This window comes from Centruroides vittatus, unplaced genomic scaffold (assembly GCF_030686945.1).
Source record: "Centruroides vittatus isolate TY-2023 unplaced genomic scaffold, ASM3068694v2 contig_341, whole genome shotgun sequence".
Taxonomy (NCBI): Eukaryota; Metazoa; Arthropoda; class Arachnida; order Scorpiones; family Buthidae; genus Centruroides; species Centruroides vittatus.
Genome location: NW_027122166.1, coordinates 592,922 through 709,237, shown reverse-complemented (window position 1 = coordinate 709,237; position 116,316 = coordinate 592,922). Strand labels below are relative to the sequence as shown.

At 31.7% G+C, this 116,316-nt stretch overlaps 3 protein-coding genes across 3 annotated transcripts; all 3 read left to right on the top strand.

Annotated features, from left to right (window-relative positions):
• Positions 1-12,027: 12,027 nt before the first annotated feature.
• Positions 12,028-19,176, top strand: LOC136974112 (mitochondrial fission process protein 1). The gene is made up of 3 exons (XM_067268923.1): positions 12,028-12,174; positions 12,312-12,439; positions 18,729-19,176. The coding sequence occupies exons 1-3, from the start codon at positions 12,066-12,068 to the stop codon at positions 19,038-19,040; spliced, it is 549 nt and encodes a 182-aa protein (XP_067125024.1). The 5' UTR covers positions 12,028-12,065; the 3' UTR covers positions 19,041-19,176.
• Positions 19,177-33,942: 14,766 nt separating this feature from the next.
• On the top strand, positions 33,943-35,510 carry LOC136974065 (actin-4-like). Its single transcript, XM_067268833.1, has 5 exons — positions 33,943-34,090; positions 34,167-34,296; positions 34,374-34,613; positions 34,681-34,927; positions 34,993-35,510. Exons 2-5 carry the CDS (start codon positions 34,171-34,173, stop codon positions 35,508-35,510), a joined length of 1,131 nt encoding a protein of 376 aa, XP_067124934.1. The 5' UTR covers positions 33,943-34,090; positions 34,167-34,170.
• Positions 35,511-41,488: 5,978 nt separating this feature from the next.
• Positions 41,489-75,253, top strand: LOC136974064 (zinc finger protein 721-like). The gene is given in 4 exon segments (XM_067268832.1): positions 41,489-41,599; positions 45,669-45,817; positions 70,230-71,902; positions 71,905-75,253. Coding segments are annotated over 2 exon segments (3,897 nt in total). The 5' UTR covers positions 41,489-41,599; positions 45,669-45,817; positions 70,230-70,231; the 3' UTR covers positions 74,131-75,253.
• The last annotated feature ends 41,063 nt before the right edge of the window (positions 75,254-116,316 follow it).

The following is a 116,316-nucleotide window of genomic DNA, read 5'->3' as shown; positions in this document are numbered from 1 at the left end:
TCTCTGTTTTCGTTGATTTCGGTTATCGTCGGTTTCGGTTTTCGTCGATTGACTCAGATTTCGTCAGAGTGCTCAAGTGACCTCGCTGCTAATATTGCAAAAACAAAGGGCGACCCACGCGTTTTCCGGCGCAGTGTGGCGTTATTTTTCGTTGTGTGAACATTACCCAGCGACGGCCCACCATTGGTCAACGGTTCTGTTCCCTGAATACTGGGAGTTCGGTCGTGGGTTGCTCTTCGCCAGGGCGGGCTGGTCACGTGAAGTTTTTCGGATTTTCTCCACGTCTGTAACGCCTGAATAAGGGCCAGTACGAATACAACTACTATTACATGACAATTACTTCACACTTTACCACGGGGCGATATAGGCTAGAACAGGCCTGGCCAACCCGCGGCCCGTCACGTTAAATTGTGTGGCCCTCTAAGCGATATTATATATCTATTAGAACTTTGTTTCCCGTTATGTGTATACCAAAACAATTAAATAAATGAAAATTTGCATGTGTCTTGTTATAATGCACAAGTATGAGTACGAACTTTTGGTATAACAATAAAATCTTATTCATTTTGTATTTGTTTTACTTTTCTAAAAGCATATTTGCCTAAGTTGTGGCCCACCGTGATGTTATGCGTGATCAAAGTGGCCCGCGAAACAATTTGGGTTGGCCAGGCCTGGGCTAGAAGCTCATGTTCAAGTAGCTTCTACAAGAGAAGACATTACCCCGCGTGTCTAGCCGAACAATTCCATTGCTTTCATCTTAATGCTAATTATCATATCTTTAATCTTAATGCTTTTATCTTTATGCTAATTAGTTTTTTATGTTAATTTCTTATTGCTTTTAGTATTTAACGCTATATTAATTCTCTATAAAATGTGTTTTTGGTATGTATTTTGGAGTATCTAGAACTAATTAATTGGACTTACATTGATTCGTATGGAAATAATTGCCTCGGTTTTCGTCAGTTTCGGATTTTGCCGATTGTTTTCGGACGGATTATCGACGAAAACCGAGGTATCACTGTAGCAAAAGGTTACAACAATAGTTACTTAAATTAATAATTTTTATTTATTATCATCGATTGTCATCAATCGTAAGAAAAGCATTAAATTTTAAATCTTAATTTGTCCGGCCGGATGGCCGAGCGGTCATGGTGGCATCCTACCGACGCGAAACGGGTCGAAAAATTTCCGGGAATTTTTCGGGGGTGGTCCGTCCGGATTCCGGATATGTTGGGCCCCATTTCTCACCACCCGGTCTCCCCATTGTGGGCCTGGCCAAACTCATAATGGGCTTGCTGAAAGATGTCTTCTTAGTGTCCACAGGACGGAAAGTTAAAAAAAGTCTTAATTTGCATTTAAAAGTAGCATGATAATTGCCATTAGAAACCTGCCCAATGTTGCTATTTCTAAGTTTAAAAAATTTGAATTAAATATATTAGATTATGTACAATTATACATCTTTGATTTAAAGATTTCATTTTAAATGAAATTACTCGGTGTTATGCACATATAATTTTGCATACGAATATTTTTACTACATTACGTATACGTTTATTTGTTATAACAATGAAAAACTCGTATAATCAATTTGGAGGTTTTAATTTTGACATGTATACTTATTGTTGTTTGGGCTTTCGAAAGTAATTTATTTAATAACCTTCAAAAATTTTCGCGGCATACCGATGGAAAATCACTGGTGTAGACGTTTCACTTGAGCAACATCGAGTAAGAATGGTTTGTCAAGGGCCTTAATTTGTAGAAATATTAGCAACTCTTCTCGAATTTCTTGAAATCTCTACTCTTCTTAGTTCTTCGATCCCTACTTTCTCATAAAAAGTACTCTGTCACACTTGACGGGAATTTTTAGTTATTAAGAATATCTTCCAATATTGTGGCACAGTGGACGAAGCTCGGTTTACGCAGAGTTCGAATGTCCAATTACGAAAGCGATTTGCTAGCCTCTTCGAGGAGTGGGAAATGTGTTTGATATTCTTGCATTTATAATATCATTTATGATCTAAGCGTCTAATAAAAATCGATATAGTGATTTGTCTTTATAGTTATCAAGTAGGTGTAATTTTTTGAACCTTTTTGCTTTTTTCAATAAATTATTTATTAAAATAGTACACCTAAGCCACCACGAAGCTGTTAAGGTTCGTGGTGGCTTAAATGCCAGAATACCAAGTATCTTCCCACACTTTAAAGTCGCCGGAAAATCCTCTTTGTAACACGACCTTTGAACTTTTACCACAATAAACGCTGTTGTCGTAACCGTTTTAAGTTTCCTTTTCGTTATTACTGTTCTACGGTTCTTGTTGAACGAATGAATAACTCGGGAAGACTTTATGGTTTCTTGGTACCTTAAGCTTAATTCCAATAATAAAGCAGAAATTTAAATTGTCAAGCATCACTTACCGTCATTCATATTAATGTTATTAACCAGATTAGTGTTTTCTAACAGAAAAAGAGATATTGTTCGGCTTTTTACGACTGTCATCTTCTGCATTCCTATTTTCTGCAGCTTTATTCGACGCCTACGGGCAAAATTTCTTTCTCTGGAAGAGTATTTAAACCGATTCTTTTAGTTTTAAAATATTTTGTACGTAATTAATTTTTTCATAATATTGAAGGCAGACTTTTCGTTTTCGTAAGATTGGTTATGGACGACGGCGTCCGTTATTTAGGAGTAAGTATAATAGATGTCCTATTTGAAGGGTAAAAATGCCCATGAAGTAGAGGTGTCCGCTATTCGGGATTGTCCGTTAATGGAAGTTTCACTGTATTATTTTTTATTTTGTTTGTTTATTTTGTTAGTTACTACAACGCAACACTTGGGCGATCTGCCTAGGGGAATGCCTTCCGGAGGTCTTTTAAGGCTAACTGGCCCCTACTTAGGCATTAAAGATGTGGAGAAAACCCGGAAAATTCCACGTGACCAGTTCCGCGACCGAACTACCAGTGTTCAGGGAACGGAACCTCTTTGTCGCTGGTGGACCGTTTTTGATTTCTTGTTTACAGATAAGACATAACTTTGGAATTGTAAAAGTTTGTAGCCAGAAAAGATTTCTAGAAGCATTTTTAGAATGAGAAAATATCAACTTTTAAGTCGCCTTATATTTTATTTTATTCGCAATTCCATCTTTTAATCTTACGAGTTAGAGCATTCCGTTTTAAACATTATCGTTTTTTGTTTTTTTTTTTTTTTGTTTTTAAATGGAGAAATCATTCATAAGACGACGGGTTTTATATTAGTAATTCCGATTCCATTCACCGTAAGAATTCTTACTCATTTACTCAGATTACTTTTAGTAGTCTTATCGTGCTTAGTGATGTCACTCCTGCATTCGTTTCTGTAGGGTTCCTAGAACCAAGGCTGACTTATGTGCCATTTTTATGTGCCATTTTTGACTTATGACTTATTTGCCAATTTAAGTGCCATGTAACAATATGCCAACACTGTTCACGTGGCATATTGAAAGTGCAATGGACATCTGTTAAACATAAGGTGCGTTGCAAAAATATATGGCCAGTTACACTTTTGAGCGATTTATCAAAAAATCACTATTACCTATAATTTGATAATTATAAAGAGATGACAACACTTCATAATTGCAAATAAAGGCATAATTGAATTTTATATCACCATTAATTCTGTGATATCTCTACCCATTGTTAAAATTATTTCAGTCCTAAACTGCCTTTGAGTGTGGCCAAATCAGGGCACTACATCAGGATGGAAGTTCTGCTAGAGCTATTGTAAAGCAGCTGAAGAGATCTTCTTGTGTTGTATGTAATTATATTAAACTTAGTGTACAATATGGAAAGAAAAACAAATAGGATGATTTTCCAAGTTGACAAGAACCAGAGAGGACTCAAGGAATCTCCTTGAAAAATTCCTCGCCTAATAAAAATTTGGTTTGTTTGTATGGAAGTGTTACTAACCCTGAGATGTAGTGTTGTTCTCCAGTGCTGCATAGTGTTTTGGAAGAATGTAATGAGTGATGGATGTATTTTGTACATTGTAGAATATGTAGCAGCCGACTGTGTGGAACACTGTCGAATGCTTTTCTGTAGTCTATATATGCCATTGTATGTTTCTGTGTTGTTTGTGTGCTTGCCGTAGAATGACTGAATCCAAGAGTAACTGTTCTTTGCATCCCCTGTGATTTCTACGGCAACCTTTTTGTTCCGTTTGAATGTCGTGCTATTCAATATGTTTGTATATTTTGTTTGTGATACAGGATGTTAATAATTCGTAGAGTGTTGGAAGACATGTAATTGATCTGTATTGTGTAGGGTCTGTGGTATTGTTGTTTTTAGGTTTCATGTAGGTGATGCCCTGAGTAAGAAAATTTGGCATGTTTTGTGGATTGATGATGATGTGTGTTAGGTGTTTAGCTAGTTCCTGGTGCAATGATATAAATTTTTTGTACCAGAAATTGCGAATGTTGTCTACACCAGGTGTCTTCCAGTTGTGTGTTCTGTTAACAGCGCAGTGGATGTCGTGTACGTTTATTTCAGCACAGGGCATCGTTGGTACGTTATGCAAGTTTTTGTTCTCCTCCTCGATCCAGCCTGCATCAGCAATGTGTGTGACAGCACTGGACCGAAGAAAAGACCAATATGTTGTAAGTTCTTCTTCTGTTGGTGTGCCACTGTGCTGTGTATCAGTGTTTGTTTTGGTACTGATTTGTCTGTAGAAGAGTTTTTCATTGTTTGTGAATAATTTATTTTGTTGATTTCGTATTGTACATGTTTTGTATCGTTTGAGTCTACGTGCTTTGGCTGCGAGTTGTTGTTTTAGTGTATCGATGTATTCTGTAATGCGTGTGTTGAGATGTTCGTGATTTGTGTGTTTTTTGATTTTCTTGAAAATGTTTTTGAGTTGTTTCTTTAATTTGGGTGTTATGTTGTTTTTAATGTATTGTGTCAGTCTGCCTAATTGCTGTCTAATGTCATTTATTTGTGTTTCTATTCTTCTGTGCCAGGTAGGCTTGTGATAGAACTGTGTTTTGTGTGTATCTGTCTGTGATTGTACTTTCAGTCCATGGTGTGCCACTACTGTGACTGCCCCAGCATAAACTAATGTATGAATGTCTGAGAGTGTAGAAATTGAATGAATGTAGTGTGGTAGTAAGTGAGTGTTTACATAATTTAGTGTTTTTCCTACTACCTTTGACGTGTTGATTTTTGGTATTCGTGGTCGTTGTGTGGGATCTGTGCTTGTATATTTAGTGTTTCCTGAATTATAAGATGGAGCGTATTAATTAAATCTATGTCTACGTTATCAGTGATGGATGAGGAAGTGTCTGTAGTATCATTAGTGGTAATTGTTGTATGTGTGTTATTATCAATGCTTGTTACTGGATTATCCTGACATGATCTTTATTAATGTTAGATGTTTCTGTCTGTTGATGTATTTGATCAGCAACCTGTTGTTTGATAAGTTCAAGTGTTGTTTGTGGAATAAGGTTGTTGTGTATAATTGTTCTTTTTTGATTAACAACTCTTTGTTCGGTGACAGTGAGATGAGGATACTGTTGTGTGAATCTACGGTGTAGTTGTTGTCTGTATGTTGTCATGTTTGTTTCGAGTTTTGTGATGATGTAGTAAGTACGGATGATAAACTCATTCATTTCTACTGTCCATTTCATCCGTTGGCGTGGTTTTCGAGCCTTTGTGGTCTGTGGATGCATTGCGACAGAAACACCAAGGCTGGGTTGGTTCCGCACATGTGTTGAGGGCATTGCAGTAGCCATGCTTGGGCTGGTGCTGCTATCGCCACCGGTAACCAAGGGAGACTGTGGCCTATTTTTCGAACGTGAGCCTCTGCCTAACCCACGAACGCGGACCTTGTTAACCCGGGCGACGTCCGAGCCGGTATCACACTTCGATCTGGTTATTACCATAATAAATATCTCCACAGAATGTGGATGTGGTCACTCTTAGCTTCATTTCTCCCCATAGACCTTACTGGCATGGGTGTCCCTACCAGGAGGTTGTGCTCCAGCCTGCATTGCTCTATGGATTAGTAAAATTACTGGGCTCTCCCACCACGATCAGGTGGTGACCACGGGAGAGTTATTATTATTATTATTATTATCAACTCGTCTCGATTATATATATAGATTTATATAAATATGAGATACATTAAATTAATCGGAAATAAAAACGTTTGGTAAAAATTCATATACAGAAGTTAGTAATTTATATTTATTGATAATATCAGGAAAAGGCGGCAAAACTTTATTCGCCTACGGGTCAAAATGATAAGAACGCCTCTGACAGTACATTCACTTAATTTGAATGAGGTTAAAATAAATTTTAAGCTGAAAATTAAAACAATAACATCCTATTTTTCAGATTCGAATTCAACGTTTCTTATGAAGTTTTCGTGTATCGAGAACAGATATAATTAGGAAAATTCACTGACTTTAGCAAGGAATGCTGCAATAGGAATGGGACCAGGAATTGTCAGAAGTACGTGCAAAAAGAAATGCAAAGTAAAACCTGTGTAAACCGGACTTGTACGGTATCGAATATTATTTTGTTTTGGAAAGTTTCCGTTTTGAACAGGTATTTTTTGAATACCGAAAATCACTGCTTTCCGATGAATTTTTCTCGTTTAGGCAGTTTCCGTTTTGAACAAGAAAATGTTTACACCACGAAATCACTTGTTCGAATAAACAAACAAGACCGAAGAATGTGGATCAAATCGAAACAAAGATTAATGTAATAAACCTTAGAAAAAGTTTTCACTTTTCAGGAAGTACTATTTCTTACTAGCTAGAACTTGTATTAACTATGCAATTTTTAATGTATACTAGTCTCGTTTATTCTAGATTTTACGGCCATATTGAATCTAGCTTTATTAAGCATGCAGAAATTCTTAGTAGTCTGCTACTTTCAAAGGAAGATAAACTTTAATAAAGACACTGTCAGAACCTATACAACACTTACAAGTATTTCCTCGAATGCATTAATGTAGACGAATTCATAACAGTGAGTGAATGTAGAAAAGAAAAATCGGGGATTTTAGTTCAAAAAATGGATTGGTTTGATAGAAAATGGAAGAAAACGTAATAATTGGCGATCTGCACAAAGGAAATTGCCTCTCGGGAAGACTTTCTATGGAAAATTGGGCCCTATTTAGGTGTTAGATACATGAATAAAACACAGAAGTCTCCACATGACTAGCCCGCTGGAAAGATACGAACCCACTACCAAAGTGTACTATTAACCTGTAGCCGAGTGGTTTTATCCACTCGGCTACAGGTTGGAAAGAAAGGCGATCTTAAATTTCAAGAACTGAGCATTTGTGAAGTAAGAAAAGCATTTTTTTTTTTTTAGCGTAAAGAAACTTGTAAAAATCAAAACCATTTTGCACGTTGCCGCGACAGCAGATTTATCGTTCTCCATCCCACACCAGCTTAAAACATCTTTTAGAAATTCTGAGTCGGAAAGAATGTCTAATGAATCCACATACAAAATTAATGTCTGTATTGAGAAAGTCGTGAATGAATCTGTCAATTCAAACTGAAAAATGTTACTATGCTAATACAACAGTATATTTTATATAACATATTTTATTATGTACAGTACCCGTTCACTTCGTCTTTAGTGTACCGTATTATGTTACTCTATGTACGTAAATTAAGCATTCTGGAAAAATAATGCGTGTTTTGAAGCCTCATACTTTTAAACTTCTGTTCTGTATTCTCCTATAAATGAAATTTAAACATAAATTTTCGATCTAAAAATATATCGAAAATGTGTTTCACATCACGCACTAATCACATTACAATAGTGTAGGTATTGCGCGATTATTAATATGATACAATTAACAACGGCAACTGAAAGACACATCCAAAAATATGGCCGCTGTTTGGAGGTAATTTTGTATGCATTTATGTTCATCGTTCCCGAAAAACGGTCGTTGTTGGTTTAGGTTTCTTCGTGTATGGCAAGACAATCACGCGGGCAATTTGCCGAGGGGATGCCTCCCAGGAGGTCTTTTATGGAAAAATGCCGCTATTTATATGTTACAAACGTAAAGAAAACCGAAGAATTCCATGTGGTTAGTCCGTTGGCGAGGCGCAAACCCACCACCAGTGTTCAGTGGTTTTATCTACTCGATCACTGGTGGGAACCGTCTTTGAGAGGTCGCCGTTATAGAATGTTCAATTGTATTATAATTATAAAAGATATATACACAAATTTATAAATAATTTTATAAATATTAATATTTAATAAATATAAATATATGGAGAATTTTGATACTTTCTTTGTAAATAAGAGATTAAAGACATTCGTGCTCATCGTATATTTCATCACAATTGCAATATGTGACAGCTGGTGATTTTTTTGTTTTGTTTTGTTTTGTTTATGGAGAGCTGTTTTGATTTTACCCATCGTCGGTTTCTGAAGATCCACAGTTTGGGCTGCCGGACTGTCTTGACACACCAGGTACAGATCGCCCCGGATTCTTCAACAACCCGAAATCGATCTCAGAGCGGTAGACTGAAGTCTTAACAGCTCAAACATCCGGCCGTCACCTTGTTAAACCAGGTGTTGAAAGTATAACAAGTAGCGACACTTTCATATAAACAGTTTCTTATTGCACGCAGGACACTTGCACATAAATTGTTTTTAGTTGGTCTGCAATGTACCATATCTCTTACATAATATATTATTTCGGTGAGAAATTGACACCATTTTGATCATCACGTTTTAGGATCTTAATAGCCAATTATTTCTAACACGGCCGGATTTCAACAAATCTAACCAAACTTGGGCCATAGGTTATAGGCTACATATAACACATAGGAAAGATGGATGGGAGGCCGACAAAGTCTCGCTTGGAACGACTCAGGGCCGGTTTTGGTAGGTATGCAGTGCGTGCATGCACGCTGGCGGCCGATAGTGCACTAAAAAATATAATTTTTCATACTGTAAATATAATAATCAACTGGCTCCTGCCGGTCGTTATCTAACTCATTTCGAGGGGAGAACTTTTTGCATGATGTATAGTTAATCGGGACATGCCACCCCTAAGCTTTCTATACAGGTATACCTCGAGTTACGTCGTTCTCGATTATACGTCGTTTGTCAAAAAAGTATATGGAAAAATGAAAATAAAGTTTAAGTCATTTTATTCGCTTTTACATTCATCCGCCACAAATATTAAAGTCGTAATATCATTAGAAAAGCGTTAAAAGCACATAAAATCATATTAAAATATGTACATTTACAGTAAATGTTAATATAATCATCATAAAGCCTAGAAAATGAAACATGAAAACATCTGTGTTTCTGTGTTGTCTTATTTAGCAGTCTTTAAGTGCTCATTATTGGCGTTTTCCACCGTAGTTTCGACTTACGTCGTAACTACACAAGTAAATTCGACTTACGTCGCCTCTCCTGGAACCACCGACGGTAATTGGTTCCAGAGGTATACCTGTATTTGGCCTTAAGTTTCGTTTATCGAACTCCGTTCTCGAGATTAAGGAAGGACAGACATACGGACGGACGACAGTGGGAATTTATAGGTCTTAAATTTTTTTCAAATTGCAGTCCAATTTAAATAAACAAAGAGATGCGCACCAACGTCGTTAATTTAAATAAATTTTTATATACACATATTCATATACTAAATAAAAAAAATTTCATTTTAGTTTGCAGCTTCTATTTAATGGCGGCGCAGAAAGGCGACTATTATTAACGGGGAGGTTTGATTTGAATAAAATTAAAATTAACAAGTAAGTCTGTTATTGGTTATGTTTGAACCAAATGTTTAAGTTTTTTTAATATTTATTAATTCAGAAATACATCGTAAATTTAGAAAACTAAAAAACGTATTTTTCGAATTTCGATGTGAACAGCAATATTTCTCTGACTGACAAGGACTAAGCAGACAAGAATATCATCCAGTATATTTAAAACCTCTTACTGTAAATTCATTTCGGGCTGTAACTCCTCTTCAGTACATGCTACAATGATACCATAAACTGAATAAACAATTATATAAATTGAAACAAACACCAAACATCTACATATCTTTACATAACATAATTAATAAAATTTTCGTACCGATATTAACATAACAACTGGTAAGCATTAAATTGGGCTAATTGCAATAATAATAATAATGGAGTCTTGTATACGTGAACGGGTAAACGTCAGTCGCATCTGTTGTCAGTTTAGAGTAAAGTATGATCTGGCGTACCATAAGTTGTTCGTGTAATTTTTTAAACAAGATCAGGGCATACTAACATCGTCGGCTTTGTTTGCAGTGATGCTGTGACAGAGAAGTGTGGACTGCTACTTTATCTTCGAAGTGTTCCCAAGCAATTTACAATTTTTACGGTCTCTTGCAACTAAAAAAAAAAAAAAAAAAAAAAGGAAGTCAGAAAGACAGAAATTGGAAGAAGAATTATACTCATTTATTGTCAATTTATTCAAATTAATTAATTTAACATTAATAAATGAAATTAGTTGATTACAAAGTTTATAATGTATATTACAACTCCTTCCGACATCACAAGACAATTTCTGAAATTTATCATTCTCAATAAACATAAGGCTTAAATCTGCCGGTTTCTCTTACTTTAACAATGGAGGTTGTTTTTCTAGTTTTGTTTTAAAAATTTTCTAATATAAATGTTTAATTTCAACCCGTTTTTGGGCCCTCACAGTAATAAAAAAAAAAAATTGTTTTTGGCAACATTTGAAATTGGTAACGCAAAAACATGCATTTCAAATGTTGTGAACAAGGTAGATTTTTTTAAAACAGTTTGTTCAACCTTCCCATTGCCTCAAAGAATAAATGAAGAGTACTCGAAAATGTTTCGCAGTTTTGAAATCTTCCATTGATACAAATCAGTCAACTAATTCTTTAGTTGAATAGTTTAAATTTTTACATAAGTCCTTTATTTTAATTAAGGCAGAAGTTTTCTGGGGTTTCTCTGAAGTACACGTTAGGCTTCCTATGCATTTTTTACAACCTGTGAATTTCTAGAGCTTGTTGATTAATATTGCAAGTAGCAGTCATTTTATTTATATGTATTCACTCAAGTAGTAGAGACCTTATTACTGCAAAGGATACTGCTTAAGCCTCAATGAGGTAGATATTTTGAAGGTGCAAAACCTGAAGACCGCCTGTACAACGCTTCTCAAATGTGTTGAATGAGTGGTAAGAAGCTCACACTCGTGAAGTAAACACAAAAAAGATATCGAGAAAGAACTTTTATTATGACAATCGTCACAGCGTACCGCTTCATAAAAAAAGGAAAAAACGGGAGAAATGATTAAATGTTGCCAACTGACGGATAAATTAACCAGTAAATAAAAAAACATTAAAATTTTAGCATTACGACATGAAGCATATTAATAATATATACTGTAATACATATGCCAACAATATGCACTGTTAAAATTAATAGCTTAATTAACGACTAAATGGGAAGGGCTTATCACTTCAGGACGAGTTTTAGCCGTGTTGTTATTAGTTTTAATGTAGATTTGGGGGCTAGAAGCGTACTCAATTTAATCTAATATGCACTGTGATACTGACTTCTGGCTTCTCAAATTGGCAACATAGATTCGACAAATCGCACTTTTTGTCTCCCCACGACCAAAATCCACACGAATTAAGATCCAAAGAGCCAAAAATGCCGTAGTGGCGAGCGTTGGTACTAATGTTCGGAAGTGTCTTCGCACGTCTCGAAGTGTCACCGTACCACATTTAATTACATTTAAACTGCTAAGTGTTAGCCAATTTAAACTGCATAAATATTATCTATTATAAGAACAAATTTAAAAAGTATGAAAAAAATTTTATAGAATATGTTAAAACGTTTTAAACCAATACGTTATAATTTCACAGAACTTAAAAATTTTAAAAGTTCATTAAGTTCCATAAGAAATGTAAGCATAATAATCGAGGAAACATTTTATTTCTTTGATTTTGAACCTTTTTCATATTAACACCATCGATCGTTGTTCAGGAAGTTATAAAGACGTCGCTTAGATAGTGCTGCCATCTCTTGGTATAATAATTAATCAAAATGCCGGTTAAAGAAGAATTAGAGAAGGACGCCCGAAAAGATAAAAATCAAGAGAAAGAAAAGGAAAACGAAATTGATATATATCGAGATACGCCCGTAAGATTATTAGGTAATAAATTAATTATAATTTTTAAAAAATATATTTAATTCGACATTAAAGAAATAATAATAAAAATAGAAACAATTAGAGGTCACTTGGGTCGTATAAAGAGGAAGCGTGCTGATTGTGTGTTATTATAATTACAGGATACGCTAACGAAGTGGGAGAGTCGTTTCGAGCACTTATTCACGTCCGTCTCGTACACGCCAGCTATGTAGTGGCTAGTGGTTATGTATTAATGGATACTCTAGATAAAGTCAAGAAAGTTAAAAAGGTCTATAACACATTTAAATGTGAACATTTCTTATTAATAAACTTACTTATTACACGTCACTATGAAATAATACATGCTGTATCAACAAATGATTTAAAATTATTATTTACTATAACGATCAGCTCTCTTGGCAAACAATTTTGCATTCTTCTTTGCCCCTAATCGACTGAAGCTGAGTCCCTCCTTCCTCACCTCCAACTCTTTCTATCTTTCCACCACTCTGCAAACACCAATGTTATATTGCCAGTCTTTTTCTTAGGTCTTCAGCTATGTTGTGAATCCACCTCTCTGGGTCTTCTCCTAGGTCTATCCTCTCCATCTTCTTCTCCAATACCAACTTTAGTATTCTATTTTCTTCCATTCTCTTGGTATATCCAAATCATTTTAGTCTAATTAGTTATATAATCTCTCTATGCACCAGAACTTGTAATCATAAAATAAACCCTTCTAACCTTTTACCCCCCCCCGGTGTCGTTCTATTTTTAGAATCGTTCTATTTACAGAATCGCAAACGTTTTCACAGCCCCTCCTGGGCTCTTCTTCAGGCTTTGTCGAATAGGCCGTTAACATTCGAATAAATATTCAATTTGAATTTCTTTCCGGAATATTAGCACGTGCAGCAGCTGGATATTTAATTAGTTCTATCTTCTCCCCAAATTTTCCATTCCTGTTTTCTATTATGTTTTCATTGCTTATCCTGTCTCTTCTGGTCTTAGCATACTCTTGAGCAATTTCATTTCTGCTGCCTGGATCTTTTTGTCTTCTCTCTGTGATGTAGTCCATTAGCATCCTTCTGCAGTTATCAAATCCTTTGCTCATTTTAGGAATGATTACAATCATTCTAGAGTTTCAGGTAGTATTGACATCTGTTCTTTAGTAAGAACAGTTTTTTCTTCATTGCAGTACCCTTCCATGCATATTTAGTGATAAAATGTCCTTCCTAAAAGCAAAATGAGTAGGAAAAACAAAGATGTTGCAGCTAATATTTGATGGCTAGCATTTCTAGTGTAAATTATTTAATGTTTCTCAACACTAAATAATTTCTGAGATATTGCAAGACATTCATTGCCTGTAGCATATTAAACTGGGAGCTGTCCACAGTTATATTCCTCCATATACTGTACATGTTATCATATCATTATTGTCCTTAATTTTCAAATTGAAAGATTAGTTGTAGATCATTCCCATAATGAATAAGAACACCTAAAAGAATCATGGATTTAGGAATAACCATGCATTATCTTGATGGAAGATAACCTCTCTCCCATTTTCTCAAACATTTCTCTTTGATTGTGTTGTGCAATTGTTACAACAAAGCCATGTAGTTGTGGCCGTTGATTGTCCTTTGTCAAAAAAGCAGTGAGTATAAGGCAGATCCAAGGGGGCTATAGGGGCTTAAGTTCTTCCCATTGACCTAAAAGCAAATTAAAAATTTATTTGTTTGAACCTCAAAACATTGATGGCAAATATAGTTTGTTAGTCCATTACAATACAATCATCTTGCATATGTTAATAAAAAATTTTTATAAATTATTCAAATATTAATTTTTGAATTAACTTTCCTCTGGTTTCTTCTAAATCAGCTATTAATTAAGCAACAGTTTTTCTGCATCTCAGAAAATTGAGAATTCCCATGACCTTGTCTGATAATTGGGGTCAGAATTTTAATTCTTTTGCTTATACAAAGTCCAACATAGCCAATATAATAAAGGGTTCAGAATTTCTTTAAAGATGAGGCATCCATGTGCTTCTGTTGTTTTGATACAGTTTTTTTCAGAGTCAAAATGATGCATCCGGCTTTCATCCTGATTCAGGAAGTCTTTTTTATTGACTTTCAGCTACTGCAAATGAGATTGTGCCAACGCTTCTTGAGTGCACTTTGATTAATTGTTAGACTATGGGAGACTCGGCATGCTGCAACTTTTCTCATACTTGACTTGTTATCAATAATGGACTTCTTATGTTCATGCACTGTCCCCATTTAGTTTGCAACCATGATGTCACATGATGATCCTGCAGAATTATAATATGGAGTTTCATGACATTCTCATTGACACTTGCTATTCTCTGCCTTCGAGAACATGACTTATTCAAGATGGATTGGTAACCGCTTTGAAATTCAGCTATCCAAATTTTATATGTATGTACAATGGATTGGATTATTGCAACGTCATCATGGATGTCTTTTGCCAACTTTTTTTGAAGAGGTATTGGATGCCAACATAATGTGTTTAATGTTCCTCATTAAAGAAAATCTCCATTTTGCCTGCTAGTGTCCTCTGCTGGCAGTGTCTGCTAATAAGTGCAAATAGCAAAGTGAAAATTAGAGAAGATGTACCATGATGAATCCACGTATGGACTGTGCAATTTTCTTTCATCTCTTCTTCCTGGTTAGGCTAGAGACTACATCTAGTTAACTAGGTAGCTAAAGCAATAAATATGCTAACCTGTTGCTCTGAGAATCCAGATTTAGAACTTCAAAAGTATTTATTGAGTGGTTTGATTTGGATACATTAAGCTATTCCTTATATCAAGTTGCCCTCATAGAGAGTGTAGTCAATCATGTGATTTGGCATGAGAATAGAAGTCTACCAGTGCCCAAATGATAGAAAGAATTTTTTAAAAATAGTAGTGTTATATAGAATAGTTTTATAAATGATTAGGATTGAATGATTATGCAAACTTTGTTAGTATTCTTTTAATCTAGATCAGCTTTTGCAATTCAGTAATATTAATAAAAATAAATCTTAACAAATAAATATAAATTCCTTTAATTAAGTTAATAAAAAATGTTATTAGATAATGCAGAAAGTAAGTACAATTTTACAGGTAGTAAAATAGTTGTATTTATTATAAAAATAATGAAAACAATATTGAAACATTCTCCATCTTAGCTACACGAACTTCTACTTATTTTTAACTACATTCATTTTCTTTTAACAGAAATTGCAACACATTTTTTTATTAATATATTTTTTTAAATACAATAATTAATATTTTAATTATTAGGAATTAAAAATTAATTTTTTTTAATATACACAAAACTACATGAATTTTATCTTTAGAATTCTTTACACATTGATTTCTGAAGATGAACACAGTTTATTTTAAAAATATTATTGAAAAATTACAGTTTATCATGTGCCTCTCTCTATTCTCAGCACAGATTATAATTATTCTTCATGTTCTCTTAAATATCTTCCATTTTGAAAGTCAATAAAACTGTCCTCAATGGATATTTTTAAGATTTTAGCTGTTGTAAAACAGTGTAGAAATCTTTTTTTCTTTTTTCACAATGCATCAAGCAAATAGCCATTTAATGTTATATCTAAACTTTGAGGAGAGTAATAGTTACTTGCTATTGACATAGCCAAAATGCTAAAGGGCTATTGTTCTAAGTAAAAAGTTAAAAATTCTATTGTTCTAAGTCCACAATTTGAGGCTAGCTAGGATTCTCAAAAACTTTTGTGGCCATTTGACTATAGTATGTCAGTCAGACTTGTTCCTCACTACCTAGTAGTTACATGTGAACCAAATGAACTGATACTATGAATGACAAAAAGTCCTAGTAGTAAAGTTAATAAACATAATTATTTTAGAGTCAAGAGAGCAAGAATATGGTACCAGACTGCAATTACTAAAAAGACAGAAAGACACTCAACAACTCAACAATGTTAACAGTCTTAAAGCTTGAGACTGTGTGGCCGTTGGCCATATTACTGTATTTTGTAATTAATAATTCTATAAATTTAAGTTAGGTTAAGATTTCTTTTGTTTCTCTCCCTTTCCTGTTGACTAAGAAAAAGACTTCCTTCTTAATTGCTTTACTATCTGGTGGGGAGTGATGCCTCCTCATTGTAAATAACAGGATAATAAAAACAGAAAGGAGAGGGGAAAGAGAAGAGAAGGGATCTCGGCTTTCGATGAGAAAGGTTGAGGAGAACGGGCTCTGAGTCGGAATGAGGGAAGTTAGGAATTGAGGCTCAACGAGTGAGGTCAAGGCAGAGCAGCCATCTAGTCTGTTAAAGTAGGCCAAGAACTTCATACTGGACTGTCAATTTTATTGGACGGATTCAACAGTGGATTATCAATGAAGTGAACAAGAGAGATCTACTAAAAGAGATTAAGGAAAGAGCCAAGAAAAGCCTCGTCGATAGGAGTAGATGATCAGAGACAATAGTAACTTGCCCAGTATCACAGAGAATCCAGAGCAAAAACCCGGGTATTTCCACCTTTCCCTTATTCTGTACTTACATTCTCTCTTTTTTCCTTCTTATAGTTTGTAAGTAGATTAAGTATAGATATAGGCACTTATAATAACAATCGAGTTGTTTTATGTATACCGAATTTTGTATCCTCACTGCCTACATGTTGGGATCCAATGTACAAAGAACTGGATAATATAGCAAATTAAAGAATAGTTTGTATATTGACAAGAAAGTGTTTGTTAATCCTCGTTTTGTTCACGAAAAGCGAAACAAATAACTTTTTGTTCACTGTCGGTTATCACAACTGATTCCTCCTTCTATATCCCCATACATAATAAACAACCAAACTAGAGTAAATAATGTGACTGAACCCTAACATCCAGTTCTAGGAAAACATATGCCTTTTGTAAGTGCTGCTTGCACACAACTGCTTTCCGCAAATACAACAACTAACAGCATTATGTAGCGATAAAGCACCACTTTACAATTTTCATATATTTTGGAAACTATATCACTTTGATCATTAGAACCTCTTCAAATTTTTCAATATTTGTATCCTCTTTCAATATCACTTGTCATTATCATCTGTTAATGTCATCCAAATTATGATTGTACTGTACATAATCATATGTTTAGGACATGATTTTTTAAAATTGCCCTCTGAATTCTTTGATCAGCAGTTTAAAATTAATTTTTTATTGAAGAACATCAGATTTTAGTTACAGATCTTTATTTGTACGAGCGTTTTGATTTGCTAGCGTTTTGATAGCTTTAAACTAAACTTCCCAAACTATTGGAAAAGGAACATTTTAAAATACATATTTTAAAATGATGACTAAAGAAAAATTTCTGATTTATAGCAGGTTATAATTGAAATTTGCAGTGTTCATTGTAATGCAGCAAGTATATTAATGAATATATACTAGAATCTCTGTTTCTTACAATTATACTGATTATTAGATTTCAGATTAAATAAACAGTGCCTAAAAGCAAAGAAACAAAATATGCCAGTCTGACCTCATATGTATTTAGGCATATTATCTACTAATCAAGATAGCAAGTTTGAATTCCTCTTCAGAAATGAATATTTGAAATGATCATATTTTAAGGATTGTTATTTGGAAATTGTTTTTAAACTACAAGTATGATATTGCACATAAATAAACTTTGTTGTAAATATTTTAAAAATCTGCCTCTATTTCCATCCAAATATAGTATTTTGATGAGAGAGAGAAGGATTCCAAAATCATTTAAAATTATGGTGTATTTCCTTGTCGATTTATGCACTACTGATTTATATATAATAAAATCTTTCTTAAATGTGCACTGTTTTTAAAATGTTCCCATTTACATGGTCTAAAACAGTACACAGATTCTTTATAACACAACAACAACAAATTTTAAGTTTAATTTCTCCACTAGCAAGGCACCCGACAATTAATTTAATAATCACAACGCTGGTTCTCTACCAGCCACACAGCTACACACTTTGGTCAACACTGACCTGACACACCAAAAGGAATGCACAATTTCTACCTCTCTAGGTGGGAAGATCTCACCCTGCATTCTTAAGTCTACAGTTAAATAACACCTGACATGTATGACAGAGCTGTGGACTGTACATCAACGCTAAATAACATAAACATGCCTGACACGTGTTACAATTTTGTTGAATTGAATATCGAACTTAACATGCACAATCCAATGTTTCAAAACAAATTTCTGCTTTTGCATTTCCTGGTTTATTTCATTTTGAGAATTTGATATATGAGTTATTAATGTCCACTGTTTTCTGCTTTATTGGAGACATTTAGAATGTTTTCTTTAATTCTTAAATACTTCCAAACCTTTTAATGTATCTTCCATTCTAAACATCTCAAATAATCAGAAAACAGTGGACATTAACAATCAAAGAAATTTATTCCAGTTTTTAAGTTATTAATAACACTGCATTTCTAAATTCATCTTTCAAAAATATTGTTAATATAACCAATTTTATACTTAAATAGTTTGAGAATGTTCATTTTTATGAAAATCTTTTTATGTATAAACTATTCATACAGACTTTTTTTTATTAACAGATTATACCTCCAACAGATCCTACTTATAACAGAAGGATTACCAGTGTAGCTATGGATACTTTACTCTGGCAGAGTTTAGCATCAGTTATGATACCTGGTTTTACAATTAATAGAATATGTGCCTCATCCTTATATTTGTTTCGAAAATTTTCAAAACTGCCCATAAATGTCCAGAAATGGACGACGACTGCCATAGGACTCGGATGCATTCCGTTTATTGTGAAACCGATTGACAAATTTGTCGACATTTTAATGGACAATTCTATCAGAGCATGGTTTGACACTGCCGGAAAGAGTGGACCTTCCCATTAATGGATATTGATTTAGTGCAGGACAATTTAAATTAAAATATAAAATAGAAGAAATTAAATTGTGATCTTCCATGATTTTAGGAGAAATGTGTTCAATTTAAATTATGAAAATAAAATAATGAGTTAGTGCCTTATAATTTCTTCTCATTTATAATTGTGTCAGTCACTGAAGTCAAGATGGAAGAGTTTAAAGGATTTCAAAGTTTTGCTTTATCCCTGCATGCAAACTCAAAGTAGAACTTAGCAGTTCAACAGATAAAACACCTTTTATTCCAACAAGATGACAATAAAAAACTGCATTAATAGTCATATCTTTGGGCTACTTATCAAAACATTGGAACATATATTGGAACAAAATTCAGACACTACTGACACATGAATAAGTGGCCTGAAGATGGTCAAAAACATTTTTTTAGTTAATTTAATGCCGAAAATGTTCGTTTGTTCTCTATACAACACTGTGAAAGGTTTTTAGACTGTCTCTCTGTGTCATTTTGATGGAATAAAAAGATGTGTTTATCTGTAGAATACTATTTTAATCCAGTAAACTTTCAGAAATAATTTGATTTTGTAATTAATATAACAGATTATCTTTTTCTTTGTTATGTTTCCATGTTAATCAAAACCAATGATAATTTTTAATTCTTTGATAATCTTTTAAAAAGATTATTTCTTCAAAAAAAATTACCTGATTCTGTTGCAAATTACACTATTACAGATACATTTAATTTGATGAGCTAGTAATAGAGACAAGATTTAAACTAAACTGTGAGAATATGAAATAAAGAATATAGCTGAGATAGTAAATACATTAACTCTCCACTCAGAAACTTGAGTCTGAATCAGCCAAGAAATTATATTGAGCCATATCCCCTACTGATCAGGTGGTCTGGCCTTTTCACAAAAGGCATGGAAAAATGACTTTAGTACCCAGAGAGTCAAAATAATTAAGTAAATTATGGATATTTAAGCAATAGTATATCTTGCACACCACAATAGGCAAAGCCAATTAGGATGCTAGCTTTGAAAAACAAAAACCATTGATATAATGTACTGTAAACTAACAAAAAGAATGAAGTTTGGATATATAAATTCCCATTTTGCCCTTGTAAATATTCCAAAATCATTCTCGACAAAGAAATGCCATAATTATATCAAATTTACTGTTTGTAAAATAAGCTTTTTCTTAAATATTTTAATTTTTCGTCAGTTAAATGTTACAATCATAAAAGATGACTTGTAATAATACACTAGAGTCATTTTGAAATATGTTAAGTAATATAATTAATCATTACATTTCAGTTGCTATATACTTAGCGATTAAGTCAAGTAATCAAAAAATGAAGTTACTGCCTTTATCCTTAACAACATAGTAAAGGATCTACGGTATTTAAAAATCATTAAACGAGATAAAATTAATTATGTAATTAATGACCCATGACCCACAAATCTTATAGCATTAAAATACACGGTGTTCAGAAAGTAACGCCATCCAATAGAGGTTTTGCGTTAGAACTCGTCTAGCGCGGAAACGGAAATCTGTTAATTAAAATAAAAAATTCCGGTGGGGACTGTCATGTTCCGTTTTAAACGGATGCCAAACATTAGCAAGTTCTTTGCGAAATTATTACGTTGTAGAAAGGTAAATACAGAAGACCTTGTTTTTACGTCCTGGTTACTTTCCGGTTAATCGTCGTTAAGCGAGCCGTCGTAATTCGAATACTGATTTCTCATAGAATCGTCGTAAACTCGGGTTCCGTTTCAAGAAAAACTTTGAACTGTATGATTTTCCCTTTTTTACATTTATTCCTCGCTATTTTAACACGGAATCGTGATTTGATAGGATGCAATAAATTATCGTTGTAAGAGGAGCACTTTTAGGATAAGATCAAGGATAAGATACACTAGTTTTTCCTTCCGTTTAATATGATACTGTAGCCATGACCTGTTTTATATAGCCTAAAAAGAATAAATATATACATGCTTTTTATATTACCAAGACTATTTTTAGCAAAATATTATTTAAAAATACTAATTTCTCCTCACATTTTTTATTGAGATAGTTAATAATATCCATATTAGCGAGGTTGAGGCCGAAGTTTTAGACGCAAAAACGTGTACATCGAACGTTCAGCGCCGCTTTTATGTAAGCCTAGAAGTTTGACAATGACGTTTGGAATGTCGAGAATGATTCCACTGACTTTCCAAACACCATTGTCAAACTCCTAGGATTACAGGAAAGCGGCGCTGAACGTCCAACATGCACGTTTTCGCGTTTAAAACTCCGGCCTCAGCCTCGCTAATAACAATTGTAAAGCAGTAAATTATGCAAATTTTTCAGATTATAATTAGGCTATTACAAAAATATACGTTTTAATAGGAAAAAAAAGTAATAAATTTAATAAAAATGGTGCAGAAAAGTAGAAATTCTGATATTTTACCGCATTGATCGAACGAAAAAGTCAATTTTTAGTTACGACAGGAACTATTCTTCCAGGTGATTCAGGCTTACTGAACACGGTCAGTGGTCGTGGGTTCGCGCCTAACCTATGGGCTAGATATGTAGAATTTTTTTATCTTTACGTGTCTAATTTAGCACTTAAATAGGGTCCAGTTTCCCATATAAGTCATCGGGGATGCACCTTCTCAAATCGTCCTCGTGTCGGTTACCTTTTCCCATCAGTCCAATCCAAGTGACATTGCTCTCATTTTATCTCAATTAATGGGTTATAAGTCATAAATTAGTGCTTACAAATTACCGTGGTGCTATTTACAATTATTATGCTGTATATTTAAGCCTGGTATGCTATATAAAATGAATTATTTATAGTTAACCTAGAAAAGAGGGAAGACTACTCATTAAAGTATAAGCTATATAAAAATATTTATTTCCTCAGAAAACTGTAGAATTTAGTGAAGAATTTATTTAATTACGATAAATTTTCTAAACTTTGAACTGTGCTATTTTCATTGCTTGATATGTCACAGTCATTATCACTGGTGCTACACGTTATCAATTGAAAATAAACAGATAAAATATAGTTTCTACAGTGCTTAGGGGTTAAAAAAATACTTTTATGCAGGAATAAACAGTATTAAAATTTACTTATTTTTTCTCAAAACTTCTGTAGAAATGAACTATTTATAGTTATGACCTGCGTTAATATTATAATTATCAGGAAATTCTATATTTGTTATAAAAATATAGCATTTTGATGGGAAAACAAGTAGGAAAATGGTGAAAACTCTACTGAATAAGGAACATAAATGTTAATTTAATGTTTAATTTATTGCCCTATCTCATCATTTACCGTATTTTACGGACTTTAATTTTTAAGCATTTTTTTTTTTTTTTTTTTTTTTGATACATATAAAATACATATAAGATGCTACGGACTATAAGACGCACCTGAATTTTGGAGGCAATTTTTCGAAGAAAAAAATGCGTCTTATAGTCCGTAAAATACGGTAACTATTAACATAACTTTTAAAATATTTTTAATTCTTTTTTAATCTATGGCGTGCCACTCACGTAAGTCACGCACCATAGGCAAATTATAATGAGTTTTTTTCGTTTCAGGACAGTTCCAGATGTGTTTATAAACGAAGGTCCTCGTTTACAAGCGATCGTGCCACTTACCCTTTGCAGGTCAAAACCACGCAGGCATGTCAGGCGTGACCTCTGACATCTCATCTCTCTAGAAATGAATCGATGGAATAAAGCAACATAACACTAGTGAGATTTTGTAACAGTGGCGCGTTATAACTTCATGGGGCCCAGGCAAATTTGAATTAGGGGGCCCGAAGTATAGTGTTGACTTCGGACATTTTTTCAGGGGAATGCTTTCTTACAAAAAATTGGTTTGGATTCCCCTGTTGGTAGGAGCCCTAATCAATTGCCATTTATGTCCATAGGATAACACGCCACTGTCTACCAAGGAATGGCTTTCTAATGGAAACTGACCCTATTTAGGTGGTAGACAAGTGAAGAAAACCAGAAAAGTTCATATGATCAGCCCACGACCAATTACTACTTTCTAATGGTTTTATCTACTGGGCTGCTGGTAGACGTCTCTGTTAGTCTCCGGTTGTACATATTTTACAAGTCCAATTGTACAGGAAATAGAGTAAACAAAACGATTTTTGTAAGTACTGTATATACTAAAGTAAATGTCCAATGTACAGTAAACATGCTCAGAAAAACTTGCTTCAGTGAAGATGTAGGTTGATTTATGTGAATTGAACTTTGTACGGTGCAAAATATTAATTTACCATTTGTCATAAACAAAAGCTAATATTTTTGTAGAATAAATCATTAAGCTTTCAAAATTATTATTAATTTCTAGTTTTAAAAACTACAAAAATAACTATATATGCTATTTATTCTTATCGATTTTCACATTTTTAAAATTCCATTTTAATAAATCAAATCGCATTTAATTGGCTGCAATTTTCAAATTGCAGACCTATAGATTCCTACTGTCGTTTGTCTGTTAATCTGCCCGTCCTTCATTAATTAATCTCGAGAACAGAGTTAGACGGATAAAAATCAAGACCAGATATCGAAAGCTCAGAGGCCGGAGGTCCCGATTAACTATATACGAACTTCTGGGCCAGATCAGCAATAACGTGGGTTTTTTTTCAATTAAAATATGATTAAAAACAGAATGATTGTGAAAATATGATTAAAAACAGAAATATGATTGTGACGACATCAGAATAAGTAACTGTTCGTAATATATGTAAGTTATATAGGCCTACAGTCGAACCTCTAATGACGGCCACCTCTAAACGGCGGCTATTTTTTCTGGGACGTTGAACAGAAAAAATCATACAAAATAATTTCCAAACAACGGCTACTTTTTATGTTCCCGTCAGTGGCTGTTGTTCAGAGGTTTGACTGCATTATGTTATTATTATTATTATTTCAATTACAATTACAGTATTATATACCCTGACTATTACAGTGTGTCCATTCAGATCAGCTGAATGTGACAAAAAATTATAGAATAGTTAAATTATAAATAAAGAATAGAGAACGTCCTGTCTGTCTGCTTTAATATGAACTTACTTCTGCACTTGTGCAGCTTGTAGAGAAGCTTAATTTTCATTCTCTTGAGCTGTTGGATATCTCTAGACCGTCTAAATATTATGTAGATAATAGTAGAAGACAGCCAAGCTTGTGGTATTCATGAGAAGCTCTAGAAAATCAATAAGAATGTCATATATTAACAGATCTATTGAATAAGGTTGCTTATTCTAAAAATATTATACTGTGATAGATCAATATCTAAAATTTTGCATATATAAATGTGGATATTTTTTAAAAAGTATACACATTTGGGAGATATATTAGGATATCTTATACAGTTTAGAACATGTATATCTTGTATTTTCGTGTAACTGGTCTCTATTTAGGTGTTACAAACGTAAATAAAACCCGGAAAACACCATGTGGTTAGCCCGTAGGACAGGCACGAACCCGCGACTAAATATCCACGTGGCTGCTGATGAGCTGATTGATTTAAGGAAATTTGTAAAAATTCTCTGAATTCACTAAACTCATCATAATATTTTAATTATATTATTTTCCTCAATTTTCGATTGTCCTTTTATTAGACTCGTGTCTGATTGATCGTGGAATTTAGGACAGTTGAATAGTATAGTCTAATTCTATTTTGATTATTACTATTAATCAAGAAATTCCCATAAACTGTTTTGTAATTTTTTAACTTCCTCTTCTAAACGAGTAAGTCTTTCCTCCATTAATTTAAATTCCGCCACAATTTCCCAAATCGAATTTAAATCCTCTCTAACTAATTTCGTTATGTCTGCTGTTGAAACGTCATTATGTCAATGCAAAGCAGGACGAACGGTCTTCACTTCTGGTGTATTTGATTATCCCTAGTCAAAGGAGGTCGTCCACTTGTTCCCATTGCTAAAGGGCGCGGATTTGGTTCTATATCAGCAATAAGCAACGAAATAGCAATTAAATTGTAATTCAGATTCTCCTAGTTTCATATTCAAATCTACCACCAGCTGCTAAAAATCTTCATTCACCAGTAAATGCAATAATATATTTGCATATGTTATTGCATTAAGAACTCTCGAGGCTCTAGCCACAGACGATGGGGCTCCTTCTACGTAATTTTACGATCGGTTTTGGTTTTATTCGTTTAGGGCAGGGGTGGCCAACAAGTCGATCGCAAAGCCAATTTTCGTCGATCGCTAGCGATGTCTTGACTTAATGTATTATATTTGTAACCGAACGCAACTGTGTGCATGCAGTTATGACTCGACTCACAAGCAGTGAGTGCACTTCGTACTGAAACAGTGTATAAACATAGTATGTATTTCACACTTCCCCCTCCCCACTTAGACTATGCCTATGACAACAAGTCGATCGAGACACATTTTTACGATAAAAAGTAGATCTTATGTGCACAAAAGTTGGCCACCCCTGGTTTAGAGCCACGCGATACATGGGCGATCTGCCGAGGGAAATACCTTTCCGGGAGGTTTTTTATGGGAAACTGCCCTATTTACGTGTTACTAACCTGAAAAACTCCACGTGGCCGGTCCGTTGACCAGGCGCGAACCCACGACCCGTGTTCAGTGGTTTTATCCACTCGGCCACTCGGCCACGTAATTTTAAAGTAATAACGTGTAATTGTGGCTACAGAACTGTTTGTGTATGATATACAATTGAAATTGTAAAACCGCTTTATTTTTTCCAATTTCGGGAACCCGAGACACGGAACCTTTAGTCATGTGCCTCACGTGCCTAGTGGGCAATACGGCACAGATTAAGCTTACTTGTAAAGCTCCTGTACATCATACTTTTCCTGATAGCAACAGAGGCATGCCGTCATCTTATTCCTTACAGGGAAAATTTTTGAATTGAAATAACGTGACTTCCGGTTTGCATCAGAAGTTCATATAAAGTTAATCGGAACCTAATGCCGCTAAGGTTTTCATATCTGGTCTCGCCCTTCATCTAACTCCATTCTCGAGATTAGGGAAAGACAAACAGACAGACGAGAGTGGAATTTATAGGTCTACAATTTTTTCAAATTTCAGCCCAATAAAATAATTTTCTTAATAAATGCATAACTGTACTTTAAATTCTAGTTAATTTCAAAATCTAATTTCTACGTACAGTAAAACCTGTGAAAACAAATCGCACAGTATCGAGTTATTTTTCCATTTAGGCAGGTTTCCGTTCTATTCAGGTTCCGCTTTAGACAGGTTTTAGCCTACTGTTTAATACTTTGCACAGCGTACAGATGTGCTCCTAGATCTGGAATCATAGGATTGAATTAATGGGATAATGGTTGATTTACATGTGGGTAATTTAATAATGCTTTAACAAAGAGAACCTTTCAAAATATATACCGGTAATGTTATTATTAATTAATGAATAGTGCCGAATCAGATTTATTGGACTCTGCACATAAAAAATACATTCAATCTCTAGAGAAGTTATCAATCTGTAATGCTAGTAGTTCTCTCTTCTCTCCTCTACCCAATTGAATCAATACAGGAAGATTGAGGATGTCAATCATCTCCCGAGATGAAATTCCGTGGAGACAAAATAGCAATTTTTGTCATCTTCAAACTTGAAAATGGGAAATTAGCTGCCCTTTTTTAAATTTTGAATAGATTTTTCTCCTCAAATATTTTTAAATGTGCATAATTTATATAGATTACAACAGACTTTGTAGGTCTTGCATAGATAATGCTATATTATTCACGTTAATAGAAGGTTTTCAATTGCTTTCATTATGTAAAAGTAAATTATATATTTTGTATAGAAAATATTCAATAAATTCATTTCATAGAAAGCCTAAAGTGCATATATTAAGATAACTTAAATTTAAAATATCATGTAGAACCTACCATACGTTGCATATAGTACATAGAGAAGCATCATAGAAATGCACACATCAAATAAAACAGTATGAGTTTCATAAATTATAAATTATGTACTTTGCATGAGGAACTAATAACGTTTCATAAAAACCTTGATCACATATTAAATAGACAGGAATTGCATATATTGCGTAGAAGAACCTAAATTGCATACATAAAGGAGCTTAAATTTCACGCATTTACGTAGAACTTGAATTGCATATACTGTATTATATACTTTTCATAGAAGAAGCTAAGTTAAACACGTTCCAAAATAAAGTTAAATGACACATAGTATTGATGAACGTGAATTGCATAAATAACATAGAAGATTCTTCATTGCATAAAGACTATTCTATTAATAACTCTTACATATTTTAGAATTGGAAAGGCGTGAAAAACAGGAAACTAAAATAAATAAATGCCCAAATTTAGACATTTTCCATTAAAACACGGAAATCGACAATACATAAATTATGACATTGCATAACATAACATAAATTAGATAAGAATTTCCATATTAATCTCTAAAGAACAGATCAAAATTGGATTTCCTGTTATTCTATATCTTGTTATGCCCTACGGTCTATGCAGAAATGGATTTAGACTCATAGCTCTGCGCTGCAACATACAAGAGGTCCTCCCTCCTCCATTAAATAATAATGGGCACTATATGTAAACTGTCTTCAAGATTAGAATCGGGTTCCTCGTAACATGAGGCCCTAAGCTGTAGCTTATACGTAAATCCGGCTCTGGATCTATGTTATGCTCAAAGCCGGATTTGTGTAAGCTAGCTTAGGGTGTCGGGTTCAGAAGGGCCTATTTTATATATCGTCCATTATTATTTGATGAAGGAAGAAGGGCTATTTTATGCTCTAGCGCAGGACCGCCAGTGTAAATACGGCTCTGGTTATAGTCTATGTTGTTTTCAGACCTGTGTGATATTTATTCTGCATTATGTTCTAAGGCCTATGTTATACAGACGTCATGCCCTGTGACCTACGTCATACTCTAGATTAAATATTGCTATTCTGCGTGATGCTGTGTTAATGCAGACGAATGCCACTTAATTACAATTCATACAGCTGTATTTCTTAATATTTTTGAATTTTATTAATTTAAATATGGAATATTCTTAATAATTTATATTCTAAAAAAGCAAAAAATTGGTCAGGCATAATAATTACACTTCGAACTTGCGATCAAATTCTTTAAATTAACAAAATACCAGAGTATCATATAAATAGAGCACATAAAGAATTCTAAAGGTAAATATTATTACGTTATGGGAAGTTGTGTGTGTAGCGCTTCCATGTACAGAAATAACTTGACTTTAAAAGTTTCCTTCTTCGTCTCTTTTAGTTGTTTTTTTCTTCTTTCACCCTATTTTATAAATCACTGATTGCATAAATTGCATAGAATTTACTGCAGTGCGAAGCGCAAATACTTGTATTAATACTTTACAGTCTCGAAATGGAAGCGTATGCAATTAATTTATCTTCCTTCAGTCATTAAATATGTAAAATGTAAATTTATGAATAAAATGAGTAAAAACAATCAGTAAATTTATGAACAAGATGAATAAAATGAGATGACTGAGTAAATTTAAGTGGCTTTTACATATAAACCACCTCTAAACAGCGGTCATTCGTTCAAGAACTTCTTCCTAACAAAACTGCATGCAAAATAACCTTCAAACAACGGTCACCTTTGAACAACGTCCATTTATTTTCTGTTCCCGTCGGTAACCGTTGTTCAGAGATTTAAGTGTTTAAGAAAAATGGATCTTAAATAACTGAATAAGCGGCTAATTCGTTAGTTTGCAATCTCTGAATAGGTAAAAATATGCACTTAATTAAGTTTTATTTATTAAATATGTTTAAAAAATGAATATAGTATATAATTTTGAATAAAACTTTGCATAAATTTGCTTAGTTTTAACCTGGAAAGGGTTAAACTAATATAATTAATAGAAAGGGAAACTTATTAATTAATAGAATTAAAACTAATTAATAGAAAGGGATATTAAGTAACTGTATAAACAAGTAACATGTTACTGTATACGCACTTAATGGAGAAAGTAAGCAATTAATTGAGTTGTATTCATTAAATATGTTTAAAATTAATATAGTAAGTACTTTTTTATATAAATTTACGTCAGGAACCATTTTATAAATCAAATATACAAAGAAAAACAAGCTTTTTAAACAGGCATAACTATATATGGATGAGTAAGTAACAGGTCTGTAAATGAGAAAATATACAATTAATTAAGTTATATCCGATAAATATGCATAAAAATTAATAAAATCAAGCATTTTTCATAATAAAAATTGATGCTTAGAATAATTTTATGCAGGAAAAAGGACAGACATTAACTAACTGTACAGATGAATAAGCGGTAAAGTGGATACGGTCGAGTTTTTGTAGACGTTGAACTGAAATTATCGCTTAAGTTCCTTTCTTCACTCATCCGTTAAATGTTCGTTGTATCGAGGTTCGATCTACAACAGATTTTTTTTCAATGCCATCGATTGTTTGATTTTATGGCCAGATTTTTGCAGCATCACGTGACATAACTAACAATATCTTGCGCGAATTCAGGCGAGGTCAACGCTTTGTTGTGATAATATTTACGACTGAAAAGGGCTCTACCGTTTTTTAAAGCCTATAATTTTACTTTAGCAAACAATTGTTTTTATTTGTTTCTCATCATTTTTTAAAATGATTTTATCGATTAAATATGCAGAATTTGATCTGTTTCATCCATGGCTGGACCTTAGAGGCTGTCTGGCCTTAAGCTATAACAACATCTTCCCCAAACCAAATAATAATGCATGTTAAAATGTGAGGATCTAAGCTATAGACTCATAACGCGAAGCCCTAAGCTGCAACTTATTTTCAAACCCGGGTTCCGGTTTCGTTAAGCGTTTTCATGCAAGAAAATTTGCATTATAGGGAAGATTTTGAGTGTTTAATTACTCAAATTTTTAATATTATTATTATTATTATTAAAAATTAGAATATAAAAATGAGGAATTATGTACAATTTTCTTGATTGTATCCATTAATTTTTCGAGGTTCAAACAGAAACTAGAGCCGGCAGCTTGTCTAACACGTAAGCTAGACAAGCTGCAGATGATGTAAGGCTCCGCGTTATGAGTCTATAGCATAGGGCTTCACATTTTTACGTGCAGACTATCGTTATTTGGTAGAGGGAAAGAGCCTTTTATGTGTTAGTTTATAGTTTAGGGCCACAAGTCTAATTCCAGTCCTTGCAGAAATTGATGTATTTAATACATGAATTTCTTTGTTTTGATGTATTTAATACATCAATTTCCACAGTGTCTTTGAGTAAGTTTTTCGGTGTTTAATACGTCATATTGTTAAGATTTGTTATCAAAACACGAGAAATTGAAAAATTTCTTGATTTCAACCACTAAATTTTTAAAAACAAACAGAAATTGGTGTTTTTAGTTGAGCATTTCTTTATGCAAATGAGCATTTCTGAGCGTTTAAAACTTTGGTTACTCGTTACAAATGACACCGTTTAAAAATTTAACAATGTCTAATTGTCATCTACATATCGGCACGTTTACGTCATACAAGAAAATCCTTTGATAGTGTTATCGATTTTCGTCACGCAATTGTCTTCCTGGCTATCGATTTTATATCGTTGTCAATCAAATAATTTTCTCGTTTTCTTTTTTATTATTTAAAAAAGATAAATAAATAAATTTTAAGTTTATTTATTTATTTATTTTCTTTAGACAAAAGGAAAGAAAACTCTCGAAATTCTAAAAATATCAGAAATTTCTGTCTGCATCATTAGTCTTTTCTTCCGGTTTTTATCATTCGTCACGACTTGCATAACCGAAAATTATATGTTAGTTCATATGCAAAAAATAAATAAACATTTTATATATCCTTTTTAAAACAAACAATATACTCTATAGAAAATATAGTCAAACCTCTAAACAGCAGATACCGATGGGGGGGAAAAAATAGCCGTTGTTCGAAGGTAGCTGTTGTTTGGAGACTTATCTTGTATGCATTTTTCGTTCAACTTCCCTGAAAAACTGGCCGCTATTTACAGGTGGCCGTTATTGAAAGAGGTTTGACTGTGTATACATTATTTTATTGATTTTTATATGTAAAGACCCTCTCTTCTTTTATCCTCAACTGTATTAATTTCATTTACATTGTAATCAGTGACTAGGAAAGGATTAAAAACAGATTTTTAAAATTAATTATTAAAAGAAATGTTAATTTATATCGCATTCGACCACCTTCCAACAACGGACCCTCTAAACGGTGGCCGTTTTTTTTTTGTACGTTTCTTTTTGAAATAGTACCGTACAAAATAACTTCGAACAGCGGCCATTTTTTTAATGTTTTTCCGTCCGTTGTTCAGAGGTTCGGCTGAATTTATGGTCTATTGCTACACCTTCTATTTGATCTTATTTAATTATTGTTAATATTTTTCTTCCTGAACTTTACTACCCTTCATTTGCATTGTAATCAGGAGCTGAGAGGTGAAATGGGGACTTGATAAGTCACAAATACGAGGCCCTACATCTGCTTGTACGGGTATCATCGTTACAAGGCATTAGAAATAGATTTGATTCTAGGCCATATACATCTCCAAATTCAACAAAACCTGTCTAAAACGGAACGCGATTTCAATTCATGTTTAGTCTGCCTAATATACAGTAAAACCTGTCCAAAACGGAACATTAATAAAACGAAAACCTACCTAAATTCTTATAAACACAGCGATTTTCTGTGTTAAAAACCTGTTCAAAACTGAAACCTGCCAAACCAGAAAAAATATTTAGTCTACACAGGTTTCGCTATAAGTTTTTTTTTTTATGTTTCAGACATGTTTAAACATTTTTATACAGTGTACAGAGAGAGAGAGAGAAAAAAAACTGTAGAAACCCACTACTCGTCAACTGTGCATTAATTATGACTTGGAATTGGCTTCTATTACGCAAAAATTTCCGTACTCAAGTGCAATTGGTGTCAAAGTTTCCGCGTTAGACAGGTTTTTGACTTGTAATATTTTATACAGAAAATCGTTCCGTTCCTACAGTTATTTTCCGTTTTATATATCGTTCGTTTCTGACAGGTTTTACTGTATATGAATTAAAATAAATAAAACAAACAAAAGCAAATTTTTTTCGTTATTTATTTCATTTTATTAACCTGCTTTTGGGAAAGAACTTATCAGACGGCATCCTGAAAAAGTACTAGAGTTTTTGCTGCTAAAGTGCTTGATTACATCCTAATTTTTGGGCATAATTATGGTCGGATTTGCACATAAGGTAAACAATCGGCAGCTTAATTAAGGCCTCGTAGTTTTACATATATCATTTGGTGGAGTAAAGGGCCTGTTACATATTACAGCTTAGAGCTATAACAAGTCTAAGTCCAACCCTGACTATTAATTTTAATGGATACTTCACGTCTACATAAGAATTACACCTATTTCTGGCTATCTGTCTTTATATTGTGAAAAGATGAGCAATTAAGACAATGTACTGTACACTTAATTACTCCGTATCAAATTTTTGCTAAGTATTGTTACTCGTATGTGCAAATGATTCTGCAGCTCCTGCCCTGTACGTCTTGTATCAAGATATTTATTACATTATTCCTTCCATGAAAATTATTGTTTCTCCAATAGTTGTTGTTCCGTATACATTATATCATAACCTATGTACAGGGCCAAATTTTCACATAATCTAAGCAAGCTTCAACTAAGGGGCTTCTTGTTATGAGTCTACAGATTGGGCCTCACATTTTAACATGTATTATTATCTGGCGTGGGAAGGGCGTGTTATTATAGCTGGTCCACAGCGAGTACGAAGTCCATTCTTGGATGGAACAGATTAAGTTCTGCTTGTATAGTCGCTCAAAATCGACAAAAATAGTAAACAATTCCTCACTTTACATGTTATAATAACGATATTGAACATTTCAGTCATTAAATTACTCAAAATCCGGCATAAAATACAGCTATCCACACTAAAAAGAAATCTTGATTATGCAATCAAATATCCTCTTCTTTCGAAAATAAATCGTTAAATTCACATAAATTTACAGTATGATTGTATGCAAATCATGTCCTTCTAGACCTGTAGCAGCAGCTTTCAACCAGCGATGCACGTACCACCAGTGGTACACAAGAAGGGCCCGTTAGTTCTACAAGTCTACATACAGAAGACTAAGGTACGCGAGTGAAAAATGGTAGAGAGCCGCTGCCCTGTAACTAGCGACGCCCGCAGACTGTAAAAAAGGGCATTATACATTATACAAGAAGCTTCAATCTGTGATTCAACGTGAGATCAGCGCTCCCACAAGGTGACACTGTTTGCATTTGGGGCTAACTTGGCCAAAACTTGACGTTGAAAAGTGTTTTCAAGGTCAAGTTTTGGTCAACATAAGATTGGGTCAACATAAGTTGCATGGGACAATGGACAAGTAGGCTATAAGTCGTGAATTTTCTGTCGTTCTGTTGTTGATAATGAAATTTGGGGCTTCCCTGGTGATTAGGAAAAGGGCAAAACAGACGAAAAGAGGGGCAAGTGCTACAATGTACGGGCGTCCCTGCCTATATCTCTCAAACTATGATGATCAGCAAGAAAGATTGAAATTCTCGATAATGGAGAGGATATAATTATTGTTTTAAGATTACCATAACATAACAATATTATAATAATGGATAAATTCCAATCGCGAAAGATACGTTATCAGAATTCGAATAGAATCGATTATTTCTCTAACTAGAACAAATTTAGACATATATAAGGTCAAAACCGCGCCGATCTAGTTAAAAACGGACCGGAACTCTCTAAACTAGTTATTAATATCAGATATTCCAGGAAAAGAACTACAAAAGATGTTATCCATGGCCGTTCCGCTCGTTGAATCTACCTCAACCGATTCGAAAATCTGAAATGGCGACAGATATAAATTCCCTATATAGACATAACCAACAATCCTTTACCGATCGAATCTGATCGAAGTAAACAGGGTCATTGTTTTTGACGTCATAGGATTTTTCTAGTCACTTAAAAAGAATTCTTTTTGCCAAGAGGAGTAAACTCCTTGCTCATTTTACTGTACTTCAAATAGGTAAAGCTGATTTTTCTCCAACGCTATCTGCGGGTTTTCTACAGCAATTTTATACAGAATTTTTACATTTTTAAAGCAAAATGTGCGACGACGAAGTAGCTGCAATAATCGTAGACAATGGATCTGGAATGTGCAAAGCGGGATTTGCTGGTGATGATGCTCCTCGTTCGGTTTTCCCATCCGTAGTTGGAAGATCGAGACATCAGGTACTTTTTTAAAATATATTTATTTGTAGATAACTGTTTAAGAATTTTTTCACGAGCCATATTTTAATAATCTATAGCCTATTATGGTTGGTATGGGTAACAAAGATAGTTACGTTGGAGACGAAGCGCAAAGCAAACGAGGTATTTTAACTTTAAAATACCCAATAGAACACGGTATCGTTACTAATTGGGATGATATGGAGAAGATTTGGCACCATACATTCTATAACGAACTTCGTATTGCCCCCGAAGAACACCCTGTTCTTTTAACGGAAGCACCCCTCAACCCTAAAGCAAACAGGGAAAAAATGACTCAGGTAAAGTTTGTACCACGTTTTAGTTAAAACTTTTGCCGTGATTTTAACTAAGTTTTCTCATGTGTAGATTATGTTTGAAACCTTTAATACTCCAGCAATGTATGTTGCAATCCAAGCAGTGCTTTCTTTATACGCTTCTGGACGAACGACGGGTATCGTTATGGATTCTGGTGACGGTGTGACACACACTGTACCTATTTATGAAGGTTATGCACTTCCACACGCAATCCTGAGACTCGATTTAGCTGGCCGAGATCTTACAGATTATCTAATGAAGATTTTAACAGAACGAGGCTACTCTTTCACCACTACCGGTTAGTAGATTTCGTGTTTTCTTCTTTAGAAATGACCCTAAATAATGTTTTTAAATATTTTTCAGCTGAAAGAGAAATCGTCCGCGATGTTAAAGAGAAACTTTGTTATATATCACTGGATTTTGAACAAGAAATGGCTTCAGCAGCTGCTTCTTCCTCCATTGAAAAGACTTACGAGTTACCTGATGGTCAAGTGATGAATATTGGAAATGAAAGATTCCGCTGTCCAGAATCACTCTTCCAACCTTCCTTCCTTGGCATGGAGTCCTGTGGCATACACGAGACTGCTTATAATTCGATCATGAAGTGTGATGTCGATATACGTAAGGATCTATATTCCAACATTGTTCTCTCTGGAGGAACCACCATGTTCCCCGGTATTGCCGATCGTCTTCAGAAAGAAATAACTACTTTGGCTCCAACAACGATGAAAATTAAAATCATTGCTCCACCCGAAAGAAAATATTCTGTCTGGATCGGTGGATCCATATTAGCATCGCTTTCTACTTTCCAACAAATGTGGATCTCGAAGCAGGAGTATGATGAATCTGGACCGAGCATCGTTCATAGAAAATGTTTCTAAATTTAGACAAATTAGCTGTTATCTTTTCATATTAATGCTGTAGTAAGACAGCGTGGATCGGATAAATTTTATGATCTATACACTTAAATTATTCTAAATTTTAATTTATGAATAATAAAATTTTCAATTGCCAAAATATTTCTGTTTATCTGTGATTATAAACAACGGTTGAACATAAAAAAAAACACTATAAACACATTTAAGAGCATCAAAGTTTGATAGGATCAATGAAGATCCCGCAAAGCACCGCAAGCAGAGCCCCAACCTACAAGGGCCAGGGAGTGCAAGCAGTACTATAAACACATTTAAGACACATTTTTACATATTAAATTCTCATAGTTAACTACTTTCACGTCTAAAGCTGCCAGGGCCGGATTAACCCACTTTGGGGCCCTAGACATTTTCTTCTTACCGGGCCTCCTCCCTCTCCCACAAGAAATAGAGCACACAAAGACAACAATAAATAATATGGCTATAATGGCAATAATATAACATTATAGAAAGATTAGAAGTACGAAATAATCTAATAATCTTAATTTTTGTTGTTATTTTTTGCCCGGGCAACGCCGGGTTCATCATCTTGTGGTTAATATTATTCTTATCGCTATAAAAAGAAAATTTTAAATTATCGGAAGAATTACTCTCAATAAGAAGAAACATAAGAACACATTTTCTTTAGATTTTAGAATTCACAATAACCATATAAAAAGCAATATATTTTTGTTTATTTGTTTATTTTATACAATTGTCCAACAGAAAAGCAAACTATCTTATTTACAAATCTTTTCAAAATAGACAGTTCGACCGGGCCCTTCAAAAAACCAGGCCCTAGACATTTTTCTCGTATGTCTATGCGATGATCCAGCCCTGAAAACTGCACATGCACTATTTATTATCCTTGCTTCTTATATAGTAAATAGCATCAATATTTTAAGTCCAAAATAGTATGGAGCATAATAGAACCTACTATATTTCCACGTACAATTGTAGCAGATTTTATCATGAAACTAAGTTACTATATTGTATGTCTGGAGCATCAGTGAACACTATTGTAGATTCATGTGAAGCATAATGGAACTTTATTATTGATTATTGTAGAGAATAATGAGGCACAATTATAAATCTGTATATAAGAGCCAATAGATTTTAATATTAATTAATTACCGTATATAACTTTGTTTAACAGTTTACATAGAGACCCTATATAAAACTGCTCTGTCACTTGTCAAAATTAAAAGTATCTAATAATAATAATTTATATAATATAAATACATAATATATAACATTTATAAGTCAACATTATAATTATTATAGCATATACACATTAAAAGTATATTATTCAATTATTAAATAACCTAATTATTATAGCTAATTTGCGTCATTTTCTCCCTAAGAGCACTAAAGGGTTTTTTAATCATACTTATCATGGGTTCGGCCAAGCCTACAACGGGGAGAGAATGGTAAAAAAAACCCGAAAAATTGCTTGGGGACTTTTTGGCCAGTCCTGATTCGGTCCCGGGTCTCCCAGAGAGGTAAACTAACGCCTTAATAGCCTCGGCCATTATAAATGATTATATTGTTCTTGATTATTAATTACTATATATTTATTTAATAAAAGTAACGGCTAATTAATATACAGTACAACACATTAATATATTATTAACATCCACTGAGAATTTTTAAATTTAAGACTATAAGTTTAAGTAGGTCATCGTTAGATTCAACTTTTTTAATTCGTATCGCCGAGCATTTTGCAAGAAACTGATATCAAACCCATAAAATATTACTACATTCATTTTATTGCTTTTACACTAATAAAAAAAGGATAAAAATTCCTTCAAACACGAAGAACTGGAAACATGATACGCTCTCCATCCGATACTATAAGTGTAAAAATATATTAAAAGATACTAAGAAACTACATTGGATATTGATAAATTCATTCAATGCACTTAGTGTTTATTTTATATGATCAATAATTATGATAAAAATCGATCAATTATAAATATCTGGAAACTTAAATTGCTTATGTGCAATAGACATTTTAGTAAAGAGAAAATAGAGCATCTTTTCACTATGGAAGCAACAATAGCGAAGGACGATGCATTAATGCGATAAGGCAACGCAACACTTGGGTAATCCGCCAAGGAAGACTTTCATTAAGAAACTAGCTCCTATTTAGGTGTTAAGAACATGAAAAAAATCCGGAAACTCCACGTGGCAAGGCCGTTGACGAGGTACAAACCCGCGACCAACTACTAGTGTTCGATAGTTTTATCCACTCGGGCATTAGCGTGCCCACCAACTGGCAACACCAATGTTCAGGAGTTTTATCTCCTCGGCCTTTTTTACAAATTAAAACTAATCAATCAGTGGCGTGCCGTCATTGGAAGCGATGGAAGCGCCGATTCCACCTTCCAATGACCTTCCCTTGTATTTTATAAAATATAAATTTTCATATTTTAACGTACTTTGCATTAATTAAAATTAATATTTTATTATAACTGCATTATGTATCTTTTACAAATTTCTATACTACATGTGAAAAAAAACGATAAGATTGCTATTGTATATTCGAATAATTCGGTAGCGGAAGGAGTGTCGAAACCGGGTCAGTTTCCAATCAGCCAGATTATATAGGCATTGTCACATGCGGTTTACAGAGCACCAACCTCACCCGGTTTAGCTGGTAGAAGCGACACACGCATAAAGAGTCCTACTTTATATCCCGGAGCGGTTGTGGGCTATTAGCCACCCGCCTGTCAACTTCCAAGCAGCCAGATTATAGGCATTGGCGCATGCGCTTTACAGAGCACCAACGTCACGGTTTAGCTGGTAGAAGCGACACACGCGTAAAGAGTCCGACTTTAACAGCCCACAACAGCTCCGGGATATAGCCGCCTGCTAGATATTCGGCCACCCTCGCCCGATTATGTGAATCATGAGCAGACTAGATCAACGGCGGACAACCCCCGGCCCGCGGGCCAGCTACGGCTGGCGAAAAGTTTCTATCCGGCCCGCGAGATCTTTAATAGATTATTAAATTGGAAAAATAACTAATTAACAGTTATTTTTCCAATTCTTTGTAATTTTCGAAAACGATAAGAGAAATAAATGTAGTAATTAACTTTTTATTTATTTATTTCATATTTGCAGACTAAAAAAATTACGAGTCACAAGAAAGCGTCAATTAACTACTACGGCCCGCAGAAAAAAAAAACATAAAATTTATTCTGGCCCACGTTATAAAAAAGGTTGCCCACCGTAGACTAGATTTATAACTTAACCCAACCGATAGGAATTTACTGGCATGTTTTTATGATAGTTCTGTATAGTTGACAGGAGTTTTAAAAAAATCCATTAAATTATTTGATACATTTATTCCGCGTTTATTCTGCTCTCCCATCTTATATTACTTACGGATTTCAATGTTAAACCGGTGATATTACGATTTAGTATGGCCCATCTGTAAGGGGATGCAGAAAAAACGTGTACAATTCTAGTACAGTGTTAAAAAATTAACTGTTACTTTGGCTGCATCATTTACAACCAAATTTAATGAATGAGACGTACAAGGTACAAAAAAAGCTCTAGAATTTATTTTCCTTAAATTTACGATTTATGTATAGGTTGTCATAAAAATTTCTTTCCGCTTCTTTCCCAAGACTACAGATATTCGAGTACAAAGTAACCGGTTTCGACTTATTTCTATTTAAGAAGTAGTTAAATAATTAAGCGATTAGGGAATTAGAAACATAAATAAAACCCCGATGAAAGAGCCGAAATTTTACTTAAACAGAAGCTTAACCGAACCAATCTCTTGCCGAGTACAGTGGGGTCTGATCTTTTCGTAATATTAGATGTAATAAAGACAGAAATTTTTCCAGTTCAATGAGAGTGACCGAAAAGTTGTAAATTTTGGAAATTTCCGTGAACACTCGATCCTAAAACGAATTAGTTAGAAAACGAACGACGGACAATCTGTTAAGTTTAACATATTTAGATTTTTACAGCTATGGTGAGAAACGTTTAAAATCTACAACAACCCTGTCGCGTCCTTTGATATATACTAGTGACGCGACAAAAGAGGCATTTGACATTGACCGGTATCGGCACCCTCGGGATTTGGCACGGACAAACCTACCTGGACCGTCTCTGATTCCATTCATTAGCCACTCGTAGGGAGCTACAGTATTTCACTAACTGTAAGTGGATTGTTTTAAGATTTAAAAAGTAAAGAATATTTTGTTACTTTTATGTACGTTTCTTCACAAAGTTATATTTAATTATAAGTTTCATTAAAAGTATATTCATACAATTGAAGAATTTTTTGAACTAGGTATGTATATTCTTCACACATTTTGTTTTACCAAGTAAGTTTTTCTGATAATTTTAATTTTAGCCCTTATATCGTGGCTAGTGATTCAAAAATTTATTTTAAAAAAGTTTTGGCTCAAGACCATATAATGAAAAAGAAAACATTATTAAAAGAGAAAGACCAATGCCTAAATTAAATATAAATACGTAAACAAAAAATTTCGACATTTTGACGATAAAATTTATGACGAATGACGATTCTTTCGTAAAATTGAAGCAATTTGGAAATCAAAGAGGAATAGAATTTAACATTGGTAGACAATATAAAATAAATATTGAAAATTATAACGAGATAATTACGATTAATAGATATATCTAAATTAATAGATGTTATATGTTTTTTCTCAAAGCGAGAATTGGCATTTAGAGGGCGTAGGGAATTTATTGAATCTAATAACGGAGGTAATTATATTGAACTTTCTTATTTATTAAGTACGTCGGATAATCTATTAAAAATACATTTAAAGAAGTATACGGTTTTTACTAGCTTATCGAACAAACGAATACGAACGGGCCCTGACGCGCAATTAATTGATTGCCCCTGAAAGTCGGCTTCTTACAGAAACACAGCTTCCCTATCATTAAATGTCACGGCACGCCACTGTAATCAATATAAACAATAGAATACATTAACTATGTAAATGATATAATAATAATTAAATTAAAACTATTATATACATTTATTTTAGATGTACAACTTATTATATAAGCCAAAAATTCATCCAAAACAAGGGAGTCATGATCAAGAGATTCTGCTTGACACCCAGATTTTCTGATGGTTTAAAGAATTTGTTCTAATTTTGTTCTAACTCAAACTGTAAATTTTTTAGAAATAACTTATTAAACTATAAAATAAGATAATTTTTCTAAGATAATAGAATTTATAAATGAGATGGGACACAAGACGAATCGTTCACTTTCTGCAGACATATACTGTAGTATTAACGGTTTGAACGGAATAATCTGTGTAAGCCGGAATCGCTCGTTACCAAATATTTTTTCGATTTGCCAGTTTCCGTTTTAAACAGTTTTATTAACAGAAAATAGCCCCGCTTCAAAGAATTTTTTCCTGTTTAGGCAGGTTTCCGTTTTGGACGGGTTTTACCGTATATGCTTCGTATATACGGTAAAACTGTATACGTCCGGATATGTCGGGCCCCATTCCTCACAACCCCCCCACTGTGGGCCTAGCCAAACCCATAATGGGCTTGCAAAAAGAGGCCCTATTAGTGCCCACAGGGCGGAAAGAATTAAAAAAAAAAAAATACTGCACGATGAATAATTTTAACAATATGTAAAATATATCTCGTTAAAATTTATTTTTAAATATTCAATTTTAAATTTTGAAGCTTAAAAACAGATAAAAAATCTTACCAAACAAATAGAAAATTATTATTAAACAATTTAAAATTATTCAAATTGTATTTATTAATTAATCATCCCGACAACCGATAAAATAAAATAAAATAAAAGTTTTGTAAACTAAAGAAACAAAGCTATATTAATATAGACAATTAAATTTTATAAATTAATAAATTAAATTCAGAAATAATTAGCATTATTTACTCATTAGATAACATTGATAAATAATGCATGTTTAATGGAGTTATAGCATCGTTTGTATTTCTAGATATTCCTCAAAATGGCGGCAATCGGGCGACCGATTGTTCAAAATATTTGACTTGTGGCAAAATGTCCAACATATGAACGAAGTATGAACTATTTTATTATTCATTTAACCTTTATCTATTGGAAATTATCATATATATTTGATATAATTAATTATTCGCGACGTTATCACATAATTTTCCGTTATAGTCGTAGGCCTAACGATTCGGGAACGTTAATGTAATTTTTTCCCCCCGATATTTACTATTATTTTATTGTAATTAACTAAATAGTTAATTTATTAGTTAGAAAGAGATTATATTTATGTAAATAATAAGTAATTATAACGGAAATTGTTGCATATCTCTTATTTGGTAGAGATTACTTTTAGATGATTTGTGTATATCTACGTGTATACACAAATTAACTAAAAGTAACCCCTGCCCACTTGCTAATCTATAGGCTTTATATCTTATTAAATTAAATATTAAATAATAATCGGAAGGGCAAAATAAATTTTTCTCATATTTTACATGAAATTCCTTAAAATAAACATGAGTAATTTGAATATTTACTTAACATATGATAATGTTTCTTATTCATATTATTGTAATATAATTTAGATTTTATTCAAGTTATTAGCAACGATTCTAATTATTTTTATGCTTTAAAATCTTGTATAATTATCAATTTCTCTTTTTTCTTTAGTAAAATTATTAAATGATTTTAAATAATAAAAGAAAATTTTGCATTAATAATCATTGGTTTTTAAATTAATAAATGTCATTCTGTAGTGATTACGATAATATAAGTTTCATATCTGATTTTGCTTCATTTTATGCATATAACTGCTATATTAATTTACAGATGGATCTGTTTATTAAATTTTATATTATTATTACATTTATTTTTAAAGAATTTTCAGTTTTATCAAGCAAGAATGAATCTGTATTTAATGGTAAAAACCTTAAAAATGAATGTGAAAACTAAGTTTTGGTCTCCCGTGATGTTAACTGTTGTAGAGACTAAATTACTGTCTTAGGGTGTACTAAAGATTACCACCTATGGAATTTCAGGACTTTGATTATATATTTGAACTCAGGGGACCGAGACGAGTTCAACGGGACCCTATTTTTGGACTGGAGAGACGAAAAATAAAAAAGTTATCATACTTTTTTAATGCTCTCATGAAGACGGCACCATAGTTGCTAGTACTGCCATCTTGCAGTAAAGTCTGCAAACCATGATGTCAGACTACGGTCTTCTCCAGTAGGGTTAACACGCGATACGAGAGCAGCGAGAGCAACACGACTTCTGGTCATCGCGCGATCGCCATTTCGGTTAATGTTACTTATGGCAGTGAACATGGCGGCCGTTCCCACTGTTTGTGCTCCCGACTGACCTCCCGGAGGAGAGCCGCCGGCAGGCCGCCATGTGCTAAACGTCACTAGTTATTGATTCACGGTAGTTCTTGAACAAAGTAAAAAAGGAGGGGAAACATCTACTAAAGGCAATTTTAATGGCAAGCGACGCGACTCCCGATTGCAATAGCAAGGCCGACTTAGCGGAGAGAGTGACGCAACTTCCTATCATCGCACGATCGCTGAAAAAATTATGATAACTTTTATTTTTCGTCTCCAGTCCAAAAGTACAGTATCGTTGAACTCGTCTTAGTCTCCTGAGTTCAGATATATACCCAAAGACCCGAAATTCCATAGGTGGTAATCTATAGTATCCCCCTGTCTTATTTAAATATCTTATTATATGAAGCATGTAATGCCATAATGTTGTAAATGCCAAAAAAAGAAACTTTTTGGGAGATGTGAAAAACACTTTTTCTAATGAATGAATTCATTTCAATTTTACAATATAATGGTAAAAATCTCACTGAGTTACAGATTCTCTGGAATATCAAAATGAGGTAAAAAATAAGCTGTAATGTTTTGTGCGCCAAAAGTCACGTGACTTGCACTCTGGACTTTAAACGTTATATCTTCACATATGGCCACTTACGGTGCCATATTGCCAGAGTATTCTTTTGCGGCAGAAAACGTTGCATTTAGGATTCGATTCTTCGATAAGATGTATTTAGTTCATATATTAAGTGTGCAATGCCATAAATGGCATTGCACACTTAATATATGAACTTTACAAAAATTGTATACAATGAGATCCATCTTGTGTTATTGATATTGACAAGTGTACTTTAAACATACAAAACATGGTTAAGTAATTTTTGGTCACCCTGTATAATTATAATATATCAAAAATACATTATTGAATGTTTATAACTCTTACATACAGTTCAGGCTATTGATATAATTATACATAATTTCCTTAATAATTCGGTCCCAATTAATTAATTCCTGAGAATTAATTTAAAATTATGGTGTTTTATTACATATTTATACAAATTTTTCAGACAACTGTTTTATTTTTGTCTGTTATGTACTATAGCAAAGAGAGAGGAAGTTGATTTTATTATTATATAGAACATAAAATAATTTTAATCTACTGTTTCATGCACTAAATATTTGTGTAATAGCATTTACATATTATAGTTTTCCTGCATAAAAACAGATGTATTGATTGGATCTTGATTTTATTGGGTTTTCTCAGTAGAGGAAATATGAATATAAATATTAAAAGATTGGGAAATGTTAGTTAGTGTTGAGTAGGAAAATATTGTTTTGAAAATAAACCTATAATTTTAAGTTTAACAGAAAATATTTTAAAATTTAAGAATGATTTTTAGAAGTAATATAAAATTTTGTTAATATATTTGCATTCTTTACCTGTTTTCAATGACAATTAATTTAAAATTAATGTAAATTATACATCATAATAACTCATGCTTTATGTAGGTAAATTTAATTTCTTTATTGATCAAACAAAAGTTATTTGAATTAAGGAAGTTGGTATTTACATTTGAACAATTTTCCATCTATTATTACTTTATAAAAATTCAGTTAACATTATAAATCCAAAATATTTTTAAAACTATAAATTGTAAATTTGAGGATATTCAATTATCATATAAATTACTATAACAAAATATTTTTGCAATTCTGCAATATTGTTTACATAAAAATGTTGACTTTAGTGATCAGTACAGTTATTGACCAATGTTATAGTTTATAATTACATTTTAAATATTTTTTCTCATATAACTTAAATTTTTGCCAATTATGTATGATATGGTATGTTTACTTTCATTCAAAACATGTAAGCAATTATAATAAAATTGATGATATTGATGACATTTTTAATAAAATGTAATAATGTTCCAGATTAAACAATGGTATAAATAGTTTAGTTATAATAAGGGATTTATATGTTTAATTAGAAAGTAGACAAAAAATCTACCTAGAAATTGTCTATAATACATGCACTATCTATAAAAGTATTCCAAGCAAATAACAGTAATAAACATGTTCTATTTGAGATAATATTATATACATCATTATTTATATAGCAATATTATATACAGCATACCTGTATATAATATTGTTAATAAACTAAGTAAATTTATTAAATATTTTTTATTTACAGTATTTATAGCAAAACTATGAACTTTTGAAGGATCATTGAAAAATGGTACAAGTAACAAAAAAAATTTTTTTTTTTTTTTGATAAATTTTAAAATGTATATACACAAGCAAATCTATATAGATGTTTTTTCTTTCATAATAATATAATTTTTTAATATTTATTAAATGTTATCATCAGTAAAATCAAATGAAGTTTTTTGTTGTGTCACTACCAAATTCATGTCTGAATTCATGTGCCATTGACTTCAAGCAAATAAAACCCTCATTTGCTGGTAATCATTTTACCAATCATTCAAAATGCAAAGAAATATTAAATAGACAAAGTAAAGTTGTTACCATAATGTATCTTATCAAATTCAAATAACCATTTTAAATTAAGTACAAATTTTAAAAATAATTTTTTAATTAGAAATTAATGAGAAGTATTTTCAAACAAATACTGAAGTATATGATTGATATTTGATGTCATTTGTTGCTGTACACAATAGTTTTTTCATATATTATGATTTGCAATCTTTATAATTTTGTTTCATTTGTAATATGGTCATTAAAAGTAAATATTTAAAATATTTTTTATACATTTTGTAATAGCTTGTTTTTAATTCATTATATAAATTTTCAGGTACAAATGTTTAGAAGCTTCATTCCATTTATTGTAGCCAGGATATAGATAAGTGCAGAAGTATTAAGTTTTGTAGACATCAAATTTGTTACAGTTATGCCAACTTATTTCTTCTACTTATAATTTAGGAAATTCTAACATATTAAATAGTAGGTTGAAATAGTTATTTTGAAATTCTAATTAAAATAAACTGATTATAAAAATATCTAAATATTTATTTTTAAATGTAAATAGATAATAAAGTATTGTTATTATTCTGAACTATTTCATTTAGTAAAATCAATCTTTGTACATGTAAATATCTAATATTTTCTTGAGTTTATTTCCTGTCTGATAGCTTTTTAGGTAATAGGACAAAATGATATGTGAGTCATTTTATTAATTGCTTGGAAAAGCTATCAATATAAGACAGACAGACATAATTATTTTATTATTCTGTTAAATAGTTCAGTATAATATTATGAAACCTGTTTATTTTTTTAAATAAAAATTTCCAATTTTATTAACTTATTTTTTCAGTGTTATGCAATAATAATTTTTATTAAGTAAATACCAAATACCTTATTATCAGTAAAAATTTTATACAAATGTTCTTTTGGTCTAATTTAGACAATTTTCAGTTCTTTATCTTTCAAATAATACAGAATTCAAAAGACAGATAACCTAAAGATTGTCTAATTAGACTGAAAGTACTTGAAGTAAAATTTGTTTTGCTGATAATAAGGTGTTTGGTATTTATTTAGTAATTCAAACCAATAGATTAGTTACCGTATATTCTGGCGTATAAGACGACCCCCGACTTTTGAGAAGATTTTCCTGGGTTAAAAAGTCGTCTTATATGCCGGAATATACAGTATATAAATTTTGTTTCTGCATGTAATAAATTTTAATAAATTAAATTAAACATAAAGCTTTTGTAAAAGATTTTTTTAAAAAATATTTGAATTCAATCAGCTAATGGCACTCATGATAAATATTATACTGTTAATCAATCAAATTAAATTTATATTCAGTCGTCAAAACAGTTTAATATAATAAATGGGTATTTTGGATATGAATATTTTAAATAGATAAAATGCCTTATTGAAAATATTATTTGTTATGAGAGATGATGTAAGAAATAAATAATGTTCAATAAATGAAACACTAATTATTATTATTATGTTGGGTTAAGTGAGAGATATACTCGGTTAACACCGGTGGCTGTGTACTATGCCGGACCAAAGTCAAGGCATAGTAAACCAAAACAGAAATTAAAGAAGTGTATCAGTGTGTGTGTCTGTATTCAGGAATTTTCTCACAATATGACATGTATTCAATATAGTGGCCTTCTGTAGAGTGATATATGTGTTTCTATTCAATTCTAATGTGCCCAGGCTTTTGTGTAGTGTGTGTGGTATGACACCTGTAGAGGAGAGAACAACAGGTACAATAAGCACCCTATCCATCCTCCACAGATGCCTTATTTCCTGGGCGAGTTCTGTGTACTTGCTAATTTTTTCAGTGCATGCGTTTTGTATATTGTGAGTGTTTGGAATGGATATGTCTATAATGTATGTGATTTTATTGTGTTTGTCAATGAGTGTGATGTCTGGTCTGTTGTGGTAAATTGTTTTATCTGTGATTATGGCTCTGTCGTAGTACATTTTGTGCGTGTTGTTTTCCAATACTGTCTGTGGAATGTATTTGTAGTATGGTTCGTGGATGTCTACTAATTTGTGTTTCTTTGCAAGCTCTTGGTGTATTATATTTGCTACTTGATTATGTCTGTGTAAATAATCTGTCTGTGCCAAGAGCTTGCAACCAGAGGTGATGTGTTGTATAGTTTCTGGCATGATGTGACATTTTCTGCATGTGTCATTTGTGAGTGTTGCATCTTTGAGTATGTGTTTTCTGTAGTTTTTAGTATTTATGACCTGATCCTGTATGGCAATCATGAATCCTTCCGTCTCCCCAAAGAGGCATCCCCGAGCTAACCAGCTGTTTTGACGCAGTTTTGTCAACAAAATCCTGGGCCAGATCGTAAGATGCCTGCCATGGAGTGCCTTTCGAGCCCACGATTGCTTAATGGTGTCTATGCTTTTTATATGTTGTGTTGTGTCCATATGATGTGAGTGTAAGTTTAATGGTGTGTTATTTCGAGTCTGCTAGAGTTACTGCTTTATGTAATTGTGATGTTTCTTGTTTTTTGTAGAAAAACTCTCGCAGTGACTGTATTTGTTTGTAGTGAAGGTTAACTATGTCAATCAGGCCACGTCCGCCATCTTTACGTGGAAGGGTTAATCTTTCTGTGGCAGATTTAGGATGATGTTGTTTATGCTTAGTAAGTGTTGTTCTTGTTTTCCTTTGGAGTTGCTCAAGATCTGTGTGAGTCCAATGTATAACTCCAAAAGAATATGTGAGTACTGGGATGACATATGTGTTTATTGCTTTAACTGTGTGTTTTGCATTTAACTGTGTTCTGAGAATAGCATTTAACCTACTTTGGTATTCTTTAATTAATCTTTGCTTTATTTGTGTATGTTCTGTTAGTTTGGCCTGTTGGAATCCTAAATACTTGTAGAACTCGCCCTCTTCCATGGATTCAATAATGTCTCCATTTCCAAGTGCAAAATCTTCTTTCTTCAGGATTCCTTTTTCTATGTGAACTGTTTTGCATTTATCTAGGCCAAATTCCATTTGTATGTCCTTGGTGTATGAATGTGTGATTTGTAGGAGTTGATGAAGTTGTTTTTGTGTGGATGCATAAAGTTTTATGTCATCCATGTACATGAGATGTGACAGTGTAAACTGTGTTGTTTTTTCGTGTCTGATATTGTAACCATATTGCGTGTTGTTTAACATGTTGGATAATGGGTTCAGGGCTAAGCAGAACCAGAGAGGACTCAAGGAATCTCCTTGAAAAATTCCTCGCCTAATAAAAATTTGGTTTGTTTGTATGGAAGTGTTACTGAACCCTGAGATGTAGTGTTGTTCTCCAGTGCTGCATAGTGTTTTGAAAGAATGCAATGAGTGATGGATGTATTTTGTACATGTGTAGGAATATGTAGCAGCCAACTGTGTGGAACACTGTCGAATGCTTTTCTGTAGTCTATATATGCCATGTGTATGTTTCTGTGTTGTCTGTGTGCTTGCCGTAGAATGACTGAATCTATGAGTAACTGTTCTTTGCATCCCCTGTGGTTTCTACGACAACCTTTTTGTGTTCTGTTAGAATGTCGTGTTCTTCAACATGTTTGTATATTTTGTTTGCAATACAGGATGTCAATAATTTGTAGAGTGTTGGAAGACATGTAATTGGTCTGTATTGTGTGGGGTCTGTGGTATTGTTGTTTTTAGGTTTCATGTAGGTGATGCCCTGAGTAAGAAAATTTGGCATGTCTTGTGGATTGATGATGATGTGTGTTAGATGTTTAGCTAGTTCCTGGTGCAGTGATGTAAACTTTTTGTACCAGAAATTGTGAATGTTGTCTACACCAGGTGTCTTCCAGTTGTGTGTTCTGTTAACAGTGTATTGGAAATCATGTATGTTTATTTCAACACAGGGCATAGTTGGTATGTTGTGCAAGTTTCTGTTCTCCTCCTCGATCCAGCCTGCATCAGCATTGTGCGTGACAGCACTGGACCAAAGAGAAGACCAATATGTTGTGAGTTCTTCTTCTGTTGGTGTGCCACTGTGCTGTGTATCAGTGTTTGCTTTGTTATTGATTTGTCTGTAAAAGAGTTTTTCATTGTTTGTAAATAATTTATTTTGTTGTTTTCGTAGTGTACATGTTTGTATCGTTTGAGTCTACGTGCTTTGGCAGCAAGTTTTTGTTTTAGTGTATCAATGTATTCTGTAATGCGTGTGTTGTGATGTTCATGTTTTGTGTGTGTTTTTATTTTCTTGAAAATGTTTTTGAGCTGTTTCCTTAATTTGGGTGTTATGTTGTTTTTAGTGTATTGTGTAGCCTGCCTAATTGCTGTCTAATGTCATTTATTTGTGTTTCTATTCTTCTCTGCCAGGCAGGCTTTGTGATAGAATTGTGTTTTCTGTGTATTTGTCTGTGATTGTACTTTCAGTCCATGGTGTGTCACTACTGTGACTGCCCCAGCATAAACTAATGTATGAATGTCTGCGAGTGTAGAAATTGAATGAATGTAGTGTGGTAGTAAGTGAGTGTTTACATAATTTAGTGTTTTTCCTACTTCCTTTGACGTGTTGATTTTTGGTATTCGTGGTCGTTGTGTGGGATCTGTACCTGTATATTTAGTGAGTGTTTCCTGAAATATAATGTGAGAGCGTATTAACTAAATCCAAGTCTATGTTATCAGTGATGGATGAGGAAGTGTCTGTAGTATCATTAGTGGTAATTGTTGTATGTGTGTTATTATCAATGCTTGTTGCTGGATTATACCTGATCAGGTTACATGATCTTCATTAATGTTAGATGTTTCTGTCTCGTTGATGTATTTGCATCAGCAACCTGTTGTTTGATAAGTTCAAGTGTTGTTTGTGGAATAAGGTTGTTGTGTATAATTGTTCTTTCTTTGATCAACAACCCTTTGTTCGGATGAACTTAGGTGACATGATGAGGATACTGTTGTGTGAATCGTATGGTGTAAGTTGTTGTCTGGTTATGCTGTCATGTTTGTTTCGAGTTTTGTGATGGTTGTAATAAGTACGGATGATAAACTCGTTCATTTCTACTGTCCATTTCATCCGTTGGCGTGGTTTTCCAGCCTTTGTGGTCTGTGGATGCATTGCCACAGAAACACCAAGGCTGGGTTGGTTCCTCACATCTGTTGAGGGCATTGCAGTAGCCATGCTTGGGCCGGTGCTGCTTTCGCCACCGGTAACCAAGGGAGACTGTGACCTATTTTTCGAACGTGAGCCTCTGCCTAACCCACGAACGCGGACCTTGTTAACCCGGGCGACGTCCGAGCCGGTATCACACTTTGATCTAGTTATTACCATGATGAATATCTCCACAGAATGTGGGCGTGGTCACTCTTAGCTTCATTTCTCCCCATAGACCTTACTGGCATGGGTGTCCCTACCAGGAGCTTATGCTCCAGCCTGCATTGCCCTATGGATCAGTAAAATTACTGGGCTCTCCCACCACGACCAGGTGGTGACCACGGGAGAGTTATTATTATTATTATTATTATTATTATTATTATTTTTTTTTTTTTTTTTTTTTTTTTTTTTTTCTTTTCTTTGAAGAAAATTTGATGGAAAATTTATAATCTCTGAATTGTTTGACAATATAAAATGAATAAATAATAATTTTAAAAATATTTAATTTTTAATAAAATTGTTTAACAATTAGAACAAAAAGTTATTAATTCAGTAAGTGAAAATAAGCTTAAAACTGTAATAAAATTAAAGTTAACAATACATAAACTGAGAAAAGGTTAGTTTATTAACTTACATACATACATACACAAGTTAATAAACTAACCTTTTTTTTTAGTTTATATATATAGATTATAGGACTGTATGTATAGTATGCTTTGGTATCATTATAATAATACACTCTCATGTAAAAAAAAATAGTGTATCCTGTAGAAATTATCCAAATTTTACAGAAAACAAGTATTATTTTAGATATTAGAACTAAAAACAGTAGAGTATACTTCTACTCCTCTTTCAATACATGCTGCAATACAGTTCAGTAGTGAATTGTAAAGAATTCTAATTCTATTCTGAAATAAGTTATTTCATTCACCTTCAGCTTGTAATTTATTGATGTTTCTTGCTGGATTTTCACTATGTCAATGCATGGTCTCTGTCATGCTTGATGATGGACAAAAATGGACACAGGGTTGGCCATGGCAGTGTCATGGACTTGAATGCACTCTCTACCTAAGACAGCTGTATAGCATGAAGATTATATTGATAGAGAATGTATTTCTGTAATTCAATCAAAATGGAAAGGTGACAGGCCATAAAAAGTCATTGACATTACATTGCACTGTCACATTACCAGTAATAAAGATGAAAGGTCTGCCATTGTAGAAAATTGTTTCCCATACCATTACACTATTTGCTATTGCTGTTTGGCACTTAACATACAAACTTAATTATGCCACTAGCCATGATGTCTCCCCACATAAATCCTGTGATTATTCATCCTGTCTTACACAGAAAATAAACTTATTGCAAAAAACAGTTCCCATTCTGTTGTATCTCTTTGGCTAAACACCATTGCAGTCAGATAGTGCAATGATGTGCCAACAAAAATAGGTGTCATAAAGCCAGCCTAAGTGAAATCCAGTTTTATGTATCAACCAATTGTGTTAAATGATACTGGGCACTGCATAGAACTACATATGTTCCTCCATATGGTGGAAGAAACTTCTGGAGTTATGGCCTGTTGACAGATTCTTGGGTCTTCTTGGGCATTTATTATCCTGTTTTCACCTGTTACATCAGCTGTTTTCTATGACCCACTGGCTTTCAGTGGCCCAATGAAGTGCATCTACTTGATTCTGGCTAAAATCAAGACCTAAAAGATCAGCTGGTAATATGGAGGCATACAGTTGTTCTATTTGAAAGTCATTATCTTGCTAAAAATAGGCAAAAAGAAAGAGGGCTCAAACTTTGTTTTCATTAATGAAATTAGTATTTAAATTTAATTGAACTTAATGCTTGTTCAATTAAATCAGCTTATAATGCTTGTTGCTTTTATTTTGTTTATGCTTTATATGTATGTAACTATAGGAAATTTTCCACATTTATGATACTAAAAATCAGCACAAAATATCAAATAATGCTGCTAGTACAGAAAAATAGATTTATTTAACAAAATATATACAGTAAATAAGAAAATAAAATTTTCATAAATGAACACTTATTACCTATTTTATAATTTTATATAAATAAAATTAATTTAAACTATCAAAAACAATATTTTTTAGTAAAGAAGTAAAGTTTTATAAGATACTTTAATAAAGAGAAGAGCCTTTATAATAAATTGTAAAAATGTTAGCTAGGAAATATTTTTTAATAATACAATAACTAAATTAACTATTATTAACAAAGAACTATCCAAAATTGAATGTATTAATAATTTTTACTTTAAATTTGAAATGTTTACTTAATACAGTAGAGTGTCGTTTATCTGTAAGCCGGTTAACCGAAAGCTTTCCGGTCGGACTGTATCGTGCTGAATCAAACATTTTTGATACTAGATTAACTTCTAAAGTATAATTATTTTTGTTTTTATATTTTTCAATATATTTATTTTGTTTGTACAAAATAAAAAAATAAGTTTTTAACAATACAATAGCCTCGATTGTTGTTATAAAAATTTTCGTTAGGCTTAAAATTGACGAAAATTCAACATGAAGCGACACGCAATGGAGAAAAATTTGCAACATCAGATAGGTTAATATTTTTTTTTCGTACATAATCGGTTATCTGAAAAAAAATCAGTTATCCTGAACAACCCCAGTCCCCAATTGATTCGGATAAACGACGCTCTACTGTAGATTCTTTACAATTCAATAATTAATAGTGTTAAAAGTCTCCTTGACTGACTTGGATTCATAGATACATGATTGTGATACTTCAACTTACAACTATATTAATTAATTGCTAATTTGAACAAATGTAATTGATAGTAAAAATTTTCTTTTTATAAGCAGAAACTGTTTAGTTTTGATTATTGTTTGAAACAATACATGTGTTAAAAAATATATTTTGCTTAAGCACTATGCAACTTGTGCAGTTTACAAATTGCCCAGAAATATTTGGAATGAAAAAACTGTATAAGTTGATGTTTTACAATTTGTACATAAATATTCTGTTAAACTGAGAAAACTTTAGGATTTTATGGTTTCATCAGTTTCTTACCTGTATGATTCTTGTAGGACTTTGCATATACCTACAACAATAACTAATGCAAGTTATGTATATATCACATATTTTATTGAATTATTATTCTCCATTCAAAGGTTATTTTTGATATATGGTATATTGCATAGTAAAGTTGGTTGTTCATCCATCTGTATTAAAGCCACTTTAAGGTTTATTCACACCCATTTCAGTGATGTGTCAATGATAAAAAATATCATTGGTTTGAATTTGATCGAAGTATTCACACGTCCAGCATAGTGCTGTATTTTAGAATTCAGGGTCCAGTCAGTCAGTATCCACACTATGATTTAAAATATTGTCACAATGATAGTTTTGATTTTCATTGTGATGTTTATGATGATTTTTTATATTTTATTTATATAGTTATAAAATATTTATATGTAATGAAATTTTAAATAGCTACACATGCCAGATATTAACAGGAAAGGATAATGTATACAACTGTCTGTTGCCATTACATAAAAGTAATTTATTTTGTGAGTACTTTCAACAGTATATAACTGTTCTCTTTAGGCAGAATTGTTCATAGGGACAAAACATTTGAATTCAAGAAAAAGAATCTAAACATCAACCAATATTTTTTCAAATTGCTTGTCCTGCATGCTCATGGAAAACATAAATTACACATGTACAGTTTACAAAATTATACAATAACTAGCAGGTAGGCCTGGCATTGCTCGGGTAAAAGTAACGATAGTGAAGATTGAGATTATTATGTTATAGTCACAAATGAAAAAGAGTACTTTCATCAATGAACTAAGTATTTCTAAAGAAAGGTTGAATTTGAAAATCGAATGTTCTAATATTGTTCGATTTTCACGACATGTTCTGATTATATCGTTCGATTTTCATAGAATGTTCTTAAAGTAGAAAAGGTCGAGAAAAACCGAACTAATCTGTTTAAATTTGAAAATCGAATGTGTTCTAACATATTACTCTTTTTTCTTTTTTTTTCCAGAGCCCATAAATCTTGCACGTCGCTTTCTCTTGTTCTCCATTGTTACTTAACACTTCCATTGTTGACACTTCATTGTTACTTCACACTATCATTGTTACTTAACACTTTGGTACTTAAATTTGGTACCCTAACTGTGTACCAAATTTCAACTTTCAATTCCTAACCATTTTAGCGAAAATTAAGATTATTACATTACAGTCAACCTTACCCGTTTTCACAGAATGCAAGAATTGGGTCCCCGTTTTCGGACTAATTACAGAATTTTTAGATCGGTCTAAAAATAAGTTCAATTTCCCGCAAAAACAAAAACTGCATCTGCGTCTTGCACGTCGCTTTCTCTTAACAATTCCATTGTTAGTAACACTTCCATTGTTACTTGACACTCCCATTGTTATTTGACATTTCCATTGTTGATGGAAGTGTTAATCCTGTCCCTCTCTCCCGTGGGGAGGAATTTTGCAAAATCTCTTCTTAGTGTGCATTCTCGTGATGTACCCTAACTGTGTACCGAATTTCAACTTTCAACTGTTTGGGCTCTGTGCTGATCATCATCATCATCATCATCATCTCGTCTCAATTATATACATAGATACAAAATATGAAGATTAGTAAAAGAAACAAACACATTGAGAATAAAATTGGGTTAAAGTAAAATACATAAATAAAAATAAATTAAGCAGGCAATAAACATATAGTAGCGCTAATGTCACTACGAGGAATTTTATCAGAACTATATGATTTACAACTTTTGAAGATTAAACTGTGCTATCCACAACTCTGGTATATTCATCATGGGAGAGTTGCACAGTGACAATATTTAGATGTAAAGTGATTCCCGTGTGAATAATAATTTTCGATTCCCAAGTGTTTTAGGAGGAAGTTTATAACCAAAGAGGTTCAAAGTTACTTTCTATTGCTTTTTTAGCTAGCTTTGTTGTACTTTTGTTATGTACTACATCATCATGATGTTCTGTGAGACATAGGCAGAACATTCTAGTAGTGGCTCCAATATATAATAGTTTCAACCCAGTTAAGGGATTTTGTAAGGGTATAATATGTACCCCAAACTTTTCATTTGATGTAACCTTACATGTATCATTACAAAGTATACTACATAAGGTGGGTTAGGGTGCTAGTGGCAAAATATAACCAATTTCTTGAAAACTTAACAAATACATACTGTTTAATTTATTATTATTTACATATTTTACTTTAAACCAATTTTATTCTTGATGCTTTTTTTACATATCTTTGTTTTTTGTATTATTGTATAATTTTATAAATGGTACATGTGTAATTTATATTTTCCATGCACGTATGGGACAAGCAATTTGAAAAAACATTGGTTGATGTTTAGGTTCTTTTTCTTGAATTCAAGTGTTTTATTCTCTACGAAGGATTCTGCCTAAAGAGGACAGTTATATACTGTCAAAAGTACCTGCAAAATAAATTATTTTTACATAACACTAACAGACAGTTGTATATGTTACATTTATTTCAATTTTCATGTGTTTTTTTATATTGTGTTTTTATACTATATTTTGACTTTTCTAAACTGACTGACTAGCTTTTGATGATTTCTGGACAGTTGCTTGACAATTTTTATATTTCTGTGTTTGTGAACTTTGCACCTGAAATATCACTGATACGTGTGAATAGTCCTTTATCAGACTGTGCAAATGAAAGCATTCAATCTTTCATTTCTCAGCATAGTTTCTGAATTCACATTTACTTTCATGGCTGTTATATATATAACAGAGAAAAAGTATAGCAATTTGTCAAAAAATGGTCCCATCCAGATTTTTACATTTTTGGAGTCAGGACCTTGAAATGTTGAGAAATCAATGAAAATTTCTGAAATTTGACAGGGAGATTTGTTTGTTAAGGGATTGACACTATTAAATTTTGGTGATTAAAAGTCGAGGGGGTAGGGAGATAAAAGAGGTCGTATGTATCTCCTGTAGGGTCAGACTTAATGATTATTTTACTCATTATTAGCATTCATAATTTTTTATAAAACCCATCCCTATCCTCAAAATTAAGCTTTTTGCCATTTTGTAATAATTAAAAATATAAAAAGTTTTTAGTAATAAAATATCATAACAGGTAATGCCACACATACAGTTTTAATTGTTGCCAGGAAAGTTAAGCAACTCATTGCTGGATTTTTATAATTATACATGTACTTTGATGGACAGATAATAAAATATTTCTTACTAATTTACTAATTTTTTAAAATAAACTAAATTAATACAGGAAATCCTCGTTAATTCAAACTTGGATAGTTCAAAATTCATTAGTTAATAATTGTACTATTTGTCCCACCTGCTGATATACAAATTTACATGTTAAGTAATTTGGTTAGTTTGAAATTCAAAGTTAAAATTCTGTTCAAACAGGGATATCCCTATGTTAGCTTGTTGGTTTAGCTCAAAGTGTCTCCAAACTACGTGAGAACAACAGACCAAGAACAACTCTAATCTGGTGAACATAGCACTTTTACAGTTATATATTTTTGGGTGAAGCATTAGCTATGGACTACCCTTTTTTTCCTCTTATTTCATAAAATATGGCTGGGTTTTGGATTGCAAGATTGGACTACAAGTAACAGATTGAGATATTTGTAGGACTCTAGGCTACATTTGGGTGACTTGATACTTTTCAGGCCACTCTAAAAATAATTTGGACTACATTTCAAAGAATTCTGTTTTACTTTTATAAAACCTATCTGGCAACCTGTGAGATTCTCACTGGATACTTGCTGTTTACCTGTATTTTATTTATATTATTATTAAGTAACAAAAATAGCTTTATGTATACGTAGCTCATACTTCGCTTGGTTAAATTATATCAGTCATATGGCATTTGTGTAGAAATACATAATTGCAACTTCAAATTATCCAAGATTTATTTTGTCACTTGAATTTTGAACTAATGAGGATTTATGTATATATTTTAAATATACTATGTATGCTAATTTATTAAACAATTTTTCATTAATAACTGAAGATGCTTGTTGGAAATATTATATTTTTCTTAATGCCCACTTAAGAAATTTTTAAGTTACCAATTTTATTAAGTTTTGTTAAATAACACTTCAGAAAATCAATATAAATGCCATGAAATATATAATGTTCATTAGATTTATTTTGATACTTTTCTGCATAAGTAATAACTATTCTTTTAATGCTACATTATAATGTCATCTCAAAAGCATTTCACGTGTTGAAAAAGAGTTTCAATTACATGCTCATTATAAACTTGTTTGAACTAATATAATCACTGAACAGTATAGGTGGAAACCTGTGTTATGAATGCATAATGAATTACATTATCAACTCATGATAACTTGTGATTTGCTGTTTGGACTGCAACAATTCTAAAACACAATTTCTATTTTGGACAAGCAAAAATGGCTAAAAAAACTGTTTTACATTTAAGGAAATATGTACAAACTACTCTCACTATTGCAGGTGTTTCTTTTTTCTTATTTAAAATATTAGATTGTAAGCAATTAAATAATCAAATTTGCTTTTTTTTTTAATTTTATTTTGCAAATAATATTGCAAAATAATTTCTAACCTGTTTTATTTTGTGCTGGATATTTATTGTAGTGATAAAAGTTCCTGTCAGTTATTTGATTGTATTAAATTATCAGTGATTGAAAACTAGTTTTTACCTTAAATTGACTATTGATGTGAAGTAGGTATTTTGTTGATATATTATTTAATTTCAGTTTAAAAAAAGCATTGCTATGCTCCATCTAAAAAATAATAATAATAATGTTTTTGTTTATACATACACAATTTTATTCCATTTTATGGTGCTAATGCAGAATTTTACAATTATATTAATTTTATCATTTTAGGTGCTTGCTTTGTTTTTAGGTAGTTTTTTGGCAGCAGTGCTTTCAGCTTTTTATCACTCAAACATTTTGGAGATAGGAAAATTGAAACTGGAAATGAAGTGTCAAGATATTGCAGAATTACTTTCGACTCATAATCAGTCTTTGACATATGAACATTTTCTTATGGTTTAAGAGTAAAGATGTTTACTTCTGATGAAAGCCCAATTTTTATCAGCGTAATGCCAATGAAATATATTAGAATATGTTAGCTTAATCAAAAAGGGATTACCAGATTTTTAGCAGATTAGTGAAGATTTTGAACTAAGTTCTGTAATTAATAGAATAGTACCAAATGGAATTGCATGTTATGTCCTTTCTCTAAGCATTTCTTTATATCAGTCCATGAATCAAACTTATTTGTTATAATATTTATAAGAAAGTGACATGGCCATCATTACTGTAGCCTAGGGTTGAATAACCTTCAACAGCAAGACACAATTATCAAGCTCTTCACCTTCAAAAGAAATGAGTTCTGTTGAAGACTCAGATAATAAAATTTTACTCTTCCCTTCAATCTTTCTAAAAAAAAAAAAAAAAAAAAGGCAATTTTAAGTTTGTATTCATTAGTTACCATAAACAAAGAACAAAAGTATTTTAAAGTAAGCAAAATAGCACATAACTGCAGTAAATTTATTGATTATTAATTTTACTTTATTTGGAATATTTACACGCCTATTATTATTGCACACTTAATAAATGCTAGTATAAACATGATTTTAGGCTCTGGGCAAGTGGAAAATGACCTTACTTTGCATAGATGATTTAATTCCTGCCTCACCATATTAGTAGTATATGCCTATACACTTAATTGGTTTTATTCTGAATATGTTTCTGGATTTATGAATTATTGTGATCATGAGGAAAGTCAAGAAGTTATATTTGAGAAATTGAGAAAGACGTTTGACAGGTTGAGGCTCTGCAATATAACAGAAGATATACTAAGTTCATCCTGAAAGTAAGTATTGTTGGATATTAAAAAAGGTTTACAATTTGTTTTCATTTGTATTTTATTACAGAAAAATCTACATACCTTAAACTACTTTTCGACATATTCACCATGCAAATTAAGGCATGTGTCATACCTTGACACTAATTGCAACATACCCACTTCATAGAATTCGGTTGCCTGTGACCTGAATCACTTCTGGAGACCTTGATCTCATCATCACTTGCAAAGCAGTGATGAGATCTACAGCTTGCCGTGAGACATTGAAAAAGTTATGGTCAATACAGAACAAACGACGTGGATTACTGACTTCTGGCATTGTGTTTGTGCATGACAATGCATGATTGCATACCGCATGTGTAACAACGATGCTGCTTGATTTATTTCACTGGGAACAATTCTGTTACCCTTCTTATAGTCCAGACCTAGCTCCATCCAACTTTTTGTTTGCTAGACCTAGCTCCATTTGTTTTCTCATCTCAAGAAATTTCTTTGCAAGTGATGATGAGATCAAGGTTAATGTCCAGAACTAGTTCAGGTCGCAGGTAGCCAAATTCTATGAAGTGGGTATGTTGCAATTAGTGCCAAGATATGACACATGCCTTAATTTGCATGGTGAATATGTCAAAAAGTAGTTTAAGATATGTAGATTTTTCTGTAATAAAATACAAATGAAAACAAATTGCAAATCTTTTTTAATACCCAAATGGTACTTACTTTCTGGATGAGCTTAATAGTAAAAAGGGGAACTGGAAAAACTCTAAAGGAAACAGAGAGAAAACATCTAGTATAGTTTGTTTTGGATGCAAAATGCCAGGGCACATTGCCAAAAAGTTTAAAAATGAAAAAGGAGTTAATGTTAGTGTAGTAAACAAATAAGAAACTGAAGCATGTATTACCAAAAGAAATCAAATGTAATCCAAATGGGATGTATGGATTGCCACTAGTGCAGCTATTGACCATATGACAAGTAGGAAAGAATGGTTCAACAATTATAAACAATACACCTCTTCTGTAGTGATAAAAGTGGGAAATGATTCAGAGATGCTGGCTATTGGAGAAGGTTCCATAGCTGTAAAATTTTTTCTCAGTAGATATGCATATAAAAGTGTAGCACTGACAAGAGTTCTTCATGCACCCAAGTGTAGAAGAAATTTACTCTGTCATATTAGTTGAGAAAGGACTTACTTATGAGTCTGATAATGAAACAGACAAATTGTAGCCAAAGGTTTAAAAGTTGGAAGACTGTATCACATGCTTGTGATAGTAGTAACCAAGAGGGAGAAGTATATGTAGCGAATGCCATTGAAACAAATGGAAATTGAGGTAACTAATGAATGTGAGGATAATATTTGTAAAGGCTGCATGATGGGAAAAGCTCAAAGGTTACCTTTCAGTAAAAGTAAAACAGTCACTCAAGAAATAAGAGAATTAATTCATGTGGATATTGGAGAACCAATGAAAATTTGTTCTATTGGTGGCTCCAAATACTACATCCTATACAGAGATGATTTTTCAAATTATTGACCTGTAAAAACACTAAAGGCAGAAGAAGAAGCACCTGACCAAGTAAAGAACTTCATAGCATAAATAGAGAATCAAACAGGAAAAACAGTGAAAGCCATTTGTACTGATCAAGGATGTAAGTTTGTAAATCAAAAATTGTCCAGTTATTTAGAGTGTAAGGGCATCTGCCATCAGACAACAGTAGGTTATTCTCCTGAACAAAATGGAAAAATAGAATAAGATAATAGAACGTAGTTGAGCTAACAAGATCCATGCTGTATGCAAGAGGACTTGACAAGAACCTGTGGGCAGAAGCAATACATAAAGCATTTCATGTCATCAATTTGACAGGAAAAAGCAACACCACAGACAGATCCCCAATTAAAGTATTAACAGGAAAGAGAGTTCGCATTAATCATTTACATGTATTTGGCTCCGGATGTTTCATACATATTCCTGAAGTTGGAAGACAAAAGTTAGATCCAAAGATGGTTAAAGCCAAAAAAGGAATCTTTGTAGGCTATGATCAAAATATAAAAGGATATAGAGTTCTGGTTGGAGGAAAGTTGGAATCTTCAGAGATGTCTTTGACAGGGAATTAACAGCAACTACCAAATTGAAAATGGATATAGATAAAAATGAAATAAATAATTTACCCTTGTTCCCTAGTGAAGAACCCAAAACTGAAGTACAAGTGCAAATATAACTAGAAAAAGAAAATATAACAAATAAGGAAAACTACAAAGCAAAATTGAGAAATAGAGTAACTTTGAAGTGTGTAAAACCATTTCAATGAAATGAGCTGTCAAGTGCAAACATAGCTGAGATTGCATAACCATTTACAGTGTTTGAAGCAGTACAATCAAATGAAAGAGATAATTGGTTAGCAGCAATGAAAGAAGAATTTTGTGCTCTAATAAAGAACAAGATCTGGGAGTTGAGGACTTTACCAAAAGACAGGAAAACTATTGACAGTAAATGGATTTTTAAAATTAAAAAAAGACCAGATGAATCAGCTGAGAGATATAAAGCTCAATTAGTGGCAAGGGCATAAAAACAGGTTTGACTGTACATAAAAACAAGGGGTAGATTATACAGAAATATTCTCACCAGTGGCAAGGTTTGAGATAACAAGAACTGTACTTTCAATAGCAATAAATCAAGGTTTCTTGTTAAGGCAGTTTGATGTGAACACAGCCTTCCTGAATGGAGATCTGAGGGAAGAAATTTATATGAGTCAACTAGAATGTTTTGATGATGGAACTGGGAGAGTTTTTCAAATTGAATAAGAGTTTATAAGTTCTAAAACAAGCAATTTGGTGTTGGAATGAAAAAATACAGACTTTTCTAATTAAAAGAGGATATAGGTTAAACCAAGCAGATCCTTGTTTGTATATCAAAGGAACAGAAAAGTCTAATGGTGTTAGTATTATATGTAGATGGTGGATTGATTGCAGAGGAAGTACAGAATCTTTTAGAATTGAAGTCAGAATTTGAAATAGTAGAAGGAATACTCAAGCATTTTCTGGGAACTGAAATACACATAAAAAATGACAAAATTATATTGAAACAAACTAGCTACATTGAAAGGATCTTACACAAATTTAATCAGTCAGAAAATCAATCAGTACAACCATGGAAGAAAAAGAAATATACAAAAAAGAACAACAACAAGTGCATGTACCTTATAGAGAAGCAATTGGTGCACTACTTTATCTCGCAACATGTTTTGTACCAGGCCTTTTTCAGTGAATAAATGAAGTCAGTTTTGTGAGCATCCACGTTCAGTACTTTAGACTGCCGTTAAATGTGTTTTTTTTTAGCTAAAGGGAACTGTGGACCATAGATTGGTGTTGTTGGCCAATGGAAGTGAATTACTTGAGATATTTAGTGATTCTGATCATGTGGGCGATCTAGACGATCAAAAATCCACTACTGGATTTGTAGTTAAAGTACTGGGGAATACAGTGGATTGGGGCAGCGGAAAGCAAGCTACAGTTTTGCTGTCCTCAACCAAAGCAGAACTAATAGCTGCAAGTGAATCTACGAAAGAACTTCTCTAGTTCAAATGCCTAATTGTTGACCTGGGACTCAATTACAGTAAAACCTATATTACATGTAGTAACCAAAGTGCCATATGTCTAGCTAAAAATCCAGAATTCTTGAGGAGGACAAAGCATCTGGACATTAGATATTACTTTGTTCAGGAAAAATTTCATGAAGGAAAATTTGAGATCAGATATTGCCAAAGCAATATTCAGATGGCAGACATCCTGACCAAAGCTCTGCCTAGAGCAAGCTTTGAGCGGTCAAAAAGCAATTTAAGAATGTGCTAGAACTGTTGTTCAGAGATTCAAGTTTTCTTTGGTTTTTGGCCTGAGAGAGAGAGAGAGATTGTGTGTGTTGTAGATAGTATTTAATTTGTAAGCAAAAACCAGGGAAAACTTGAGGGGGTGCTGTATTCAGTCAGTGCCAAAATCTACAAAGAAAATGTGAGGATAGAGCTAACTCTCTTTATATCATTTAAAGAAAGAGGAAGTTAAGTTTGTTATAATACAATAGAGCGCGTTATCTGAATCAATTGGGGACTGGGGTTGTTCGAATAACTGATTATGTACGAAAAAATATATTAACCTGTCCGATGTTGAAATTTTTCTCCGTTGTGTATCGCTTCGTGTTGAATTTTCGTCGATTTTAAGCCTAACGAAAATTTTTATAATAATAATCGAGGCTATTGTATCGTTAAAAATTATTTCTTTATTTTGTACAAACAAAATAAATATATTGAAAAATATAAAAACGAAAAAAATTATACTTTAGAAGTTAATCTAGTATCAAAAACGTTTGATTCAGCACGACACAGTCCGACTGGAAAGCTTTCGGTTGACCGGCTTTTGGATACATGACGCTCTACTGTAATAGGACTAAAGGTGTCTTTATTTGTATAAAACAAGGGAAAACATTAACAATTCTTCTTTCCTCAAAAAAGTTTACACAATTGTACATTTAGGAAAACCTAGCTGAAGTGAATGAATTCAAAACTTGGTTAACTTGTAATGATATTTGTTTGACTCATTGAATCATTTGCTGAACATCATTTAGTGTTAAATATGATGGAATTAAAGCATTTAAGAAGCATGCCAATTGCCCCCTTCCTCTGGTCATCACATTGGCGAACAAAGCAGTTTCCAAAGATGGCAACTGTGATTCAGTGGGATAGATCTGAGTAAAAGGGAATTCATTAGTTGTAATTTCTTTGGGGGTATTCTTGCAATATTAATGTATCTGAAATAAGATCACAAATTTGCTTTGTAGTACATAATAAAAGCATGCATATCCACATATAAATGGAGAATTTTCTGGTTTTTTCTGAAAGATTGGGATCCAGAATTAATCATTTTGTATTCCTAAGCTTGATGTTTATTAATTAATGAATGTACTATGCTCATAGTGTAAATCATTAATTTTTTGAAACAAAAATAAACTTTAAAAAATATTCAAAAGAATTGGAATCAGGAGTTTTTGGAAGGATCAAAATCAGAAGAAATTTTGGTATCATCACATCACTAGTTCAGACCTTTGATGCACTATCAGGATTATAACAGATGACTCAACATCTGTTATAATCCTGATGTCATCTGTTATAATCCTGATGGGATTGAGGGGTGGAGGAGGATCATAAGAAGGACCTAATTTAATGGCCTCAATAAGCTGTGGATGAGGTTGAATGTTGTCCTAACAAATAACATTTGTTGTGTTTGATGTTTGTTATGGATTGGGAAAGATGAAAGCCATTTGATATTTTTTTCGGGTTGTTTTTCGTCTCTATTTAATAGTCAGTCAATGAGACAATGCTGACATTGATCTTGGACATGAAGTTTCAGTTGTTGAAACAATTCTCCAAATGTTGTTAAATAAGGCTATCTCCATGTCTTAGCAAATCTTATCACTTTTTTCAGGTACAAGTTCCTGCAATAAAGAACATTCAAATGGTAAGCATATCCTGTAAATGGAAGCAGGGAATAATCCAAGAGAGCAGCAAGGAAGGAGACACTAGCTTTGAAGATGTTTTGCATAACTTCATGACAGTTTTCCTATACGACTTGATAAAATCGCATACACAGGATCTCTCACCACTTTTTTGAACATCAAAAATGATAAAGACCCAAAAGAGAGAGAAATTGCTTGCTTGGCCATCTACACTATCCCTGTACAAGATCTCAGAGTGAACCATCCATGCAAAGTATATTGGAGCCATGGCTAGATGCCTAAACATGAGGATTAAGGAATATCAGTATATAATTTGAAGGGTCCTTCCACAATGGCACTGGCTAGTTTTGCTGCCGATAATGATATTCAAGTTGAATTTGTTAAGGCTTGTATCTTACATTACTCTGATGACCCAGCCCATCTGAAATATCTTGAACAGATTGAAATATTCAAGGCCTTCAAAAAGAGTATGGCAATTAATTATAATCCAAGATATTTGTTGCCTTGCAGTCAAAATATATGTTCATATTTCAACTGTGTAGCAAGCATTATATGACCTCACATAAGTCTTAGTATTAGTATGCCTATGTTTTATTTATTATATATTGTAACATCTTTTATAGTTTAATTTGTTGTGTGTTGTAATATGTTCATTGAAACAAGATGTTAATGCTGCACTGTGCATGTGTGCATTTCACAAAAACTTTCAATTTTTAAATTTGTAGTAGTATTTTATTTTTAGAATACATACTTGTTTCTATCTGTGACCATTTAAAAGAAAGTGTTTGTTTTGTTTAAATACATACTTTATTTGCTGGATTTTTTTATGTTCACATTTATTTATTACTAAATTACACCAGTATTGACATAGAAACTGTATAATCATCCAGTTATCTGGCTTGTAAACCATAGGATTGTTAATAGAGTTGTATTTCATTATTAATGACTCTCATATGAAAACTTGCTTTAGATTAGAGTTGTTAGTTGAATAATTGCTATACAGTGACAAAAATGCAAGTGGGTATGATGCTAATGTAGTTTACATGGACCATGCACTTACTAGCAGAGATGACAAGGACAATGTTTTAGTTTACCACTGTTATTGTGGGCATAATAATTGTTTGTGTCAAAATATCAAAGAATAACAATTTCAGAAAGTTTAGACAAAAACAATTTTTTTATTAATCTGTAATTATTCATCATTTGTTATTATTTATTCACTGTGGCTGAGTGTATTAGACAAGCTCTAGTTTTAACTAAATTTCCATTTACAATGTTTAAAGTTACCAACATTGTTATATATTAAAGCTAAATGAGTACCAAATTATATCAAACTATATTACTACTACTATTGTTAATTTTAAATGCTAAGTAATTTGTCACTAGAGGCAGGCATTAGAAAAGAATCATGCAGTCTTATTGTCAGTTACACTACCTGGACCGTCATTCAATCCTCACTGTCAGAACTTATTAATTTAGATATAATCATACTCTAATATATCTAAATAAGTTCTGGAAGCAAAGATCTGATGAAGGTTTAGGTAGTGGTGTAACTGGCAATGAGACTGCGTGGTAAGTGGGAGTTGAAGGTTTGAGTCCCAATTCTTTTTTTCCACAGCCTTCTAAATTAATTATTAAAATATTAATTTAATTATAATTATTAAATATAACAAGAAATGGTGCCTAAAGCTTGCCTCCAGTGCCAAATTACTTAGCATTCTATTAATAATAATAATAGGGATATAATCTGATATAATTTGGCAATTGTTCGTCTTTAATATTATTTCCCTTTAAATGTTATAAGTTTGAATAATGAAAACTTTCATCTGAAACATTTTCTAAATGAAACTTGCACCTTAAAATTCTAGCATTGCAACAGTTTTGTTTCCAGTGAATGTTCTTGACTATAAACAAAACCACAAAGGAACACACCATACAATATAAAACTTACTTCTAACTCGAAACCAAAAACGGTGTATAATTTGACCAAAAAGGTCCTTCACTAACATTTTCGAACCCAACGGTTCTTCTTCAGGTGAAAACTGACAAAATAAAACAATAAAATTATTAAACATAAAAAAGCCATCGGATGAATGAAATTACAAAATAAAACAACATTCAATGGAACGAATCATTTTTTTGAATGAATTCTGCAATCAAATTTCTGTGGAAGCTTGTGTGATCTTCGTTATTGTTTGCGTCTGCGCTGTTGAATATAACCCTTGCCTTGTCATGTTACATATATGAGAGTGCCACGCTATTGATAAGGATATTTCAACTTTACTATTGATACAATTTTCATTTTTGTCTGTTTTATGTTAAATTGCTTCTATCCACCACAAATGGAGTGGCTGCTGCATGGTGTATATTATCCTGGCCTCATTGAATAATGGTTGTATATCAGGGTCTGTGGCATATTGTTCCAATGCTGTAGTAGGCCTCTTGTGGAGGATGTCAGCTTTATGTTCTTTCTTTCTCACTCCTAACGATCTTTTCGTGGAGCCAACCTATATCTCTTATGATACATGACAAGGCAAGGACTCAACAGTGCAGGTGCAAACGATGATGAAGATTGCATGGGCTTCCACGGAAATTCGATTGCAGAATTCGTTCAAAAATGATTTGTTCCATCGAATGTTGTTTATTTTGTCTGTTTTCACCTGAAGAAGAATCGTTGGGTTCGAAAATGTTAGTGAAGGAAGTTTTTTGTCGAATTATACACTGTTTTTGGTTTTGAGTTAGAAGTAAGTTCTTGACTATCTTGAAATGCTGAAGACATAGGGAATAACCTGTTGGTCTTGAAAGACTATCAGGTTATTCCCTATGTCTTCAGATTTCAAGGTAACCAGAAATATTAGTTGTAAATAAAATGTTTTGTGATGCTGGAATGTTAATGTGTGAGTTTCGTTAATACTTCATTCAGTTTTACTGCACTTTCAACATTTTCTTGCTGATGGCAGCAATTATGTCATATTAACCTTGTATAGCTTTGCAGATGATACTTAGAACATAACACTAAGGTTTTTGACCTATTTCTAGGGTCTTCAGGTGTTCTATAAAATTTTTTCTGGTGATACAAGTTTGATTCCAATTTTTAGACATTCCAGTCTCCAATGTTTCTATCTTCAAAATTTATTTTTTAAAATTTGAACATTTAAAACTCTAAAAGACGTGCACCTGTGCTGGATGTTATAGCGTCTTGTCATAAATAGCCTGCCATGTTCTCGATAGTTGTTTTTCTTCTTTAAAATTGATTGACAGGCCTTTGCAGTCTGCTTTAAAAGCATATAAACCAACTGCAAAGTTTGGAGGTCTAACACCTCCAGTCTTCGCAGTTGGTTTATATGCCGTGTTTGTCAGATCATTGCTGCTTGGTGTAGATTAGGTGTAACGCCATTTTCATTGATGTATATCGCTAAGGCGTTATTGCTTTTCTTTTTTTTAATGTCCATTTTGTGCTCACGGAGGGATTGTTTGAGTGATCTTTTTGTAGATCCTACATATACGAGGTCCCTATCAAATCTGCTATCTCTTAGCAGAATTTTATATACTCCCAGCATTCTTTCAATTTCTGCCCGATCCTTCTCGTTTCTTAACATGCTGAATGTATCCGGCTTATGTCTGTGGGCTATTTTTGTGTTAGTGTAAGTCCCAATTTGTTGATACAGGGACTGCATAGAGTGCTCATATGTTATAGATATACAGTAGGGAGATGCATCTTGTTGTGGATCCTTTTCTTGAATCCTATTTAATTCTATTAAATCCTAAACTTTATTAAATAGGGATATTTTAAAATGTGAAAAAAATGTACGGTGGTGCCTTGACTTAAGAGTTTAATTTGTTCCATGATGGAACTCGTAACTCAAATTACTTGTATGTCAAATCAATTTTCCCCATTGAAATGAATTGAAATGCCATTAATTCTTTTCTGACCCCCAAAACATTGCAATTTTTTCTTACATGTTTTTAAATAAGAAAAATGTATTTATAAATAATGAATATTGTATAAAAACACAATATAATGTACTGCAATAAACTAGTTTTCTGGAAGTTGCAGCATTCACTGAATAGATAAAGAAAGAAAAGATGTAAAAATTGAGAAATGAGAGATGATGGTGCTACACACAAAATGGAAGTGAACTAATGCCTATATCACTCAATTACGTGTTTTTCTATAAACTAGTCTGTCAGACATTGGAAGAGTAACAAAAATGACAAAATTACAGCAGTTTCCATCATCTTTTTCTTTATCTATGGTTTGCTGTGTTGTTCACTGCACCAACTAGCAATAAGGTATCTGAAGCAGACTCATAACCTGAATTTTAGCTCTCAACTCAAAGCAAAAACTCAGCCAAGAGATAGCATGTATCTCGAAAAACTCATAAGTTGGGACACTCATAAGTCAAGATACCACTGTATTTTTAACATTTCTCAGACAAATTCATAATATAGAAATTGTAGAATAGATATTAAGTTTGATTGTAATTAAATAATTCAGTTATCTCATTATAATTAATATTTTGCAATAAAGATTTTATATTTAGACTAGCTGACCCGGCCACGCGTTGTTGTGGCTCAAAATGTATCTATTATAAATGTATAACATTTTCCCCGTGGGGTGAATTTCAAAAAATCCCTTCTTAGTGTACAGTACATTCTCTTGATGTACTGTACCCTATTAAAACGCAATCAAAAACACATCTAAAATAGTATAATAAAAGCAAAGTTCTTCACAGTAAGCCTTAATCCTGTCCCTCTCCCTGCTGAGGAATATTGAAAAATCCCTTTTTAGTGTATATTCTGTTGACGTAACCTATTAAAACGCAAGAAAAACCGCATCTAAAATAGTATAATAGAAGCCAAGTTCTTCACGGTAAGCCATAATCCTGTCCATCTCCCCCCAGTGGGGGGAATTTTGACATGTATATTATATAAAAACACGTGCGTATTCGAATGCAACGTTGTGTCAAAATTTCAAAGGAATCGGTAGGAACAAACGAACGTTATATTTTATTTATATTGATAGATAGAAAATGATCTGCTTCAGTCCATTCTCACAGAAAAGCATAATGCCTCACAGAAAAGCAAACTTAGGTTGTCGGAAGTTAGCGCCATCTGTTGGACATAAAAGCCTTAATCCATATATAAATATATTTTTGAAAGGGGGGAAAATGGTGGTCTTTACATATGCCAGAAACCTTTGCGGGAGTGTATTAAACAACTTCCCAAAGTTTCATGGCAATCGGATAAATGGTGTGGTAATGCATGAAGGACAAACACACACACAGACACACAGACAGACATACATTCGTTTTTATATATATAGATTAATCAAATTATAAAATGTATTTTATGTAAATTTTAATGTGATTTGTATTCTTTCTTTACAGATATGGAAAGTGGCATAGAGCTTCAAAATGCCGAGACTATTGCTGTTGTCAGTGATGGCGATGGCTTGGTTAAAATGGAATCAGAACAATCTAATATGGAGTTGACAAAAGAATTGCACAATGAACAAGAAAACAAATGTTCCTGTGAAAATAAAAATTGCGAAATTCGTAATTCTAATTCTAACCATGAAAATGATAAATTATATCCATCATCTAGTAAAGAATCACATCAGTGCAATTATTGTGGTGGATATTTTGAATGTATATTTGCATATCGTAGACATCATCTAAAATGTTGGCGAGCATTTTGTCGAAAAGCAACTTTGAGCCAGAATAGTACAGAAAGTAATAAACCTTTTGAAAAGAAAGATTTTTCAGTGAACAACACAAATATTAATTCCAGGAAAAGCTGTAATATATGTGGCTTGAAATTTAGGTCTCGATTACAGTATGCAATGCATGTTCGTAGGAAAAAGTTCTGTCGTCCGCCGCCATTTATCTGTGGGAAATGTGGAAGAGTTTTTAAGCATCTTCATCTTTTAATTAGTCACGAAAAACGCAAAATACCTTGTACTCTTATGGGAACAAAAAGTGGAGAATCCACAAGTCAAAAGACCACTGCTTCTCCAGTTGAATTAGAAGACCAAAGTGCTGTTAAGAAAAATGATGACATAGTTAACTGTGAGATATGTGGCATGCAGTTTGCATCTTTTCAGTGGTATGAAAAGCACATTTCACAAACAAACTGTTTCAGACTCAGAGATGGTAAAATGCCAAACATCTCTCAGAAAAAATTTAAAACTCCATATCTAGAAAAATTTAGAACTGTTCGTGGTTATAAATGCAAAAGATGTGGTCATCTTTTTCGCTATCCATACCGTTTGAGAGATCATCTTATGCGTAAAGTACCGTGCATACCTAGAAGTGCTAGAAAAACCATGCCTCCAGTAAAATCTCTATCAAATGAAAGTCAAAAAGATGAAACTAGTGTAATTGACAATATTGTAGAAGAAAAATGTCCAAATATTGAAAATACAAATGCTAATGTAGGTAGAAAAATTATTAGAAAATATTGGAAAATTGCAAATACGCACTCAAAACAAAGAAAACGGCAAGTGGATGTTATGAATAAATATGGAACTTTAATATGTTGTATTTGTAACAAAAAATTTTTTAATTCATATACATGGAACAATCATCTACGTATACATTCCACTGCAGGAGAAAAATGTTTCGTTAAATGTCCTGTTTGTCAGACCGTTTTTCGTTCTGCATATATGCTCTACTGCCATCAGAAGAAAACCAACCATTGGGGAAAATTGATGAAGAGTCGTATAAATTACTGCCAGTGTCCATTTTGTGGAAAGAAATTTTCATATGTTGGATCAAGAAAAAATCATGTACAACTTCATATGCAGGATTATCCATCAGCTGTAAAAGAATTTTTGGAAAATACAACATGTTCAAGTTGCAATATTCACTTTGTTTCGGAAGCTAAAAAATTAGCTCACATGAGGAAAGTCCACTTAACAGAATCTGATATAAAGACAGAAAATATTGAAAATTGCACTAAAGGAAAGCAAAAAATTAAACAAGAATTTCCACCTCAATCTTCCAAGTACGAAATTTTAGTAGTACAAGTATTAATGTTGCTGTTTCCAATAAGAAAAATGTATTAGGTGAAGATAAGGCATCGGAATTGCATTCATGTACTTTTTGTTTTAAAAAATTCTCACGCTTAAGTTTTTTGATTCGTCATCATCAAGAAACCCACAATGAATGCTTAACTTTTCAGTGTGGTGCCTGTAATCAAAAATTCTCAAATAAATCCATGATTTCCCAACATATCAAAAGAAAACACAGAGCTATTCCAAAAAGTAATCTGATTATTAAAATTGATAAAGCATCAAATTCAGAAATAGAACCAAAGCTTGAGGATGAAGATGAAGAGGAGGAAGATGAAAATGAAACAAAGGATGAACAAACTTTGCATTTTCAATCACAGAGTATAGATGATTTAAATAACTCGAAAAGAGGAATATATTCTTGTGAATTATGTAACCTAAATCATTTCAGAAAAGTGTCTGCATTAAGACGCCACAAAAAATCAAAACTACATAAAGATAATTTGATGCAAAGTAAATTGGGGGAAAATGCAAAATTAGCTTTTACCCATGACAAGAAGAAAACTCCTAAAATTTTAATTTGTTCTGCTTGTAACCAATCATTTGATTCCTTGAGAAATTTTATCCCTCATCGTTTGAATCATTTTAATTTTCAAAATGCAGATCCAGCAGAAACTGTCACAAATGAGCCATATTATTGTGAAATTTGTTCAAAAGTCATAATTCGCCAGAAAAGAATAGAAACTCATTTATTAGGCCACTTACGTAGACATAAGGTACAGTTAAAAGATACAAGTTGTAGCAATGACAATACCGATAATTTAAAACAATCTTTAACTGAAAAATTTACTGATGTAAAAGATAATTCAAAGACGGAAACTGAACAAAAAGTTAATGATTTACAACCAGAAAAGTATGAAGAAGGGCAGAGGCGAAAAAAGGTGAACTTTACATGTAAAGTTTGTAAACGAAGTTTCAGAACAAAACGTCTTCACACATTTCATGTTCGTTATCGCTGTAGATTTCAATTAACATGCGAACATTGTAAGAAACAATTTCCTTCTAAAAAGAAATATAGACTTCATAAAGAACGTTTAAGATGCAAAGTACCACAACCTAAATTACATTGTCAGTATTGCTCATTGGATTTTTCTTCAGTTAGTGATTTAAAGTGGCATGAGAAAAGTTGCCAGAAAGTCCACGGCACGGAATCCGGAGACTTCAACCTCGATAATATGAATAATTTATTTCATTGTCAGTATTGTCATAGTCCATTTTTAACTTTACAAACATGCCAAGAACACGAGAATTATTGCAAGAAGGAAGCCTTTTGTTCAATTTGTAGATCATATTTTACTTCTTATGAACTTCTTAATAAACATAATAATGAATTTCATACCTCAGAGAAGTTATTAACTTGTTTAGTGTGTGGAAAAGTATTTCAAAACATAAAATCACTGAATTCACATATGGAAACTCACAGTAGTGAAGAAATACGCGAGTGCAGTAGTCAGACAAATCACAATTCAACTAAATTAAAATCAGAGAACATGCTGTCATGTCATCATTGCAATACAAGTTTTCAAGAACAGCATGACTTGAAAGAACACCTAGTCATTCATAATCCTTTTACATGTCCTGTTTGTGGGAAAGTTGAAAACAATGTTCACGGATTTAGAAAGCATCCCTGTCGCCTTCCAAATGGAACATTAGCAACTGGACTTGTTTTTAAAAGAAAACAAACAAAGCTAAATTATATTCAAAATGACAAAGAATTAATTCCTAATGTCGAACTTGAAGCCAAAAATAATTGTTCAGAATTAAGTAATAATGCAGTAGCATTATCAGAGGAAACTTCAGAATTGGATAAAGTCAACAGAAATCATGAAGAGGGCAGCACAGAGAATAATGATGAATTCAGGGAAAAAATGCCTTTGGATATTCTTCGCGATAACTTTTCTCAGTTACTATATTTATTTGTTGCCGATCCGGAATTAATGTCTCAATTTGGATGGGGCCAAAGGTTAATTGATGATGTCTTGGACGATGTGCTTCAGAACATGGGGCAGAATTCCATTGATCGAGACTCCTCCCTCTCTGAACTGGAGCGCCTTCGCGGAAACATCAGAGTTCTCTTAAGAATATGTATCAAAGATCAAGTGATGGACGCTGTAGATAGTAACAATAAATCCATAGATGAAATCGTAATAGACATGCTTGGAATGTGTCAGGCCAGCTTGGAAGGTCAGACGACCATATCGGACAATACTTCTTGAGTGAAACTACTGCCATTAAATTTGTTAAAATATATTTGGTAAATGATAAAAAGAAAAAAAATGAAAAAAAATTGCTAAGGTACAAATGTATAATTGTCCTATCAATTGATAATTACTATTTCATCATAAAAGGGCATTTTGTATTACCCATTCTTAGTAAGTATTGTATTTTATTAATATTTTACACTTTTAGTCTTTGAGTAGTTACATGTAGATTGAATTTAAATGTATATTCTTATATTATTTAGTAATGTTTTGCACTGGTAAGTTTCCCAAAAAATTACACTGTCTTTTGAAATGTTAAGCTCTCAGAAACTGTCAAATGCAATGATCGAGATGATAAATCCCATTCCTTTTTTTGTATGTAATATTTATACACTGAGCTATTGCAAAATAATTTCTGGTTACGACAAACATTATGTAATATACTGTTAATGAATTTTAAACAGTAAATTTATGTAAAACTGATAGAGGGTCAATATTTTTAATCTAGTTTAGTTTGAAAATAAAAGACAAATGTGTTAGTTTTTTGCAATTACCTGTTCATATAAAAACATTTGTGAAAGTTGAAAAACATTTTAATATAAATATCATTGCACAGCTTGAGAAAATATGGGATTAAAAATATTTTAAAAATTAATGTGTAGTCTAATTATTATTATTTGAATGTCATTAAATTCATGAATTATAAATTGATTTAAATTAATTATTTGTTTTTTTATGCTTTGTTGGTTAATGTTTTTACATAATTAGCTCGAATCAGAAGCAATTTTGCTGTGCTTTTTAAGTAAGCTAATTAATTATTAAAGCTAGATTCAATGTAGTTTTTATTTGAATGTCAAAATTAATCTTAATTTTATACCAAATTTCATAATTTAATCCTGTATATATGTATGTAGATGAATCTTAAAACTTATTTTTCAAATACCAGTTTGTTCCGTGGTATTTTAGCAATCATGAAAGTATATGATTATGATCATTAAAATGTATTTGGCTACTGCATTAAATATACTGTGTTTGTTATATATCAGAATTTAATTCAGTAATGTGCATAACATAGTTATTTGGCTATGTTTGTGGTGAAATAAACATAGTGTAATGGCTGATTATTTTATGAAGAAAATGCGTATTGTTTTATACGAGATGATATATTTTGATATCATAAAATACAGAAAATAGATGCCATATTTATTCTAATAAACAGTGCAGTGCAGCTGCAAGATGGAAATTTATATATAGTGTCCTCTAATAGTAAGTGTGCTGTCTATCAGAATAAGATAAAGCTAATTGCAAAATGAAAAACTGCACATTCTATTCAGCATTGTAATTGCTACTGAAATTTTGATTGATCTGTCAAAATTTATTTTTTACCATATGTTGAAATGAACTTTGAGTGTTTTGACTGTTGCACTGTTCAAATAATAATAAAAGTGAAAAATGTTACCTGATTTATTCTATTAATAGTTGTACCTAATTCCCAACAATAGAAATAATAGTCACTGTTGAATAACAGTTGTGTGCAATTGAACAAAGAATACAATATTAATTAAAGGAATACAAATTTACAAGATTACTATGTACATTTTTTAGAATAAATGCTAATTACCATAACATATTATAGAGTTGTGTTATTTATCTAGTACACTGGAGGTAATTTTGATATTGCAAAATAGTATTTAAGGGAAAAACTTTGATATTACAATAATAGTTACAACTGTTATTCTAATAAATCAATATAACACACAGCTGCAAGATGAAAAAGTTATAATTACATGCTATTTATTAGAATAAATGTGGTATATATCACAGAGTTTTCAAGAATTGTTAACCTTGGTTATATAACTGTACACAAAATTAGCTGCAGCTTTTACATAAAGCATATCATTTTGATCCTACTTGTATTATATGTTTGATCAAAGCAAATTAAAATTGCTTAATTGACTGAATCAACTTTTAATTCAGTGTGCTGAACATTTTATTGAATGAACATATATTCTTCAATAAAAAAAATATACTTTGCAGTTTACATTGACTGTGTTCAGCAGAGTCAACAGTTGTAACTGAGCAAAGGTATTTCAATCAGTAGCTGTTACATAGTTAATCTGCTGAACAATGAGTGATGTATGCATTGGAATAGGAAGCAGTCATTGTTAGTCAGTTGCAGCTAATGATAGGTAGCGTAAGTGAAAGATGCTACTAAATGTGAAATCAAAACACCAAACATGTTCCGAAACAGCACTACCGTAGAGGACGTTCAGCAGAAAAGTATTCAATGGTTCCAGAACTGTTGAATCTACTGGACACAGCCATTGTTTATACTGTGCATATGCAGTTGCTTTTCTTTTTCCAGCTTCTATTTTTGACATTTATCTCTGAAATATTTTACTTGATCCATTCTAGTAATAAAACGTAATAATTAATTGATATAATATTTAAAAGATGTTCTTAAAAAAATTAGTTTCATCAACCAGTATATATACAGTATATGTATTGGTTGATCAATATATATAAACAATCAATACTCTAAAGTTAATCTGATTATAAACTTCATATCACTAGTTTTCATATATGAAAGTTTCTTATAGTATATTTACAAATTTGAAAACCCAAATGCATTGTTTTGTAATATGTATGCAAAACTATATTAAAACTAGTCATAGAATTTTGTAACTTTAAATTATAGTATGTTTCAGCCCTTATCAGACTGTACAAAAGTGATATAAATAAGTTATAATCAATTTACATCTTAATTATATTTTCTTGAACAACAGTTTACCTAGAAAACTGTCATTGTTAGTTTATTTCCAAATGTCAACATCTAAAACTCGATAGTTATATATTAAAGTCAAATGATTGCCCAGTTATATTGGGCTATATTACTACTATTATTAATAATTAAATGCTAAGTAATTTGTCACTAGAGGTAGGTGTTAGGTGCCAGGTGCCATTCTTATTTAATTTAATTATTAATAGTAGTAGTAATCAGACAGATATAATCCAACAGTTGTTTGGCTTTAAGATAGTTTTATTTCAATTGTTTAAACATTAATATAAAAATCTAGCAAAAGTTATGCAACTTTTTCATTCAAAAAAATTCATTTAAGAAATTGTGCATAATGCCACCTGTTATGAAATTTTATTTAAAAAGTAATGTTTATATTATTAAGTATAAAATGAAAAGATAAAGGCTTAATTTTGAAGGTAGAGATGAGTTTTTATTTGATAAACTAAAAATTTGTGAAAGTAAAAAAAAAATTTGTAACTTTGAAACTTTTTGTGATATTGTCCTTAATATCTCCTGAATCAATGGTGTGATTTTCCTGAAAATTTCTAGAAATATTTTCCCCAATACTCTAATGCAAAATAGTTGGGAATTTTTCTGTATTTCTCAGCATTCAAGTTCTCAAGTCCAAAAATTAAAAATCTAGGGGTTTTGACCAATCACCATACTTTCCCTCTATTATATAAAAGCCAGGAAAGTAAAAATGTATTTTAATGTAAATTTTTATTTTTCATAGAATTTTCAAACTTAATTAATGCTAAAGACATTTAGCATTTGTAATGACTTTGTAATGAAAACTTTGCTTCAGAATAAATTATCAATGACAGTTTAGCAAATAAATTGTTTTTCAAGCAAATTGGTTGTAATTTATTTACAAACATTTTTATAGTTTGATGAAGACTACAGCCAAAACACATCAATTAATGTGAATAAAGTTAAACTTCTACAATGGCTTGTGATATCTTTTGCTGGATGCATATTTAAAAGGGTACATGACAACCAGGCTATGGTCAATTGGGCAATTCACAATGGGCAATGGTTAACTGGGTAACAGAAAAATTTTTGCATGCTTAGCAAGCATACAAGTTGGAAAATATTTTTTATTTTTTTTGTAAATATTGGTAAAATATATACAAATATAAATATGGTTAAGACTTACAAGGTAATGAGTTTATATGTTATGAACTATGAGTTACGAGTTATTTCCAACTTAGAAAAACAAAATGTTTAGGAACAATGTACTGTAGCATCCTTAATTATTGTATGTCAGAATCAATTAATGAAGTGCATCAAAGAAAAGCAGTTCTAAGAAAACAAATTTTTTTGAAGAACAAGCATAAATTAAAACAAAAAAGCTTTTATGCTTTTTTGTTTTAATTTATAATGTAATGTATTTTAATTTTATGTAGGTTTAATTGTCTTTGTTTTTATGTATATTTGTTAATTTTGGGGGTTAGATATCAACTATTCTTCAAGATTTACTTGTAAAAATAAATAAAGTATGTAATGTATATAAATGTATTTGTTAATTACAAAATCACTCTCTTAATGTGTTTCTTAAAAAATATTATTTAAATATAGTGGGTAGAAGATCAACAGAAAAAAATAGTACTTTTATATAATGATAATAAAGAAAACAAAAAATTTTACATTTTGTCTATTGTTTCTCTCTTATTTTGTTGCCCAAATGTCCAGCACCCAGTTAGCAGTAGCCCAGTTGTCCATTGCCCAGTACAAAACCAAACATTTGGGTTTACAAATTAATATATACAAATATCACTAGATCTTTTTCTTTCTGGGATTTTTTTAATTAATTATTAATATAATTTGGAATTCGATAGGTGATGCTACTATGAAATAATTTAACTAAGTAATTAATAATTTAGGATGTTTGGAAGTGCAATTATATCTGGAATCAGATCTGTAATATGTATAGGCAGATACATTATCATCATTGTCAAGATTTTCAATCTTCCATTTCAAGTATATATGTATGTGTGTTTCCCAGTTTAAATCACTACTACAATCTTTATTTCCACATATATACAGGTAACCCCGTATAACACGGCACTTCTATAGCACGGATTCGCTCTAACATGGTTTGGGAATTGGGAACATCCGCTGTATAACACGGTGCTTTTAAAGCACGGGTTCATTCTAACACGGTTTGAGAATTAAATAAAACCCTCATACAACATGAAATGTAATAAAAACTGTTATTAGTTGATGATACTCATGCTGAGATCATCATATAGGATGAATAATCCCTCTAGTAAAATAATAAATAAGCATTTTACCCATGAAAAAATCTACTATATAAAGCTGAAAAACCAGATTCTATCAATGTATGCCAAAAATAGCCACTAGGGGTGCCCCTAGCAAGTATTTAAATTAACAGTATAAATTATTTTATATTCTTACAGTATAATTTTCAGTATATTGTTATTTTTATTTGTAATTTTGTATTTGCCTTTCAACTTGTGAATAATAAATCCGATCTAAAGGATTTAACAGTATGTTTTTTAATTCTTGGAACCTAACCCCCCCTTTTTGCACTAGTTCTTTGTTTCGTATGACATGGATTCGCATAACATGGCAATTTTTTGGAACGTAACACTCGTGTTATACAGAAGTTACCTGTATATATAATAATAATTGCATACACTTTTAAAATTGTAAATTTCAAGATTATCTGTTATGAAAATCAAATTAAGAGATATGGAGAAAGCTATTATAGGAAAAAGTATGATTTTTCTGTTTACTTGCTGCAAACCTCAAAATTGAAAAATATTTGATTACATACATATAAATATTATATATATACATTATTTTTACACACACGTACTGTATGTCATTCATCCATCTACAGACAGATTGGAATCATGATCTAAATGGAAAATACTATTCAAGTATGCAAGAGTTGTATGGTTTGAATCCTGCTCCACTTTTTTTTCCAGTGTTTTAAGTTTAATTAAATTATTCCCAATTGTAAAATTTAATACAACATATAAGTGTACACTCTACCTCAAGCTATCTTCTAGTCTGTCTTCATAAAGTGGTTGTAGTGTTGGCTTCTTTTAGAACAAGTCAACACTATCACTAATCGGTTTTGTATTAATGTACAATAACAGCATTGTCTATTATTAGTTACAAATTGTAATAGTAATTAATTTTAAAAATTTCAGATTTGCAATTATAAAATTTAAGCAATATCCAGCTTATCAAATACATTTAATATTTTTCATATTAAGCATACACTTACATCAGTAGATTGCATTTTTTAATTGTATTTTTAAACTTTCATACATCATATAATCTTTCAAACTGATTGATTATGCTTGAAGGAGTAAAAAAATATAACCTGAATCTCGAAAATTACCAAGTACAAATTAATGAAAGCAAATTTCTAAAATATGCTTACATTAATTGTACTTTATAATTTCAGATATTCTGAAAGTTTATGTAATGGGGTTAAATAAATGTCTGAAAGTAAATGGGATGCTGCAATATTTGAATAAAGAAAAATTCATATATTTTTTCAAGTTGACTTCCACGCTTATTTGTTAACATTACTTCTACTTTAAACCAAGTAGAAGTAATGGTAAAAATAAAAAAATCTGGTTGATGTCGACCAGATTCTTGTAATTTAAAAAGAAAAACAGACTCAAGATATTTGAATGAAATTTTATTATTTGACGTATTTCCCTCCAACACTGATACATTTCTTGCAACAATCATGCATCCAGTTAAACATTATAAGAAATTCATCATAAGTGAGGCTGCTCAAAACTTTTGTAATGTTAATTTTGATGCTCCCATAGTACACATTGTGTTGCCTTGGACAAACTACAACTTTGGAAACAGAGCAGTCAGTGAAGCCAAATTGAATGAGTATGGTGGCCTGTTTTTTCTTATCTTGGATGCTCTGTTGATCATTCTAGAAGTGCTTATACTGCTGAAAGACCTGTACAATTGGAGGAGGTATTCATTGGTCTCCTTAGGCAATATTTTCTCCATTGCTGCAAATTTAATAAAATAATACTGCTTAGTTCTTTGTGAGTCCATTTTTCTGAAAAAAGAAAATTTGATAAAATGCACTTTTGTGTCTTGCAAATCAGGTTCCAACTCATATATCATTAATGGTACAAATGTGAAACAATGACAATATTGTCATTCATTATTCTCATTATCAAATGAATCCATTCATGCAAATACTACCTTTCATTGAGCTACCAGAACACTAATCTAGTTGACATGTAACTACACAATGTACATAATTGTTTAGAAAACTGTGACGTGACAAAAAAAAATCCTGGATTAAAATTTGCTGCTTTTTTTTTTTAGCATAGAAACCAATTCCATTTGTATTTTCTGAGTTTACACCTGTCCCTATAGGGGTCAAATCCGCTGTAACAGGCGAAAGCCTTCTACGCCAAATAAAGATATCTATCTATCTATAGGGGTCAAATAAGAGTTCTTTAGCTGATTTAATGATGTCTTTCCTTACCTAATTAAAAATATTAATACTTTTTAATCAGGTCAATCAATGATTAAAAATTATTTTTAATCATTGAACTGTAACACTTTATTTGTGGCACTAGTATTTGCCATATTAAAATATTACAGGCCTATACATTCTGATGTTGACATTAATTCATAGATATGACTTTATTATTTTAATCAATTGATTATAAAAATTGGCATTTGCCCACAGAGTGGCTACAAACTCTTCATGAGAATTACAAGTTATCTATTCCATGCTAATCCAATCTCTAATCCAGTGTTTTTCAACTGGGGTGCCACGGCACTTTAAGGTGCCCGGCACCCCACGATTGGGATGTCACAAAGTTTAGGGTCGATAATAAAAGTAGATTTAAAAAACAATAGCGAGACTATTATTTTACATGTAGGTAATTCGACAAAATTCAATTGACTTAAATTTTGATTTTTAACACATAGAAACACATTTTTTGCATTAAAATGCTACTTCAAACTGTCAATTTTTAAAATTTTTCTTCTCGGGGAGAGAGTCCCTCCCCAGACCCCACCCCAGCGTTGCATGTAATATTTGTTTTCGCAAAAGGTTCATCTGGCCCATTAGCCTTCCCTTATTTAGATTCTAGATCCGTCGCTGGTCAAGGGTGTCACGATATTTTATTTTTCAATCAGGGGTGCCACTCAATGAAAAAGGTTGAAAAACACTGCTCTAATCCTTCTAAAAATATCAAAGGTCAGATACGAGTGAACAAACTGATTACAGTTTGTGTGTCTTGATTTCTTTAATTAACATTCAAACAAGCAGCTGACCAGATTTTGGTGGATGTTGATACCAAGCTCTGCTTTGCAAGTGATAAAACAGAATAAATTTACACAACCCACAATGAAAAATTAGAATCTGCACTCAAATATACACATCATTTTATTTCATTTACATAAAAATAATTTCATACAAACAATCTTTATTTGGGATATAAGCTTAATGTGAATCATCAAAAATAGTTATTTCATTTACTTTAGTTACTGTATCTGTTACAGATTACAATGAAATAAATTGGCATGAAGCTCAAATGAATCAAATTTAAACTGTATAAATAGAATTGTTTTGAAAAACTTCTTAACTTAAATTATTCTGTATTGGAATGAACCTACAAAACACTTAAACTAGTTAAAGTTAGATTATAAGCTTGGGCTTTATCTTAAAGGGTACAAATTCTTTCCAAGAAAGACATTAAATGTTACATATTTTTAAAGCAAAGCAGAAAAAATATATATTTTTTTATTTGGAATGTTTTAGAAAGAATCTGTGCTCTGAAAATGAGCTAGCAAAGCTTGAAAGCTTTGTGTTGAGAAAATTCACTTCAACAAAGCATTTGTTAATTTCAATTATAATTGTCAAATAGACAATTTTTATTATTTATATGAAAGTGTTATTGTTTTTTAAATTAAATTAATTTGTTTATTCAAACTTTTCATTTTGTATTAGATTATTACTACTGCTACTACTTTTATGCCTTTTCTTAGAGAAATTTGCACATTTATAGCCATATTCATGATCAAGGATCAAAATTAAGAATTAATGTTAATCAGTTACCATTCACTTAACTAATAACTGTTTACATACTATGAGTTGCCTATATTTTATCAAAAAGACTGACCTTAAGTCTGCCATTCAGTTGCAGGCAAATTTGCTTCAATGTCAAAGGAGACCAGTTTGCTTTGATATTAATTCATTTGGACTAGGTTTAATAGTGATGTTTCAAATGTGACAAGCAACCACCTCAAGAAATGTTATTTCATATATCATTTTGATCAGCACTGATCTTGATAAAAATATTAACTTTAATTGTATATAATAATAATTTATATAATTAATCTGTAATAAAAATTGAGACATTAGTCTGTGATTTTATTTTTTTCCTTTTGTTGAAGGGCTGTAGTTCTACAGCCGCTGGTCATCTCTCTCATTTATAAGTGATATATCAAATATGTTCATGGTTCAGATTAACATGTGTCTGGGGTCATAGTTTGGCTTCATTGTATTAGAGGATCAGGAATCACGACAGTGACTCCTCAATAAATAAAAAAAGTCACTGACTGACTATATATATATAGAAATCAGGTTGCCGATTTTTGGAGTTGATTTCTCTGGCCCCAAACACCTGAAGTAATTCTGAATATCTCATTCAAAAGAAAATTGTTTTCTTAAATAGTGTACAAAATTTCAAGATTTTCTGTAATGCAGTTGCCAAAATATAAGCAATTAAAAAATGGAAAACTCACCAAAAAAATAAAATTGTATTTTCTTCATCTCCTTCATTCGGCACTGCAGACACTCTCAGAGAAAAAACTACTGGGTCTAGAAAGCTCAGATTTTAAACTTAAGCCTTTCTCATTATCAGTGAGGTACTGGCAAAACTTGCAGGTTGATAGGTCAAAGTTCACAGGGTTTCCCAAAGAGCTAATTTAGTTTTATGACTTAAGTTTATGTGTATAAGGATAAAATATGGAAACGAATGAATTTTATTCAAAATGTTATTCAGAGTAACAAAAGCTCAAATTTATGCAAATGAAATCTTTTTATAATGATTTTTCTAAACATTGTCTGTCAGCGGTTCATTCGATTGGCAACCTGTTCAGTCAATGCTGACCAAAATGAATATTGAAAGAGTTCAGTTAGCAGTGCATTTGGTCAGTAGCACATTCAGTCACTGAGTGCCAACTGAATTGTATGTCATTGTCTTATTTGTTGATGTAATAATGCAATTATTAAACAAAAACAATTGATATCCACACAAAATCATCTGAGATATAAAAAAATTATGCCAAGTAAAAATTTATGACAATTTAGATGATGGTCAAAAATTTTTTTAGCAGTTTTTCTTTAGTAAAGATAAGCTTAGTGCTTGGAAGCAGTACTCATAAGATTTTAGCCATATTATTGTTTTCTATATTTCACTTACAAACGCCAAGCTCATGTTTATCGAAGAAAACTTTTGACCGTTGTCTAAATTGTCATAAGTTTTAACTTGGCATAATTTTTTTACATCTCAGATGTTTTTGTTTGGTACACAAATGTTTCTAACCAAATAGTTTGCAAGTATAGAAAATTAAAGTGTAATATGTCATTGTTTTTGAAAAAGCTTTGTAGCTAAATATGAAATAATTTAAACTTATTTGATTTGTCAGTAATATAAAAATACAGTAAGACCCCGCTTAACGTGGGGGATGCGTTCCTAGATGACAGAGCACTAAACGAAACAGCATGAAACAGGGTCATCTTAACATGTAAATAAGGAGGATACGTGAAACAGAACAGAGAATAAGAAAATTTATCAGTTTTTTTTTGTTTTATTTTGTAACATTTGTTGTTAAATACTTTTTTATTACATTAATTATAGACTTATTTATTGCTAATATCGAAATTTATTCATAAAACATTCATGAGAAAAAAAAACGTTCAAGTAAAGAAGTAATGTTTGTGATGAGGAAGGTTCTTCCTCATTTGACATCTTTTGTTTCTTTGTGAAGAAGTCATCTAACGTCATTTGCCTTTTCCTGTTTCGTTCAGCAAGCAGTTGTCGATAGCAAGACATCGCATTCATGACACTTCGTCTTGCCTTTGAACTTCTATCAAAATTGAAATTATTTTGTATAAACTGATCCATTATTTTCGTTATACTGGCTAAACTTTTTTTAGAAAATCCGTTGAAAGTTCCTTTTGTTCCGCATCTTCAGAAATGCTAATTTCTTCATCTTCATGCACCTGTTATTCTACTAATTCTTTAAGATCGTCGTTGGAAAAACTTTCTCCAGTTGTAACTTGAAATAATTCTTCAATATCCTGCACATTTATATTATCCAACCCTGTTTCATTAGCTAGCTTGACAATTTCGTCGACATCAACAATGTATTCTCTTGTGTCAACATCCTTGCTTAGCAACATTCTTCCATACTCCTTTCAAAACATTTCTTGGTCACCTCATTCCAGGAAAGATTGATGTTGTCTACAGCAGCCATGATATTATAGTTTTTCCAAAAATCTCTAATGGATTGTTTATCTGCTCCATCTGTTTTATCAATCAGTTGTCGGAATGTCCGCCGCAGATAATAAGCTTTAAAATTTGATGTTACGCCTTGATCCCAACACTGCGTGCGATCTCGGGTAATTCCAATACTACCGCGTAATACCGAAACAGCGTTAAGCGGGATCTTACTGTGCAATTTAAGAATACCAAAGAAAATGCCTTGGATCAATACAATGCAAAATTAGCATTCACACAGTGAAAAATGTACTAAAGCTGAATGCAAGATGTTTATGATTTTTGGTTTGATGTAAAAAGGCAATGCAACACATGGACAATCTGCCAAGGGGATGTTCCTGGGAGGACTTTGTGGGAAACTACTACTATTTAAGTGTTATAAATATGAAGAAAACCCAGAAAATTTCCATGTGGCCAGCCAGTTTGAGAATCTTAAACCCACAACTAACTACCATAATTCAGTACAATAGTTTTATCCACTTGTGAGCTTTATGATAATTATCTTCCACTTTACTGTCGATACTTACAAATAGATGAAAATTAAAGCCAAGTATTTCGATTTTCATGGATAAAATGGAAAGGTTGACAAATGTGAAATTGATTGGAAGATCTTGTTTGTGTGATGGATGTGGAAGTCAAAATTCTTTCAACAAAATGACTTATTGAACTAATTTTATTTTTACTTTTAATTGCTCTTGATTTGTTGATTTATTGATACATTTTTTTAAACAAACACTATAGTGTTGTGATGTTAAATTAATATTCTTTGTCTACATTTCATTTTATGAAGCTGAAGTAATGGATTGTACCTTTAACAGTGGATGAATATTACCTTTAAGGAATGGTAACATTTCTGACTTGGTTGATGGTCTTCAGGCATTGACAGTTAAAGTGGAATCACTTTCTGTCCACATCTAAAGATAGCCCATTAACTAGGCTATCTTCAGCTGTGAATATCAAAGTATGTACAGTACAAAAAGCAAGTTGGCCAAAAGTTGAGATCTGCCTGTATCATAATATCAGTAATAACTCCACTATAAGATTAAGGATAAAAAAATTATTTTATTGGAGCAAAACATAAAACACAAATTTAATAATCAAAAATTTTAAAGTTAATTCGTCACCAGAGGGACACCAGAAATTACATTAAACAGCGCTCCTCAAGTGGATATAAAAGTCCGGAAGTCTCCTACTGGATAGATGAAAATTGAAGATGTCTGTAAGATCCTCCAGTTTCTGAATTTTTACTTTTGTTTTAATTTGGATGTTTTTAATGTGTTTTTTAAAGGAACGATTTAAACCTGGCGGCCTAGCAGCCTCAAAGGAAAGGTCCGGTCGTCAAAGGGGTGTTCTGGAACACAAAAAAGAAATGAATGGTGGACTCAAAAATGTTTTTTGAACAGACTGTGTCTTCTTGAATCGATTAAAAAAAATTTATCTAAGAACGAAATTTAATAATAAAACACAAAATTAAGAAAAAACATTTAAATAATATCTGTATTTTATATGGGATAATTCAAGTATATCATCATCAAAAATTTTGCTTTTTTTTTTTATTCCCCTCCCCTAAATATGTCATCAGGCCAGAACCATTGAAGTACAGTCTATTAAGAAACTAAAAGACCACTAAAATTTCTACTTAATTTTCTCAAAACTAATAATGTTTAATGGTCATTTATTATTCTGAACAAAGTAAATGCAATAAATAATCACATTTTAAACAATTAGTTCAAAAATCTTAACATATTTTAGTTATTAGTTTCACAAAAGTTAAATTTTCATTGTTATTAAATTATAAGACACCATGAAAGAATGCTTTAAGCTCTTCCTTTAGGTAAAATTCTATCACCCACATGATTGTCTGTTTTCTTTGATGTTACATGACTAATTGCAATGGTTTTTTTAAGTTTATTTTTGAGTGAATGTGATTAAACACCATGCTAGCAGGAAGTGAATTGGGAGAAGAAGAAATCTGGAAAATTTATTATTGTGCTGGTTACTCAAAGGACCATAGCTGATCTCTTTAATAAGTCAAAAATAGTAATTCAACATGTTTTTGAAAAAAGGAAAATTATGGGCAGAATGAGATCTGGTCAAAAAAATTGTCCTTGTAATTTAAAATAAGAACAAAAGCTGTCTTCTGGAACAATTTGCATTTTAAAATTTTAATATTTTAGAATACCAACCGTTTGGACTTCCTGCACGTGTTGGACTTCTTCGTAGATTAAACATAAATCAACAAAGATGCATGTTATCTGCTAAGGTGTTTTTCGTCATTCTTGTTCATTTTTTATATATATATAAAAAAAATAAACAACAAGAATGACGAAAAAACAATTTTATATATATATATATATATACACAGTAAGACTCCACTTAACGCGAGGGATGCGTTCCTAGACGACAAAGCGTTAAGCAAAACAGCGTTAAACAAGACCATTTTAACATAGAGTAAATAGGGATAGGGGAACACGCGACCAAAAAGTAAGTAAATTTTACTATAATTTTAAGTAATTTATATATAAATTTTTGCATAATAATATATGTTAAATAACACATAAACATATGCGCACAGAAATGTAAAGTTAATTTTTTGTGATGAAGGTCCTGGCTCTTCTGAAATTCTTGTTTTTTTGATGAAGTCGTGTAATTTCATTGGTCACTTTCTTTTTCTTTCCTTAAGCAAATGTCGGTAGCGGAAGATTGCATCCAAAATGCCTTGTTTTGCTTTGGCACTCCTATCAAACTCTGGATCATTCGATACAATTTGATCAACGATTTTGGTTATCGTTACCAAACTTTTACTAAGGAAAACTGTAGAGAAAATTTTTGGGTTCTTCGTCTTCAGAATCTCTATTTTCCAGTTCTACACGAATTCCTTGTTCTGCCAGTTCTTGAAGGTCGTCGTTGGTAAGACTCTTACCAGAAACCTGCAGTAACTCCCCAATATCCTGCTCATCTACAGCTCCTGTATTGATTAAGTTGACAATTTTGTCAACCTAATGATGCAGCAATAGGCTCTTCTCAATGAGAATTCTTGGATACCTTCAGCCATAACTTCTTCCACACTCCATTTATCAGTTAAGTGAAGTCGATATATTTCTTATGGCATCCATGATGTTATATTTCTTCCAAAATTGCACAAAACGAACATAGATTTAAGAGAAGTACAGCGCTAAGATAAATTGCCACTTTTTGCTGATTGGTTCGTGTTTGGGAATAATTGTATTATATACGAATCAATGAAATACCGCATTAATTTGAATCAGTGTAAATTTTGAGCATTTTTCAGGCGTCAAGCAGATCGCATTATATTGAATCAGCGTTAAGCGGGTCTTACTGTATATATTCAAATCTGACACATAAGTGTTACTTTTTAACCTTTGAATATGTCATCTATGTCGATTTATTTTTTTGGTACAATAAAGTTGGCAACTCTAACATCCATACTACAAGTTACATATATGTATTTTGCTATTCTTCCGAGTTGAGAAATTTGTTTTTTTTTAACATCGCTTAGCAAATTGTCATATGTGGATAATTCTTCAAATCTAGATTACTAGAAAGATAAATCAGATCCTTATTCCGCTGAATTTGTTGAGAAATTTTCTAGATGGAAGCTGCAAGACAATCTTATGTGTATGCAGTTACTTTGACCAATTAAGTATTCTAACCCTGAATTTATTTATAAACTAGATTATAATTATTTAGATGGTAATTCAGACACTCATGAAATTTTTAAAAACAGCACAAACATTTTAATTATCAATGTTAAATCGGAATTGTTTACAATTAAATTCAGAGAACTGCTTACAAAATAATATTGTAAATATGCATATTTCCCATTTCTTCATTTACTCTGAATATAACTAAATACTATATATACATACATATCATCGTAACTGGTTACTGTACTACACAATACTAATTGTGTGTTAATTTATTCCATGAATTATCATCAAATTAGTTGCTAGGTATTAAATAAGTATAAATAAAACATTTACTTCTTCAAAAAACTGGTTGTATATAATGAAAACGCACAAATATACCCAAAAAGAATAAAAATGTACACTGATACACTTTCTACAGCATGGAGGGCATGCTAAGAACTCGCCTAAGACTTCCATTCTATGTTTCTATTAATGTATGCCTTCCCTACAGACATTTTAAGTTTAAAATTATTGGCAATATCATAATAATGCATGTATGTGATTTGAACTATTCTACATCTTTATATTTAAATGTGTTTGATTGCTTAATGATGATCTGTACAGTATTTATTATGGCAAATCTCATAGTATTCATTAGAAACAGATGAAAATGTTCATATCAATATTTTTATTCCTTTTACTGATTTTGGGTATATTTGTGAATGTTTTAATTTATAATTTGTGTACAAAATAAAATTCTTCCATAATATTTTTTATAAATTTTGCACAATCTTACAATACGTAACCTGCAGCAAACATAACAGGAGTGTTACTTTGGTTCTTTTCGTCTAATGTTTTATAAGTTAAAAAATAAAGCTTTTATGCAGAAAACAATTCAATGCATTGAATAAGTATATACTGTATATATTTGTAAAAATGTACATGTTTTTAAAGCTTTATATTGCTGGAATTTAAATATTTTACAGAATTTATCAAATATTTTTAATATTTCTTGCCTTTCACACTTTAGACTATATGAAAAGCAAGCAAAACCAAAACACCTGAGAATTGGATACAGTAAATTTTTACTGTGTGTTTAATTTAAAGGTATCTGACAAAATCAAGAGATATTGGAATGTTTAAACAAAGGCTATAAATATTTTTTCTATGAAGTTTCTTGAAATACAAAAACATTATCAATGTTGAAAATTCACTATGCTGCACTATAATGTTGAAAATTTGCAAATATTAATGTTGAATGATTTGTCAAAATGAAATGTTTTATTGAATGCTGTCATGACCACTTGCACGTTGGTCATTGGGTATAATTATTGCATGATACAGACCTTCCATTATTTGCCAAGATTCATAAGAAATCTTGTCACTATCTTTCCAATTGTCTTTTCTCTCTCTCCCATTTTCTTGGAATCCTTCCTTTACTCTCTTGTATCGATCTGTTATCCTTCTATCTCCTATGTTTTGTCCATTTCCATTCACAAATGAAATGGAGAGAAAAAGTTTCAATCAGCACAAATGTTTGCAAAACTTGCAAAAAGCTAGAAAATCCATAGTTTTCATAGAACAAGCTAAACAAAAATTATCTTTGTTTTAGATTAGTTGTCTTCCACTATTTTAAATGATCAAAAATTGTCCAGTCTTTGATAGTTCTAACCCTAGAAGTATCTAGAGCTAGTTCAGGCATAATAAAGGGGAATGCTTCCTGCTTAAGCAAAGATGTGGTGTTGAGTCTAAAAAAATCAACAGACAACTGAAGTTCAAATCTGAAAATAAATAATATCTGATATATTAAAATTTCTAATTGATATTTACAAAAATTAATATTGAAAATTGCCAATGGAGTTTGAAATTATTCAATAAAAATGATCTAATTCTCATGTTTGGATCATTGCTTTATTTCTCATTATCATTGTTATCCTATGTTAAGAGCTGTGCTAGGTCAGTTAAATTAACCTTCTCTGTTCTTTCTTGTTGCTCAAAACCCAATGTTATATTTTATTTCATTCTCTTCCAATTTTCTGTTTATCTTCTGCCATCTATTCTCTCCATCTTTTTCTGAGCTTTCTCTTGCTCCTGTCTCTTTACTTAAAATATCCTAGAAATACTGTATTTGTTCATTCTTTTTGTATCACCAAATTACCTCAATTTAGCAATTTGTAAAAAGGAAAAATCAATATTTCTAAAAATTTAACAAGTGGAACAGCGTATTTTAAGTTGTGTATTTTATTCCAAATAAGAAAAATATTTGACAGGAAACAACCACTCACAACTGGGTAAACTTGATAAAAAAGACAACCACAAAAAAAACAAGATAACCAGCAGAAAAAATGAGAAAAGAGCTAACATTTTAGCCAAAAATAACTAACAGAGAAAAAATAACTAGCAAGAATCAAAAAAATAACTAGCAAAGAAAGGTTTCACCTTTCTCTGCTTGTTATTTTTTTGATTTTTGTGGCTATTTTTTATTTGATAGGGTTTTCTAACTAGCAGGTCATGACATTCCGGAGATTTGGACAATATTTATGGGTAATATCACAATCTCTCATTCTTCAAAAAGGGTTACTAACAAAACAATCAAAAAATATTGGATTAAAAAGTTTAAGATACTTTCTGATTATTTGAATTTTAAATGCTACATAATGCTTTTTTCTATATTTGTGAGGGATTTAACCAGGATCAACTTTGAATCTAACTACCAATGAAAATTTGTGACTTCTGCTTAGATTAGAGTCTGAGTTTCCAGAAAAGCAGCCAATGCTTTATTGCTTCAGCATATTTTGTCATCGATTGTGTATGACATTGTCATATTTACTTTTAATTATAGATTTCAATGACATAAAAGAAGATACTTGAACTTTTGTGTGTTTCAGCTGGTTAAAAATATTTATTATTGTTTCTGAAAGATGCAAGGGGTTTTTGTTGCAAATGCATGTTGTATCTTTATGATTTTATTTTTTTAGGTGCATTATTAAGTATTTATTCATGTTAACAGTTTTTCTGATTAATAAACACGAAATTAAAATTTTATGTTAAAAATTTTAAGTAATAATGTAATTATAAATATTTTAGTCCTTATAAAAAGATAACAGGTCTCTACCATTTGATATGGACAAAATTTTAAGTATTTTAATGTTACCATAAACAAGAAATTGTGAATCAGTTGTCTAGTTTACATTATTCACTTCCTTGTTCTAGTTTTCTTGAGAAAGATCTAGTTTGTGTAAATTTTTCTTAGATTTTGGACAATGACATCGTTGTTGGCATCAAGCCACCTTGCTACATCTGTTACTTTGGCCAGATTCCAGTTGCCTTGTTGCCCTCCTTTACAATGAATCCTGTAAACTGTCTTACATTTATAATTAATGGTTATCATTTTATTCTCGGTCATTCACGGTATGCTAACAAGCTTTATTTGGCGTCAAAAGGAATGCGATAAAAGAGTTAATGATGAAAATTAATAAAGTTCTGTCATTTTTGTCATAAAATGACAATTGAATTTCATATAATTACAGATTATATATTATGATCACTGTTTCCCTGAAAATAATCAGCAATTTAACTTGTGAAATTTTTGTAATTATAGGAATATGTTATGTTTGTTGTATGATATTCCATATAAAGAATTTTCTCAATTGCCATAAGCTGTCACAAATTATTTTTTATGACAAAAATTTTTATTATCCTATAAATTTTACCATCTTCTGTGAAAGATATTTATAACTATTATTTAATTAAAAATATGCCATGTCTATATAATTTTAAATAAGTTATTTGCTGTTTTGTAAAAAGAAGACATTGACTAAATAAAAAAATCATTTAAAGACTTTCCAATCTATATAACATAAAAAAGCTGATATCAAACAAAATATGCTGACACTTAAGAAATAGAATGTGTATTCCTCTATAGTTTTATTTTGACTATGCTGCTAACAGCATGCTTTCAAAACACTAGTCACTTTAAGTAGTTTAGGCATCATAAACATATATAAATATAGAAGTTTGTCAATCTGACACCTGATAATCTAGAATGCCCAGTAAACCAACATCCTTCAGCAGTGTAATATAGTAAATTATACCAGTAGCAGATGGTGGTGTCAGGAAGTTGGAAAATTTCCAGAGGTACCAATACTGGATGATCTAAATTTTATAAAATTACAATTAAAATTTAATACATAAATCAAATTTTCAACAGTACACCTATATCAATGGGGCAGTCAATAATTTTTACCTTGTAATACTCTTTTATCTAAAATTTCTATTGTTAATAATATATACTCTATACTTACACTTGCATATCAATATTTTTTTATACATTCTAATTTCAAAATATCTATCAATGAGTTGCATATCTTTCCCTGCTGTTATGAGATTTTATTTTTAAAAACTTTAATACTATTAATTATAATAAATAAATTAAATTGTGCGTGGCACTATCTGTTATGAGACTGTGTTATAAAAATTTTTTATATTTTTAATTATTATAAAATGGCAAAAATTTTGAGGGTAGGCATGAGTTTTATAAAAATTTGTAAATGCTAATAACGAGAATAAATGTCATTAAATCCAACACCTCTTGAGATACGACACATGACCCTCTTTTATCTCCCTGGACCTTTAACTACCAAAATTTAATGACATCAATACCGCTTATATACAAGGTACTGTACCAATTTTTGTTTCTTAATCTGTATCCCATCCTGAGATATTAAATGAAATAGATGCCAACACATACACATACATCCACATAATTTTTTTTGCTGTTTTTTGACTCTTTTGGATTCAGGAGGTCTCAAAGTGTAGAGATTTGCAAAAAACTCCAAGAGTCAAATTTGACATGATTCCAGTACTTTCCCTTGTTATGTATACATAATAACCAGGAAAATAAAAGGTAATTATAATTTTGAAATTAGAATAGATTAAGATCAATCTTGACTGGACTGCAAGAAGGGAATTTTGAACAAGGTTGAAAACAAAGAAATTACCACAGCTCTAGCCAAATAAAGTCCCATATTATCAAAAGTTATTTTTTTGTATCCATTTTATACAAGAAAATAAAGTTTTATTTTACTAGTCTTAATTAAGCATTATTTTTGTGATGTTTTGTTGCAAGTTCCTTAAGAATACTTAATATTTTAGTTATTTTTCAATGTGATATAAATATTTTATTATTTTTTGGTATTGTAAATATATGACTGTTTTCGTTATCACTCAACAATGAATAAATAATGTTTTTAAATATTGTTTTTTTTACATACTTAATTGACATTTGTAAAAACAGTCAACTGATCAACTCCCTCTCTTCATATTCATAGATGATGATGATGGTGCAAATATTTCCTGTGCTGTTTGAATAAGTTCCATCCACCCATGAACTATATGTAGTCTACATTGTATTGTGCTGAATGAATATTGCTTTGTTAGAACTAGTGCACACACTTTATGTTCAGTAATGTGCATGACTGATATATTTTCTTTCCTACAAGCTAATAAGAGGACAGCACACCTAAAAACAGGTTTCTCATAGCTTTTGTGAATTGTCTATAACATAATACATGTCTGAAAAATTAGTTTTACATGCTGGTGAATCATTGTAAATGTTGATTTGGTGTAACAATATGTTCATTAACTTTTTGCAGGTTTTCAGTCAGTCTTAACACATTGTCGTCATAAAGATGCACTTTATCATCATAAAGATGATGATTACAGAGCATCTATAAACAAATCAGAAGCATACTACAGCATGTGCTGATACAAAATGTACTGTACAGCTGTCTGCAATATTCAGATTGTATATAACTTGGAGAATTTTGTAAAAATACAAAATGTTCAGTAATTTGGCATTTTTGATACTCCAGTATTACTGGAGTGATACTAGATTATCCAGTGTCACCAGAATAGTGTTTCCATCCAGTTTTTAATCCATTGTCTGGGTTAACAATTAATTTTGTCCAGGATTTTGTAGCAACCTGTCAACCCTTTTTTTTTGTTTTTTTTTTCTTTTTGCTTCTCAGCTCTTTAAAGCTAAGTTATTTTATTTCTTAATTTAAGTTGTTCCTACACAAGTCTCTAACTGGTTTAGAACTGGCATGTACGTTATTCTTTGCACGGTAAAATAACATTGCATGTGTCAGGGAGTTCTGTTGGAACAAACCTGACCTCCTGTCTAGGTCAACAATTTTGAAAAGGTGGCAGCATTACATCAGAATGATACTGGATTAAAAAATTTCTACTGTGCTGGTTATGTCTAGCTGGCCAAGGAGGATAAAACATTGGCTTGATGCAGTGACAGCTAGAGTAGAATGTGGTTCTAGCTTGCTGAGGATCTGACCTGGATCAAGATCAGATCATCAGAGCTTTTTCATCTTGACCTTGTTTGTTACATTGGGCTTTATCTCTTCTGCTTTCATTAAAATGTTTTTGTGAATATGTTTCACAATTCCAGCAAAATGACTAGAATTACAAAAGTGGACAAATATATGCAAAAACAATGGTATGGACATGGCAATGTATTTGCAGACTGACTGTCTAAAAAATGAACAGTTGGCAACTCTATATTTGTACTCCAAGCAAAATAGAAATTGCTTTTAATGGAACATGAAAAAACACTAAATTAGCAAAAAATTTTGCTGTCATGGAAACAAAAAAATAACTTTGTCCTTTTGCTTTCATAATAACATGTTCCTAAAGATGATCATTAAAGTCTGACAATGTTCAATTTTTTCCTAAGTTTTGTTAATTTGTTGTTAATCTTCATTCATTTCTTTATTTTTTTTTTTTTGTATCGTATTAAAAGTAATTTCTACTTTTCTGAAGTTATTTGATGAGTATACCATATACATTGACAATAGCTTACAATTGAAGATAGAAAGAATTGCATTATCTTTTCTTAAAAAATTGATTATCTAATTCATGTTTGAAAATTTGCATTATGCTTTTGTAAACACCAGAGTAATATTTTAAAAATTAAAAGCTTTACACTAATATATTTACTGGTAATATAACCACATTGTATTGTTATATATTGTACTTGCATCCAGTTTCATCTATACATTGATATAAATTATCATCATCTATTTTTAACAAATCACTTCATCTTAGATGTAGTATTAACTAACTGCAAAATGTTTAAATATTCAAATGATCTTAATATCTGAACTTAAATTGGAATTATTAATTAGAAGATCTAATTGAAGATTCCAGTATCTGTTCAGATAATTCTGTCATTACATCTTTGAGAATTGATCAAACATTTTAAAATAAAACATTGAATCTAATGTTTTTTCAAATATCATTATCTAAGTATTATAATTGAAATTATCAGATTAATCCAAATAGCCATTTTAGATCTTGCACTATTGTAAGATGGAGTTCAGAAATTTTTTCTTTAATAATGCTTAACCACATGCAAAAATTTGTTTTAAAGTCCAGATTTTGGGGACCCACGATATATTGGATCTATTTATTATTTTAATAATAGTTTCATCATGTTGTTTATGTCAATTGTATAGAAGGTCTAGGAGATAATGCTTGCATCATCATCACTCTGGAGGACCTGGAATTACTCTGGAATCAAATGTGGGCAAGCAACTCTGGAAATTTTTCATGGATGGGGTGTCCCAGATATGTCAGACCCAGACTTTCAATACCTGTTGGAAGATGTGGTCCAGATTTAACTAGGCCTTCATTATGGGCCTAGTGGAACCCATAATGAGCCTGGAAAAAGATCCTCTTAGTATGTACAAGGCAGGAGTCAAAAATGAAAAAAATTTAAACAAATATGTCAACTGTATTACACTAATAATTTTTTGCAATATAATTTCATTATTATTGCCACTAATGTAAAAAAATAGAAAGTATAAATATTAGAAATGATATAATAGTGACACAGAAAGATAATGTTACTTAAAATATAAAATATGGTATAGTAAATATAGTGAATGAAGTAAAGATATAAAAATTTTGCTTTATTCATGCAATACATAACTAGATTAATTAGATTCAGATTTATTTGCAAAGATATTTTTGCTCTGGAAATAATAAATAAAATTAGAACAAAGGTTTAAATATTTGATTAATTCTAATTCTCACAATAGTTTTTAAAAGATGTTCTTGTTGTGACACCAGCGTGTGCTAAGAAGCACCAAAACATTCAGGTTGAGAAAACTAAAAGCAGTGTATCCTAGTTTTGCTACAGATAGCACCAAGTGGAGAGTTAGTGTGTGTCAATGTGATATTAGTTCAAAAGATGACATTAATCATGAATGAAACCATCACAGTGGAAATCCTGCTTCCAAGTGACTTCAAATAGATTCTGAGATTTATTTATTCCTGAGATTATTATTACATTTATTGCCAATAATTATTATTACAATAGTTTTTGATTCAACACTGCATTAAAATACTAAAACTAAAAACATGCATGACATTCATATAAAATACCCATTCAATTATTTAAAAATTTTGTTAAATTTATTTTTGAAAAAACATTTTCATTTTCTTTTAAATATTCTTTTCTTGCTGTGTTAGTTTTACAATAAATACCTTTAAATTTTTTATTTCAGAAACTAGTCAATAATTAATTTAGATATTTCATTTTCTATTGATCAAAATCATCAAAAAATGAAATATCTAAATTTATCAAAATCATATATCTAGCCTTATAACAAATAGGGTTGGTGTCAGGAAGGACATCTGGCCATAAAACCTATGCCAAAACTGTGTGGAATGTCTGCTCAAGTAAGTTATAACCATGTTAGGACGTCCCCCCGAAGCAATGTGCAGTCATGTCGCTCGAAAACCATGTCAAATGAGCTGGGGCTACCAAACCAAGGACTGATTTGGTTGATCTGAAGGACTGAAACCAGAAAGAGAAGAGGAAGAAGACAGGCATAAAAATAGGTACTCTAAACATCAGAACATTGAATGGGAAGAGTAAAGAGTTGGTTGATCTGATGCAAAGAAGGAGAGTGAACATTTTCTGCCTGCAAGAGACAAGATGGAAAGGAAATAAAGCTAAAGAACTTGGTGAAGGGTACAAACTGTTTGTTAGTGGAGCGAATAAGGGAGGAAGGAATGGAGTTGGTATCGTAATTGATAAAGTTCTAAAAGACAGTGTCTGTGAGGTTAAACAAAGGTGTGATAGAATTATGAGCATTAAGTTGGACGTTGGTGGAATTTTCATTACGATTGTGTGTGTGTGTGAGGATTGTAATAAATAAAGTTTCTGAACTTTATTTATTACAAAAAAATACTTCACTTATATTTTATTTGTCAGGGTCCTCTTCAAAGTAGTCTCCTGCCCAACGTACACACTTATCCCAATGGTGTTTCCACTTTTTGAAACAGTCCTGGAATGCTTTTTCCGGAATGCTCATAAGCTCCTCCGTCGTTTTATTTCTCTCTGGAATGGTGGCAAATCTTTTTCCTTTTTCCTTTTGGAGAACAGGAAAAAGTCACATGGTGCCAGGTCAGGTGAGTAGGGAAGCATAGCAGCAACAGTGGAAATTTATAGGTCTACAAGTTTTTCGAATTGCAGCCCAACAAGCATCTAAAACAGTGGTTCTTAACCAGGGGTCCACAGACACCCAGGGAATCTGTAGAAAGTTATCAGGACTAGGCTGGCAAGGGAAAAATAAATTTATTATTTTAATTTTGTGTTTTTGTGGGAAATTGTTAATTATTATGTTAAGAAAGAAGCACACAGGGGCGGACTGGCCATGTGGAAAATGTGGAAAATTCCACACGGGCCGTATACAATTTGGGCCGTTTTTCTAAATATGTACATAATATACCGTTTTGTTCGGTTTTATTTTTAAAGAAAATCATTTATTTTTTTTCGTTAACTAAGATAAATTTCAATTTTTAGGTGTAATATAGATATATGTGTAGGCCTTTATTGTTTTACCCGGCCCTACCAGAGGCCAAAGTTAAATTAGTCCAGCCGACCCGAGTCCAACACTACATTGGCCGACTCGGCCCAAACAAAACATTCTAGGAGAAAAATAATCAAAACAGACAAAGTTGGTCATTTGTTTACGTTGCTAGAAACTATTCACCACCCCTATGAATCTTTGGAAGCACGAGTTACTGGTTTTTCACCCTGCCACCAAAACGTTGATTGTAATCATAACAGATTTAATGGCCAATTATATCATTTCCTTTATTTTAGACTAGCAGGTAGGCCCGGCGTTGCTCGGGCAAAAGTAACGATAGCGAAGATTAAGATTATTACGTTATAGTCACAAAAGAAAAAGAGTAATTTCATCAACGAACTAAGTATTTCTAAAGAAAGGTCGAATTTGAAAATTGAATGTTCTAATATTGTTCGATTTTCACGACATGTTCTGATTATGTCGTTCGATTTTCATCGAATGTTCTAAAGAAGAAAAGTCGAGAAAAACTGAACTAATCTGTTTAAATTTGAATATCGAATATGTTCTAACATAGTACACTTTTTCTTATTTTTTCCTTCAGCGCCCGTAAATCTTGCACGTCGCTTTCTCTTGTTCTCCATTGTTATTTAACACTTCCATTGTTACTTAACACTTTGGTATTTAAACTTGGTATCCTGTGTACCAAATTTCAACTTTCAACTCCTAACCGTTTTAGTGAAGATTAAGATTATTACGTGATAGTCAACCTTACCTGTTTTCACAGAGTGCAAGAATTGGGTCCTCCCTGTTTCCAGACAAATTACAGAATTTTTAGATAGGTCTAAAAATATGTTCGATTTCCCGCAAAAACAAAAAATACTGCATCTGCGTCTTGCACGTCGCTTTCTCTTAACACTTACATTGTTACTTAATATTTCCATTGTTGATGGAAGTGTTAAGACTTAATTCTGTCCCTCTCCCCCGTGGGGAGGAATTTCGAAAAATCCCTTCTTAGTGTGCGTTCTCGTGACGTACCCTAACTGTGTACCAAATTTCAACTTTCAACTCCTAACCGTTTGGACACGTCTCGATAATGTATATAGAAGCTTTAATCCTGTCCGTCTCCCCCATGGGGAGGAATTTCGAAAAATCCCTTCTTAGTGTGCGTTCTCGTGACGTACCCTAACTGTGTACCAAATTTTAACTTTCAACTCCTAACCGTTTGGACACGTCTCGATAATGTATATAGAAACTTTAATCCTGTCCCTCTCCTCCGTGGGGAGGAATTTTGAAAAATCCCTTCTTAGTGTGCGTTCTCGTGACGTACCCTAACTGTGTACCAAATTTCAACTTTCAACTCCTAACCGTTTGGGCTCTGCGCTGATTATTATTATTATTATTATCAACTTGTCTCGATTATATATATAGATAAGTAAAAATGTTATTCAATAATAAATTCTCTATATTCCAAACGATTTAATTAAAAATAATCTATTTTTTAGGTTCGGCTAACTAATTTTTAGTTTGCCATTCACCCACAATGGCGTTGATTGTAGATGGGCAACCTGCGGCGTCGAACATAATATTACAAAACAATATAACGCTATATAAAATAAAAATTTTAAATACTGACATCTAGTCGTTTGTAATCACACTAAATATCAAGAGCCCGCTTCGTACATATATTCGACGCATCTAGAGTTGGTCCTTGGGTTGGTTAGTTTTTGCGTCTTTAAGGGATGATAGAATTGTGTACAAATGCACATATACTTTTGTAGATTGTCCATACGCGCTTGACCCCTTTTCAAGACTAAGTGAAGTCCAAGCGAGTATACGTATGTACTGTACAGTACATTCGTAAATGATTCTATCATCCTTTAACTAAAGATGCAAAAATAAACCAACTCGAGGGCCAACCCTAATTGAAAAGACTATTTGGTATTTTAACCTGACTTCGCTGGACACTTCATATAGAGCTGTAAAGTGTTACTACAGTTTAATCCAGAAGCAACTGAATATTATTTCAGAATTGCAACATTTTAAATCGTCATGGAATATTTTAAGGGAAAATGTCAGTGAAACTTTTATAAAATTAAACGAAAATGAACATTCTACTGATGATCAACTAGAAAACGATAAAGATTCGATTTCATCCTCTTACTGCAAAGCTTGCAAAAATGCCTTATTTGTTGTTATAATATATTATTCGGATATAACGTGTTAAATGGTGCTTATTCTACACTTGGTCAAGCATACAAATATTTACTATATATGTCTGTAACACAAGTGTCCTGTGAACGGAGCTTTTCTACGTTAAAATTCATTAAGATCAAGTATTTTGCAAGAAAATCTAGAAGCTTTCGTGTTAATGTCAACGGAGAAGGATATTTTAAATGAAATAGATTCTGATGATGTCATTAATATTATTGCTCAACAAAGCAAACTTCTAAATAAAAAATTAATGTTCTAGACTTGTGCTTATTGCAATTTTTGTCAATGTTGTATTTTGAATATATTTAAATATAAATAAAAAAAAGTCATTTTTTTTATTTATGGGCTGGGCCGGTAATGATTTTTTCCACACAGAAATTTTAAGGCCAGTCCAGCCCCTGGAAGCACATATATTACTATATTATATGTTTTTTGTTTAATAAATGTATTTGTATGCAGAGCCGTAACTAGAATTTTGGACGCCTATGGCCAAGAGTAAAAATGGCGCCTTTTTAATTATTGTTATTAAAAAAAATGCTATTCTAAAAAAAATTATCTAATGACATTCAATATATTTTTCAACTATATATACGGTAAATAATTTAGAATATATCTTTATAAATAACCTTTTTCGACTATCATCAATTTCACTTTGTTACACAGGCAAATGACTTCAACATATATACTGCTGCTTATCAACATTGTTAAGAAGTTAATAATATCACTTTTAAATGTCAAAATTAAATAAATATTTAACCCTTTATTGGTATGTTACTGGTAACAAAACAAAAATAATAATTACTTAGTAATAAACATAAAAAATAAAAGTTTAAAATTAACACATCAGATTGATGAACGTTTACAATATGAACTAATATCTTTTGAATAACCATCACAAAATAAACTTAAACAAGATGAACTTTTCTCGCCTTCATATTTACAAATTCATCCATAACGTCCTCAAAATCAGTTTCTTTAAAAATATCATTTTCTATAGATAATAAATTTAAATTACTCAATCTATCTTGGGACATTGTAGAACGTAAATAGTTCTTAATGATTTTTAATTTACTGAAACTTCTCTCACCTTAAGTAACAGTCACGGGCAGAGTAAGCATTATCCGTAATGCAATACTGATGTCAGGATAAGACTTACAGAGATCCCACTTGGCCATTCCCTCTAATATTTGTAAATGGTGTAAAGATATCAAATTTTTAAATATTATTTTTGCTTGACTTTGAAAGCATCCAATTACACTATATACAATGCAACAGTCAGCTGCAGCTTTTTTAAATCTACTAATGGCATGGTAACCAAATTTTTTCCCTTTAAAAAATCAAAAATCTATGATATTAAATGCATATTTTTAAATCGCTCACCTAGTTGGAATATAATATTGTCAACAACTTCATAAAACAAATTTTTAATTCATCCTGACTTGAAAGTATAGTTCCTTCTTCTGTTTCTCCAGGTAACAGTTTTCTTTTGTGTTTTCGCTTCATCTTGAGTATTGAATCAATTCCCAACTCTTCACATTTTTGATTGCATTCCAACAAGATGATAATATACCGATTATTTCTAAAATGTTGAAAAAAGGATACTAGTTCATTTAATGATTCAGAAGAGTGAAAATTGTCTTGTGATTTATTCTGTAACTGGTTATTTACAACATTTATTTTGGCTAAAATATTTTCCCACATAATTAACATAAAAATAAAATTGTATGATTGAATATGTCCAATAATAATTCTAGCTGTAGTGACAACACCATCTCCAATGTTGCAGGGAAAATGATATATTTGAATATTTGAAAATATTTGAAATGATTTTTATTGTTGATAACTGAAATTGTGTTTTACTGTATTTCAATGTACTTGTTTAGAATTAAGGCAATGTTGTCAATATAGCCAAGCTGGCACTTCCATATATGTTATATTTCAAGATAATGGCTGGAAATAAAATCCATATTGCTGGAGATTTTTATAAGGTGTGGATTTTATTACTAATATAGCCAAGCATTTCATGATAGTTATCTATGCAGTTATCCATCTAATTTGTATGGTATGCATAACTAATTTAAATCTTCATCCCTACTTTAAAGGCTTCCAGTATAGCAGTTATCAAGATTTCCTACTATAATCTTATATTTATAATTGTGGTGGTATCCCTTTAAGTTTGATGAATTGCATCATATACTGTATATAGTATACACAGAGAAGATAAATTGTTCCAGGACTGAGTTGTGCATCTCAGACCAACCCAAACATCTATCATCATTGTTTGGTGTCCTAGCTTCTGTATAATCTCATTACACATCTAATTTTTATTTTAAGTTTGCATTAATGAATATTTTTTCATAAACAGTCATAAATAAATAATGTCAATTATAATAATAATATGTATTTATTTATTTAAATTGTTTGCAATAATACATTTTAACTCTCTGAATAAAATTGTGTGTAAAAGCAGTTTGAGGAAGAAGCACATATATACTTAAAAAGATATTGTATATATGAAAAATGAAATACTGTTACATATTCAAATAAAAAAAATTTACATCTATGATATAACTTTTTGCTTTTATAAATAATAATAATGTTGCTTAGTTCCCTAAGCAACATTATTATTATTATTATTATTATTATTATTATTATTATTTATAAAAGCAAAAGGTAAAATGGTGGATAAATTTTGGGGCACACCACACAGTTTGAAAGCAAAATGGAAAGAGTAGTTTTCAGATTTTCAATAAAAATACATATATTTATTTTTCAGATTTTACTATTTAGTTATAGAAAAAATTATTGTTTCTGTTGTTATATTCCACTAACATTGAAACATTTTTTTTTTTATACAAGTCAGGGAATAACATGCAAATATTTGAAAACTCTAAAAGAGACACAACTAAAAATGTTTGTGCACTCAGTTTAGGAAAGTTTCAGTGTTTTATGGCATAGAAGACACATTCCATTTCAACACAGATCATTTAGAGAAAAGTATTTAAACCATTTCACACATTTAGCACTCTTTCCCAAAAAATCTTTTTAGTGTATTCTGGTTTAAAAAAAAGAATGCATACTTTATTAATAAGAGAAAAAGAGTTGTTAGAAAGAAGTCATTACAGTTAAAATTGACTTCTTTCTAACAACTCTTTTGCATATATATATATATATATGCAAAAGCTGTTTAGCTGCCGCAAATAATAATATGTTTAATTAAACAAGAACTTTTTTATTCAAGAATTGGATTAAGTAGAGGTTATATGCATCCTACTTGAAGGTGTTTTGAGGAATTCATTATCTTACAGGTGATTACAACTTCAAACACAACATGCAGGATCACTTTTTTGCCTCTTTTGGACAAAAGTTGCTTCTTATATACTGAAAAATACAGTAAATAAAATTTGAATACACTGTATGCAGTTTCATCAAATCAAAGTACTACAACAGTACTTTCATGATCTAATCACAGTAAATATGTGAAAACATCAGTCATTACACACATTGAAACTCTTACTTACATTTATTACATTTTATTATAATGCTTTAAGAAAACTTTATTGTAAATGCTATTAAATTTCTTATATACCAGTATTTATTGTTGATTTGATGATAGCAATTAAATATCTATTGTAATTTGAATTAAATCTCATAGAAATTGATTCAGAAAGTTATATCCAATATTATTACTGACATTTGTCTTCAAATGTGCTTCATTGTGATGCACTCATATGTGACACGATTAAGCATACTGTTAAGTTTAATATTGTAAGTTCCGATATAAATTCAAATTGTCATATAGAAATCAATATTTTTATTGAATAAAACATTTTTGAGGTTTATAGTAGCCTTCATCACAGTAAAAACAATAAATCAAATGAAGTTTTCAAAGATAATTCTGTATTTAATTTTATAAAGCTACTTTTTTGGAAAAAAAAACAATATAAATCATGCATCAAAAACCCAACTACTTTTGAACTAGCCAAGCTCATCATCACTGACAACTAAAACAGCAACTTCTATTCAACTGCTCAAAACTGGGAATGCATTAATAAAGATTGCACATATAATCAGTATTTTGTAATTCACAAAGGAAATATTCTACCAGTTCAAAAATTTCTTTCAAAAAAATTATACAATTCTTTTTGATAGCATTCTTCTAATCAGAAATACTGGAGTGAGAGATGAACTGTCACAAACAAAACCTTTTTACCAGTATTGAACTAAACAAAACTTCCGAACGTCTTCGGCCTTCACCAAGGCCTGCTTCAGGTGCTGAACTAACAGTGAGATTACTGATATCCTGAAAAAACTGAATGACGTCAATACATTCTGCCTGGTCCCCTGGCAAAAGGTAAATGCAGTTAGAACATTTATACTTCCTAAACTCTCTTTTCAACTGCTTTTATGTAACACTCCAAAAAAGAAATTGCATGAAATTGAAAAGTTAATCATCAAGCTCATGAAGAAATGGCTCTACCTGCTTCAACATGCAAGTATGGAAATTATTCACCTCCCACATGACTGTGGTGGCACTAACATCTTGCTTACCAGTGACCTAGTGCACAGTTCAGCGCCTGAAGCAGGCCTTGATGAAGGCCGAAAATGTTCGGAAGTTTCGTTTAGTTCAATTCTGGTAAAAAAGGTTTTGTTTGTGACAGTTCATTTCTCACTTTTCTCACTTCTAACCTTTGAATGACAGTACAATTCTTTTTGAATTCTTATAATGAAGTTTTAGTTGCACATGATAATGAGCTTGTCAAGCTCAAAAGTACTGGATTTGGATTCATGAGTGATGTTACATTTGTTTTCTTTAACAAAGTAGCCATGTTAAAATCATGAATTTTTATGGAGATTGATTATTTATAAGAATTGTTGTTAGAAAACACAATATTCAAGCATCCATTGCAGCAAAACCAAATAAGTTGTTTTCATATGGATTTTAAATTTCTGTATCAAAGCTGTATTTTACATACACATTTCTTAAATACTTGATATTGTATTTTATGATATTGAATGATATTGGAATGTCATTCAATAATATCAGATAAGAAAATACTGTAGATTAAAATCATTTAATTTACCAAATATGAATAAAATGTAAATCTAAAAAAATGGCTGGATGGCCAAGGCCATAAAGGCGTCAATGTGTATATGCCAGATGGCCAAGGCCATAAAGGTTGACGTTTTTAAGGCCTTGGTGATCAAATATGCATACATAAGCTTATTTTTTGTACTTATGTACATTCAGCCAGTCTTTAAGTACTGGTTTAGGTCCAGAATGAGTTGTCAGAAATTTTGTGAACAATTAAACATGTATTATTAGAATAGGATAAGACAGGTTAAATTCCATCTCTAAGGTTTCCTCATTACAGATCTAAGATATCTGTGTTCAATGTGACATCTAAAAGGATGTTTTTTTCATGTTCATGAACATGAAAAAACATCCTTTTAGATCTCACAAGATGGAAAGAGTTTTAAAAAATAAATGCTATTTAAAATTTATTTTAAATAACTTATTTCATAGATAATTCAGATTTGTGATGATAAAAGAAATTTAAATTACTGTACATGATAGGAACTTTTAAGTTGTTCATTTTTATAATCATTTATAGCTTAGGTGACTTGATTTTCTTAAAAAAAAAAAAGCCTAAAAATCTCTATCAATTTATAATTATAACTATTGAAATTACCAAAATAAAATTAAACTTTTTTAAAAGGTTGGCTGTCTGCTGAGTAACTACCTTTAGAGTATCCATCTTCTGAACAAGCATTACCAAAATAAAGCACATTTCATTTTACTATAAAAATTATAGTAAATCACTTCCTACAGAAACTGTTTGTGATGGTAACAGGCCCCCAGGCCTAATACTGGATAGATAAAAAAAATATATTGATTCCTTAACATTTGTATACTACTTTTCTAGCCTTTTATTAAAATTTCAATAAATTTTAATGTTTATTATAATGTATACATAAAAAATTGTTTAGTATTGTACAAGAACTTATACTTTAAGAACATAAAAAGATGAATCTTTAGTATGTGATATCTGAAATGACCAGTGTGAATGAATATCTTTCATCATCCATAAAATATATAAAATACAGCATTTTAAATTGAGTTCAAGACTTCAAGTAAAACTATTTAAATGTGGCATTTTACAATTATATCTATATATATCTATATTTTTTTAAGATCTCAATATCAATTTCACACTTACTATTTAAAAAAAGAATATTCAATTACAGGAATTTTGAAAAAATTTCACCACTGAGCCCCTCCCAAAGCAATAACCTACAGGTCAATGGCTACTTCCAAAAATTACCCCCTACAGCTACACTTTCATTCAATCTACTTAAGTAAAATGTTCAAAAATCTAACAAGAGAGAGTAATTCAAGTATTCAATATTATCCTATCAAAAATTTAATTGTCTTTCAAATTGAGTTAACTTTTATTAACCTTTGAATGAACTAAATCAATTTCGTGAATTAATCTAGTAAATTTTAATCTGATAGAGGGATATTTAATATTCAACTTGAACAACAGGTTATTAAAACCCCTTAACATAAAATTAGAAGGATGTGCTAAATGCATGTGTCATGTCTTCAAAATTATTTTGTAACCAACTTAAAATGCCTCATCAGGGAAGGAAAATAACAATAAATTATAAAAATTTTTTAGTTCTAGTTACATTCTTTCCAAATTTTTCATAAATGTTAACATTTTATAAGTTATCAAAAACTTGTTGACCATGCTCCACTCTGTTTCAAGTAATAATTTCTTGAAGGTTATCTGGTGATTTATTAATATATATATATAAATTTTGGATAGATTTCAAGATTTACGCAAGCAGTAAGTCTGTTCACAAAAGAAAAAAAAATGACGAAACACGCTCCAATACAACAACAACAACCAAAAAAAAGTACATGTGAGGCTCTTCTGGAGCTTCCCCATTAGCCAATCTGATACTGAATTACTCAGAGACACGTGATCAGCAGAGAAAGTTACTGATGCCAGAAGTGCATCTGCAACGAGTAGAGAGGCCACCTAGTTACTGCGTGCCTGTCAGTTGATGGCTTCGTGTGTAAGTATCGCGAGTACTCTTTTCTTTATTTGTAACTGAAGAGAAAAGGTACAAACAATATATTTTAAATTTAAACAAACAAAACAACCCACTCAGTTCGAGAACAATAGATAAAGAGAGAAAAAAGAAGTTGGTAAACTATGTGGTGTTGGGTTATTGCTCAATTTTGCGTTAAGTGCGTTTATAAACTGGTATTTTAAGTGTAAACCACTTTTTTTAGTCACGAAATTAACAGATGTACTGTAATTTCGATTTGACTACGTTCGATGCTTAATTGACAGATATTTGTTTTGTATTTTGTACATAATTAACAGATTCGAATACACTGTACTCAGTGTGAATTTACGTGTTTTTCGTGCAAAATAGTCGAGATTTTGAATATTATTGGTGCAGAATCGATGTGTTATTACTACTAATTTGCATGCAAGATGGGAAATTAGTAAACATTTAATAACCGAAGAGATTTGCGCACAATTTCGGTAGCAAAACACAATGTTTTAAGACAGTTGGCAATTGTCCTTGACAGTACCAGTTCATCGATGCTGATAATCCTTATCCTGCGAAGGTCATTCAACTACAAGTTGCAATAATTTATGACCTTCGCCGTCTGCAGCTAGATGGAGCTTGTGTCGAGTTTTTCTAGGACTTTCTCGTGTTTTCGCTCGTTATCTAACAATAAGCTATTATACGTGATTGTCGTCACGTGGTTTATAAACGAGCAATCTCGTAGGAAGAATCGATGACTCGATGCGAATTGCCAACAATTTATCGACGATAATGAACTTTACAGATATGTAAACTCGTCTGGGGACGTTAGATAAGTGGTCACGTGGTTTCGTGCAATAATGGGATAATGTTACTACTATGTGTGCGTGTATGCGAAGGGCTAGAAATGGACAAAAATTCGGCATTAGTCGAATCTATTTATAGATTGAGTGAATAAAGTCAAAATTCATTCTTGTTGAATAAATTTACGGGTGATAAGTGAATTTTTTCTTTATAAGTATGAAATTATCCGTGAAGGAAATTTGTATATTCGATAAAGTGGCCATTTATACACGCGTGGCTACTTAATAATATTTTTTTAAAGCTAATTCGTACGATATTGTTAGATAATCGTGACACAATCTACAAAATGAGAGTTTTGGTACGAAATTATGAAGTTTTTACGCGGTTACCTACATGTTTAATCAATGTATCGGGTTGTTAAAACAGTGTGTTTGACCTAATTGCCCGTTTCGCCGTCTGGTTGTTTTATTTTTTATTCTGTTTTATAATTCGTTATTGCGAAAATATTCTCGAAGATTCCTCAATTTTAACCATTTCTCAATAATATCGAGCGTTTGAGCGGGGTATCTTCGTAGTGTTCTCGTTAATCTATAAGTGACTACGATGTGTGTGCATTCCATAATTGTGCAATACTGATCCCAATTCTGTGTAAAACAAGCTTAATTAAAGTGCATTTATGCTATAAACCAATGTAAGATCGATAATTAATAAGCGAATTTGACATGATTTTGAAATTAATAGGACGACATGGATGTTAATTAGTACAGCAGTAAGTTTTTAATAGTTTAAATATATATATATATTTTTTTTTTTCTTGTGTATAGTAGATTAATTAATTAAAAAATACATCTTTAGAGCATTATATTAGAGTTTTATATATTAGAAAGTGTAGGGAATGTAGGAAAAAGTATGGTGTGTGTGTGTGTGTGAGGTCAGTTTCGCTTTTCTTGCGTCATTTTCAATGTTACGTTGATGTCGTTTTTACTGAGTAATGATGTACTCTTTACATTTAAATGATGAAATTTAATTTATGTACAGCATGCGTTTGATTTACTGAAAAATATGCTGTAAATTAGCAGGAATTTCTACAGTATATGGAATATATTTACTTGTATATGATCAGCGTTTTGATATTTACATAGAATACTTGCTGCTTATGTAAATTACACAGGACGGAACTGATAAATTTAGATTAACAACATATTTCAATATTAAAATTATAAATATATTGATTAGCAATAATAAGTTTTAGGCATAGGAGTCTGGGACTTACTTTAAAAATATCGGACAGAAACAAGATAGTCATCTTAGTTTCTCACTTGGAATCCAGTATTAGCAAGGATCGTGTCATATAAACTTGTATAAAAAGGCTTTGTAACTTGCTAGAGCATTGCGTTGTATAAGGAAGTCTATAGCGATTTAAATCTTTTTTACAGTTGTAAAAAATGATTAAAAAATTAAATATATGCCTGCAATAAAGTTAGACACTATACTGTAAATTGATAACTATTATTCGGTGTTAACTATAAAAATATATTCACGCTTTTATTACTGTAAGTACTTTTACAGTTTCAAAATAAAATATTAGATTGGATTTACATTAAAGGACAATATCTGTAAAAAAGCAATGAAATTTGTAATGTTATAGGACATCTTTGAAAAATTTTGTCTTTTGTTTTCAAAAATTTCGTAATTTTATGGGTAAAAACTACAAAACGGTAATATTTCATTGTCGATGTCGCCCAGCAGTGGCCTAGTGGGTAAAACCACTGAAAATTCGTAGTTGGTCACGGGTTCGCGCTTTTCCAACGGGCTGGTCACGTGGAGTTTTCCAGGTTTTCTTCACGTGTGTAACACCTGAATAGTGGCCAGTTTCTCATAAAAGATCTTCCAGGAGGCATCCTTCCTCAGCAGCTCGCCCATGTGTCGCATTGCCATATACGAATAAACCAAACCAAGCATCCAAAATGAGCAGAATTAGTGTGTAGTAGCGCTGCAAGGTAGTGGGGCTTATTGGTAGGACCTTCATTCATTAAAATTTTCATTAAGGTTATGAAGGTAGTAACACGAATGTATTGAACGTTTCGTGATATGAACTCGTTTAGTGAATGATCTCACTGAATGGATTTATATCAAATGACATTTTCAGTAAGTTCGTGTTGTTTACGTAACTCAAGATTAAACACCAAACATTCTTAGTTTGGGTATATTCTTTAGAAACAGAAATGTGTTCGGGTATCATGTGATATGAATTTGTTTAGATCATTTATTTAGTGATTTCTCACCATGTGACGTCATAAAGATATTTGTTGAATTGTACACGACAACACGACTCGTGGGAGATCTGCTAAAGGGAGATGCCTCACGGGAGGACTTTCTATGGAAAATTGGCCTCTATTTAGCTGTTGCAGGTGGTAATAAAATCCGAAAAACGCCACGTGGCCAACTCGTTAGCGAGGCACAAACCACGACTAGTGTTTCGTGGTTTTATTCATTGGATCAATGGCGCACCCAGGGTACCCTGAAACCCCTAGAGCAGTGTTTCCCAAACTTTTGACATCTGTGTACCCTTTGTATAATTTTCTTAATGCTGAGTACCCCTCGCCAAAAAAAATTGCATATACTTTAAATAAAAAACCAAAGATAACGAGGATATTCCATTTCTATATGCTGCTGCAATTGAAAAATCGAAAAAGCCAAAATAGAAGACTATGTGGAAAATATTGTTCCTAGATATAGCGATATGGACTTTAGGTCTCATTTTTGTCTTTCTAGAAGCACTGTCAAAGTAAGTCTCTGCTAAGAATTGTTAGTTGTAGTAACTAGCTACAGAAAAATTGGTTTATTCGGCATTTTTAGCTTTTTATTAATACTAAAGCACATAACAAACCTTTCCTGTTAGAAAAATCGCACAAAAGCTAAAAATACACACGCGCACATTGTAACAATTCAATGTGTAGATACTGGAGGTTTTTGTGTGACACTGTTGTCTTGGCCATAAGGGTGGAGGAATACACAGAATCACAGCACCCGGCGAAACCGCTAAGAAGTAACGAAGTTTTTTTATTATTTTTCTATGTTCGTAATCGAAAAAAAGTAAACTGCTTGTTGCACCAGGAACAGCCGAAGCACGGTGCAGCGTGTACCCCCACTAAACTCTTCCCGTACCCCTGGGGGTACGCGTACCACACTTTGGGAAACACTGCCCTAGAGTAAAAGGAAAAGAAACACTAGTAAATTTTCCAAAACTATTTTCCTAATTAAAATGTGTTTTTTTTTTTTTTTTTTTATATATTGTGTCGTGTGTTCTATTTCTATTTATTATGAATTAGTGGTTACATAAGGTGGGAATTTTATTGAGTTTGCTTTAAAAATTTTATCTGTTCAACATGATTAAATCTTGAGTGCGCCACTGCACTGGGCTATGGCGGCCGAAAGTATTTGTACTGTGCACTATACAAATAAGTCTTGGATGCACAAATCCGATGGAATCTCTTTGTGGGAACGAGACAGATTTCATTCCACCAGCCTAAGCGTTTTTGTAAGTTATCAATTTTCAATGAAGAAAAACAAAACTTCTTATCTTTCTGGAATGGATAAAAATTGAAATAGGCTATATTTTCATCGTGCATATGGCATAGCATAAATAAATCCAAATTCTTAGTTCGAGAAGAATCCGAGTTCGAATCTCGGACTCTCATGAATGACACATTACGTACTGCAAAATGTTTCGTTTCGAAACAACTCAGCGAGCAAACGCTACCGTTTCAATTTTCCATATTTTTCGTTATTCTCAAAAGTTTATAGAAGATACTGATTAAAAATGCACATTTTACCATGATATTTATCCACATTATTAATAATAATGTCGGCTTGTATACGCTGAGCAAAATGATTTTGGTGGCCATTTCCGATTTCCATTTTAAAAATAAAGCCATAGAAATTGAATTTTGAAATTTAGAGAATTAACAAAAATGAAACAGTTTTTGATGGTTGGATGGCCGAAGAAGTAAAGGCACCAGTCGAACGCTATGGGGAATCCGGGTTCGATTTTAGGTCAAATTGCCAAAAGTAGGTTAATTTATATGTATCGATTTTGTCCCTCATCACCCAGCTGTCGCTGTTGTGGGTCTACAGTAGTCGAATGCACAATGGTTTGATTTATTTGTTTACGACAACACTACACGTGGGAGATCTGCTGAGGAGAATGCCACCCGAAGGACTCTACGGGAAACTGTCCGCTATTTAGGTGTTACAAACGTGAAAAAACACGATAAACTCCATGTGCTGGCCACATGGAGTTTATCGTGTTTTTTCACGTTTGGAGCGAACCCAAGACCAGTATTTAGTGTTTTTATCCACTCGGCTACTGGTGGGAACTCGAATCTACAATGGACTTGCAAAAAATGTTCATATTAATACCCGTAGGAAAAAGACGGCCAGATAATCGAGACGATTAAGACATCAATTTACTGCCTTGGGGACCCGAGGTTGAATCCGGGCAACTCCAAGAATTTTACATGGGTTATAAGTTCCATTCCATGGAGTAAGTTGTTCCGTGAATTGCTTAAAAACTGATGAATAATTTTTGCTTTATGTACAGACGTACTTTAAAACATTCATTCTTAGTGTAAAAAGAAGTATTTTCTGAAATTTCCGAGAATTTCGATGAAATTATGTGATTTCAATTCGTTGAAAATCAAATTTTAATAGTTCAACAAACCGACGTTCGGTAAGAACATGCAGAAAATTAAATTTTCAGGGATCTTATTTTTAGAAGAAAAATTAACCTCTAGATTAAAAATCACGAGTGTTTTGGATGTTCTTACCGAATTTTTTAAAAGCTCTCTTGAAATGCAGTATTTAAACAACAACGATGGTCGGATGAAATAAGGCAATACGACGATGCAACACGTGGATGACCTGTCCAAGGGGGGAGTGCCTCCCCGGAGGACTTTATAAAGGAAATTGGCCACTATTTATGTGCTACAGGCGTAAAGAAAACTCTTCATGGCCATCCCGTTGATGAAGCGTAATAATATATAGTTGTAGTCCAAAGGCACTTGGGGAAGATGCTCCTCTTTTCGTTTGTGTTGCCCTTTTGCTAACTCCCAAGGAGGCCCCAATTCCATTATCAACAAACAACAGAAAATTCATGACTTCTAACCTATTCTGCAAACAGGAACCGGTTTCCCAGAGAAAGTCTATCAGGAGTACCTTCTGGTAGACTTTCTTTGGGAAGAGGAACGTCTTCCAGGAGGTACTCCTGGTAGACTTTCCTGGAGTATTATCTTTGGCAGATCGCCCACGTGTTGCGTTGCCTTATCCCATCAAACCAAACCTAAAGTCATTCATTTTGTTGATACTAATGACTTCACAACGATTAAGCCATTTAATGCATCATCATCCTGTTTACAAAACACTAAATGACATCAGAGACATCATATAAAAATTATGTCGCGAAACATCTTAAATTACAATTTACTAAAATTCTCCAATACGAATATTTTAAGCATTAAAAAAATAATAATAATAAAGCATAACAATCATTGCATCCCAATTTTATTAAAATTGCGCTGCGACAGGCACGCGGAACGTAATCAAAGAATTAACGGTAGAAGTCAGAAAAGTAATTATACATTTTTTAATTTGTTTACACAAAGTTTTTGAAAGAAATTAAATTTCAGAATTTACTTTTAACGATGAAAGTCTTTAAAAGTTCTTGATGACTCTTTTAATTACTTCGACAGGAAGCAAAAATACTGTAGATGAGTATTATTAGTATTTTTATTTTTTGGCATTATATCAAAATCAGATTATTTTTAATTATTTCCTGTTCAAAATTGAATATATTGATTTTAAAAAACAGTCAAAGAAGACTTTAATACATGTTTAAATTCGATCAAAATTTAATTATGTAGACTTGTTTACATACTTCAATATATAATTCTACAGACAAATAAATTTTTAAATACCAAATTTTAAAGACTTTTCCTTATAGTTTATAAAATTTAAATATACAAATCACTTACTTTGATATAAAATATATAAAACTTATAATATTTTATGTGATTTTTACAAGATTGTCTTCCAAATAATTTATTTTAGTGCCTATTCAACCTAAACTATATGCATACTTTATCTATAAATATTAAAGTGGATTTAAAAAAAAAACTATAAATTTCTGTTTAATTATTTTTTTTCTAATAATTAAAATTTGGTAAATTTTTAAATAAATAAATAAAATGCAGTCAAATCGCTGAAGAACGGCCACTGGCAAAAACGTAAAAAAAAAAAATGGCCGTTGTTCTGAGGTTATTTTGTATGCAGTTTTTTTTTATACAAAACGAAAAAAATTCCTGAAAAAAATGCCGCTGTTTAGAGATGGCCGTTATTGGAGGTTTAACTGTATTAATTTATTATTTAAATTTTAAAAAGAAGAAATGAATTATTATTTATAATGTAAATGTTATATAAATCCATATATTTATTATTTAAAAACTAGGAATTTTTAATAATTTATTTTCGAGTATAGATTATAAATTTAAGAACATTAACTTGCGCAAATAAATATATAAAAATGTTTTTTATACTAGATAAAAATTTTATGTTATGTACAGACTTATAAACATAAAAATCTGAATTTTTAAATTATATTTTTAATAACTTTTTTAATACTTTTTATAATTACAATCGAACCTTTAATAATGACCACCTCTAAAAGGCGGCCATTTTTAGGAACGTTTCTTTTTGAAATGCGTACAAAATAGCATCCACTTTTTATGTTCTCGCCAGTAGCCGTGTTTGGAGGTTTAATTGTGTATAAAAAAATAATAAAATTCTATTTTATCTAACTTAATGATATAAATTTCCATTTTGTTTACTCTGAAAAATTCTCAAAATTTCAAATTATATTTTGAATATTTCTTTATTATATTTCAGTATTTTAATAAAGATTTTATTATATAAAAATAGTAAAAAGAATCGCTTTTATGTACATTTAATCTCATAAATTTTTATTTTTTATAAGATTTTACCTACATTTTTTTTAGAAATCCGCACGCTATGAGATTATCGATTAGTGAATCAGTGTATCAAAGTACATAAATCCACTCTTTAACGAGGATTATTTCAACAAATCCTCACATAAATATAAAATTTCCTATAAATTAATTAACTTTAGGTGTTCTAGAATCTTATGCATCAATAATTCTACATATTAAATAAGGCTGTGTTTA

What these genes read in the sequence shown, in the direction of transcription:
- LOC136974065 (XM_067268833.1), top strand. Translation starts at nt 34,171, where the DNA reads ATGTGCGACGACGAAGTAGCTGCAATAATCGTAGACAATGGATCTGGA. An exon ending in TTGGAAGATCGAGACATCAG is followed by an intron (nt 34,297 to 34,373) that starts GTACTTTTTTAA and finishes AATAATCTATAG; the next exon opens with CCTATTATGGTTGGTATGGG. An exon ending in CTACTCTTTCACCACTACCG is followed by an intron (nt 34,928 to 34,992) that starts GTTAGTAGATTT and finishes AATATTTTTCAG; the next exon opens with CTGAAAGAGAAATCGTCCGC.
- LOC136974112 (XM_067268923.1), top strand. Translation starts at nt 12,066, where the DNA reads ATGCCGGTTAAAGAAGAATTAGAGAAGGACGCCCGAAAAGATAAAAAT. An exon ending in TACGCCCGTAAGATTATTAG is followed by an intron (nt 12,175 to 12,311) that starts GTAATAAATTAA and finishes TTATAATTACAG; the next exon opens with GATACGCTAACGAAGTGGGA. An exon ending in AAGTCAAGAAAGTTAAAAAG is followed by an intron (nt 12,440 to 18,728) that starts GTCTATAACACA and finishes TTTTATTAACAG; the next exon opens with ATTATACCTCCAACAGATCC.